Here is a 144,179-nt window from a genome sequence, read left to right as displayed (position 1 = left end):
AAAATAGCTTATTTTGAACATATTTAATGACACTTTTTGATAAATCTTTGTTCATTTTGTGTTTAATGTTGATATTCCCGAAAGGGTAAAAAAAGCTCAAAATGGAAAATTTAAATATTATTCAGGTTGAATTCGATGTAGCATCATATAATTATGTTTAAGATTGAACTAATTGTAAGAATTTGTTGGTTTCAATGGATGAAAATGTTTCCTTTTTCTTTTTATTCTTTGTAACAAATTTGTATACATGATTGTGATGAGGATTTTTTTGTTTTCCTTTTTTTTTTTTGCTGGCATATCGCATTGATTGAAAAATACAAAGGAGAGTAAACACATGCACTCACACATACACCTACACACACACACACACACACACACACACACATTATTTAATGCTATTGCGTTTAATTGGAAATTTCTGCTTGAGCAGAGAGACAGCGATGAAAATTATGAAAAATCTATATGAATATGCATATATATATATCGGATCGTATGCATATAATGTATTTATACTGCTACAACAACCGCATGGAGTATGAACTTAAAGGCAAGAGAGAGCAAAGGCAAAAAGCAGCAACAACAACAACAACAACGGCAACAGCAACAATGTGAAGATTAAATGCAGCGTAGTTGCCATTAACAATGATTACCTGAAAGCCGATTCCCAATAATTAAATGTGCAACAGCGCACCATTTTTAATTGCAGGCCACAAAATGGCCGAACGTACGCCCGGGCCAGGACCAGGACCAGGACCAGCACCAGGACGAGTACGATGTAGAGAACCGCGACCAGCAAGAGGACCATGCCAGAACGCATAGTTCAGTCACAGGTCCATGTCCATGTCCATATCCAGGTCCAGGTCCAGGTCCTGGCGCATATCAAAAAATGTTGATTCTGATTTTAATTTATTCATATTTATGCAAAAGAAGCACCATCAACAACAACAACAACAACAACAACAACGACAACCACAAGCACATTTGCTTGCATATTTTTTGGCGCGGCAACTGTTAAGAGCACGACCTGTATCTGAGTGTGTGTGTGTGTACTGGTGTATGAGCGCGTGTAATTGTATTTGTATGTTTATTATTTTGGCATTTTAAAACTCTCATCATCTCAAATATTTACGCACACTTTCCACACAGATGGTCTCTTTAATTTCGTTTTATATGAATTTGGTCACTCTACAAGTCAGATGATCCATTTAATTTGATTTCACGCACATTTGGTCACTCTAAAAGTCAATATACACATATATGTAAATTTAGGCAGATATCTTTGAACCTAACTTTGGCTTGATTTTTCCCTTTTTAAACAGAAAATCTCGTTTCAATCTTTTGTAGATTCTAAATGCTTAGTTGATTCTGGCTGATGTCTGCTGTCAGTCCCTTAGTCAGTCAGTCAGTCAGTTAGTCAGTCACTCAAAAGTCAGTTTGGGTCATTCATCCAACAGCAACGCCTTGCGGTAATGTCTGCCCTGACTAAATACTCGTACTTCATTTATTTTATGAATAAAGAACAAGAATAAAGAAAAGAGATGTAAAATGCCCCCTAAAGTATGCTAGGACAAAAGGCAATACATATGCATGCCCAGCCGCACCGCCACCATTCACTCGACATAGAGCTTGAAGTGATGACGTCGACGACGACGACGAATACGACGACGACTACGACGACTTCCTGTTTATCTGTCAAGACTTTACTCTTCTTTAGTCCCTCAGCCATCTCCTCCTCCTGACTTCACTCCAATTCTTGTTACCATCTATTTTTGTGTGTATGTGCATCTCTTGTTCAGAATCCGGATGATTCCTGGTTCCTGGTTCTTGGTTACCAAGTGGCGTCCGTGCATGCTGAAGCATCCACTTTTGCGCCATTCACATGGTGCCAGCCACTCGCCCATTTCGCCCCCCACAGCAACCCAACCCAACCCAACAGAGCCAAGCCAACCACCCCATTCAACCGGATGGATGTGTGGGGCCAACTGCGGTTAAGCGTTTTATATTCCAAGAAGCAAAAGCAGAAACAGAAGCTGAAGAAGTGGAAGTGGAATTAAAAATAGAAGATGAGATGCCCTGCCCACAAGCTGAGCCTGCGGTTGTTATACTTCCATGAGTTCATATTTATATTTAATAAATTTTAATAATGAAATTGTAGAAGCTGCATCACCTGAACAGAACTCAGCCAAACGTCGTTAATGTAAGCCCAACTTGCCAACATTATCAGAGCATTAAAATGCCCTATGTCCATGACTTTGAATTTTAAATTTAACGAAATGAAAAAGAAAATGTTAATTAGAATAAATGAGCAAGAAATGTTTTACCAAAAAGAAAGAGTCAAAAGGACAAAGGATCAAGAAATAAATTTATAAATATAAGGAGCAACTAAAAGTGCAAGTCTTCTATAGACAATGACAATGAAAAGTAGTAACACATATGAAATCAAAATTTATGAATATAAAATAATAAACAAACTAATTAGTTTCTAAATTATAAAATGACAAATTTCAATAATTTATGTGGCAATGTCGTTTTGCATTTTAGCTTATTTTGTGAAAAGTTTTAAATGCTGAATGGGCATTAATAATAATATCTTGTTATTGCTGTTCTTGTTGTTACATCGAATAAATGTACATATGTATGTACATATTATGCTAAAAAAAAATTACAAAAATTTTGTAGAAATTGCAAAAATATTTATACCCACTTACTTCCGTTTTCAGTAACTTCCTCTCGCTCCTTTTGCAACTTGCATTTTCAATTAAAATACCTATGGAGAGTGCAGACAAAGAGGAAAAAAGTGAAGGGTAAAAAGAAAGAGAGGGAGAGAGTGAGAGAGAGAGAGACCAGAAAGGAGATATGTGTTTCTGGTTAACATACCAGGGCATGGTCATGGACATGGTCGTCCTTCTGGTCAATGCAAACTAATTAAAAACAAGTGTTCGGGCCACTTGAGAAGCAGCAGCATGTAAAATACATGCATGTGGATAACGATAGCAAGTGGTGGACCAAGGACAAGACGGGGGGGCCATGTGAGAGGAGATGCAAATGGTTTTTATAATTCTCATTTGCTAGAATTACACGAAGCAAGCAGACAGCAGCATTCAAAACAGGTGAGTGAATGTTCAAAAATAAAAACATAACAGAAACAGATGAAAGCAAAGGTTAAAACCAAAAGCATAATAAGCTAAACAGGTGAATGGGTTTTCAAGCTCTGCATTACCCTTTGAAGGACTCACTCAAATTATTATAGCCAAGCCAACAACTCCATCATAAATTCTTTCAAATTCGACTTAGCTTAAGTTGGAAATAGTTTGCATGTTGCTAGATAAGCATATCGATTACACTTAAAATCACAGCATTCCTATTTCTAAAACAGAGGCGTCACTTGTAGGCATAGAAAGAGTACTTCGCCCCCTGCCTACATCCATGCTTAACCAGGCAAACCAAACTCGACCACATTCTGGTGCTCAGTTGGACAGACACTATGCAGATATCCACATGTATATATGTACAATATATTGCCCACAAAAGCTGTCACCCAAACATCAATAACTTAGAGCTCTATATGACAGCCCCCCAGAGTACGGGTCTCTTCTTTTGCTGCTTCACTTTGCTGCATTTTTAGGGCTACGCCGCAAAAACCACAAGAAATCAATTCCAAGAAATTGTTTGTCTTCCGCTGCTGCTGATGTTGCTGTTGCTGTTGCTTTTGCTGTCACTGCTGGCATGTTGCTAATGTAATGTTGCACTTAAATTGGAATCGGAATCGGTTCCGTTCATCATATTATCAATGGTTAATTAAAGCAACCCAAAAAAAAAAAAAACACAACGAAAAATGCGATCATAAAAATCCAATTAAGTGGCAGCGGAAAGGAAGTGAAAATGAAACCAAAACGAATAGAAATTCAAAAGCGTAACATCAAAGTTATAATGATAAAAATTTTATATCTATCTATCTATCTACTTATACATATGTGTAATCCATGAAAATGAAGAGAAAATACAAATCAAAGAACACAATGACTACCATAGATTTTCTCGGAGACTGGGTCCTATATATGTAAATTCAGAGTTTTCCCATTAGAACCCAACTTCCAATTAGTTAATTACTTAAAATTATTTTAAGTATATATTCAGGATATTCTTCTATCCTGTAATTGTAATTTAAGAGAATTTTACATTACTTATACGACCAGTTATCCACTAGAAAGTTTTGGAGTTTGTAATGTTTGGAGTTTTTAAGTTTCTTCATATTTGTCTCAAAGAAAATTCTTCTTTTGAAACATATTTAAAGTAAATTCTGTTTATCAGGCAATTTGTCCATCGTTTCCTTGTCTTAGATTAAAAAGCTGTTCCTTTCTATTTGTATTTCTGTTTCTTTTTTTACAAGTTTGCCCATAAATTTTATTATACAATAAATTAGTTGGTAATTATTGTAACTGTATTTCGAACTTGCCTTTTGTCTGAAATCTCAGCAGATTTCGGTCGCAGTCGCTTCACAAATTCTCAGAGTCACTTTGTTGGTCAATCACGGCAAAAAAAAAAAAAAAAACACTTGGCTCAACTTGGCTAACTGCCTGCCACATGGCAGAATCGTAGTCGGTCAGCCCAGTCAGTCAGTCACTCAATCAATCAGAGTTTGGCCAACAACAACAACAAAACAACAGACTAACAGACAGAAAGATGGACATGCTGAATGTTGGGGTGAGTGGAGGGGCAGGGGAGATATACTTCACGTGTACAGCTGATTTTTCTCACAATAATTTGTAGACCGCTAGGTTGGCCAAGTTGTTGCTGGACAGCAGAGACACCTGTTTGCCCAGGCTGGGCTCCCGTATGTATGTACGTAGGAGGTGTGGAAATGGCAACCAAATATGAACCAAAAGGCTGGGCCATAAATCTGTATGCCAGCCTTCCACTGTTTGCGAGCCTGCCTGCCTGCCATCGAGAGCAACTTTCCACTCGAGTGCTTAACAATTTTCAACACGCGCACACCTAAGCAGCCAAAGAGAGCCACACCTGAGACGTTGTTTCATGGGAAATGGCGGTGGTGCCTGCCGTCTCCCCCCTGCCAACTACCCTCTCATCGGCCACAGATCACAACTTGGTCTTCGATAATGTGTAATAGTTCTATTAGTCGCATGTTGGCGCGTCTCTGGTTACAGCTAATCTCCACTTTGGCTACTAACATTTCCTCTGCCTCCGTCATGAGAACCAAGAACCGGCTAGAGCGCAAAACTGAATAGTTAGTTGCATGTGTATGTGTGTGAGTGCGTGTGTGTGTGTGTGTGTGTGTATTGAATGTGTTTTGGCCTGAATAGTTTACGGCTGGCGCCTCGATGATGTTGCCCAATTTTGGTGCGCATGCTGAACCGGTTCGGGGCGGCTGAATTCAGTCGATTGCCGTTTCTCGAACTCGTAAACTTTATTATGGAATGACCGACCAACCAACCGACCGACCGACCCACCGAGTCAAAGTTAGTCTAATGTCTAATTAAAACGGAAATATTTATACCATGATAAATAACAGCGTAGTTTTCGATGGAAATTTTAATTTCAGGTATTTCAATTTACTCATTATACAAAAACTGAGAATAAGTAAATTGAAATCATACTAAAGTGGCCTACATACACATACATACATTAGGTTTAGTTAGTGTTAAGAACCTCCAACTAATTTAATCCATATTTCTATTCAATGTCACTAACAAGTACGAACAATCAGTGGAAATTAAATTGTCCAAGTAAATCGATAGCAATTAATGTAATTCTTAATTTAGGTTCTGCTTTTCTTGGGGTTGTCCTTCGGTTTGATCTTATCCTTACAGTATGAATAAATCATTCAAAGTGTTACATTATTATAATTTAACAGAGGTTTATCAGGTATCTGATGGTCGGTCTGATAGACTAGTTAGTCAAATGTCTAGTCTGAGATACAATTCACGTTCGTTTAATCTGAACTCTATCTGCATATTTCATCGATGGTTTAGCCCAAAATGCTTAATAATTTTATGTTCTGACATTTACGAGCATCGTTGTTGGCCTTCCCTCACCCCCAATCCGCTCCACCACACCACCTTCCCCCCTTTTGCCACTAAAAATCACAATATCCGCGTCTGCCTAAACATTTTATGGCACCTGCCACAAATCGTAATATCTTTTTGTTCAAAAAACAAACAAAAAAAAAAAACTTGGAGGCAAACCGAATTAAGAATCAAGATTGAACTCAGAGAGTGTAAGAGTGAAAGAGAGAACGAAAGAACGAGAGAGAGAGAGCGAGAGAGGGAGACAGAACCTACTGGAATGGGAGCATAGGCATCATCAGAGTGTATAGAAGAGTGTATAAAGGAATAGAGTTGTCGCGGGGTTTTTATGGCCAGGTTTATGGCCAACTGGGAACATAAAACTGTCAAATTTTCTGTTTTGCGTTACAAATGAAATGCAGTTGACAAGCGATAGATAAGTATTAGATATAAATAGAGATATCTCTATATACCAGGTAGGGGGAAAACCCGAAGAGAATAGAATAAAACTTGGAATAGTTTTCTTTTGAGGGTATGACCTGATAGATGGCTTTCACCTTTGGCCCACGTTTCGAATTAAGAGAATTATATAACTACTACTAATATAAAGAGACTGAGAGAGAGAGAGAGAGAGAAAGGGTGATATATGCTTACCGAAGCTTCCCCCGGTTTTCCTGCCTCGCCCCACATTCTGACATACCACAGAGAGTTCCCCCTTTTTTTCAAATCATAAACATGGGCAATTATTTCGTTTTATGACTGCTTCATTCTTTCCTCATATAAAAGTATGTTTGTATATGGAAGTTGGCTTCGATGTAAGTATGTGTTTTTCTTCTTTTTTTTTTTTTTTTGATTGTGTTGTTTTGTATTGTATTTAGAGTTTTCAATGGACCGACTGCCAGCCTCTTCATTTGCATGCATATTCATTTAAATTTTTCAACAATGAGGCACAGTTTTAATTCATTCATTGCCTCATTCATTGATCTTTCTCTTTTGCATTGTGAAGGAGTTTTCGGTTGTCTTTGTTTGGGCAAATTGTCGAAACGGGAGGGGAGAGCAGAGCGCCCCATTTCAATGATCCTTGTCTTTCGTACTCTATTGTATGCTCTTAATTACACCAAGTAATTAAGTTAATTGCATATGGCATATGCTCAATTGACAACTTTGGGTTTAAATCAACTATATACGATTTGAGAGATGCAAATGTAGATATGTAATTCATTCAGTTAACGTTTACTTATTATTTTATATTATTTTTATTTAAGCTTAATGGTAGTTTATTTAAGGAATTCTAAATTTATCTGATTCCTGACCATAATCTATTGTTTGAGTTTAGTGTCTTGTTTGGCTTGTAAAACAAATGCCATCCCAACTCACCAGCCGGAAGTGTTTAATGAACATGAGACAAGTATAAATAAAGTAAGAAAAAGAATAAACTACAAGCGCAAAAACAGATAAAAATTTTGAAAATAAACACCGAATCAATTTTTGTCCAGTGAACAAAAAACCATAGAAAAAAAAAACACAAAACAAAGAAATAACCGTCAGGCAAACGAAAATAGAATCAAAGCTTAACCAACAATTTATTGGCAAACACTTTTTGATTTTGGCTTTAGAGGGATGCCAAGGGGAGGGGGGAGAACAAGTGACGTTTAAAGCCGACAAGCGACATGCACAAATCCGATCAGACTATAGCCAAACCATCACCATACAAACACTTTAACCCCCACCCCCATCCCTCGCACCATATTTCCCTTTAAAACGCTGGTCTAAACTTAAGCGGAGATTAGTCATCAATTCGCCCACCCCATCAGTTCGGCCACCTTTTTGCCAGGATTTTGGCCAAGGGAATATAAAAATATGGTACTAAGCGATAAACTGCATAGAGGCCAAGAGCGAGAAGTCTGAAATGACAAGTCAATTGTTGCGATTTTGAGAATCCACCCCAAGGTAGAGTTGGTATTTGCAGTTCTTAATTTAAAGGCAAATGTTTGGCTTCTCTCATTTTCTTCCGCCTTTGGCCATAAATCAGGGGCCAAAGCCCATTTTAGTTAGCGTTTAAATAGATCACAAATTGACATAAAATTAATGTGGCATATTTTTTTGGTTTGTTAAATTTAACAAAGAAACAAAGGAGGGGGTGGGGGACTTATGAGCACGCGTTTAACACGCGCGCTAATTTTTCGCCTTAATTATGCAGCCCGAAATCATATCAATATTCAAATGAGCCATCACAAGTGAGAGGAAGAGAGAGAGAGGGGGAGTGATAGAGAGACAGAGACAATGTGGTCTGGTGGAGCCTACGGCATGGGCTATGGCCAATGTCGTCGTCATTATCGGGCCAACTTCCATAAGTTTAGATTTCGGTTTTGTTTTTCAGCCGTTTTTGGCCATGCGTTTTGTTTTGATTGCCTTTGGGTCTTTTGTATATCAAATTTATGAGCTTAAAAAGTGTTTAGTTTTGTGGACCAGCCTCCAACCAACCAACCAACCAACCAGCCAATCTAAACAAACCAGTCAACAATAACAAATACACAATGCATAAAGATGGCCAAAATTTATGCGGTTCGCCCAGGCGGTTAATACTATTTCGAATATCAATTTTCAAATATCAAATAAGGCTAATAATGAAAAATCTTTGCAACAAACTCCTAACTCCAAAACCTATAAATCAAATTTGCTACAATTAAAGAAACTTCCAACTAAGAAAATTGGTTGCTTGATTATAGAAAAAGGTGAACTGATATAGTTGACTGATATATATTGATATAGATACAGTTGATTTGAATCTTTAAACAAATGATTATGAATCAAATATTTTTACTTATTTAACCAAAACAAGATTAGTTTTATGACCTAAAAGTGATCAATCAGATAGATAACGTTTATAGTTTCAATCAAAGTGTTATTTACTTCTGAAATAAGAAGAAAAAGCGTCTTAGTTAAATAGTTTTTCTACTACTTTGAAACATTATCTATTCAAGGAAAAGTTACTCTTTAACTAAACTAAATCTATTTAACTAATCTACTCTCAATTGAAGCCATATCGTATCATCACTTATCAAATTGTAAAAACATTTTGTTGAGCTTGCTTCTCTTTTTGTTTGGCTTGTTCCGTTTTGCACACTTTGCAAATGTAATTTTGTTGATTAAGAAAATTATAAAACTGTGTTTTGCAACCAGTTTTCTTGCCTTGAGCCAAGTCAAAGCAGAGCCAAACCCAACCCACAGCAAACCGACCCACATCCACATCCACATCCTCATCCGTCATATGTATGTTGTTGCAGCTCAGCTCTTTGACTCTTTTAATTCAGCTCACTCAATTTTTGCACGTTTTTCGCTTTCTAATTAGGCAAACGCTCAATTTTCGCACCGCTTCCCGTGATTAGATGGAAGATTTGAATACGATTTCGGGGGCAAAGCGCGAGAGTGAGTGAAAAGTCGGAAGAACGAATAACGAATGAGCTATGAGCAACTCGAAGCTTAAGCTGAAAAAATCAGCTCTAATGATGATCAAAGCAGAAACAAATTTTAATCACAACTTCCTGCATGAATCTACTATATAAATGTGTATATATACATTTTGTTTTTAGTTTCTACTGCTGCTGCTGCTGGGCGTGGGAAAAAGCTAAAGGCAAACATGGTTTTATAATTTCGGGTGTGGACGAGGCACAGAGACAAAAAAACAAAACAAAACACATCGGATGAATGAACCAACCCAACCAACCAACCAACAGTTCAGTTCAGATCAGTTGATTTGGGAAACCGAAATGAGACAAAGATTGAAGGGTCTTTTAATCTTAATGTAGTGTTATTAATCGGTTAACCCGAAGTCAGCTTATGCTACTTATACATCAAAAATAATATTAACATTGAATATATTTTTTTTAATATATTTAAATTCGTCTTGGAACCAATTTGAACCAATTTTTTGCCAACTACTTGAACCAATTTGCCATTCGCCATCAACAATGATGATGATGATGATGATGATGATGATAGAGCATAACAAATTTTTCACAATTTTACACTCAATTTTCCCATTAGGCATTTTCCAAAGCCATTTTCCTTTTAGCCATTTAGCAGCAAACTTGACATATCTTCATGATGCTAGAAGGTAAACGAAAAAGCCCCAAAACACCAGTCAAAGAGACCAATTTACCAGACCAAAAAACTAAAATATGATTGATTAATTGACTTGCTAGACTTCTCCGAGTTGTGACTGACTATCAAATGACTATTTAAATACAAGAACTTCAGCAACAACAACAAACAATAATGATTACATGACAGAGTTCAAAATACGCTCGCGGCGGTCCCAAATAAGACGAAGACAACGACTAAGAAAAAGGGACGAGGAGGGGGCCGGACAATGGGCTTCTCTCCCCATCTCTCAATTCAAGCTAAAAACGCAAACTCCAAATCGAACACGAAACCCTCAATCATAAGAACCTCAAACAAACCAGGCTAGACCATATGCCATACCTCTTTTTCGGCCATTCAGTTAGTCACTTAGTTGTCTTGAACTAGGCTTGCGGCATTTTTGTTTAGTCAAGAACAAAATAGTTGATCTAATATTATGGTTGTTGTTTTGCTAAACAACTTTTCTTTACATATATTTCAAGTGTTTTTTGAAAAATTAGTTCAAACTCGAAATGGTAGTTAGAGGAAATTTTTAAGTGAATATTTTCCGTCAAGTATTCTGTCTTGACTTTATTCCTATTACAATCAATAATTTTTGCAACCGATAAACTGTAACGATTAATTTTTGGGGATTTGCCATAAATATTTACATAAATAGATAGGTAAATAATTATATTTAATAAGTTATTGTAATTATTGTAATTAATGTAAAAATTAGCTTGCCTTTGGCGACTGATCATTATAAATATTTATTAATATAAAATATACAAATTTGTATTATCAATGGCAAAAATCCAAAACAGATCGATGGGTGTTTAAGTGGTTTTAGTTAGTTATTATGGCATAGTTATTAATGTGTTGGCTAAAAGCGATGCGAAATGATGGTAGAACGTAGTTGGTGGGGTGGCGCGGTGAAGTCGAGTGGGTAGAGGCTGATGAGGGAAGGAGACAAAACAATGGGACACATTTGCAAAAAGCCACACGAATAACCGCATGAAATCACATAAATTAAAATAACTCTATTAACCTGAACAAATTTATTATTTTGACCAAAGAGAATTTTCTTTTTTATTTGTTGTTATGGGTATGTGTGCGTGTGTGTGTTTGGGCCAAAGTTTATGGATGTTGGTGAATGGAGTCGTGGGCTAAAGAAGTATGGGGGAGATGACAATGAAACGCGTGACTTGAAAGAGAGTGGGGTAGGGGTATGAGAGAGAGAGCTACTACCACAAAATACTGAGGTTTCGGCTTCTGTGTATATAGTTTGTTCATTTTTTCTTCCTTCTGTTTGGTTTTGGTTTGTTTTGTTTTGTTTTTTTTTTGTTGGGGGGGAGTGGGAAAAACAAAATTTATTATACTCGTCTGCCTGCCAAAATGGGAGTGAGACATGGGTTGGAGGTTGGGTGCTTTTTGTCCAGGACCAGGTCCAGGTCCGTTAACTGTGCGGCATTTAAGCACCTGCTGTGAATCAGCCATACCCCAATTCCTTTAGTCCTCCACGCCCCGCCCCCTCCACCCCCTCCTCCAACCATTGCGACCCACTCACACTATGTCCCCGTCTTCCATACATCATTGCGCCGCAAAATGTTTATGACCCTCTGGGTCCTCTCCTCCGCCCCTTCGGCACATGCCACTGCTGGTCCTGACCCCTCGCTGTCCAGCCATTTGTCGTTGCCCCCCAACGAGCATTTAATAGTTTTGCGCGGCAATTCTCGTAATGGTTTATTTATTTTTAATCATAGAACAAATACGCCGAGCAAAACGAAAAATATGGCCCATCATTTGTTCAACGATATGTGCAAACAATTGGCGCATTAAAGCGCAAAACACAATACGGCTACATACAATCAATTTCGTTTTGATGGAATGAAAAATGCATGAAGACGTAATGACTGAATGAATGAATGAATGAATCACAAATCCAAGGACATATCTACATATTTACCTTCATATATATTAGAGTAAACAATGAACCCAAAGACCCGAAAGAACAACTAGCAAGATAAAAAAAGTTTATTCACTACATAGTTCGATGTTTAGTACTAAACCAAATAGAGATTTAATTGTCTGAAGGTTGATTTATTCACATATAAGAAAGAACTGATTCCATCTAAGTGGACATAATGGAAGCATAAACCAAATGAAGAGAGGCAAAAGACTCATCAATGCATTCAATTATGGGTCAACTATCATCAAATGCAACTAGTTCCCATTGTATAGGTACAAACTTGAGCACTTAACATACGACACGAGCCTACATACCAAATTTGGTGGCTCTATATATAGTCTCCTAGATCTAGGCGTTCATACGGACGGACGGACGGACATGGCTAGATCGCCTAGGCTGTTGATGCTGATCAAGAATATATATTCTTTATGGGGTCGGAGAAGCTTCCCTCTTCCTATATCATTTCACCATATGGGTGTTTGGCATAAAGAGAATGGGAGTTATATTATATATCAAACAGGCATGAGAAACAAACAAATCAGATTTCAAATTTCTTACTATGCTGATATATAAGAGGTTCTTCTGGATTCTTTCGGCGACATTTTAATATTCCGTAAGTTCAAAGGTTTTGATTAAAATCATAAATGTACATACATATATGACGGAATTAAAAAATTATGTTATGACGTACATAGCTCAGTTCAACTAGAAGATTTCGTACTAAGAATGCAGATAACGAAATATTCTTGAAATATTATTATTATATTATTATTCAATGAATATTTAAAAAATTAAATCATTGCTCTTGTAGACATTATCTGAGTCGCAAGTGTAAAGTAAACTCAACTTAAACTCATCTTGACAAATAAATAAATTTTTTAATACTTTAAAAATGAGACTACAAAATGGTCTTCCTCTTTATGTCCTCCTCTTTTTTCTGGGATTCCGGCAAATAATCTCAACAACTCTTTCAATATCAGATGATCATGGGGTGAGTGTGCCTAAGAGAATAGTGAAAGTAAATTTCAATCTGATAAATCAATAATTATATACAGGAATGCGGATTCTCAAATGACGAGGAAGATTTGTGTGCCTTATATTGCCATAGGTCTATGAAACTCGGTCTAGCTTATATTATTGAGTTGAAAGAAAAAATCAAAATGCTCGAAGAGAATCATTCAGAGAGTGAAAATAGTCAGTTAACCAAAGCAGTTGAGAATTTGCAAAGTAAAATTGATCAACAGAATATACAGATAGCTAATATTAACGATTTTATAACAAACTCAGTTTACAAGCAGAATCAGGTAGAAGAGAAAGCCAAATCTCAAACTGAGATAGACAATTTTAAGAGGAAAGTAGAACAATTGAAAGAGAAATTAAAAAATGTTGAACTTCAAGCAGCCAAAGATAAGAAAGAAAGCTTAGCTGAACAAAAAAATTTAAGAAATAAAATTGAACAAATCTTAAGAGACAAGAGCAAGGAATTAGATGGGGCTAGAAATAGAGAAATAGAGAATCTAAAAGAGGAATTAGCTACCCAAAAATCAGATTTAGATAAAGCAATTAAAGACCTCGAGTCGAAAAACAAGGAATTTGTAGAATATCAGACTAAGGAAAAGAATTCTAGCAACAAAATTGGAGAATTAAATTCTAAAATCTCATCATTAAAGAAAACTCTAGAAGAATCTGAAACTAAGTTGACTGATTCGAATCATTTACTTAAAAAAAATTCCCTACAACTAAACCAAACTAATGAATATTTAATCGAGTGTCAGAAGATAATACCAACAACTGGTTGCAAAGGCCTCTCTTCGGGAATTCATCAAATTGGGTTTCCTGGGATTGATCCGATTTCTGCTCTTTGCGAGGGAGATTTAGATGGTGGTGGGTGGATAGTTATTCATAAACGATTTGATGGCAGCGTAGACTTTAATAGAACTTGGACTGAGTATCGTAATGGGTTCGGAAATAAGGAGGGAGAATTTTTTATTGGTCATGAGAATTTGCATCGTATTACCAATTCCCAAACCTATGAACTTTATGTGCAATTGGGATATCACAGTAAACCTTTCCAATCTGCTAGTTATGGTAATTTTAGAATTGGCAACGAAACTACAAAATATAAGTTGGTGTCGTTGGGAGAGTTTACAGGAACAGCTTTGGATATTATGAACGACCATTTAAATCAAGCATTTTCCAGTGTTGATCAAGATAATGATCGGTGGAAATTTGGTAATTGTGCCAAATATTATGGTGCCTGGTGGCATGGTAATTGTAGTCGGATGTAAGTAACCAATTTAACTATACAATATTAAACAATTGTCAAATATTTTGTTTATCTCAATTAGCTACCTCAGCGGAAAATATTTCAATAAAGAAGTCAAGAATTATTTAAGTATGAGCTGGAACAATGATTCTCCCAAATCAGTCCAGATGCTTATCCGACCAAAATCTAGATGGACTTCATCTCAAAATTAACGAAAATTTGGCAAAACCATGCAAACAAAAAAAAAAAGAAAAAAAATTGATATTTCAGCAACAAAACAAGTAATTTTCAAACATAATTTCTGGACGTATCCAATCTTGAGTGGAGAACTTCCGTTTTCAGTTTTGCATCATTGTTAGATGACACTGACTGTCTGCCTAAAAGAATTTTTATTGAAGTTCAAATGCAAACAAAATTTAATTTTTTGCAATTTACTATAATGATATATAAATATAAAAAAAAAATCAATAAAAACAATATTTTTCTTATCTAGATAATGTAAAATGCGTTCTTTTTGATTTCTTTAACAGTATACAAATATGTCCTAACCAAGGAGTAAACCAGAGAACCTGGCTTACAATTATTCGATCATGCTGAAGTTTGTATACCCTTTCAAGTTCCCATATTCTGTGATCCCTTGGCAAATAGGCAAAATTTTTTATGTCGGAAGAAAAGAAGCATGACGAGGTGAGTTTATAAAGTTAGTGCGTCTGCCCATCTGCCGTCTGGATCAGCATGCAAACTCTATATCTTTTGATCAGAAAATCTAAATAAAAAATAAACCAAACTAAGGAATATTTAATAGAGTGTCACTGGTTGTAAAGGCCTATCATCGGGAATTCATAAAATTAAAATACCTGGACGTGACCCGATTTCCGTTCTCTGCGAGGGAGATATAGAATGTGGTGGGTGCTATTCATAAACGATTTGGTGGTCCAATTGCTCCGATAATTGTTCTAATATCTATGATGCCTGGTGGCACAAAGTTTATGGAAAAAAGTAAGTTTAATCATTATAGTCAAAATAATAGTAATTGTCATATTTTTTGGTTTATCATTAAGGGGAAATTTAATAAACTCAGATCGACCCAGATGCTAATCCGAACCAAATAATGTTTAACTATTATTTTAGACACTTATTCTGTTTCTCTAGTGTTGCTTTCGATGTTTGCCTAATAAGGAGAGTTCATTGTAATTGAAAATTAAAAAAAAAGCAAAATCTGAGCGTGTACTAAGCCAGTACACATTCCAAACATGGTGCCTATGTCTAGTATAGTCTTTGAGAAAATCAGTCTAAGTACCAAATGTAGTGACTCTAGCTCTTATAGTCTCGGAGATCTACGTGTTCACAGGGACAGACGGACGGACATGGCTAGATCGACTCCTAATCAAGAATATATATACTTTATGGGGTCGGAAATGCTTGCTTCTGCCTGTTACATACATTTTGGCGACTTTAATATACAATTTCACCCTTTGGGTGTTTGGGATAAAAATTGCATATGTACATACATAGAATTGATACGAACACAACGATACAATATTATATCGCTTAAGAAATAAATTCACTGAACTAAAAAACTGCTTTTAACTTAATGCGTTTAATTTAATTGTTCGACTTTCGATTAGTTTAATAAGTTGCAGCTTTTATTGCTATATTTTTGCCAAGATTGTAAGTCCTTCAAGTCGATGTCATTATTGTGGAGTTAGTTTAAAGTTTGTTTTGCCACTTGTGGTAACTTTTTCTTTCTTACTCAATTATCTTTCTAACTCTTTCGCACACACAGGCAGACACACACACACACATATTTGGTTGATTCGTTTCTGACCATCAAAAGTGAGTGCATCCTGTGTTCAATTTGAGTGCCCATCCTCTTTGTCCAAATGCAAACGTTGAAAGCCTCAATCTTTGGTTGGCTTTGACCAAATCTTCGCCTGCATTTCCTGTCCAACAATGGGAAAGTGCCAACAACTGACTATGACGACGATAATGATGGTGACGATAATGATGGTGCTGCTGCTGCTGATGATGATGATGATGATGATGATGATGATGGCGGTGGCAAAGGCAGTGGCAGTGGCAGTTTGCACGCGGCAACAAGTGTTGCACTTAATTTGCATGCAACATGCAGCAGCTTCTCTCTACCCCCTAGCGAAGATTTGCATACAATCAAAGTGAAACGAAATTGATTTGCCACTTTGTGTTGTGTTGCTATTGCTGCAGCCCCTTTCCTTCCATCTTGGTCCTCACCGACACCTTCATCGCCATCATCAACATCATCATCATCGTCATCATCAGCATCATCAACATCATCCACGAGTCTCGTTGGTTTCAATTTAGCAAATGGCATTTGGCCTGGGACCTGCTCAATTATTAATTTTTGTCGCGTGCCAAGCCAAACGATGCCGTTGCCGAACTTGAAAAATGATTGCGCATAATTGAAATCGAAATGAAGCGCAACATTTTTGTTAACGTCAGCCTAACGACCATCAAAAAGTGCCTGTCAGTCACAATATCGATAGAATGGATATACTTACTTGCGCTTGCTTGCCTTTTCATGTTGAGCTATATAGAAATAGAAATCGAAATAGAAATGCTGTGCTCCAAGATTGGCAGCCAACTACTATTTCTCTATGATAAATGATAGTGGGTCCACATACACTAAGAAAAGTGTGGCTGCACATTCATAATTGAAAAATGCCATTAACAAGCGTTTTCTAAGCATTTTCGTCAAGTGTATAAGCCATGCCCTGTTAGCCACCTGCACTTTACACAAGTTACTTACACAGATATACATATATGTATAGAGAATGGTTAAAAAGTGGGCGTGTAACCATTGTTAGATTGTGTCAACTTTTTGGCCTCACTCAATTTGTATCTCTGCCGACAAAGGCCCACGCACATGTCTATCGATTTTGTTCCAAGGATAGAATAGATCTTTCCTAAAAATAGTCCGAAAGCCCCATATCAGTCAGGAGACATACTATACATACATACAGAAATTCTTGTTGTTAGCCCCATCACCACCCATTGAAATAATTATAATAAATATTTGAAAATAGCCACTAGACAAGCGTGAGAATTTTACGTTCGGTGGCCATTGCTCCAGCTTTGCAATTATCTAATTAATTATTTAATAAAACGAAGACAGCAACAGCAACATAAATTGAAAATAGAAAATTGTCTGTGGCATGCAAGGCATTCATGTCAGAGGAGGGCCATCAGGTGGCAAATATAGCAGGTGGTAGTAGTTAGGAGAGATACATGGAACCACAGACGTGTCGGTCGAAGCGGTCAAAAGTTCTAGGCGAAGGCAAAAGCCTCCAACCACCAGACAAGACAATGACAGAAAATGTAAAATAGTTTTTGTTGAGTCTTCCGTTTTGGCCAGAAAAACAATGTGGCTGAAAAATTTAATTTTTGCCTGAAACCTCCTCTGATATATAGTAAAGAATATCTCTCACAGAACAAAAATAAGAAATCGAATTGAAAATATTGTAATTGCAGTATCCAAAAAGAAAAAAAAGAATTAAAACATTTTCTTATCGTAATATGTCTAATAAAATCATAAACCCGCTCAAGTGCCCCTTCATTATATATAATTTCTAAGCGGAAATTCCATACAAAGTCGGGAGATTGAGAGACATATTTCCAGAATAGCTTTAGCCCTCTTTTCCATGCCTTCCTTCCTTCCTTTGTCAATGAAGCTCGTTTAAATTTGTTTTTTTTTCGGTGTTTTTTTGTTCATTCTTATTTTTATTCGTCTGTTGTGAAACTTCCGTTTCGTTTTTAGTGCGTTTAGAGAAGATTGGCTACCAACTAAGAACGAACTTCAATAGAAGTTGTTCTCATTCGTTTTTCGTTTTTTGTTCCTCTTCGTTTTTCTTCTATTTTTCTCAAGAACTTTGCTCAAAAGTTTATGATGAAGACCCAATGAAACTAACGGCAGTTGGTGTTTGGGTTTAGCGCAAAGCGCGCAAATTAAAATTAAAATAAATAGCAACGGCGAATGATGTGCTCTTTAAAGATATACCTAACCTATATATATAGATATGTATATAGTATTTGTATTTTTTTTTTTTGTGTGTATTTACTTTCTTCCATCAGCATCTGCTGCTGTTGCTTTTGCTGACGGTCAGCAAACTTTTGCCTTTTGCCCAGGCGCTTCTAATTAAGATGAATTAAGCAAAATCATTTCGATTAGAAGCGACGAAGAAAACGAAGAGAAAAGAAAGAAACAACTCGGGGAACTGAGAGAGAATGAGATGTTGGGTTAACTGTTCTTTTCCTCGTTTGATGATGAGCCGCGACCCGTCCAATGATGCTGCATGTGGAAGTAGGAGTAGCCATGATGACAAAAAACAAAAAGAAAAGAATAATCGCTGAAGAACTTCAACTCCGACTCCAATCCCAAAGATGATAAAAACGATGACGACGACGATGATGATGATGAAATGTCGCAAGTTAGTTTCATGCTAACTTGACAAAACCAACAAAATATAGAAACACATTTTAATGGGTTGTGTTAAAAGAAGACTGAGCCATGGTAGTAGAGTTGGACATGGTATCCACCCACTTATATTCAAAACCAAAACCTAGGACCAGGATAGTAAAACACTTTTCGAAAAGTGAGTAAATTTTCTAAAATAACAAGACTCATATTATTAGTAAAGAATTCATTAGTAGTAAAGTGGAAATTAAAAGATGATTTTTTGTATTTAGATGCTAAATCAAAAGATATTTCGAAGTAGTACCAAAAAAAAAAACGCAATCTTTGTCAAAACGTTAATAACTAAACTAATCATACATAAGTAAATCTTGTGAATTAGCAGTATAAAAAACTAACAAGTTCTCTCATTAGTAGATTTTGCTAATGACTCTCGACAATTTTTACTTCACTACCAAAACTAGTTGTGAATCATAAGTAGATAGAGCGCAAAATGCAAAGTTTAACTCACATCATCAAAGTAGAACATGTTGTATTGAGATCTGACCATCTCGTGGATTTTAACTGCACTTGGTGGATGACCGAACAATAGTTGTCACCTGGATTACTACCCCAGGCATAGTTGAGTTCATGAAGAGTAATTTTTGATTAAAGTAAACCTTCTTCCAAAGTATTTACGAAGAACTCTACATTCAGATACTCGGTCACCCATATATGTTGTTCATTGCTTTTGATAACCATTTTGAATACCTTTTTTTGCTTTTCTTAAATGTTTCGTAACACTTTTCACACTCAGTTACTACTTACAGCAGATTAGTTAAAATCTGCGCCAACAACAGCATAAACCTATTTTTATACGACTGCCTTAACTCTCTCAACTTATCTTCTTATATGCAAAGAAACTAGAATAATTTTTTATTTTGAATCGTTTATTACCGATATATTAACTTCGTGAGTTTTTAAGTGATTGTCATATAATCAGTGACGGATTAGCAAATCCCCGCGCCTTAAAGGGTCACCACGCTATCAGAGCCATGTTAACAGATATATGATTACAGAAAAGTTGATTCAATGTCTATACCTTTATCAAAACATAGCAGATTTAAAAATTTAAAAATTGAATTTAAAATATTCTGAATATTCTCAATAACTTCTGACTCTGCGAATCATAACTTTGCCAAATTTTAAACGATTTTCAAAAGAGATATCTTGTTTTAATGCTAAAAGCAATCAATTTTCAATTAGAATATAAAGCACACTAATAATAATTAATTATCGTTTTAAGCAAGACAAAAAACGCAAATTAAAAGCAAAATATTCAAATAAACCTTTAATAGAAGAAGCTCTAATTTAGTCAATTTTCAGAGTATTTGAAAAATTCAAATCATTATTTTCAAGTTGGAATCTTTTGATAGCCAATTTTCGCAAAAATTTGTAAAAAAAAAAAATTGGCCAAATTCGGTAAAAATTTAAACATTATTAATTACATTTTCAAGTTTTCCCAATTTTCGACCAATTTTCATTCATATATCAATTTCCTTATTAGAAAACAATTTAATTTTGATAATTTTCGCCAAAAATTAATATGTTTACGTCATGATTTAAAAAAAAAAAAATCGAAACGAGACTTAATTTTGATAAATATCCAATTGTTTGTTAAACTGATTGTGAGATATACCTTTTGTGAAATCGGTTAGAAATTGACGAAAAAAAGGTTTAAGCAAAGTTTATTTTAATCCCAACTCTTTAGAATTGATAAGTCTACGTCTAAGTCTGAGTGAGACACAAAAATTGAAATGCCTTGATGATGCTTTCCTTCAATTAACTATCTTGAAGGTCTATTATCAATCATATGTACATAGACTAACTAACAACATTTTGGAGTTTTTTTTTTTGAGAAAAAGAAATCTGCGTGTGTTTTTTTTTGTGGATATTCGGCATTTGATCAAAAGGTGCGAATATATGTAATCGTATCTCAAAAGTTTTTGCTTTTTTTCTTGTCTCTCATCACTTGTTACTTTGGTGGGGCCCCTCTTCATGTAGTATGTATTCACTAAGCAGCCTGTTGTCTTTGTTGTTGTTGTTGGGTCTGTTCTGGCTGCTTTTGCTCATTGTTGTGTGTATTTTAATTAATTAAGATTTATAAGCGGGATGGGTGGAGCAGTGTGGGGTGGGTTGAGGGGGGACTCTATGACTGAGGCTGGGACAAACGCAATTCAGCGGAAATTTAAATGCACGAAAATGACGACTAAGCTGGGGCCGAAGAAGATGGAAGCGAGATGGAGACCAAGATGGACCCCAAAAGACAAGTGAAACTCAGTTTTGTCGTGTTTGGCCATGTTGTTGTCCATTGTTTTTGTCGGCGGCTGTTGTTTTGCGAAAATTTTCACATAGTCGTTTGGCAAAATGCCCCCCGTCTTTGGACCCAGTTGCCACTTCGCATTCGCAATCCCAAATTACTTGTTGTTGTTGCTGCTGCTGCTGTTGTTGCCATGTATTTATTTTAATTGAATTTGCGCCGTTAGCAACGGTCAAACGATATACTGGGAATAAGAGAAGAAAGCCAGAGTAATGAATTCCAGTGAATTCGGAAAAAGGTTTTCCAAGTGCAAGACCATAGAAAATCATTCGAACCTCGTAATCTCTCCGAATAGCCCTTTTTCAAAAAGAGTCCTTTGAAAAACCTAATGGTTAGCAATCTTTAAGATGTGTATTTTTGAGGTATCTACATATCTATGTCGCTTATAAGAAACCCCACCTGTCGCTGCCTTGTGAGATTCGACGACGACGATGATGATGATGATGGCGACGAAACTTAACGACCGAAACGTGGCCTTACACAGGTCCAAGAAAAACGAAAACCGAGAAGAGGAAAATCCAAGTTTGAGTTTCAATCTCGACCGCCCAACCCCATCGACTACAGTTACAGTTACGCTTACGGTTACGGTTACGCTTACGGTTTTTTGTTCACCTCAATTTTTGTATTTCCCCTACGATGGGGTATGCCGACGGGTAGTGCGGAGTGCGTTGCCAGGTAATATGATAAAATGATTACACATCCGGCGCAAATTTTGCACCGACACATTACTCATACGACACGTTGTTGCTTTTAGGCCCACCGGCAAACAGGTAATCATGTTTAGTGAGAGATTAACGACAAAGCCAAAAGACGTACATAGATGGTGCGGCCTAGAGGAGCGAGAAAGAGAGGAAAGTGGTAAGCGGAGTGGTATGGAGTTGGGTTGGGCGAAAAACCTTAAACCGTTCCAAGGAAACTGTGAAAATTTACGAGTTGTTTGCATCTATGAAAATAATTTATGATATGCCAAAAGTTTTGTAGCTTTTGACCCGAAACTCTTAAGAGACAAAAATAGTCACAAAATCAAAATCGAAGCTTTAGCGAAAATAAAATTTTCAATTTGTTTAGGCGACGTACAACGATTACCATTGTCGCCCACCTCAAACCATTAAATTTGTGTTTAAATTTTTCGAGATTAATTAACTGATATTCGACAATCAGCCACAACAATACAAATTATTTATGACGATTTTCAATTTGAAAAGAGAAGAACCTTCAATACAACAAAAAATTTCTGGCCTTTTGACCAAAAATGGCAGACCATAGAAAAGAAAAGGCCAAACCCAAAATAAAACGAAACAATTTGAAATAAAGTTTAGTTGCTTGAGCTTTAGTTCAATACTCAATAGATGGCTTATTTATTTAAGGTAATACAAGGGTAATAACAGGGAAAAAACACAAAATAAAAATCAAACAAAAGATGCAACTAAATAGCCCCAACTTCAGCTTCAATGGCTAAAAATGGGTTGTGAAAGGAAAGAACAAAGATGGAAAAAGGACGCGAAATAACAAGGAATTGGTAGTAAAACCTCTATTAAGGTGAACAGGATAAGGACATGAGAAAAATATTAGATCAAATGAGACAACTTCATCGTTGATCAGTTTTGAAAGCCAAAAACAAGTCTTTGATAAGATAGTTAACAAAAATACATAAATAGAAGTCTATGTGAACAGGAAAAAACTACAATTTTGTACTCAATTAGCACTAGCAAATGGCACATAAAAACAATATTAAGCAAAAAATGCTTAAAAACATTAAGTACAGTACAAATTATATTAAATTGCCTTTAATTTCGATCTGGCTTGGAGGCAAAGCGATGTGAGTTAACTCTTTTGAAATCTGTAAAACGGAAATCTAATTAAAATTAAAATTCACAGAAAGAAATCGCATATCATCTTATCTTTCGTTCGCTCTGTCTCTCTCTCACTCTCTATCATCTTGGCTGCAATTCCAGTTGCGAGTTGGCCGTAACAAACAAACAAAAGCCAAAATCAGGTAGCCGCAACAAGAAACCAAGAACAATAACAACAGCAAACAACACAAAATTCAAATTAAATGCGCAACAGAATAAATAATAAATAAAAATAAACAAAAAAGAAAAGAAGCTACAACAAAACTTTACATGAACACAACGAAAAAGCAAAAACAAAAAAAATAAAAAATGGTAAATGGCAGACAGAAGACGAAGTTCGACTTGATTAAAGTTGAAACTGGCGACACAAAATAAAATGCGCTTATAATTTTTGTATTAATATTAAACAATTCGAACCGACTTCAGAAAGCTGACCAACCAAGAGGTAGAGCAGTGCCTGATTAAAGACGACTGCTTAATACCCTAACACAAATTTAATATTTGCCTTCAATTTAAATATTTGTGGGTCATCAAAGTGAATCTTTTGCATGTAGATTCAACAATTCTTTCCAACGTGCGAATAAGTCAAAGTAGATAATTAACAAAAGGTTCCAAATCGGGACATCAAGTGTACATTTAATTAGTTTTTTAACTAGTTTCATAGACTAAATCAACTGCTAATCGCAAAAACTCTTTACGGCAAGTGTATAACACTCACTTACACACACACACACACACACACACAAAAACTCGTTTCAATTTGAAGTTTTGCTCGTTTTATGTCTGTTTTGTTGTTGCATTATTAGCATTTTTCTCTGTCATTTGCTGTTTTGTTGTAATAAAATACAAAAAAAAAAAACAAAAAACGAACACACAAAACAAATCCAAAGTTATAGCCCAGAGTTGTGGGGCAGGTTTCAGTTGAGGACGCAACGCCCACGCGACCAACATTTTTTCCAATACCCCCCCAATCCCTCCCCCCTTTATACAGCCGACTCTTTTTCCCATCGCCGCCTTTGCCATAATACATTTTGCGTTGCGCATACGTCGCGTGGTCGAGTCGAACAAAATTCAAATCAAAATGTTTCACGACAATTCGTGCAGGTGTCATTGAGACTTGCGAATGATTTGGCGCCACTTTATGGCATTAAATGGCAGCTAAAACAAAACAAAACAAAAAACAGAAAAAAACCTAATCAAAATCTACGCACAAAATTCCCAATATTTCCACTCCACTTTCTGAATTGGTCCAAAAGATTAACTGGAAACTTTCAAAATTGCATTACACTGAATTTCTATCACTTTAAAACCTATAGATTCCTGAGTGACCTTTTGTTTTTACACTATTGAATGGTCGTCTTACAATCTGACGAGCCATTTTTTTGTCAAGTTTCAAAAACTCACGAACTTGTTGACCCATATCATCAGATATTAGCTAGTTGTAGCGATTGTATAAGATTAAGCAAAGAAAGGAACCCAGTAAGTATTTCATAAAGGAGATTTTGGTGTTATTGAACTTCTATCTATAAATATATATTTATATACAATGAAACTTCAACTTTTGATGATTCAAGCAGGATTTTCTATTGAATTATTTGTTATATTTTTGAACCATTTTCTTTTTTAAAAATATATTGTGGGGAAAACCCAAAAAGGATAAAAACCATATGGAACCAAACAGGAACACTCACTCACTAAACGGAGTCGTTCAATTTTGTTCACTCACTCATTTGAGATCCAACACCAATCTGAACTATTTGGTAGAGAAATCTCTTGAAGCAATTCTTTTGACAAATCTGTTTGCCCTTGAAATTATGAGAAATCTAAAGACAGACAACATTCCCATTCGCAATCGCATTCCCACACAGATCTCAGACAATCTGACATAGAGACATTGTAACAAATCGTTGTGCTACTTTAAATGGTCCCACTAAAATATATCTTAAAGTCATCTTAGAAAAATGCCATATGAAATATGTGTTTAATATGAGCTTAAAATATTTCAAAATAGCAGCAGCAGCAGCAGCAACAACAATGCCAAAAGCCATCACATAAAATAAATGTTGATGTCTACAATGATTTTCGTTTGTTTCTTGGTTGGTTGACTATTTTTTTGTTTGTTTCATTTGTTATACCTCATTTTAATGTTGATTATCACCTAAATAGAAAGAAAGAGAGAGAGAGAGAGAGAGGGAGAGATAAAACTGATGGTGATGACGATACTTTGCATTCTTCTATTCGGTGTATGTTTCTTTTAGTGGTTCCTTCACTTCGAGTGTTTTTCGAGTGCTGCAAATGATTTACGATGTGTTTGCCAAATTTGAACATTGACTAATTTCATTTGGCACGCTGCTCGTTAGATTATACTCACCTACATATACATACATATATTCCTAGTATATTCAAAGCGTATTTATAGATATTTATATATACCAAATCTGATGTGAATTCGTTTAAGGATTCTTAAAGATATTTCCATTAAAGAATTACTAATTAGAAAACTCTCTTAGATTATGCTATGAATCTAGCTTTGAATCGATTTCTAACGAAGAAGTTTTGCTTAAAATGTCTCTAGATTTGTGAATAAGCGAAGAGTATCTAAGCTGCGGCTTGTATTCACTTTGATTTTGACTTTTTGGAAGTATAACAAATAGTTTATCAGGCTGCGCACGCGCTCATTTTGGGTCACGCCCGGATGGAAGATTGATAAATTATGTCCAGAGAGTCTTATCGGTTGAAGTCGAGACCATTTCAGTCTGTTTTGCATTTAAATTGAAATTTTTCTGCTTAACTTTAATTAAATTTTATTTCATAAATATATAAATAAAATTCTCATTGATTATTGTATAAGTATGTGTCTCAACCTCTTGCAGGTAGTTGAATTTTTATTTGGTTGACAGTTCTTGCATCATTAGTTAGACTTATGCAAAAGACAAATCTTATCAGAAGACAAACCCGCAGCAACTGTAGCCAAAAACCCAACCCAAAAGCGTAGCAACCAAAGCCAATCCAGTAACCGATTTCGGTCTCTCCCTCATGTCTCTTGGCTATGGGCTTTTGGCTTATCAGTGACTTGTCAGGCTGGGACTGAAACTGACCCCACCGTTTGGCTGGCTCTCACATCGACTTCGACTCACTTTTAACCTTTCCCCGCCGCCCCCTCCACACCGCCGACGTTTTTCTTTGTTTTCGTTTCTTTCCATCTTCCACTGTTTTGGCGGTTCGTTTCGAAATTGAAAGTTTTTACTGGGCTTGCGGCGAAAACAGAAACTAAAACTGAATCGGAAACTGGTTTATTTCGGCTAAAAAATCTAGCGGCTTGATATAACTGCAAAAACAATAAGCAACAACAACAATGCGCCAAAAAAAAGGAGGTAAGGAAAAGTGCAACAACAAACACACACACACAAAACTAACCGTTGACAGTGGAGCAAATATTTTTTTAGAGTTTTCATTTGAAACTTGATTTAAGGGTTAAAATTTTGAAACAACTAAAACTCACCTCTGAAACATCAACGAATTTTGTGATATTGATTTATGTACGTCTGGATTAACCAATTTGAGGTTGTTTAAATTAAATCCATTGTTTGTCGATGATGTGCACAACGTCCTTATTAATTAATTACGGAGAAATCTGTCATTTCCGGCAAGGGATTTGAATGCGGATTAAGTTACCTCAGGGCTGAATTGAAGACGCTTCAATTGGATCGAAACCACTAGAGTCCACGAAAAATAAGTCCACATATGAAAGTTTTTCTATGACTTCGAAATAGGAACGTTTTGAAGATGTTCATGAATTTGTTGTTCAAATTTTTATTAACAACTCAACGAAAAATGCACTTTGGTGGTTCTGAAAGGAGATCCAAAAAGATATAGTTCTACCTTTTCAAATCAAAAGAAGCAAACACTTTGAGTAAAAAAATAGTTTTGAATGTGCTACAATTGGTAAAGTTGCAATTTTTGCAAAGATCATTAGACTTTTAACCTAACCTTTTACTTTTAAAATATATTTACAATTATTTGAAAAATTTCAAAAATAGCTGAAAATGCTCAAAGTTGTTGTCTCTAACAGCTTGTACCTGCAAATTGGACTTAACTTGGGTATAGTCACCTGATTTATGTTAATTAAAAACAGAATTTTACGTATGAATGTTTATAGAAGGTTCCCGAAAATGGAATTTAATCTTATATATTGTATGATCAAGATGCCATGCCAGTTAATGGCAATAAACAAGTGGCAAGACGCCACTGTGCGCCACTATGTGGCATGACCAACTTGCCACAAATTCAAAGGGTGGCAGGGGAGGAGGCTAACCAGAAACAGCAGCAGCAGCAGCAGCAACGACAATAACAACCACCAAGCCCAACCTCAAGTTTTCTGCATTTTGCGGTGTTTCGACTTGGTTTTCGACTTATTTTAGGTTCAGTTCGGTTTGTTTCGGTTTCGGGCTCTTTTTTTTTTTTTTTTGTTTGCTTTGTTTTTGTTTTCGGTTTCGTTTGGTTTCGTTTTCATTTTCGGTTTTCTGCGCCTTGCCACAACTAATTTCTGGGCACCTCCGCTGTCAGAGAGCGAGGCGGACATGGACATGTAATTGCCACTCCCCCAATCAGCTGGGGCGAAGCCCCCTACCTACCACAGCCTTGCCCAACCAAGAACCTAGCTAACCGACCTACCTAACAACTAGCTAACTAACCAAGCAACCCGTCTATCCCACACTGCCCCACCCCGGCTTCCATTTTGCAGCTTCTGCCACAGCTCTTCGATGCACGTTTGATATTTTGGCTCAGGTTTTTGTTTTTGTTGCTTGGCCAAGTTTTGCCAAAGTCGACAAACCCGAAATTATTTACAAGTTTTTCTTTCCATTTGCCGTTTGGCTTGTTATTTGTTGTTGTGTTTTTCTGTTGCACACTTTGGCCTTTACCCAAACGGGTGGAGTGTTGCAGCGGGATTGCCACCTGCCCCAAAAAAAAAAAAAAAAAACAAAAAAACCAGTGCGCCACCTTTTTGTACCCCATTTTTCTTGATAGTTAGATTAAAATTTATGTTTGGTTTTGCTTGTTTTTCTCTCTTTTTTTTTTCCTTGCTTCTGACAGAAAAGTTTTGCATAAAGAGATTTTTCCTACTCTTCTGAAGTTTCGAGTATTAGCCATCTTTCTCGAAATTCGTCCTCCGACTTCACCTCCTCATTCTACGACTTCTGCTTATGGATATTTTCTTAACAATTACGCAATGCGAAGAATAGATTTTTGCTAGGTGCTATAAATAATTACAAACAGTTGAAAACTTTTGGTTATGCAAAACTCGAAATGTTAAAAAGGGAAAGGCCAAAATGACACAAGAAGAGATATGTATTTTGAGGAGGAAAAGGAAGTTTGGGGAAACAAAAGAGACAAGAAGGATGGTAAGGTCGAAACGGAAGTTGACTCCAGGTAGCAGATGTCGGTTAACCGCAACTTGAAATTTGTCTTTGGTTTGTCGTTCACCCCCAAAAGTCCTATCTTCACCCTTATTTGGTCAATATATTGTAAATAATTCCATGTTATTGAGTTCACGTCAAACAAAACAAGAAAAAATGAAGTTTGTGTTCAACTGAGTTCTGTCGAATTCATTATAACTGAAAGCTTTGAAAGGACATTGAAATTTGGAAACATGTTTCAATATTTTTGAACGCAAATATTAAAAAACGAAAAATATATTTAAATTTGCTTCGTCGTTCAAAAAAAATCTCAAAAATGTTGAATCAATAGAGGTTCTTATTAAATTAAACAGGCTCAATAAATAAACATAACGTATACGCACCATGTGACAGCCAAACTTAAAAAATTGATAATGTAATTTAAATAATTATTATAGCACAAAAAGACGTTCAAAATTTCGAAAATCATTTCTTTAGGATGGACCCTTTTCAATATAACGAAATATTTCAAGAACAAATATTTGTGGCACTTAAAATACCAAATTGTTTTGGTTTCCCAAAGCTAAAATTTTGAGAATTTTTGTCATTAGGCCGCCCTTTGTGAGGTCAGGGCCTACTGCGGGCTTAAAGTAGTCCGCTACTGCATACTTGAAAGATTTTGAGATACTTTCTTTGTAAATTGGCAGCTGTACTTTGATAAGTAGAAAGCAAACAGCTGTTTTTAACTCTTTACGCACTCACCACGCATTCTGGCTCTCTTTCTCTCTCCCTCTCTGGCTTCTGCTCTTTCTCTATCAATATCTTGCTTTTTATTTTCTTGGTTTCTATCTCTCTCACTGTTAGGTTGTCCTTGTCTGTGTCTGTATTTAATTGCGCTTTAATTAACTTGCATTGTTCAAAGCGACGTGTCAACTCTGCAACTCTTGTTTTCTGTCTCGCTCCATCTCTCTAACGCTCAGTTGGCTAACTGGGCATCCCAGCAGCCGCCCAAGAAAATGCGGTAGCTGTCAGTTTTGTTGGTTGTTTGTCTCTCTGCTGGTATTTGTATTTGCTTAAAAAACAAAGCAAAAAAAAAACAAAAGGAAAACAGTAAAAAAACAAGTGTCACTGCAGTTGGGTCTATGGTGCTCTAACTCTATCTCTATCCTCTCTACATATGTACTCATGCATATGTGTGTGTGTGTGCGTTTGTTTGTATGTATGTGAGAGTAGAGTTGTTTTGAATGCCAAACTCAAACAGTCAAGTGTCGTGCAGTGAACTGTCAATAGAGTGTACCAACAATTTTTTATACCCTCTAATCTAGGGAGAGAAAGGAGCGTGTTGATACTCACATAAATTCATTCCAAGTTACCATCTATGAATCCTTGGATCTGTAAAAGGATTCATTTTATTTGGCTTAACTATTTTGCATCCTCACAAATCGGAAATTATGAGCCATAATGGTCATTACCCTTCAAAGTGCTCGATTTTGCGCTTCTAATTCCCAACTACCTTACGGATATTCTTCAATTCTCTCGTCCACAAAGTTCACTTAAATTCTTATTTCGACAGACTAAAAACTTATGTACTTAAATTTAATTGACACGCCTACTTGTTAGGAGGTATTCCAAAGTTCACTCGGCCTCTCTCAATAGATGCAAAAGTGGGCAAAATGAAGTGGGGTATACAATGCAGATGAAGGGGGTAGATTCAAACCAAGAGTTGAAAACGGTATTGGAAATATGAGACATATTTTATATATGATGTAGATCATTCCAATAGTGTTTGTTGTATTTTTATATTTCCCACCGATAATTTTCTCCATAGCAATGTTGGGATAATGTTGAGATAAGTTCGGTCTCTCTCTCTCTCTCTATCTTTCTCTCTCTTCACTGTCTTTGTCTTTCTCTCTGGCTTTGTGTGTTTCTTGCAGCGTCTCGTTTTACACCTATACTTTATACTATATATACCACCCTGTCTGTGGCACCTTAACCAGCATCCATCCAACGCTAATGAGCCCCGTTTCTTTGGTCTTGGTTCCTTGTTGTCGTTGCCGTTGCCGTTGTCGCCGTTGTTGTCGTTGTTGTCGTTAACTTCCTGCTTGGGACTTGGCTTTTGTTTAGCACAGAGACAGAGACACTCCTGTCCCACACTCCCAAACTCTTAACTCCTCATCTACTTGATAGCAGAAGGAGGAGGAGGAGGAGTTCCACCAATCCCATAAAGCGAGATGGTTTACCAACCACATAGAGCCTTAACTTCAGCACACTTTCTTCTCCTTTTTGCTGACTAATCCATTTCATTGAGAGAATTTGTGTTTTACTCGTCGTCTGTCGTCTGTCTCTATCTTCCTTCTTCATTTGCTGTGATTTGTTCTTATGAATGAACTCAACTTTTCATTCATTTCTTTAAATACTACGCGCGACTTGCACAAAATCCTAAGGACATGCAACGGCATGCACGTAGCTTATGAGGATATTCTTTTGTCTTTGCAAATACATCTCCACTCATATCGCCATCCACATCGTCATCGTCATCCGTATTCTCATCCTCATCTTCTTGGTCCCAGTCGTCCTAGTCGTCGTCGTCGTCGTCGTCATACTTTGCCTGCCAATTAAAATGCCACCGCCAGGCAGATGTGAGTGGTTAGATAGCACAGCTGACAGGAGGGAATGGAGTCACTCCCCCTCGATGGGATCCAGAGAACCACCCCTCAAGTATAAGCACTTCCATGGAACCACCCACAACCTGTCTAGCTCAATTTGATGATGACGACGGGAGACTTCTTTAATGACTGTAAATCAAGCGTGCTTTGCATTTTTCCCTGCTTAACTGACGATGTCAACGGCAAGAACAACAACAGCAACAACAACAACACGATCATGATGCCAAGGAAGAGGATGATGCCAACGCTGACGATGAAGCCACATCCGCCTTTAGGTTCTCTGGTCTTGGTCCTGTTTCTGCCATCCTAGCAATGCTGGGCATCCTGTTGCCTGTTTGAGGCTTTTCTCTAGTTTATACTATACAACAAAATTAATAAATTAATTTTTCTTGTATATAGGAAAAACCCATCAAAATGTGTTTAAAGGTACCTTTTAACCATGTCTTTTTGTGTGTTGGGAAATATTTATCCTTTCCTATAAGTGGAACAAAATTTGGCAGGACAGTTTTTCTTTTTTCAGTTGTGTGAGAGATGCAGTCAAACTTTCAAGTGGGACTCAGACAGTTTTCCGTTCTGCTAACCGTACAGGTATTCGTTTTAAATGGGCGTGGACAATTAACTTTCAAGCCTCAGACAGGCTAAAACACCGCCCACAGGCTAAAAAATGAGTAAGACATGGGGCAGAAAATGAAAATGATTTGTTTTTCTCTTCTTTCTTGTTGTATTTTGACCAAATGAGTCACGTTGCAGCTCAGCAGTCACCGGAAACGAATGATGCAGAAAAGCGAAAAACAAAAATCCTTAGAACGGGACAACCCCGAAAGTCCAACCATGCACCCCCCGCATGACGTTGACAAATGCCACTCCGTTCCAGGAGTTGCTCGGCAATGAGTCAGTCAGTCAGTCATTCATTCAGTCAGTTAGTCAGCAGCACCTGCGTTTCGTCTCATTTCGTCTGGCTGTGCGTCTAAGGCACGCGACCAGACCAGAAAAGAAAGCCAAATAGAAACACATAACCCTCGGTTCTCGGTCCTCGACCAATTGACTGAACCCTCTGAGTCAGCCAAAGATAATGTGAAATGTTGTTTACTTTGGCTTTGGTCTGATAAGCAGCAATTATGCAAAACTATGCCATGGAAGGAGGTATTGAGGAAATTGTATGGCACCTCAGGTAGTTGAGGTTGAAATGCTTAATTGATTCCATGGCCAAATAGATAAAGTAGTAAGTACATAATGAACAAATCTCGAATCCCCTTTACAATTTCGATGCTGTTAAACTAGACATTAAATGCACTGACTAACTTAATTAAGTTCCTTTAGTTATTTTCACAGTTAGAGTTGTTGTAAAAATCGAATATTTAACATTCAGCTATGTAAATTGAATTTTTCATGCAGTTTTTTTTACAATCATGTTCCAAGGTAATACAATAATTAGCACATTCCGCTAAAATATTGTATGAATTATAAAGTTTATTGCAAATTACAGATGCCTAAACCCCCTTGGCCACCAATCCCAACACTCAATTACATTTACAAGGCATGCAGCCTAAAAATTATTGTCACATTGGCAACATTATTACATTATATTTGCATTTTTGCAAATGATTAAGCAAAAATAAAAATTAATTAAATAGAACGGAAAGAGGATCAGAGACAACAAAAATACAAAATTACCTACCCCAAAAAGGATATAAACATGTAGAATATATACGTATATATATGTAGTTGCATCTGTATTTATCGCCACGTTAGTTGAATACACCCAAAAAGCATTCATTGTGCGGCAAACAACATATACCAATGAAATATTTGATTAAATGAAATATGAACAATCGAATCGAAATACACAATTTGGAAAGGGTTTTTGTTAGAGAAATGAAATTCAAAATTAATTTACAGTATTCAAATTGCTTTAATATCGATGACTGAGTGGGGCATATTAGTTTTCCAATTTATGGTTATATAAAATGGAAACTAGGTAAGCAAAACGAGTACTCAATTGTTCTGAAAGTCATTGAAAATTAGATCCAAAAAGGTTGATTTGGATTTGTCTAAATACCATATACTTTGATCCATAATTATAATCAAGTTCTTCACCAGATTCCTTTAGCTATGCGACGATCTTGAATTGTTGAACAAATTTACAGGAAGAAGAACATTTTGTCATTGCTTAACATAATCCTTACTAGGTAAGTAAATTTATTCCATTAAATATCTATTACATAAATAGCAAATATATTCATAATTGTTGAAATATAATCACCTTAGAGGCCTATAGCAGATAGTATTTACTCATATCAGTTATCATTTCATATAAAATAATTGAAAACTTTAAAGCTCCTAGTTTGCCTTCAACAATGTAAATAAGGTTGATTGAGTTCGTCCTCCTTTGTAGTTTAAATATATTAATTCAGAAATAAGATAAAATTGGTCGGCATAAAACCCTTTGATTGTGTAACATATAATAATCTAGCCTCGTTTTCATAATGAGAAGAGAAAAGTGAGGGAGAACGGCAACTGCATCTTGAGAGAGGGGAAAATCTTTCAAGTGGACACATTAATTGCTAGAGCACACACACACATACGCAAACATATGGATGGATGTATGTGTGGGTACTCAAACCCAAGGTCGTGTTTCGTTCTTCGGTGTTCGGGACATGCAGCTAAAAGGACTTTCGACAAATTATAGATTTAAAACAAATTATGATCCACGTCGTCGTGTGGGAAACTGACAATGACATGCTAAAGATGCCAAAGAGATGCCAAAGAGATGCTGTTTAGGCTGCTCGGTCTGCTTGGGCACGTCTCTCTAATCCAAATGGCAGCCTCATTTCTGTTTGTTAATTACACTTTAGTGTGTGTAATTTTCACAGGATCAGACCAAGAAAAAGACAGTGAGAGAAAGAGAGAAAGAGAGAACAAGACCGTCGGACGCTTCTTCACAGGAAGCCGTCGCCCCAGACAGACTATACACAGATTCCAGAGCCGACGACGACGACGTCGACGACTTTGAGAGACTTCAGTGAGACAAGTGATACAAAAATATTAACCAATGGCCATGGGGGAGCATTGCAGGTACAAAATGACTTCACACAAAACTAGATTAAACTCGGAGAGAAAAACAACAGCAGGAAAAAAAGGAAGGAAAGAAATAAAATAAAAAAGGGAAAAATGAAATGAAGAACAGAAGAAAAAAAAACGCAAAGTGCACAAAACAAGCGAGCTAAAAATTCAAAGAAATCAATTGCAAGCCAAAAGGCACGTCTCACATTGTGAGAGAGAGAGAGAGCTAGTGAGCGATCTTCACATGAATGGGAACACGCACTGGCATAAGACACGCATCGAGACCATTGTGTGTCCCTCTGTCCCTATACCTATGCGCTTCAAGAGACGTCGACGTCAGCTACCGGAAATGCAGCACATTGCACCAGACGCAGACTCAAAGACCTAGACTAGACAGACGTACAGAAAGAGGGAGGGAGAGAGAGAGAGAGGGAGAGAGAGAGAGAGCGAGCGAGAAGGAGGTGGGGAAATCGTATTCGAATGTCGATTTGTGCGTGATATATTTATGTGTGAGGGACAACAGCAGCTGTTCTAGGATTTCCACTGGGCCTCTCAGTCTCATCTCCTTGGTAATGGGCAATTTGGTATTTTGATTTCATTTCTCTTCAGTTCATAGAAAAATATGATCCAAACTGCAGTGATAAATTAAATTTAGAAAAAATTCTTGTAATATGATGATAAGCCATTAGCTAAGCAGATTTATGCATCACATGTGCTTGTAGATTGCGGATCTATCAAATTATTCAGAACCACCACAGAAATGTATCCTGTCTCCTTACATATTTTCATTTCTTAAGGAAATTGAAACAGATTATTTCAAAAATATTTCAAATTAGATAAATAATTTTAGGTAAAACTAATCATAAATCTATCATCATATTCAAATACAAGATGTTATATGGTTTTTATCTGACAAACGAATACATTTTTTTTCAGGGAAACACAATTCTATTGCAATCAGAAATGATTTAAAACAATTGGTGGCAAACCACTTGGGAATTATAACAAAAACGAGGCTCTCTAGATATATGATTTGAAACCACTGTGCCTGGCATATGGCTATGCCGTTGACTTCTGTTGCGTTTCTTTGTTGCCAAACCAAAACTTAATCAGCCGCATTAATCGCATTACAAATTGTCGCAGGACTGCATTTTTTCCCATAAGAAAAAAACTACATACATATATAAAGTTTAAGTAAACGAAACAGAGATATATAGAGACAGGGAGAGAGAGAGAGGGACAACAATTCGTAATGGAAAACTAAATGGAATAAAATGCATTGATGGCATTTTCTTTGCACTTGTTCTTGTTCATAAATTCTCCATTATCTGTCTCAGTCTCTCCTCTCATGTTGCATGACCTTTGCATGGCCCCTTCTGCACCCTTTCTTCAGTTGACAAAGGGCAGAGCCAGTTTGAAAGCTGAGAGATTCGTTGGAGATCGCAGCTGCCATACATATGTGAGGCAGCCAAGTGAATTTAATTGACACCCCAGAGCGCAGCAAAATCTGCGCCTGCAATTAGCCAAACAGACTGAGCGACTATCAGACAGACAGACAGACAGACAGCCAGCCAGCCAGCCAGTCAGTCAGTCAGTGAGAGAGAAGAACATACATATTTCTCTATTCCGATTCTCAGATACTTGACTTGGTCTCCATCATCTAGTTGGCGGAATCTTCTTCCCACAAGCCATTACGAACTTTGCTTTTGGCCAAGGTTAAAATTACTTTACCAGCTACTGTACTCATTTCTAGACTGGCCTACAAATTATGCGAAAGAAAATCTATTTGAAAACTTTTACTGCTCCGCTTGCTAACACAATTCCCATCAACCGGGACAAGGTTGCTTCCATCAATTGAGTGTGAACAAGAGCAAAAATGGCACCTTACATGAATACAAAACATCAAATAGTGCCACCAAAAGAATTGGCCAAGAACTGGGGCATTCCAGAAAAGAAACCTTGACATTTTACCAACATAAAGTCGAAAAAGGAAAGATATATGTAAATATTGAATCTGAACAATACTCAAAACTCTTTGGACATTTTCCTTATATAGGGGCTTCAATTCAGTTTGATTTAAGTCGTATAAATCTGTCTATCTCAAAATATAGAGTATCGAAAACTATAGGTACTTTAGTTCCATGATTTTTATGAATTTGTACTAAACTCAAATATGTTTTCACTTATCCTCAATGTATCTAAAAATAGCTGCAAAATGGAATTAATTTTTAAACGTGTTGAGTAATTTTTGTTCTTCGAATGTCGCATTGAAATGAGAGTTTTTCCAAGGCATGGGAATGCATTTTTCGGGGTTTTTTCTTCTTCTTTTTCTAGGCAGTAAACACACATCTAATGAGCATCATTATGTATAGGTGTGTGTGTGCGTGTGTAGGGGTGTGAGTCAGTGTGTGCGTGTGTGAGAAAGAACAGAATCCAAAAATAACTAGGCAACACAAACCACAAGTCGAAGATAAGAAGAAACATCTCATCTGGTTTACTAATGAAGTGGAATGAAGGGTACCTAGAAAAAGCGAGATTGAATGACAGAGAGAACGAGAAAAAGACAGAGATTGAGACAGAGAGAGGTGGGGGAAAAAAAAGGATATGTTGGATACAAATTTCATCATGGTCTTTGTCGTTATTGTAATTTTATGAGCCCCATACACACACACACACACACACACACACACATTTACACCTATACACAGCTGGAGCCGGTCCATCAAATTTGACTTTGATTGAAAGTGTTTTTAGTTGCTATCCCAAACATAGAAAAATCGTAGATATGTCAATGGGAAGAGTTGTTAATATTGAATGATGATCGAATGGCTATATCTTATAATCATCAAAAATGTTAATTTTCAATAGATATATACATATATATATATGTATATATCTGCCGCTAGTTTGTGTGGGTGTTTCGATTTCTATCCTTCTACCATTCGCCTTCTCTATGTATTTGTGTCTCACCTTTGACCTCAGCCGCTTGCGACTTGGTTGTTCGGGACAATTTTATAATCGCCCCTTTTCTGGCTCTTCTCTCTCTCTCTCTCTGTCTCCCTCTGTGTCACTGATTTTGTGTTGCAAGTTTATTGTTATTGCCTTTGTTTCTTTCTGTTTCTGGCCTTGATATTTTCATTTTCAGCATTCAGCAGCATTTGGTCAGAGTAATTAAATGAAATTTACAATAATTTCTTATGCCTTTTCTATCTTCTATTTTCAGCAGGAGTTTTGTTTTCTTTTGCTTTTCATCTTCTAGCCATTTGCCCAGTTTCTCACACACCCAGTTAAAAACTCACGTCTCCGGGGGGCTATTAAATGTCCATGTCCATTGGGTCTATAGCCCTCCTTCCCCTGGCTCCTCCTCAACATTTCTCACTCTATCTGTTGTTGCTTTTTCGGTATATTTTCTGTTATTATTGTTATTACAACACACACACACACACACAGTCGTAGAGACTGAGCATAGGAGAGAGGAGAGAAGAGAACCGACAGAGGGAAGTAAAAGAGAAAGATACATTTTGTGTCATTTTCGTAACAATAACAACAATAAACACCTTCAGGTCTCTTGGCAATCTAAATTTCTTTTTGCTTACCGGCAACACCGACAACAACGACAACAACAACAACAGGCAACAACACCGACCGACAGTAGCAACAGCTTCCGCATCAGTTAAAAATAATGACAATTGAAATCTAAGAAATTCCAAGAGAAGCTGAAAAGAATAAACAAATATTTGTTGGATTTTCTGCACAGAAACATAATATACGTAACACCCAGACACTTACACACACACACATACACACACAAACATACATATACACATTACCTGACTTATATCAGTTAACCGATTCCAAGATTTGATTAAGACAGCTCAAAACATAAATATTATTTAACACTAATAAGAAATAAAGTTTAAGCCAAAATACAAAAATGCTTGTACAAAATTTTTAAAGCAAGAAAAAAATATTTGAAAATAGTTAATTGACGCCTGAATTGGTTTTTCAAATTTCTTAGAAAAGAAGAAAATAAATAAATAATTAAAATTTAAATTTAAAAATTTACTAAATGGGTTGATGTACAATTTATCTTTTATTTCGTAAGATTTTCGATTCTTTTCTTTTACAAGAACATTGACATTATATCTACATATATATGTATATCTTGAATTATATTTTATGATTATGATTGAAATAATTCAGTTTGTTTCCAAAAATTTGGCATTTTGTCTTGTTTTCAAGTGTTAGCAACGAAAATTTGAATTGAAATTAAAGAACAACTTCCCATAGAGTCTTAGATTTTATAAATTAAATGGTTGCAATTTTGAAAAATAAATTTGGCAACTTGTTAAACAAGTTTCCCATAATTCATAACCTAAACTAAGCTTCACATTTAACCAATTGGAATTAGAAAGTACTTTTATTATTTCTGTTTTTTATATTCTATTAATACATCTAATAATTTGGTTGTATACTTAGATTCCAGACATATTCACTTTTTTATTTCATTTTTAGGGAATGTTTTCCTTCATTTGCTTTTTGTTTCGTTTTTTGTTTTTCTTTTGCTACTTCTCTAACCCCATTTGCCATGTGAAACTGAAACCGAAAAAAAATAAAATTGAAATCTAAACTGAAATTCCAGCAAACGGCATAATTACCAGACCTTAGTTGTTGTTATTGTTGCTATTACTGTTGGTAATTTGTTGGGTTGCGTTGGGGGAGTTGGGGCTCGTTACTTTATGTTCAGTTATGTTGAGTTTTTTCCCAAGCCGAAAAGTAAAAGCTGAGTCTACATAATTGAGTTACAGCCCCCCGCCTCCAAAACCTCTGAGAAAGCAAAGCAAACCAAAACTCTTTCATATGGGAAGAAAACTCTTTCAAAGATGATAATGAATTTGTTATCTGGAAATGTTAGGTAATCACAATCTTTAAGAAATATAGAATTCAATTGGGAAAACTATTCTCTTGGCGTCTAATGAGATCTACTGATTTTTCGATATACACAAAATCAACTAAGAACTGAAATTCCACAAAAAGTGAAAATCCTTACCGTAACCGAAACTTTGGGTAGAATTTTTGGGAATTTTTTTCACTCTGTAGACGTAAGAGATTTTGTCACAGATTTGCATTATTTATTTTTATGCAGCACTAAACTAAACGACAAAAATTTTAAATTGAATATGAAACGAATTAAATCAAATGAAAATAAAAGTTTGCTTTTACGTTGAAAAATGGTTGGGCCATTTTTCATGCATACGAAAGAAGGACGAGTTGCGAGTTACGAGTTGCGGGTTGCGGATTACCAGATTGGGGAGACTGAAGAGAAAAACCACAATGGCAAAGCGTCAATCATAAAAAAAGGAAAAAAGAATAATAATAATAAAAAAAAAACAACGAGAACTTTTGGTATAAAAACTCCAATTCATATGCGTGCATTTATACATAGAACAGATCTAACAAATATGTGAAAGGAGGAAAAAAACGACTTGACAAGAGTATAAACTCAATTTGCATGGCAGCTGCTTTATTACTGCAAACGAGAGGGCTGTTTGAAAACTTTAACACCGATATAGATCTTTTACATACATGGCATAAACTTCATTTTCACAGAGCAAACAAACTTCAATTTGTAGTTTCTTCGATTTACTTTACGACTTACAATAACTTTGGTTTATTGGCCAACAACTATTGAATCAGTCCTCGTTGATATCATTTCATTTTTTAATGTATAAATCTGAAATAAATCGCTGTCGTTTAAAATTCAGTCAATGGGCGTTGCAAATAAATCAAAAATTTATTGTAACGCATTTAAATACATGCATATTTCATCGATAAACAACGACGAAAGGGCCGCAATGAAACAAAGAAAAAAAATACCAAACATACATAAATACATACATATGTATGTATATAGAGTGGCAACTCTGGAGACATTGCCAGATGAAAGCTCCTTAACATGGCTCAAAGCAGCATGCAGCTCTTACCTACTCATGAACGATTGAATATTAAAATAACAAACTATTAAAGATTTTATTCAAAAACCAAAGTAAATCTTATTTGTTTCATCTGCTCAGGTGGCAATACTGCAACTACAGTACTGAGCACAACTGTACTTACACATGAGACAGAGTTTTCAATTTGTAGCCAAAGAGGAGAAAGAGATGCAGTAATTCCCCCCAATCAATCAGCTAATTTCAAGTAAACTTTACTTTTTTGATTTTTATTTAAACTTGATAGGCTTTTTTTTGTTTTTGGTTTTCCTTTCGTTTTCTATCTCCGCTTTTCAAGTTCATTGTCACTTGGTGTATGTTTCCAGCTGGCGTCGCGCTGCAAAAGATGAAGGAGGCGACGACCAGACCCCCTCTAAGGCGACTGTGATGCCAACGACCCAACCATAATCCAATTATGAATTTTCACATAAATTTTTAACGCAACCCCAGCCAAAAAAAAAACACAAAAATAAATATATATATTTGTGACGAGATGAAAAAGTTGATTGTGTGTGTGTGTGTGTGTGTTTGAGTGTGAGTGTGTATTTTTCCCCCCACAAATAATAACAATAAATTGTTCAAAGCATGAAGCAATTCAATAAAAATAATGAAGAAGAAATGCAGACGTCAAAAAGGGCTTTTCCTTGATGGTCGCTTGCGAGAGAAGAATCAGAGGGGTGAAGGTAAGGAGGGAGGTGGCGGGAAGGGGGGTGGAGCATTATGTACTTTATTTTTATCAGTCCGTCTCATAGTCTTATAATGATAATGCTGATAATTACAGCTGCAGCACCAGCAGCAGTAAGACTACAAAGCCGAACTTTGCTATCAACTGCTGAGGAATGATGGGGACGGGTTAAAGGGGGGCTGCAGCATCTTCGAGTTGACTCATTGAAAGTCATCAGGGCGACAACAACGACATCAACGTCAACGTCATTGTCAGCTTGCAGCTTGCAACAATCTGTGTCGCCTCAACCCCGCTCCATACTCACTCCATCTCCACCGTTTTCCAAAGCCCAAAACCGAATCCCATCCCATGACCATGCCCAATCCCCATGCCCCCAGCTCTATGCTCCATGCTCCATGCCATCATCATCATCATTATCATTATCATCTTCGTGTCTGAGTCGTCGTCGTCGTCAAGTTGAGTCCCCATTTGCTTTTTGCCATCAAACCTCATCGAGTATGACAATTTCATTTATTTAACATGATTTTTACGCAGCGAGTGTCGGAAATGAGTATTGGTATGGGTATGGGTATGGATGAATACTCATTCGATCCTCTGCTTCGACTTCTACTTCTTCATATTCTTTGTTTTTTTTTTTTTGTTATCTTTTTATTATTATTATTTGTTTTGCATCCATGCTAAAGACAAGCTAAAATAAAAAGGAGTGGAGTGCCTTCGTCTTGGAGGATTCGCTTTTAACGAATGTCTGATTGAGTTATCTTTCTATTTCTCCTTCTCTCTCTCTATTTGGCTCTGTGTCTATTATGAGCAATGTGCTCAATCATGTGAGTGACAAACCTATTCAATAGATTTAGTGCCATGAAAAGCATTGTGCAAAGCATATCGAGAAATTTCATTCACCAAGTTACTCTCCATTAAATTTTTTGAATCAAAATTATTAAAGAATTAAAAAAGAAAAATGTGTATATGAATATATTTGCATTCACTTGAATGAATAAGAATGAATCAATTGATTAACTATCCATTGGAAAACTCTTTACCGCAGTAATCCTTCGCACATGAGACCAAAGAATACACCAATCGTTATTTATTCCGATTTAAGCCCCTTCCAATTTCGGACCCACTCTGATTGCTGGTCTCACCCTCACCCTCACCCTCCTTATCCTCTTCTTCTGTAACCAGGCACTTTCCAAGCTCCTCTTTCTCATTCACTCTCACTCACTCTTTATTTGAGTTCTCAAGTGATCTGTGGCAAGTGCCTTCTCTTCTCGCACTTTTGGTAATGACACAAAACTCACAAGTTGGGTGAGAAAAAAGAGAAAAGAAGTGGGGGCGGGGCAAATACTGCTGTGTGATTATCAGCAATTTTCATAAAGAAATGGAAAATCGAAAAATGAAATGAAATGAATTGAAAGCAAAGTGCCAGACGACGGCAACGTGGTGAAGTGCCACAGCCATGGCTCCCATCACCCAACCATCCTAACGCCATTTCCATCACCATTCCCACCAGTTTCATCTTCTACTTATCAATGAGCTACGTGCCTTTTCGGTGATTTTGCAGCCTCTCCTGAAATACGGGAAAGAACTCAAAAAAAAACACAACCGAAAAAATCATATTAATAATAATAATAATAATAATAATAAAGAGAGTACAAGAGACAAGAAAATGTTCAACAATCGGGAAAATTTTGGGATTTGAAATGAGGAACATGGCGGGGCGTGCGAACCTTGAAAATGGTTCGAAATGGTATTAAGAAAACATTGTTTCGAAATCGGGGAAATGCCTTTTTGGTATCTACGATTTGAATTTGAAGCAAATATCAACAACACCAAGGGCGTAGGCGAAGAGATGGGGGCGTGACCACCTCCGAAATTGTGAGCACGTGACAAGATGCCCAGCACAAGCAATATTTGCACAATTCTCGACTATGTCCATGAAAATTCACATCGATTCAACGAAAGCTATCGTAAAATATTATGCAATTTTTCCTGGCAACATAAAAGTGAAGGATAATGGATAAGGATAAACGACGTGACTGTCTTAAGAGTTGGGCTGGATTGATCAGAATGAAGAGCGTCTCGAAGAGTCTTATGGGTCTTAGGAACTTGGCTCGTTTCTGTTGGCATCACCGCAAAACTAGCCTCAAAGCGAAAGAGGGAGGGAGTGACAGAAGTGGGGGAGCTGGTTGGGCCGGTAATTGTTTTGTCTGTTGCAAAGTTTCGAGTTACGGGACATTGGCGAAGACAAAATGCAGGCAATTTTAATTACTTACATTTCACTTTTTGCTCTCTCTCTCTCTCTCATACTTTTTCTCTTTGTTTTGTCAAATGGACGACGGCAGCCGGTCAAGTGCATGACACCCCAGAGATTATCCCCCTTTTCCTCCAGGCCTCCCACCTTCCTTCACTTTTTTCTCTTTCTCTCTCAGGTTTTAACTCCATCTATCCTCTCCCAAACGTGCCATAAACCAGTAAGCACGCACCACAAGAGTCCACATTTTCCCCGCTCTGCTTATGCAACCACCCACCCATCTGCCTAACCACCCAACCACCCATATGTCCAACCACGAAATCTACCTGTTTACTCGCACAGTCACGATTCAAACGAGCCAAAGTCTGCCTTTTAAACTAATTATCGTTTTCGCCATTCACATTCACCTTGAGCTCTCAAATAACAACAAGCAAAAAAAAAAGAAGAAAAAAAATAATTTAGACAGCGAAAGTAATCGGGTGCAAGTTGATTTTTAGAGACAGAGGTTCCCCCACGTCGCCCTCGTCCCGCTAGTCGTGTAATGTAAAATTGAAATAACAAATAAATACCAGACACTTACTACAATGGCCAATGGACAGACGCTCCTGCAGTAGCAGGGTAAAGATGGGTGCCAATGGAAGCACTAAGACTGACTTCATTAACACATGATTGGAGTCGATGGATATGGGGAGTATGGTTACAAGTGCCAGAAATTGCACAAGCTGTTCTCTTCCTTGGCTTATTAAGCTCTTTTCAGGTTTGGGGGACGCCGAAGCCAAGGCGGAAAGTGGAATAGCCACATGTGGAAAGCATCTAGTGATGGCACAAAAAGAAATGGTGTGAATATGTTCTTAAACTCCCAATGTGAAGGATCACTTTCAGCATTCCTCAGGTCACATTAAGATTATATTTAGATCATTTTCCAATTTCGTTGCCCCTTCATTTCTTGGATTCAGTGATCTTTACTTTCAGTAAGGTGCTGTTTTTGTTTTTGAGAAATGTAAGCAAGCTTCACTGTGATTGCGATTGGAAAATCACTTTTCACTGTTTCAGGTAGAGCCAAAAACCATTTTGGTGACATTGATGTAGCAAATTTTGCCCCCCTTTCGGTTTTTTTTGTGCTCTTCTTTTTGCCAACGATAATTACATGTCGTCTTAGGCGAACACATAGCAACAAGGGTTGGATCTGCAACAGAGCGAAAGAAAGAAAGAAAGAAAGAGATAGTAAAATTGGGTGAATGGGGGCTGGGATGGGGTGGAAAGGGGTGGAGTGGGGTTTGGTAACCTTACTGTTCGCCAAAGTGTTAGTTACATGGTCGCCATTCTCCATTTCCTTCGCCTTTGCCTGGCACGTAATTTGCTGATTTTGAATTTTTCGTCTGCGAGGCAGCAAATGAAATGCTTTTGCATTTTAATGCGCCCCACAGACTGACAGCTGCCTGAAGGAGTTACGGTCATGGCAAAGGGGATGGGGCAAGTTGCGAGGGGCTGGGGGAGATAGGTGATGGTTAAAGTGTAGATGGGGTGATCACTCTCGGTCTTTCTTTCTCCCTCGGTCTCCTACTCCATTCCACTGGTGAAAACTATTTGCTGCTGCCGCTGGCTGTCAACTCCAGACCAAAAGCAGCAGCAGCAGCGGCGGCAAGCAACCAACCCCCCCATCACCCCAACCCCCCACACCCCAACACTCACACACCCAACCCCCAATCCCAGCTGGAACATATTTGCACTGTCTGGCAATTTTTAAGCAATTTCAGCTCGCCTGAGTTGACTTGCTCGCCCTTTAGCCCCTGCCTATTCCTCATCCTCATCCTCACCCTCTTGTACACTCTTTCCTCCTTTTTTGCTTTCTCTAGCTGCATCTGCATCCTGTTTAAATGTTTTTTCCCTTTTGCTCCTCTTTTTTGTTTTTTTTTTTTTTGTGTTTTCTTTTTTTGGTTCTACGTTGTCGTTGAAATTAAAAATAAATTTCACAGTAAACACACATAAAACGAGACGCCAAGTGGGGGCACATGGTAAAGCAGGGTAAGAAGTAGACGAATACATAGACCCAAAGTACACAGACGGGTATAGAGCATGAGAGTAGGACAGGAACTGAAGGTATCATGATGGTATGCAGAAATGTCCGTTTGATCAAAAATTGAATATATCGTTGTGACACCTTTAATTGAAAATTAACTCAAACGAAAACTTTCCCTTTAGATTGAGCATCGAATTGTTCAAAATTTATTTTTAAAAGACCATTAAAACACATAATTTCGATAAGCCGATAAATCTATCCATAGAAATGTTTTGTCAGTCGATATTGTGAGATATTCTGGTCTAACATTCGATAGGTTACTTATCGATAGGTTAGTTATATCTAAATTGAAAGTTCTTAATCAATTAGCAAAAATAAAATATCTAGTAAATCATCTAATTTTAGTAGATAAATCCTTTTTTTTCTTGAACTGTCCATGGGTTATCAAAATTGTAAATTTCAGATTAAGTTAAATTGAATAAAAAAGGCTTGAAGATTCTGCTTTAACTAGCTGACTTCCTGGAAGTAGTTGCCACATAATACGGATATTTAAACTAGTTAATTTTTAACCCTTTTCTCTATTAAAAAAAAAGCAAGAAAAAACTTGTTAAATAAATGTTGGAAATGCACGTAAATGTTGTGAATAAGTTAGCAACATCTAAAACAAAAAAAAAATTCGTTTGAACGGATGAATGGAAACGTTTCAACTTTTCGTATATCCTGCGGCTGTCGGACATTTAAAAATAGTTTTTATTGCCAATGGGATTTACTTATAGACATTTGGCGGCAGCAACGACAGCGACGTCGACCGCGGTGTCTATATCTTGCCGTTTGTTGTTGCCCTTGAATACGGGGCCCCAAGGATGGCGCGTCGGATGAGCGCGTGCCAAATGTGTCTGAATAGAGGCAGAGTAAGATGGAGAGAGAGAGAGAGAGAGAGAGAAAGAGAGTACGGCAGAAGGGAAGAAAGTCCGTTCCGACTTCAAGTGATATTTTTAGAAGCTTCAGCATCCATCCTCCATCCTCAGTCCAAGTTTGAATTCTCTCAATGTTCTGCGTTGGCAACCAAAGCAATCAATGCTAAAATAAGTGTAAATGCAGTTGCCATGGTTCAACATGCTCCTCCTCTTTGTCTCCGTCTTCATTTTCATCTTCGACGCCATCGCCGTAGTCGTCGTCTTCGTTGTTGGAAAGGGAGTGTGACAGATAAAGGAGAACACGAAAAAAATGAAATGGAAATAAAAAATATCCAAAAACCAAGCTGTCAATCGAAAGTGTGAAAAAGGATTGCCTTGGATTCGATTTTGATTTCAATTGATTTGATTTTATTTGATGGAATTGAATTCATTAAAAAAATCCCCTTTGCATCCCTTTTTGATTAGCGACCGCCAGCATTAGAGTGAGGGAGACAAAAATGCATTTCCAAATAAGCCAAATGACTAGGCCCAAACAGAAATACTTTGAAATATAGAAACGTGTTATTTCCACAACAATTTCGTTCTTAAAGGCAACTGTCACAAATTTTAAACGTGTTTGCAGTTTGCGACTAAAGAAAAAGTTTTTTAACTATTAAAATTATAACTTTGTTGGGCATTAAATTTACTTTTTATAATTAGATTTGGTTTTATATGTCTATATTTAAACATTTCAAGATTGCTCTCGGTTAATTGATACTGAATCCATTGCAGGTCATTCAACTTCATGCTTAGCTAACACACTTAACTTATCAATATAAATATGATTTTCGAAATCCATTTGATGGAAGTTTTTGACCTACCCGACTTCAATATAAAGTAAATCATTTCGAACAAACTCTCTTACTCTATTGCTCTCTTGCTGTTGGTTCTATTTCTATATTGTTATTGTTTATAAACAATGAGCATGGTTTTGCTTCGTTTTGGTTTTGGTTTCGTTTTGTTTTTCTTTTCGTTTTATCATGCCTTAGTAGAGCGCTATCTCTCTGGGGCCTCTCTGTTTTCTATCGTGAAAACAGAAAAGAAAAACATTGATATTCCCATACGTCGACCATAAATTACATGAGAATTACCCAGAAGCGAATGAAAAATCCAAAAATTCAAAAAAAAAGAAGTAGGAGAACAAAAATATACCCAAAAAAGAAATAAGAAAACCAACAAGAAAACAGCGGAAAATTGGGAAAAGAGCGCACAACATTGCCGACACTTCATCACGCCCCCGCACCGCATCCCCCTGTCACGCATCAGCCCTCCCAACCCTCACAGTCGATATTTTGACGCTCACACGCGTAGTTTAAATTACGTTTGCTAGAGCTGCAATCGTGCTATAAATTTCCCCCCTCAACCCCTCTTAAAATGTATTGGAGCGGGAGAGATGGAAACTTGTTTATTTTTGGTCTTGGAAAATGTCTTTTAGACCCATCCCAATCTTCATTCTCTCTGTATGTATCGTTTCAATTATAGAAGATTTCAGAATCGGCGCATCATGCAGTCAGCCAGTCGACCGATCTATCTATCGATCCAGCGATTGATTAACACATTCCCCACATGGCTCCCACAGCGTTTGATGTACATGAAAGTAAACGTATTTGATTTCCATTAAATCAAATTTTAATATATTCATGATATTAGATTCAAATTCTTCAGTTGTATCTAGTGTTGTCATTAACTATCACAACTGTAATTACTTTAGGGATAAGGACTTGACTTTTTCAATGCAAAAACTCGTTGAAAATTACAACGATTTAAATGCAATTACAATTTAGTGGCTTCTGCCAACTTAGTAGCAATCATCAAATGATATTTCGATTACTTCATGCCTTAGAGTTCAATATTAAAATTGATTACCTGGTTTATGTTCGCGTCGATTTCTGTAATTTAGTTACCACAATTTTCACTCTGAGAATGAAAAGCATAGAGAGTGAGGAAAAAAGAACCAACTGTTATTGGTTTTTTTTTTATTGTATATGTAGCGTCGAGGTCAATGCTGTCATGACACTTGAGGTGAGCAACAGCTGTTGCCTTTGCCTCTTTTTTTTACTTTTGGCCAAATCACCCACAATTTTCGATGGGCTTGAATCTCATTCTCTTGCCCCTTTGGTGCCTCCGTTCTCCGTTCAATCTCTGCTGGTAACATCTTTGCTTGAAATTTGCATTTCTTAAATTGAGCTGAAAGAGTTCAACCAACAAAACAACTAAGCAACTTGGTCGCCATATGGCATAATGGCCTGATCGTCTGCAAGAGTGAAATAAAAAGCCCAAAATAATGGAAAGACCGCTTAAAGAGGATAAAGAAAAAAATCTGATATCAAATCAAATATAACAATATAGAAAAATTTTGTAAATCTGAAATCCAGAAAAGGAATCGAATGGGCTATAGCAAGCAAAGTTTTTCTGTTCTTCAATCATCATGATGACGTTGTTTGATTTTTAATGACATCAAATATATTGATAGTTTATCTGTATTTTGATTCTTCGATTATGAATTGTTAAGGACTTTTTAGATAGTTCAACTCGTTGGTTAATATGTTTAAAGAAAATTTCATAAAAATAAAGGAATTCTCTACGTAGAATCATTTCAGTAGTTGGATATAGTTATCATAAAGTTTTTCCCGTTGATTTCTCGAAAACTCATTTGACAAAGAGGATGTTAATATCCTTGCTGTTAATTTTTACCAAGTCCAAGACCAAGACCAAGACAGGCACAGGCCAAACGAGCTCTGTTAAATGTTAACAGAGGCAACATTTCTTTTGATGTTGCATCGTGTTCGATGGCCCATCCAACCGCGTCTTGTTTTGTTCGTTGCGGACCGGCTTCAGCATTTTGGTAGCATTTCTTCTTCTCGGCCAATGTGGGACAACATGTTTGCCCGAACATGTTCAAATGCTTCGGTGAATTGAAATTTTTTCGAAATTTTTTCAGTTTGTAACTGTTTTTCAAGGCGTAATGTCGCACCTGCGGACAGTTTTCTCACAATTGATATAAACAAACAACTTTGACAACGTTGCGTTAGCTTGTGGCGTGCGTTTTCTATGAACGAATTGCAATCGGAGCAAACGGTATAAACAAAAAAAAAAATAAATGAAAACATTAAAGACAAAGTTCGGTGTGCGAATAAAAAAAAGCAAAAATATAAAAACAAAAAATTTTTAATTTTTTTTTTGCAAATTTTTTTCTATCCGTTAAATAAAGTTTTGTGCATTAAAAAAAAAAACAAAACACAAAGTAAACCAGTGACAAAATTTCTTACCTGGTTTGGATTACCAGTGGAAAGCAAAACAAAATAAAAACCATTATACAAAATAATATATACAAAAATTGTTAAGATTCAAGTACAAATTTTATTTATTATTATGTACTACCCATCATTTGAAGTGAAGTGCAATTTTTTGTGGCCAAGGAAACCTCTTTGAGAAGAGGTCAATAAAAATAATTTGCCTGTCTTTTTTTTTTTTTGGTCTTATCTAATGCCAATTGTTTGTTTTCTACAAACATAAATCAAAGTACTTAAATTGTAACAGAGAGCGAGAGGAAGGAGTTAACCAAAATAAAAACTGTGAGTACTTCATTTAAATGCAATTTACTGTAAATAATATTACTTTCAGTTTAGTTTTTTTTCTTTTTTTTGTTGGCTTATTGAAAACGTTTTTCAGTTTGCTTATGCGTTTTGCTAGTTTGACATTTCAGTTTGGGCTCAAGGCGTTTGTTATTTAGGTGGAGTTCAAAGTTGTTTCAATTCAATTCAAAAGTTGATTTGTTTAAACTCATTTAGGCCAAGCCGTTTTAATTCGTAATTTTAGACTAAATACCATGAAATTTTATTTTGTATTACCAAGATCAGTATAAGATCATGTACTAAGAGTCGAAATTATATTTCTTTACTTTTATTATGATCGTATTAATATTATTTATGAGTTTGTTTTTAAGAATTCTTTCATCTAAATTAAAATGATCGTATGTTTGTATAATCAGATCTTCAATCTATAATAATTTTGGTATAAAACATTCAAAATAAATACATTTTTTCAATCATTTTGAATTTTATTTCATCAAAATCCTATTTAAATTATATATGTCCATATGTATATTATTTGTGCATTGAGAGATTTTGATCTTCAGATTATATGAAACAGTTTTGCTATCCCAACTGTTAACCTTGCCATAATTTAAGGAAAGACTAAGTTCCCATCTACAAAACAGAAGAGAGTATCACAGTATTACTTCATTTTAATGTCATGATGTCTCTTTGAAACTCTTTCTGCGAATAGAATAAAATTCTTGGAAGAGAGAGTTTTTAGATCTTAAAGTATTAGCCATGCGGTTAACCACATATTAAAACTGTAAGTTGTAGCTTAAGATCGTTTGATCACTTTTGTCTTCAATCAACTATGATAAAACTCAGACTCAGACAAGATCACAGAAGATCGAGGTTCATCTTGTGTGCGAACGCAAGACTTGAGATCGACAATCTATAGCATATAGTAAGTAAGTATGTATGTGTGTAATATTAATGCAATAAAAGAGATTGCAAATGATTTCATTCTCTCGAATGTTCAGCTTCGTTTAGTTATTCAATAAATCTTTTTTGGGCAAGTTCTTTAATTGTGTCTACCTGTCACCTTAAACTAAGCATTAACTGGTTTAAATCTTTCTAGATATACATATATATATAAATATGTCTGTATGTGGCCCCCTCTTAATGATTTATGGGATTACCAAAAAATTAAAAAAAAAAACCAAACAAAAAAATGAGGAAAATAAAAACGATTATCATTGTTTAAAGCGACAGAAACAAGTTTTCTATAAGAATCTCCCCCCAAAGCTATCGTAGTGTCAATGGATGCATGCAGCTGGGGCCCCAAGCTCCACACCTGCCGCAGACTCATTAAAAATAATCAAAAAATACAACACCAACAAAAAGGAGAAAAAAAAACCAACCAACCCAAAACCAAAGAGTTTGTTTTTTTTCTCCTTCTCTTCTACTTTTGGGCTTCTGGGTTGTGCTTCACATTTTTCGTTGGATTTTTATAATTTGGCCCAATTTGGGTCTGGCATTGCAAATTGCTGAAACAATCGACAGGCCGACGGAAGTGCAACATGCTCATGTTGCAAGTTTCGCCTGGTGCCTGCTTCTGTAGTTGTTGTTGTTGCTGCTTTTTATTGATTGCAACTTTAGGTTTGTGCAACATTTGTTGGATCGTTCTGACGCTTTCCCGTCAAGGCATATCGAAAGTTTCTGTCTCTCTCTCGTTCTCTTTCTCTCCTTACACCGTCTGCCCCTTGCCACAGACTTTAGAGCAATGTTGCCTGTCGCTTTGTTAGCTCTTTGCATGCCACCATAATATGCTGCCTTCCCTTCTCATCTCTTTTGTCATCCACCTCTTTTGCTCTGATAATTTCCGTGTTCATCCTTGAAAGCTGTCAAACATTTTGACAGTGATTTGACTTCTTCTTTTTCTGTGGAGTCGTTTGCATTTAAAGCTGTTTCTTTTTTTGCATTTTGTATTTCTTTACAGAAAGTAAAGTGAAAATGAAAAGATATCTGGCAAGATAATGATCTCTTGCAAAAACAATAAAACGATCGTCGATAGTTACACAATCTTACACTACTTCATTGCTTATCATTTAGACTTTGTGGTCTACAAAACAGAAAAGAAATCCAAGAAAGGTTTACAGATTTATGGTCTATCTCTCATTTCGATTACACTTTCAACTAATAGAAAAGATCGCTCTAAATGAAATAGGATAAATCATTTCTGGAAACAAGTTTCTTTAAGGCCAATCAGCAATACGAAATTTGGTTTATAAAGGGTGCAAAATTTTCAAGGTCATGCCAACCAATTGCTTCCTTTCCCTTAAAGTAGTAAATGAAATCGTAAACCCTTATGCCAGCATTTTCTGCTGACTGGAAAACAAAAAAAATAAAACAAAAGTACATACATATATTTGTATGTATGTAGTTCTTTCTCATTGTCCAACAAATAAGGAAATTTTATGCCCATTTGAGCAAAGTTCTTCCCCATCTTCACTTGCTCTCACTTCTTCTTTGTCTATGACTTTGGTCTAATTCGATGCTTGAAAGTTTGAACATTTTTGGGCTGAATGCCAACCCTCAAAACACACATGGCCACCCCCGCAAATAGACTGAGGCTGACTGCCTGCCAGCCTGCCTGACTGACTGACTTGAGGGGCAGCACACTTCACTTGCTTCAACTTTTCCATCAATGACTATTAATTGGCATACTCAATGAACGGGAGATGGAGGAGGAGCAAGAGGGGTAGCCAGAACGCTTCACTTGCATTAAGGCGGCGGCGACCATTAAAGCTCATCAAAAATGCAGGCCAAACCTAAACAACTGTGGGAGGGAGGTGAAGGCACTTAAAAGAAAAACGAATGGAATAGAAAATAGGAAAAAAAAAAAAAAAATTGTATATATATACCAAAAAGCAAAGAAATGCCGCTCGCATAGATGATTTTCCCTCTTGGGTTTGCCTAATAGCTGATAGCTTGACAAATATTTATTGCTTAAGCATTTGAGTGCAAATATTTTAATTAGTCTGGCGACAACCAACAACAACAACAACAACAACAGCAATAATAATAATAATAATAAGAGAGGGACAGCAGAGAGGTGAAGTGTGGTGGGGACAGCGGGTTTTCATAAAAACAACTCCAAGATGTTGCTGGAATTGTGCTCCGTTGATGCTGATGATGAGGATGAGACTTAATGAACTGCAAAGCGGCTTTCAATTGTCTTCAATTAACCAAATTAACCGAATGGACATATTTCTAGTTAAACGAGATGAGAACTTATTAGGAATTGTGTAGATAGATGACCATAAATCTGCAAAGGGGAAAGGGACGATTAGTTTAAGTAGCGGAAAAGAAAACCCGGAGAAAAAAGAAGACTTTAACGTACAATGGACTCTAGAAGCACTACAATTAGTATTCTTGCTCAACTTATCCTAAAAGGATCCATTCTGATTGTTGGTATATATTTGTGAGTTGTTTTTGAAGTCACCCATGAGAAATGGAATCGTCCAAATTATCATATTTTAAATTAAAGAAGCAAAATTTTAACTTAAATTTGAAGAACTGTGAAATGTTAAGGTTAACGCAATTGGTAATAAGTTTCTGCTACTGTAACCCTCCCATTTTCTATGCATGTGTGTGTGTCCCCTAAGTTTCCTCAACTCCACACCTAAACAATTTCCCTTACAACATCACATCTCATCATCTGCAAGCAACGACGACAGAACTTATGAAAATGTTTTACAATATCCTTTTTATGTTATTACAAGTGTATGTCCTTGTCGCCAGCTTTGTCAAAATGTCTGGCAACGCTTCTGTACAATTTTTTTCCCACCACTCGCCCCCCACATTTTTCGCTCTTGTTACCACTTCCTTACCCAAAAACGCCTCCTGCATCTTCTTCATCTTCTGCTTCTGCTCCTGCTGCTGTGGCTGCTCCTGTTTGCCGTCGTCAACTTCGCGCTGTGCGTTTGAATATGTCACATTACTCCAACGTACCTCCCTCCCCCACCCAAGCAAACATTCAAGTAACCCTTCTTCCCCCCACCATCTTAGTCATCCACCTGCCACTCCATTACCTACCGCCGCCACTCGAACAGCAACTACAATGTTGACGCCTTGTCGTCCCTTAACCAAAAAAAAAAAAAAAAATACATACATATATGAAACAAGAAAGAAAACAAGGAAAAGAGAAAAAAGAAAAAATATATATATACATATAAATTCCTTCCTTTCGTCAGCGTATGAGTATCTGTGTGAGTGTGTGTGTGTGTGGGCGGAAGTGACAGTTGAACATTCATTCATTCATTCGCTCATTCATTGAAGAACCCAAAGGCAACGCCAACGAACGAACGAACGAACAGGAACCATAAAGGAAAAGCTTGACGGGCCAAGCAGGAGTAAAGCAAAAAATTCTATGGCAATTTTGGTTTGAGCCATGTTCATGGTAGCCATTCGCTAGAGATGGCAAAAAAATGATTGAATGAATCATTCACTCTAACGAATACACAACTGATCATTCCAGTTAGTCATCGTAGAGTCATGTATAGTCATTGTTAACTAATCAAACATCGTAACAATCGATTTTTTATACTATCACTTTATTCACAATATACTCTTCACTATTCAATCACAATATTCATATGTACTCATTCTTCTATTCAGCTTTTCTGAGCAAAATCTATTTGCCAAGCCATGTATGTATATACATATAAACTGTCATCTCGAATAGCCAACTGAATGTGCATATATCCTTCCATATGCGATATTTTTGTCTACGTAGTCCTTTTACCCCGTGTTTCTTTCTGTTGTAGACGGAAACACAACGCAATGTCTGAGCGGAAGTTTTTTGGAAGCGCATAAAATTATTATGGAGTCGTCCTCCGTTTTTTCCCTTTTTGCTGTTTCCTACCGTCTTCATCGTCTTGAGCTACATCTTCGTTCATACATTTACTTCTCCTCGGTTTGGTCGTCGCGTCAATTGCGTTGGCCCAGGACCTTCTTTTATATTTTTTGGTAAGAAGGACGAGGTTTTAGGATGGACGGGACTAGCACTTCATAGTCAGCTTTTTATGGCTCGTCGAGTCTCCCCCCGCCCGCTAGCCTGCCCACTTGCCTGCTTGCCATTTCACTTTAGTTTTTGCAACTGGGCGATTGGTTTCTTCTTCTATTTCCTCTTCCCATCAGCAGCACTCTTGTGTTGCCCCTCTTCCCATCTTTAACTCTCCGACGTACTTCCATCTCATATTATTTTTATGCGCAAATTTAATATTTACATTTAGCCGAAGTGGATTTGTGTCGTTGACTTTTTCCATTCAGTGGGCGGAAGACAGTTGTGGTATGATGGTAAAGAGAGAGCCAAGGGCAGCGGGCGGATGGTTCCTTATACTAGGCTTTAGTATGTATATATACATATATTTTATCAACTGACTGACAAACCGCAAAATGTTGTTTTCTTTTTTCCTATGAAATAAAACATGCTGCTAAAATATGGGCTAGGGGGGAGACAACGCAGACGCTGATGTTGAGGAGGGTAACAAGAACCGCACCAGAAAACACAAACCAAAGAAGAACCAAAAATGGCATTTAGATAAAACCAGCAAAAGTTTTCTTGATGAGACCAAAATGCAAAAGTATATACCGACCGGGGAAAAGATAGGGAAAAATATGTATATAGATACACATATTTGCGGTTATGCGGCCACCTCGGATGGCCAGTTGTTGTTATGGCAGAACGTGGGCGGCGGTAGTGGTGGTGCTGATGGTGGCTAAAAATGCCAAGATGAACATTTCCCACAAATTCTTATCATTCTGATATCGACTCGCTTGGTTATTATAATTTCTATTCACGAATTTGCAACCAATTCGAAATGGACAACCCTCCAAAAAACATTTCTCACCGTAACTAATATCTAGTTTGCTATGGAAACTTTCTATCCATAAAATGGTGATTTCACTTTGTTTAAGAACAAAAATGGTTGCTCCTTTTAGGCGAGAGTCAAGGATTTGTAGCATATTAGTTTAAGTTAATTGATTAGTTAGTTTCATTGTCTGAGTTTAATTTTTTGATTGCTAATGTGAAAGTTAATGAAATCGAATAATTCGCATAGACTGACATTTGATCAGAAAACCTTGATAGCCAGGTCAATTCCGATATATGTATGTATGTATATGTCTATGTGTCTGTATATTGCATATTGTAATCTGATTCTGGCAATCAATTTATTCGCATGATATGCGTATATGTTTGTATGTTTGTATGTATATACTTTTGTTTGCCATTTTAATTGATATTTAAAATCAGCTTTGTGTTTGCAGCAAGCAATTGACAATAAACATATTTGCCACAAATTTTGCTCAATAAATCATATTAAAAATTTATGACATATGACGAGAGAGAATTGCAATTTTCATAAACAATTAAATTTTCCTACTCACTTAATGTCTTGGCTTTTTGCGATTGAACTTTAAAAAACATATAAATATATGTGTATATGTGTTTTGTTGTTCTTGTTCATTTTCTGGCATGCCAAAAAGTCTTTGTAACAAATTGAAAAATTGACATATTCGAAGGGGCAGGAATATAGGGGTTAGGTGGCTAGTGGATGGGGGTGTGGTATGAAAATGTAACCACAGATTGTCTGACGGCAAGACGGGGGTGCGGTTGTCGATTGCATTTTGATAAACAGCAGGTCATGATTCATGGATTCAGTACTCACTTCGTATATTAGACTTTTGCATGCCGCTAACAAAAATGTGATATATGTATACATAAGAAGGGAACATGCAATACCAAGGAATAAAACATGGTAAAACAGCAGCAACAACAACAGCAGAGTGCGAGAGAGAGAGAGAGACTAAAAAAACAGTAGAGAAAACAGATAGGAATAAAAAAAAGGCAACAGCAACAAGGACAACTAGGTACAAAACGTGTGGCACGATACCAAATGAAATGGTAAAAGCCGAATCTCTGTCTCTCTCTCTCTCCCTCTCCCCCCTCTTTGTATGTGTGCGTGTGTGGGTGTGGGCGGTGGTGAAACGCACTCCAGGACACAGCACAGTACAAAATGGATGAACGTGGCAACAACCGTTAAGTGGTTCGCCTGTTTGTCTCCTTGTTGTACTTTGAAATGTTTTACAAATTCAACAGAATAAAATACAAGAAGCAAAAAAAACACAACCAACAGGACAGACCGAAAGAAAAATGATATAAATAACAGTGTACGAGTGACGAAAAAAGAAAAAAACAATAAAAACATACCGACAACGACAACAAGTTTATCCTGTATATCCTTTATCAGTAACAAGGTGAGAAAACGTATGGGCTCATATTCCCCTAGGACTATTAATTTTAAGCCTTTCGAATGATGGTTCAATTGCTTACTGATCGCAAATCTTTTTTGGCATTCAAAAAGTTACATTTTGCTATCCATCCTTCTTAGACTCTTTCTGCAGGGTATCAAAAGTGATATGAGAAACATTTGTTACCAATTCAGTTTCCTTAACACACACACACACGCTTGTCGGGGGTGGCTTACATTGTCAGCTGTACTGTTCCTTAAAGTCAGCTGCTTATCAAAAAAATTGAAAAAAATGTGCTAATTTAGAACATGGCGGGGGGTAATGGGGTGTATAACAATAACAAAACACAAAATTAGGCAAACCAAATGCATGAGTCATCAGGGTAACAACAACAACAACAACAACAGACCAAAAAGGAAACGAAATCTGGGGAGGGAATTATATATTCTGTATAGTCCAAAATAAAATGGAAAACAAAAAAAAAATCGTGGGTGGAAGATACAAAAGGGCGAAAAGGAGTTGGGGTGAAGCTGGCAGGGGGTTGCATTCGGGGTAAACTGAAATTTGGAGTCGGGGTATTCAATGAATGACTCATAGTCCTAGCATAAGCATGGGGAAAACTTCTTATTCATAATCTACCAAAAAAACACTAAACTTCGACTAGGAGGCGGAAAACCGTTAACTATAATTTTCATAATTTTTGGAATATTGCAATTAATGTAAAAAAAAAAATTAACAACTTTTCTTTACCTCTCTCCTTTTTGTTTACCGTTTACGGCATAGTTTTTGTTTTTGAAAATTGCATAAAAGAAGCAAATAATTACCAATTGTCGATTTTTATGCGAAAAATGCGTGCCGCCTACATTGACCTTCTCCCCCCCAAGCAGTCAGTTCCCTACCGTCTAAAGCATATTATGTCTAATAAACATTTTGTGCTCTATAAAAGGGAAAATTAGACTTTGCAAGATGGGCGGCAGATGGGGGGCGCAAAATGCGGAAACCGTCATCGCGGCCTAACACGGCCCTGTGCGTGTTTATGGCCGAAATGGAAAGCCAATGTAAAACCAGACATACATATGTATGTATGTTCCTTGTACATTTATGATGAACTAAGAACTAAAGTAAAAACAACAAATTAATATGTGTGATAAACAACAAGGCAAAAAGAAACAGAAGTTGTCGCGTAAAGAGCTTAAATTAATAAGCACATTTTTTATAGTCATTTTCCACTTATTTCTTTTTTCCCCTCTTTATTATTATTATTATTGCAGATCTTTTTTGGCAGAAGACATAAAAGCAGACGCAGAACAAGAAGCTTCAGCTAAGGTAAGCATATGTATATTATTTTTATTTTTGAATATGCAGCCACACTTTTTTATAATTCACCGCACCAATAAAACATTAGTGAATTATTTAGATAAGTTACACACACACACAAACATACTTGTTTTTTACAATGCACGAAAATATAAATTTCAAATTCGATATCGAAATCGAACAACAAAAAAGAAAAGAAACAAGTTACAACTGCCCACGCCAAGCCCTTGAAGAGCTGGCCACACTGCCTCCTCATAAGTTTCAACGGCGTCCATAATAATTAGTTATAATCGGATTTGTTGTTTTTTTCCTTTTGAGTTTGAGTTTGCGTCGAATGAGGGATGGTGTCGTGTGGCCTGGTCTGGCTCTAGCTGCATTTTTGGCTTCACTTCAGTCTCTCTGCCCACACCGAACGATTGGTAACGGGCCAAACAACGACCACAAATTCAATATCTATCTACATACACACATAGTTATAATATATGAAATGAAAAACCAAATCGAAAAGACGAAAAATCTTTTGCCAACTCTTGAGTGGGTCTTGTGACGGCCTCCATAAGACCAACACACACACAGACACACTGAGACACACACATTTTGCTGTCTGTTTTCATTTATTATGCTATTTTCTAACACGTTTTGATTCGATTCATGCGATTCATTCGATTCGTTAGCACAACTCAAATGCACTAACTAAGTCAAGTCGTATCAAAGAAGAAACCAAAAACAAAAACCAACAGAAATATATATGTATAGGTATATATAAATATAGTATATATATATATAGAAAAAATGAAACTAGTCGACAATTTTTTATTTGGGTTTGGAAGCTGGTTGGATATAACTCAATTAGCTGGAGAGAATAGGAAAAATGAAGTAAGTAAGTCGTCTCGCCGACTTGGGTATACCATACACCAGGTGAAACAAATATTTAAAATTTCGAAAACCAAATGTATGTCTACTAAATTGTTTTAACATGCCTCATACCATTTGTAATCTCGCTCACTCTACAAACACACAAGCACTCTAGCGCCGCCACTAGCCAACGGCCAATTCTGCCCTTATGGATCGCGTAGCAAAATACGTTCATACGTAAATTTTGTACGTTTCTAGTCCGATTTCAATCAAATTTGGTAGTTTGATAGAAATAGATAAGATTTATTAGTCTGCCAAATTTGATCGCGATGGTCAAAAAATTGCAAAAGCTAATCGGTTTTTTCTAAATTATGGAGGCGGAAGTGGGCGTGGCAACATATTAAAATATATGTATTCTGCGCGCATACTAAGCCAATATACATACTAAACTTGGTGACTTTAGCTTTGTTAGTTTTCGAGAAAATCAGTTTTGTTTAATTTTCGGGGGCGGAAATGGGCGTGGCATAATTTTTAAATAGTCAATATCTGCGCGTCTATTAAGCTAACTTACATACCAAATTTAATGTCGGTAGCTTACATAGTTTTTAAGAAAATCAGAGTTATGTAAATTCCGGGGGCGGAAGGGGGCGTGTCAAAAAGTTGGAACAATTATTTTCTGCGCGCTAACTAAACGAGTATATAAACCAAATTTGATGTTTCTATCTGCTATACTTTTTAAGAAAAACAGTTTTATGTAAATTCTGGGGGCGGAAGGGGGCGTGGCAAAAATTTGAAACAAACTCGATAAGCGTACATACTACACGAGACTGCATACCAAATTTGGTGGCTCTAGCTCTTATAGTCTCCGAGATCTAGGTGTTAATACGGACGGACGGACGGACGGACGGACGGACGGACGGACGGACGGACGGACGGACAGACGGACATGGCTAGATCGACTCAGTTTTTGATCCTGATCAAGAATATATATACTTTGTGGGGTCGGAGATGCTTCCTTCTGCCTGTTACATACATTTTGGCGACTTTAATATACCATTTCACCCTATGGGTGTATGGTATAAAAAGAGTGTGAGATGGGAGCAGAAGGTGGGAAGAAGAGAAGAGAAGTGGTAAAAAGTAGAAGAACCCCAAGTCATTGGGAACCTGAGTATGGTCTATGAGGTGGCAAAAGATTGTTTTTCTTTCGTTTTTCTTCACTTTTCTTATGGAACAGGTTAAACCCCCGGTTTAAAGGGGAAATAAGCGATTAACAGAGAACACCATGGGAACTCAAAAATTTAGTGGCACTGTCTCGAAGAAGATGTCATTTATTAGTTATGACTTTAGTTAATAAACAGAATCTGTTAGAGAACTAAATAAAGTTCCCTTTTCCCTTTTAGAAGGCAAGTCAAGTATTTTTAATTCTCTTAGTAGAAGTAACATAGGATAAACTTTGATCGGCAAATATTGTACTCTATCTAGCAAAGATAATACATATTACTTTTTTAAAACCTTTTTTTTCAAATGGGCAATAGCTAAACACATGACTTAATTTAATGCCTTGAAATATTAGTTATAGAAAAGTCTTTTCTTTGTTTAAGTAAATACATATGTCTGGCAAAGGAAATTACATTGTTAGACCAAAGTCGATTTTATGACATTTAAATAAACAAAATTTGATCGGCTTATATATTTAGAGTATATCAAACAATCATATATGTATGTGTTAGGCATATTTTCCATTATGAAATATCATAACTTTTTCTTCCTATTTGTCAATCGCTAAAATGAAATGCCATGGTTTGAATGCAATTGAATTGATCTCTCTTTTTTTACTTAAGACTCAACTCGACTTGACTCGTTTTCTGATTTTCGTTTTCTGTCTTTTCCAAAAAGCCCACACATAAAATATATAGGTATATATATATAAACATGTATAAAATATATGCATACTATATAACTAACAGCGACCGCAACAATCTGAATAGTTGTGTGTGGGCGATAGCCGGAGAGCTTAGACTTTTGTGGCAACTTCGTTTCGTAGCATAAAATATGTTAATAAGGCTTAAAGTTATACAAATCTCAGCTGAAAGTCTGGCCAGAAAGACTCAGTCAGTTCAGCCAGTTAGCTGGCTGACTGGCCCCGACTGGCCAATCGACCAATCGATCGATCGATCGTCGGATCGACGGATCGGTTGTAATACAAAACCATAAACATGAATTTGAACAACTCACAAAATGATGGAGAAAACGAAGACGAAGATGAAGAAGAAGGAGTGGAAGAGATGGAGAGTCAAAAGAGACAGCTGGCATGAGATGTGGACGACTTTTTGGGGACGGGACCGGGCAACTGGACCTGAATCTCTATCTCGGTTTAGGGGGCTTGCGTGTCATTGCAGTGAATGCGTGGACAAGAAGCACGTCGAGATGGGGGGAACAGGTCGGGGAGTTTAGGTAGCAAGGTAGCTGGCCAACAACTCTCTTCTTCTTCGTCTTCTTGACATGGCTTTAATTTCCTGCTGCGCCCCTTGTTCTCTTTTTTTTTTTCGTTGTGTTGTGTTTCTTTCTTTTGCTTTGCTTCTCCCTATATACCGAATATATCGAACCACAAAATCAGTTAAGTTTCAGGTGTTCAATTTACTGATTGAAATTCGGCTTGAAGATGTGGCCAAGCAACTTTCCTTTGTGGCTTCTTTTTCTACTTGGGTTTTTTTGGTGTGTTTTTTTTCTGTTTTTGATTATTTAATTTTTTTATTATTTTTGTGTTTTGCTTGTTAAGCGTACCGATATGAGTTTGTTTCATAATTTTATATGCTTGAGCATTCTGTGTGCGGCCATGTCAGGAATTATGTTAGAATTATGCTAATGAGATTCAGATCGCAAGGGGCCCCCAAGATGTTTTTTTTTCTTTTTGGTTTCATAATTATACACGGTTAACAAGTTTAGTTCGAGTGTTGGTAAAGAAAAAGTAAGCAGTCTATAGAAATATTCATGCAAAATTTGACTTTGCTTTAGCTGGTCTTAAAAACACAAGGAAAAACTATCAAAGAAAATGTATTTTATCCTTACCAAGGAAAGGGCATAAACTGATCGAAGGACTACTTTTGAAGGAACCTTCCGTCAAACAAATAAGCTCTCTAAATAAAATTATGAAGTACATAACAATTACCAATTGCTTTGTTACTTGTTCAAAGTTTTTCCATATTATTAATTGACAAAATACAACTAAATACTTAGAGTGATAAATTAACAAGTATTTACTGCTATAGGAGATTCCCTCGTATATTGAGCTCTCAGTTAAAGTGATTATTTTGACTTTTTGGACATTGTTTAATTGATTTTCTTTCTAGTAGCTCTGTTCAAATGACAGAAAATAACAATTTTGCAGTTTATATGAAACTTAAATTCAAGCAAATATTATGTCTGACTTTGTATTTTCTTTGTTTTTTTTTACTTTGTTGGTTATCTTTCTGTCCGGGTCGAAACTTAACTTTTGCTGACTTTGTAGATAGATGAGATAGTCCACAAAAACTTAAAAGGACTTCCACACACACACACACACACACACACACACACACACAGACATACATATACACACACACACACACAACGTATCTTTGTCCGCGGGTGCTCCGTTGTTAACTCCAAATTCGGGCATACAAACGGCCTGTAGATCAAAAAATTTTAGTCAAGGAGGACCTCTGCAAACTTGGTTACATACCACGCTTCTGGGATTCGTCGGCCGCAACCACTGCCGATCCTACTCCAGTTTATAACCCAGCCGGTTGGCCCACTGTGGCGGACGGGGGCGAGGGGAGGAGCCAGTCACCTCTCCATTTACTTTTCCCGCCTCTCAGTATTGGCCCCGTTTTTTCGTGGTGTGGGTGAGAATTTTTATCCAGTTTTCCAGTTTTCTGCGAATTTTCATTGTTGTTGCACAATTTCTTCCTCTTCTTCACACCGGCACAAACATCTGATCGCCCCAGTGTTGAATAACGAAGAAAGACAAGGGGAGCCCCTAGCCATAAAATCGGCAGGTGGCGCCTCTGATTAACCGCCCGGATTTGAATTCAAATTCAAAATTGTAACCATTACCGCAATTTTGTGTTTGGATACTGCCTCCGAACTGGGTTTCTTGAACCAATGGATAAATTTGTGGCATCGTTGGATCACCATTCCCAGCCAGAGAGTGATCCATTGGGCAACATGAGCGAGGAAGCCGTATTTGGCCGACGTCCGTTGATCGGAATATCTCCTCCTCCAGTACATGGCAACGCAGCCAAAACACCCTTAGCGTGTGCACAAGCAGTGCTTAACAGCCCAGACGTAACGTCTTTAGCTCCCAGTCCCCCAGTGATCTCTCGCATAGCTGAGCTGGACGAACTTGGCGTGTTAGTATGGCAGTTAGATCACTTGTTTAACAAGCGGGACGACAACAAAAAGCCAGTGCGACATATCAATATGAGCACAAAACAAGCCATAGTAAGGCTGAAAGAACTCCAAGAGTTGCTCTGCCAGAAAGCGTTGGCGGGTATGTTCCAAAAACCCAGGGATGTTCAGGAAAGGAATACGCAAACCTCTCCAGCGGCAATACTCCTGGGCAAGCAAACAGCAGAGCCAGAGCGCAGAGACACACCAAAACGCCCACGAGAGGACGCGGCAACGCAACGAAAGACGCCGCCAAAGAAAAAGCGAGGAGCCCCTCAGTTTCATGAAGAGCGGGTAGCCAGCTCCCAACATGCCGATTCCAACAAGCCAGAGGATAACAGTGCAGACTGGCAGCAAGTCACGGTCAGAAGGGCCAAACGGACGCCCGCGCCAAGGCAAAAACTACCAAGACACAGGTCAGACGCTATTCTAATAGCAAACAAGGGCAGCCTAACGTACAGCGAAATGCTAAAAATTGTCACTCGTAGCGAGGATGAGAATCTAAAGGCTATCGGAGCGAACGTAAAAAAGGTACGACGCACCGCAAAAGGCGATCTCTTGCTTGAGATAGAAAAACCCATGGGTAACAATCTCCAGCAAATGAGCGTAGACATCGGCGCGGCGCTTGGAAGCCAGTTTGAGGCCAAACCCCTAACTGAGGAGATCAGACTCGATATCAAGGATCTCGACGAGGAGGTAACCAGAGACGACATTATATCGGCATTTTGGGCAGAACGCCAGATTCAAATACAACCTCAGTCAATAAAAAGCCTCCGCCCAATGTACTCAGGCTACCAGCGGGCCACAGTGAGCGTCCCAGCATTGACAGCCAAGGAAATGCTCAAAGTCAGCAAAATTAAAGTTCGCTGGAACGTTTGCCCAATTAGCATCAATAACGCTCCAAAAAGATGCCTCAGATGCCTAGAGTACGGCCATATTGCGTCGAAATGCTCCAGCAAAATCGACAGAACGGGACTCTGTCTAAAGTGCGGCAAAAGCGGGCACAAAATAAGTGAGTGCGTCAACAGCCCCTCATGCTGTCTATGTATCGCCAGCGGCGAGCAGAACATCGGCCACATAGCAGGCAGCCAGAAATGTGTTCATGGCCCAAGAGGAGGGATTTCGTCTCGCCATGATTAGATTAATCCAAATAAACCTCAATCACTGCGAGGCGGCGCAGGACTTACTAGTCCAAACCGTCAGAGACCTACGCACAGACATTGCCATCATAAGCGAGCCTTATAGAAACTTATCGTCTTCCCAATGGGTCCAAAACAACTCTGGAAAGTCTGCGATTTGGTCGTGCGGGCCTACACCGGCACAAGTACAATCTCCAGAGTCTTTCAATGGTTTTGTGATAGCCAAAGTATCCAATTACTGGATCTTCAGCTGCTACCTCCCTCCCTCTTATAGCCTCGGAGAGTTTAGCGCCGTGATAGACGAATTGGCAGACCAGATTCGCAGCCACAGGCCGGCAATTGTTGCCGGAGATTTTAACGCCTGGGCATCAGAATGGGGTAGTGCATCAACCAATGCAAGAGGCCAAACTCTACTAGAAGCTTTTGCCACACTTGATCTGGCACTTCTAAACACAGGCGAGGAATACACATTTCAACGGGGCAATATCGGCTCGACGATTGACCTTACTTTTGTAAGCAATGCACTTTGCCCTTACGCACGGTGGGAAGTGAGCGATGCCTACATGGCCAGTGATCACAAGGCAATCCTATGCACTATCGAGGGCCGGCGTAGATACGACAGACCAACAGCGAGACCCCAGCGGTACAACACAAAACGCATGGACATGCAAAACTTCACCAGCACACTAGCTCAGAATGTCAACACCGCCACATCGGCAAGAGGACTATTCGAATGGCTGCGTAACGCATGCGAGTCCAGCATGCCGCGTAAAAATACCTGCCCAAGGGAACACATACCGACATACTGGTGGAATGATGAGATCGCCAACCTTCGCAAGGAATGTCATATAGCCAGAAGGAGACACCAACGGAATCGAGTTAGCGATGATTGCGAAACTCTCCGCATAGAATTCGAGCAGAAGCGCAGGGACCTCAAACTGGCAATTCGCCGCAGCAAAAGGAGATGCTTCAATGACCTTCTTGTAGAAGCGGAAAACGATGTATGGGGCAGACCGTACAAAATCGTGATGAAGAGGCTAAAAACCAACCAAAGGACAGAGCCCCACTCTGTTGATGACATGGACCGCATAGTAGGAGAACTTTTCCCCCCCCAGCCACCCACCAATAGTCCCGCAGCACCAATGGATGTGGAAACTATACCTCCAATAAGTGTACGGGAGTTACTGGCAGCTGTTGCGCGAACCAGAGTCAGGTCGTCCCCGGGCCTCGATTGCATCCCCAACGAAGCTCTAAAAATTGCGGCGTACCAGCATCCGGATATATTCGCGTCTGTATTCAACAAATGCATTAATGACGGAGTCTTCCCAGATCTGTACAAGAGACAAAAGCTTGTGCTGCTACCAAAGCCAAGAAAGCAAGCCGGCGAAGCCACAGCATACAGACCTATATGCCTTCTGGACACGACAGGCAAAGTGCTTGAAAGAATCCTAGCGGATAGACTAGATGAGGCACTACATTCTGCCAACGCACTGTCGGATAACCAATTTGGCTTCCGAAAGGGCGATCTACTATCGACGCTATCCAAAAAGTGGTGAGCATAGCACGCAATGCAATAGCCGGTGATCGATGGAAAGGAGGTGCCAAGAAGTATTGCATTATAGCCACTTTAGATGTGAAAAATGCATTTAATTCGGCAAGGTGGCCTTGCATTCTAGATGCCCTGCGAAATTTCGGCATACCACACTATCTATGGAAGGTAATAAGTAGTTACTTTTCCAATAGAAGTCTACACGCAGACACACTTGAAGGAGAGAAAATATACAACATCACTGGAGGTGTCCCACAGGGTTCGGTTCTGGGACCCCTGCTTTGGAATGCTATGTACAACGGCGTCCTAAATTTGGAATTGCCTGCTGGGGTCGAGATTGTAGGCTTTGCTGATGACGTAGCCGTAGTAAGTGTGGCAAAAAATCTGAGCGAAGTAGAGACAATGTGCTCGAACGGGATCGCTCGAGTGCAACAATGGCTGGCTACAACGGGCCTTCTTCTGGCCGAAAATAAAACAGAAGCTGTTCTTGTAAGCAGTAGGAAAAAGGTGGAGACAGCAAGTATACAGGTCGGCGGCACGCAGATTAAAACAAAAAAGGCAATAAAGTACCTTGGAGTACTCATCGATTCAAGGCTCAACTTCAAAGATCACCTCTCGGCAACGGCCAAAAAGGCCAGAATAACTTGCTCTGCCTTATCACGCTTGATGCCCAACACAAGAGGACCAAGCCAGAGCCGAAAAACGCTGTGGCATGGCGTAATCAAGGCAACCATGCTTTACGGCGCGCCCGTTTGGGCAGAAGCAATGTCCACAAAATCGTACGCCAGAGAATTGGACTCAATATTTAGAATCAGCGCACTAAGGGTCTGCTGCGGATTTCGTACGATTTCAGGTATCGCAGCCATGGTACTAGCAAGCGCAATCCCAGTCGGAATCCTGGCCGATGAATCCAAAAGACTCTTTTGGGCACTAAAAGAGCCAAACTTAGTGCCAACCGAAAAAGAATTGCTACGGGTCCAGGCGCGCGAAATAAGTATAGCAAGGTGGCAATCGCTATGGGATATGTCGCAAAAAGGCAGATGGACCCATCGGCTAATCCCAAGCCTAAAAGACTGGTTGGCCAGGGCCCATGGAGAAGTCAACTTCTTCTCGACGCAACTTCTGAGCGGTCACGGGTGCTTCCGTGGCTACCTACACCGGTTTAGACACGCATCAAGCCCAGAGTGCGCATGGTGCGCCAATGGAGAAGACGAGACGGCCGAACATGTCCTCTTCAAGTGCGGACGCTTCGAAACCGAGAGAGAACACCTCGAGGCGGAACTCGGGGAGCAAATCACGGTATCCAACTTGGTCCCAATGATGATTCGTCGCAGGGAAAACTGGGAGGCATTCAACGAGTTCGCGGCTATCGCCATGACTGAGCTCCGCAGAGTGGAGCAGCTGAGTCGAGTCGAATGACCTGAGAGCAGGAAGCGGGTGGAAGCACGCCTGTGTGAAGCAATACCCTCGCTGGCAGTACCACACAAGCTACTTCCCCTCGCAAACTTTTTTCCAAATTTCCTTTCCTTCTTTGTATATATTTCTATCACTTAATAAATGAATTAAAAAAAAAAAAAAACATATACACACACATCTACACAAAGAAAGCAAAAAAAAAAAAAAAAAAAAAAAAAAAAAAAAAAAAAAACACACACACACACACACACACACACACACACACACACACACACACACACACACACACACACACACACACACACACACACACACACACACACACACACATACACACACACACACACACACACACACAAGCTCACACACAAGTAAGTTGCTCGTTTCTTGGTTATATCTGAAGCATTAATAGGCGATTTAAGTTAATTTTTTTGGCCGTTTGGGCCGTTTTGCCTGGACATTTTTTTTGTATTGACACTCAAAAGGGTAGCCCTCTTGCATCTACAGTTTTTGGGGCTACACATTTGTCTTGGGCTTTCGTTTTTATTTGGCTTAAAGAGAGACAGAGAGAATGAAAGATTGAATCCCGGATGCCCATCATTGTTGGTTTTGCTTTGACTTTGACTTTGCTTCCTCTTTTGCCACTTAGCCGGTTGCCTTTTAGTTGATTTGTTCGAGCAAACAAATTGTCAACTAAAGGCCAAAGAGATGAGTGCAAAGAGGATGAGAGAAGGAAACAGGGGAGATAGAGAATGAGAGATAGAGTGAGACACACGCACAAATTGATTTTAATTGTTAAGCATTCCCTTTTTTAATTGTCCTAATCTCTGCTGAACTTCGGGTCAGCAACCAATATCCTTTTACCTTTTTTTTCCCCCCTCTCTCACTCTTGCTCTCTCTTTCTCCATCATCGTCTTCTTCGTTTTAGCTACTTTTTTTGTTGCCATTTCTGTTATTCTCTGTTACTTTCAATATCTTTTCCTGTTTTGTTAGCCATTTTCATTTTGTCAGCAAAAGTCCTTTAAGTAGCCCCACCGACCCTCTTCATCTCTCTTCCCCACTGTTCGTTCTGACCCTCTTCTCCGTATGGATGTGCATGTGTGTGTGTGTGAAGGGTTAACCGGTCCCCGAGGGCACCTTTGAATGTATAAAGGGAGACAATTTTATCTTCATCTTCCTCATCTCCTTCTTCAATAGGGAGTATTCAAGTACAGTTAAATCTTTAAAAGCTAGTTAAACTTGTCGTTTTTTTTTCTCTCCTGGTTAAGTTACAGGGAGTAAGGAAGAAGAAGGACAATCTATTTGATTCCACTTCCAATTCAAATCGATGTTTTATCTTTGACCTTGAAGATCTTATGGGCAACATTTCTATCTCAAATTATTTGCCTTTAAATAAGTTTTTTTTTTAACTTTTCCTTGGAGTTAGTTGAAACTTAGACCATCATTATATCAATCTTTTTCGATCTGTAAGTCTTAGAAATGCCCCATTCTTTAGATATTTATATAGATAAAACTTTTCAGATCTTCTGTTTTGGTTTATCTGAACTGGGACTTTAAATTTAAGTACGATTTCCATCTGTTTTGAGGTTTCCCTTGGTTCACCTTCCTTGCAAATAGCAAAGAGCTCAGTTCAATTAATATTCTCTTTGCCATTGTTTGCCATTTTCGTTCCCAGCTTGAGAATTTACCACTTTAATGCAATCGAAGAGTTTAGTTTTCTTTTCAAGTTGCTTTTTGGTTTGTGCCAATCACAAAAATATAAAGAAAAAAACAACAGCACAATAACATTTCCGTTCATAGCAAACGCTTTCCGCTCCAGTTTTCAATTTTATTTTTATTTTCACGTTGCTGTTGTTGTTGTTCCCCGCATCCCTCTTAAACCACTTGATCCCCTTGTACCACCGTGCAATGGAGATACAATAATTATTTTGCCAGGCGACGCTTATCACACATAAATCTCGAAACCGAAGCTGAAGCTGAAGTTGAAGTTGGGGCTAAACCGGAGTCTCTGGTCAAAACCAATCGATACTAAGGGGAACCGACGCATTGAAAGGGGAGAATGGATATTGGTGCAATCAGTTCAAGAAGGTAGCTTGTTTTGTCAGCCACCACCAGCAGCAGCAGCAGCAACAACAACAACAACTTCCCGGGCCAATGGGCTTCCTTTGGCAGCTGCTGGCTAGTAGTGGCTGCTGCTGACCACAAGATGCTGCTTTGCAGCTGCATCAACAGGCCAAGCCAAAGGCACAGGCACAGGCACAGGCAGTCGGGCAGCATCCTTTAATGCGCTGCATGCCAGGCATCTTTGCCGATATTTATAGCCTAACTGTGGCCCCAACTGGGGGAACAGGTGCTGCGGCAACGCCCGTTCTTTGACTTCAAACCTCACTCACTCACTCACTCACTCACTGACTGACTCTCTGGCTCACTCACTCACTCATTTCAATGAAGTTATTTTTTCTGATGAATGTGCATAAAAGAAAAAAAATACGTAAAATGGCACTCGACTAGCGAGGAAATCAACGTGACACGAAAATTCATATAATTTAAATTTTCTCTGAACAAGTCATGAAGTAATTTTAGAGACACTCTCTAAGACCTTCGTTTAAAGGATATGTATATATATGTATATACTATAGATACATATGTCAGCCTAACCAAAAAACTAACACAAAACTTAAATTAAAGAAACCATTTGCTTATCTAAATATTCCTAAGAAAGTAAATGAATTCTTTTGGCAAAGACAGCTCAGAATTTTTACCTTGGATGTGGACTTTACAAAGCTTCTACTGTTGAGATTGTTTGGTATTCTCGTGCCTCACGATGCCATCTCAAACTGCAATCCCCTGCACTCATGCACATGGGCATCGCACCCAATGCTAATTATTTTATTTTATTTTTATTTTTTTGAACAGTGTAAAACCAGTTTGTCCGATCGTCTTATTATCATCTTTTCAGTTATTAGATGCAAGCTGCAACGGATGTACAGCTTCCTTTTTTCTTATTTTGCTTTTTGTTGCCATAGACCTTAGTTTTTTCTATTTTTTTTGTCATTTAGTTACAGATTTTTATTTCAGGTTTTTTGTAATATTTTTCTTCTTTTTTTTGCACTCATAAATCAATAATAAAGTGAAAGAAATAGAGGCCCCACCTGGTACAAATAACTTTTGAAAAATTTCTATTGAATACGATAGAAGAGTAAAGGAGGAGAAGGCTGGAAAAAGTTTTCATCACTACCCGCCGCAGGTGGCAAAAACGAATCGAAACTTGGCTTTAGTTTTGTTTTTAGAAGAGAAGCAGCAGCAGCAGCAGCAGCACTTTCTAACGTCAATTTCTTAGGCCAAAAGAGATTTAGGGCCCAATTGCAGCTGCTGCTGTTGGCCAAAAACAACAACAGCGGCAGCGGCAATGAAGAAAAATGAAATGGGAAGCTGTCAGAATCACCCACACATGTCGAGGATGGTTTGACATGGCCTGGATTATCGACACATGGCCAGTAAAGTGAAAGGATAAAGAAAAGACTATTCATTAGTAGGCTGGCAAGATTTATAACAAGTTGAAAGTGTCTCGAGCTCCAACCAATTAATAATTTAATCTTAAGATTGGATGCAATAAAAAGTTGGCAATGACTCAGCCGATGATCAGAACTAACAGACCTTTAACTTTGACATCTTGAGGTCAATAAATAAACGAGATAGCCTTCAGTGAAAGATATTCTAGAACCTGTAACACATCTGGGCCATAAAACGCCTCTCTATTTCAGCAGTTCTATAAATTCTAAGCACTTTCTGCCTAACTAAACTATCGTTAGGTTAATTCAAGATAAAGTTATTAACACACAACATAAAAAAAAGGAAAACTTTCCACACCAATCAATCTGTTTAATATACAACAACAAAACTATTGAACAAATTTCACTTTTCCGAAACCCATGAAAAATCTTCAAATGAAATCTTTATCGCCTGTAAAAACCGAGAAACCAGAAAACCACAAAACCAAAATACAAAAATTGAGATAAAGTAAAACTCTTGCTCGCGATAAGCGAGCGTGTCTATAATCGTCTTTAATTACCGCGACACTGGCAAACGCATCATCATGATGAGGAACCTCGTCGTCATCATCACCATTATCGACCCGGTGCGGCAGCTCCCACCGAATTGTAGAAGAAATAAAACCAAGTCATATGGCTCCACCAACAAAAAAAAAAAGAGGAAAAATTAAGTATATATAAAACAGACCAACAAATTTAATAAAATAAAACCACTCGCTGCATGGGTTTTTGGCTCTAATTTCGAGTCATTTCCAGGTCTACCCCCCAACTACCTTCATCGCTCCACAATCTCAATCTCTCGGCCCGGGTTGGCTCTTTGGCACCGTCTAAAGAAACGGAAACGCGCTAATCTTTTGCCTCCGTGTGCTTCTTTTTTTTTTGGGCTCTGGGCTTGTGTTTTTTTTTTATGGATTTCTTCGTCATTCTGTTATAATTTTGTTTAATTTTTTTCCTTCTTCGTCTTTGGTTTTTTTTTTTTCTTTCGTCTGGTTGGTGTATTTCGTGGGGCGCCAATTTCCGTATAAATGCAATAAAAACAAATAATAGCGACGAAGTACAAGAAAACAAAATTAGTTGAAAAGCAATAGACGCCAAAGTGGCGGAAGCCGAACTACTATGAACGAAAAGGAAAGGAAAGAAACGACAACGAACGAAAAAAAAGAAGAAAAAATGCGTGAGAAAATTCGAGCATAGGGCACACCTGTACGGCAAGTGAACACTGAACGAGCTGCTGACAGGTGGCTGTGTGTGTGTATGTGTGTGTTAAGGGCAAGCGAAAGGTCTCCAAAGTGCAAGGTTTAAATAAATGCCAACACCAGGGTGGAGTATGGCTGGCTGATTGTTTGGATTGGCTACGTCATGTATTGCATGTGGTTGCAATTTATTAAACAAATCTTGTTTCGATACCACAAGGAAGAGAGAATGTGTGTAAAGTATTTCAAAGGGTGTGTATCTCTGTGTGTGTGTGTGTGTATGTGTGTCAGGCAATCAATATCAGTAAAAAGGGTTTTATGCATGGCTTTTAAAGTTAGCTAGCCAATTACAGGACATTACCAGCCCGAAGTTCAACAAGAAAAGTTCAACTCTAAGCATAATAATGGACAAATCAATCAATCTATCGATAATATCGATAATTACTTTACAAGCTTGTTAATTGGTCAATTTTATATAGGAAAATACAAATATCGATAGACATATTTAAATGGGACATGAAATGAAAATTGAATATTTGATATTATGCATCAATAAATCGATAAAAATATAAACCTATCAGAAAATGACATCAAAATTAAATTTTCGATAACAAATACGACATCAAGCCTTAATCGGAAAACAGCAAACAAATCGCAAATCTATTAAAAATCGTTATGACCAAGATTTAACGCTTAATCTTCGATTTTTCGACTAATCTGAATATACAAATCGATAACAAAGTCTTTTCACATATGACTATGTAAAACTATATACAATTTATTATCTTTTTTTAATAGTTCGATATAGAACCTTTTGATTTTTATGAACATTTTTTCTATAATTCTTCATTTTAACGAAAGCCTTATTCAGTAGAGAACTAAATGATGACAGTTTATTCAAGCCAAAATAAATCTTTGAAAGTTGTCACAACTGTCAGTTAAAGTTGGGATCCTTTTCTCCTTGATTGTTACCCCAAATTGGCCAAAGGAGCATCAAGTGTTTCGTATTCCTCATGCAATCCTTCAGTAAAATCTTTTGAAGAAAATATGTGTCTCCTTTTTATGAACGAGCGTTATGACTTGCCTCGATGAGTCGTATAGAAAAACTCGTATGTACATACTTATATTTTTCCTTTCATCGGTCTTTTGTCGTTTGTTTTATTCTCTTTTTGTTCTTGGTAACATTTTTACACATTCCTTGTTTATATGTTTCGTTCGTCGTAAATTCCTTTTGCAACAACAACAAGATGCCGCCGTTCAAGCCTTTCGTTTACCCACCCAGCCAACCCGTTCCAACGTGGCTAATTTGAATGTAATTCGGTTTTCCCACTGCTCACGTTCATACGAGGAGGAGCTGCTGCTGTTCAGCCGAGACTGTGCAGACACTTTACAAGCGCGCCGAAAGCACATAAAAACATAAATAAAACAAAATATATATACAAAAAAAAAAAAACATGAGCGCCAACAAACGGCAAACAATAAACGCAATAATAAGTAATAAGACCCTGAAGCAATTGTTCAACAACAACAACCGCCAAAAAATTTGTACAACAAAACGCGATATAATAAAAAAAGAAAAAACGAAAAAAAAAACCAAACAAAAATGACAAAAAAAAAGAGCGAAAAAAATCATGTTTTTATAGGGTCTTTGTTACACCACACAAAAAATTGTATACAGACATTTGCTTTCAAGGCGCAAGCAATGTGAGTCAATGTCAGCAGACTAGCCCAAAGGCACTCACTCTATATCTATATCTATCTCTGTCTCAAAGCTATTCTCGATCTACATCTGATCAATTTGCATTTTTGCTTTTACTTGCAGTATCAACATCAAAATGAATGCATCAGGGGTCATGCATCTGTGCCTCCTGTTGGCCATTCTTATGATGGATGCGGTGGCGCCTTCATCACTCTATACCAGCTATCAGAACCAACGTTTCGCCATGGAACCACAGGATCAGACAGCTGTGGTCGGGGCACGCGTTACTTTACCCTGTCGTGTCATCAATAAACAGGGCACACTGCAATGGACCAAAGATGACTTTGGTTTGGGCACATCGCGCGATTTGAGCGGCTTTGAGCGCTATGCGATGGTCGGCAGCGATGAGGAGGGCGACTACTCATTGGAAATCTATCCCGTAATGCTGGACGATGATGCCAAATACCAATGTCAAGTGAGTCCAGGACCAGAGGGTCAACCGGCCGTAAGATCGACATTTGCTGGCCTCACAGTGCTTGTACCGCCAGAGGCACCGAAAATTACCCAAGGTGATGTTATCTATGCCACCGAGGATCGTAAAGTGGAGATTGAGTGTGTGTCTGTGGGTGGCAAGCCCCCAGCAGAGGTAAGTTTCGAAAGCATACTAAATTCGTTCATTGTCATTCGTTCTACACAATGTATATGTATGTGTGTTTTGGCCGCAGATTACCTGGATTGATGGCTTGGGCAATGTTTTAACGGAAAACATCGAGAATACGGTTATACCGTTGCCCGATCTACGTCGATATACGGCTAAATCGTTGCTGCGACTTACACCAAAAAAGGAGCACCACAACACGAATTTCACATGCCAGGCTCAGAATACAGCTGACCGCACCTATCGCTCAGCCAAAATACGTGTCGAGGTAAGGAAAACCAAAAACCAGACAAAAACCCATCCCCATCCCCTACCCCTTGCCCGGCATGCTAGGCGATTACAGTTTTTGCATGCCACTTTTTCGAAAGTGGTAAAAGTGATGGAAGTGGTGATGTGGGCATTTGATGGCCTGGGGAGGGGAATGTGTAGGGGAGAGGGGCTTATCTATAGACCTGGCACAATGCGCTGACGCGTCACAGTCAACGCTTCGAGCCTACTATCAATTTTACGTGATGTTGCCCATTGGGCCGGAAGACCACTTCAAAAACCCTCTCATCATGGGGATGCAAACATTTTGTTTTTTGTCCCCTTTTGGCTTTGTGTTGGCTATGACAGTGACAAGCTAATTCATGTTCTAACCATAATGGAGCATAGACCCTGACAGACAGTTGGGATGAGGGACTTAATGAGTAATTAATAACTAATTGCATTTTCTGTCATTTTCATTTTTTCCTTTCTGACTTCCAGGTTAAATATGCGCCCAAAGTCAAAGTAAATGTAATTGGCAGTAGTCTAAAACCTTTTGGCCCACTTGTTGAATCGCAACCCGGTGTCATTCCACGCATTGTCGAGCATGCACAGGTGCGACTCGAATGCCGGGCCGATGCCAATCCCAGCGATGTACGCTATCGTTGGTACATCAACGACGAACCAATTGCTGGCGGTCAAAAATCTGAGATGGTAAGTACAACAGCAACACAACAACATAAAGAAGGCGGGGGGTAAACTGGAACTGGAACTGGTTCCACATTCCAGATGCCAGATCAAGTGTAGCCGCATAATTAGAGCAACTTTGCAATAGAAATGTTGCCCAGGCAATTACGAAACGAAAAAATAATAATAATAATAATAATAAGAAGAAGAAAAAAACCAGTTAGAAGAGGCCGGAAAGGCTTCTAGTGAACAACAATGTTCCCACAATTTGCTAAACCAATCTCTCTCCTCTCCCCAATTCCTTTGTACCAATGCAGGTCATACGCAACGTGACGCGAAAATTCCATGATGCAATTGTCAAATGTGAGGTGCAAAATAGTGTGGGCAAGAGTGAAGATAGCGAGACTCTGGATATCAACTGTAAGTTTCACACCAAACAAGAAACACACACACATACACACAGTGATAACTATAACTTCTGCTTTCCATCATCATTATGCATTGCAGATGCTCCTAGTTTCAAGCAACGTCCACAATCATTGGAAGCTGATTTTGGAACTATTGTTACACTTAATGTCGAAATTGATAGCAATGTTCAGGCCGATATCGTTTGGATTCATCATCCAGGCAATCGAGTGGTCGGCACAAGCTCGAATCTTACATTCAGTGTGAGTAATGAGACAACCGGTCGCTATTATTGCAAAGTGAATGTACCCGGCTGGTCGGAAATATCTACGGACGCCTATGTCTATATGAAGGGCTCACCGTCAATTAGTTCGGCGCGTACCCAATATGGTTTAGTGGGCGACACAGTGCGTATTGATTGCTCGGCAAGCAGTGTGCCGCGAGCACGACATGTTTCATGGACATTTAATGGACAGGAGATAAGCTCAGAGTCCGGACATGACTATTCCATACTTGTTGATGCGGTGCCAGGCGGTGTGCGTAGCACTTTGATCATACGCAATAGTCAGGCGTATCACTATGGCAAATACAATTGCACAGTGGTCAATGATTATGGTAATGATGTGGCTGAAATACAATTGCAGGCAAAAAGTGAGTATTGATCCCCCAATTTTACGACTACTTAAACCCAGTTTTGATTTTACGACTACCTTAATTTTTTTTTGGAATTTATTAAAGTTTTATTATCAATGCTTATTAATTTTGTTTTCCTCTCTGATTCTTTCTTTCTCTCTTCTTTTTCCTAGAGAGCGTCTCATTGCTAATGACTGTTGTGGGTGGCATTTCGGCTGTGGCCATTCTATTGGTCATCATCATTCTCATTGTTATCTATTTCAAGTGCAAGAAGCGCACCAAATTACCGCCAGCTGATGTGATTAGTGAACATCAGATAACAAAAAACGGCGGTGTTAGCTGCAAACTTGAACCCGGTGATCGTACTTCAAATTATAGTGATCTCAAGGTGGATATATCTGGCGGTTATGTACCATATGGCGATTACAGCACACATTATAGCCCACCCCCTCAATATTTGACCACATGTTCAACAAAATCGAATGGCAGCTCCACAATACTTCAGAACAATCATCAAAATCAATTGCAACTCCAACAGCAGCAGCAACAGCAGCAACAACAACAGAATTCACATCAGCCAACCGTTGTGCAGAGTGTGCCAATGACTTTTCTCACAAATAGCAGTGGTGGCAGTTTAACTGGCAGTATTATTGGGTCACGGGAGATACGACAGGAGAACGGTCTGCCAAGTCTTCAGTCGACAACAGCCTCGGTGGTAAGTTCCTCACCCAATGGCAGTTGCAGTAACCAGAGCACGGCCACCACAACCCATCATGTGGTGGTGCCCAGCTCAATGGCATTGAGTGTCGATCCGCGTTATAGTGCCATCTATGGTAATCCCTATTTGCGTACATCAAACTCTTCGCTACTGCCACCGCCCACGGCAGTCTAAACCATCGAAAAAGAGAGAAAAAATCGACGCAAAAAGAAGACTGATCTCAATTGATCGCATTTTCATATACTTTCTTCTGAGAAAGATACATAGTTGCGGGGAAAATATGACAAACATAGGTATATAATGTTTTCCCCTTGGGTGGGTCGTGAAATAATTGAATTAGAGAGAGAGCTACCAAAAATTTGCCACACAAACATGTCTGAAATAAGAAAACAAAAAAATATAGCATATTTAGTAGGGCATCCATTAAATGCAAACTAGAATACCAATTATATTTACAAATTATTAAATTTACGCATTTGGTTTAAATGAAAACAAAAAACAGAGTCAAAATATTTGCAAACCTTTAGCTAATAGTTAAACTATTTTTTTTTTGTCAAACTAGAACTAAGATTGCTTCTTGTTAAGAAAACGCCTTAAAAACAAAGGAAATATGAAAAAAAGAAAAAACAATTAGACATTATTTGGTGGGCAGCGGGGGTGTGGTCGTTTTTTGCTCGTCGTGTTTCGGCAAAGATTGTGAAACAAACTTCAAACTTCTCCATCTTTCTCTCTCTCTCCTTCTCTCTGTCTCTCTAGCTGAAGTTCAAATAAATCCAGCCCCCGCTAAAACACAATTCAAAGAAAGAAAAAAAGCAAAAAAAAAAAAAAAATCTATTTAAATGATTTAGCTTAAGAAGACAAAAAATGTATGCCAAAGTACCTGATAGTATTTAAGTTGAGAATCTCCCTAAAACATAACTACTATAAAACCATAGATATCGAGTGTGTATGTGTGTGTGTGTTTTGTTTTTTTTTTTCTCTCTTGCCTAGTCGCTTAAGTATCGAATCCAATTGTAGTATTAAGTTTAGACGTATTTTAATCTACATTAAATATAAGTAGTCCGCCTTAACTTATGACACGCCCATATACATAAATACCTACAAATTTCATGAAAAAATTAAAGCAAATCAAAATAGAAAAACATCTCTTTATCCTTGCACTATTTTAACATTAAACCCAACTAGACTGAAATTTACCAGAGACAACTTTCCGTTTTACCACTAAGTTTATAGTAGTATCCATAGATGGATGATATACATATGTATATACATAGATTCCTCCTTAATCCAAATTTATCAATGGATATAGTATGGTTCCGTTCGTTTTTCTAAACATATGCACCAAGATAATTTGGTAATTTTCATAACAAATTTCCTTAGAGTAATGACGCTTTTTAAAGATACATCTACTTATACATATGGTGGTCCGATATTTATTGAATTGTTAGCTAAATTGATGAGATTATTGGTGCTGGAATCTGGAATCTGGAATCTATATGTACAAATACATATATATATATATATATATTTATAAGCCCGAATTGTGTATTTTGCTTTGCAAGGATATTAAACTAGAAATTGCAGTTGAATTGTGCTAAGTGTACTTCTAAGTGTATAACGGTAAATCAATATCCTAGTTGTAGTATAACTAATCTCGATATATACATATATAATAGTTATACCTACATTTACATACAAACACACACACACATATACATATATGTACGCTACATACATATATATATATAAATCAACCATTTTTTTTCAATCAATTTTAGCATTATTATTATTATATATTTTTTGATATATAAGCAAATGAAAAAAGAAACACGAAAATGCATCATTTTTCATATTTCAAAGCAGCAATTATTTTTCACTTACATTTAGCTGTCGATATTTTTGTCAATAATTAAGTAAAATAAGACAAAAAAAAAACGTGGACAAAAAAAACACAAGAAAAAGATTAAAATAAATGAACAAATGTTTTATGTATAGAAGAAAAAAAACAAAACAAAAAAAGGAACCGAATTGATGCAAATTATAAAAACAAATAAACAGCAGTGAAATGAAAAAAAAAGTTAAATAAAAATTAATAAAAAAAAAAAGGAAAACGTTTTTTTTCTCATTTCGTTGAACATCAAAGTAGGAAACAGGAAACGGGAAGCTCTACCGAAAGTCAAATAACAAAATCCCCGAAAAATGTCAGCTGCAAAGCTAAAAATCAAACAAACAAAATGTGAAATTAAAAAAAGGACACCCCGCCCACCACCAAACACCCGCCAAACATGATGTGTGTGTGTGTGTGTGAGTTAATTTATGGCAAAGTAAACTCAGTGTTCTAGCCCAGACCAGAGAGTCGCAAAACCAGTTGACAGTGGGCAAACAAAACGGCTCGCTAAGCTCGACTAAAAATGCCTAATGAGTGCGTGTTGGGGTAAGTTGTCACACACTCAGCATGCAACCACCCCCACAGCTCCAGCACCAGCCCCAGCCCCCTCTTGCAACCCACTAACCTCTTCGGGCACTATAAAGTCCGGGTCGAGTGTTGGGCCACAAGAAATTTTTGCGGCTATGGCAACAAAGTCGCGCACAACGCACATTAAACAAAATTAGTTGCCTTTGTCATACATTCTTTCTCCCTCTCTTTCGCTCTCTTGAAAAACAGGAGCGACCCCTGTGAACTGTCACATAAACGAGTTTGTGTGTGTCGATAGGTTGATGGGGTGGAGGGAAGTGCGAAGAACCCGTAACTTGCAAAGGGTTTCAGTTAAGGGTCTCAGGTCATACGTGCACTTAGGCAAAGGAAGTTGCAATTGCGGTTAGCTGTGTTAATTAGCATGTTTTCTGTTAAGATACTATCAACTTGCCACTGCCCCACACACTCATTCCAACCACACACCCCTCACTCACCCACATACTTGTAGGCTCGCGAAGTTAAGACCGTGATAATGTTGGGTGTTATACGATTCTCATAAGATGCATTTGCGGCTAACTCTCAGGACACTATCAAATCACTGTAATCACGCGTGACTAACGCACCTAACTCAAGAAGAGATAGAGAGAGAGAGAGAGAAAGGTGAAGAAGGACAATGAGAAGATATACTAAGCTCATTGAATGAATAGTGAGTGCTTTTTATTTTGTTGCATTTGTTTTGTCATCACTAATATAAACATGAACACTTAGCCCACCAAAGACCGTTGACAACTTGGCAAGTTTTGTGGCACCTTTTGTTCGTACATGACTTCCTTGCTTTGTTCTACATCCCACATCCTAACTCGCCACCCAGGCTCATTTCCATTTCCATATTCCGCAACGTAAAACCCTCAACGAGCCTTTTCCACTGGCATCCCTAGTCTGCTTGCCCCAATGGCAATCTTCTTCTTTATCCATTCGCATTGTCCGCTGTGTTCGCGGTGAAGTCGTGCGCAGAGCTCCCAGCGCGTTAATCACCGAGCAATGCGAACCCGTCATCCGCTTTCTTCTACTTCTCCTGGTCTTGGTCTTCTTTGACTGCTCCTACAGTTTCTTTTTTTATGAACAATTGGCGGCCGCAGTGCGCATCTCAGGAACTGCGAGAGCTGCAGACAAAAAATGGACACGAAGAGTTACGATTTCATTAACATGAGATATGGCAAGTGCCATGAGGGTCGAGGGTTCGAGTTGCCTTTTTGGAGTTTGGGGAGGAGGGAGAAAGGGGACTTTTAGGTCGTCCTGGGTCATATGGGGTGTTAGTAGAATTGAGGCGACAGGGACACGGACAGGGACGGGGGGCTCCTTTATGGCTCAAGTGTCTCAACAGTGTTGCGTTGTCTCGTTGTCGCACTGCGTTCTGCTTAATTGTTGGCGTGCCAAGCGAGGGATAGAGAGACATAGAGCGTAAAGGAAGCAAGAAGCCACTGTACACTGCAACAAAAAAAGGTCACTCAGGAAGAATAAAAATCTTAGTCCTTTTACACACAGATACATTTCAAATTGCAAGGATTGACCTGTTAACTTGTCTTTCAATACAGTTCATGGATGTTGTTTGATAGTTTATCGAAAAACGGCAAAATTTGGCGAGATTTTCGCCAAGTGCAATGGGAAATTGCCATGCCTTCTGTTATATTGTATGATTAGGCAAATGTTGGGTTTTTGTTTTTCACTATGTTGGCACTAAAAACGAAATGGGTGGAAATGTAAACCCCAAAATGCTTTGGCAAGTTTACTTGTGGAAAAGATAAAGGGCATGATATGGTGAAGGTGGAGATGGTGGCGAGTCAGTGTCGGTGTCGGTTGGTGGTTGATGGTTTTTGGGTTGGGTTGCTTAATGTCGTTTGGGTCTCTCTCTCGCTCTTAGTGCTTGTGTGTGTGTGTGTGTGTGTGTGTGTGTGTGTGTGTGTGTGTGTGTGTGTGTAGATGGGTGGTTGTGTGAATGGGCGGTCGACGAGTGCGTGGGCAAGTTGAATTTCTTGAATTAATAAAATGTCTTCATTATTTAAATTGCACGCACGACCACAGGACGGCGTAGAGAGACGTCAGTGCTGGGGGGGTTAAAACCCACCAAACATATGTGTCGGTCGTTTTCTCCCCTCCCCCTCTCACTCTCTCTCGCTCTCACTCACTCTCTCTGTTTGTGTGAGTGTGTTTGTTGGTCGAGTTAATTAGCAGCTGGGGAATTGTGAAATATATTAATATTGTACATTTCTACCCCCACCCAATCAGCATACAGCAAAGGCAAAAGCAAAAGCAAAAGCACCAGCCCCATGACCCCACAACAACAAACTTCTCGCTCAGGACCAGAATACAGGCAGCCGTCACTTTTTCGATGGTCCTTTTGCGGTCGCTTTGCGTATAGAGTGTCCTAGGAGGGGGAAGCAGGGACAGAAAGGACTGCCGTAGAGTGGATGGCTCCTACTATCTGCTAGTCCCATCTTTCGTGTTTCGTGTGCGATGTCAATCAACTTCAATATGTGTGTGTGTGTGTGTGTGTGAGACAGTGCAAGTGTTTTTGTTACAACTTGGCATACTTTTAGGATCCATGAAAAAAAATAATAATAAACCAGAAATACAATTAAATTTGACTATCATTTGGAATTGTGAAATTTATGGATGGAGTATCCGTGTTGAAATTGTTAAAGTTGTTAGTATAAAAAAATATATTCAAATTTACAAACTTACATAATTTCGACTACTTTTTATTAGGATGTTCTTATTTCTCAAAGGAAATAAAATGATATTAGTTTAATTTTCTTTTTGAAACTTTTCTCGTATTTGCTGATCGCAGGTCTTCTATTCTACAAAGTTTTTCGGTTTCAATTATCTACTGTAGAGAGAGTTTTGAAAACGAGAACATGCCTTTATCGTAATCAGTAGACAACATTAAAAGCTTTTAGCTTAGATGTCGCCAGTGAGCCGCTGTGACGTGATCCACAAAAAGCTATAAATACATAAATAAATATGAATCTTATCTATATCATAAAGAAAAAAGAAAACAAGTTATGTGTGTTTATGTGAAATTTTCTTTATTAAGCGCTTATAACAAGTAAATGCAAAATATTTGTTGGTTCTATTCCAAATGCTCTCCTGTCTATTTTAGACCGCCAGTAACCTCAATGGCCGCTCCATTCACATAGGACGCCTTCTCGGAGGCCAGAAAAGCAATCACTTCGGCAATTTCATCGGGCTTGCCCATACGTCCCAGGGGACACCGTTGCACCACTTGCTCTTTGATCTTATCGGGAACGACAGCCACCATTGGCGTATCAATGTAGCCGGGTAGAACGCAATTGACACGTATCCTGAATTTGCCAAACTCCTTGGAGGCCACCTCCGTGAAGGAGATAACCCCCGCTTTGGTGGCCGCATAATTCGCCTGACCCACATTATTCATGCGTGCCACAATGCTCGAGAGATTGACAATGCTGCCGCCGCGTTGCTGCTCCTCGGCGATCATGGCACGTGCAAAATGCTGTGTGACCAGAAATGTTCCCCTCAAATTCACATTAAAGACATCATCAAAATCGGCAGTGGGCATCTTAAGTAGGTAATTGTCACGGGTTATTCCAGCGGAATTGACAATAATGTGAGGGGCCTGTTGCCACTGGGCCACCGCCCGAGCCACAGCACCCTTAACACTCTCATCGGATGAGACATCCAACTGCAGGGCCACCGCTGAGTTCAATTCTTTGGCTGTCTCCTCGGCGGCTTGTAAATTTCGATCGGCAGCTATAATTTTAGCACCATCTCGGGCCAACAGGCGACAAGTTGCACGTCCTATCCCAGAGCCAGCACCTGATTTCAATCAAGTGAGATAAAATATAATCAACGATCGATGGATCATCAGTCCAACTTGCCTGTGACAAAGGCTATCTTCCCTGCAAGTATTCCGCTGGTCATTTTGCTTGTCTAATCGTTCAGCGGCAGATGGCAACTGGCATATTGATACAGGTGGAGGAGTAAACAACTCGCCATATAGCCAAGCTTTTGTTTGGATTATTGCAATCAGCTGTTATCGCAAGTGACAAGAGCTTTCAGTCGATCACTTTGATTGCATGGAATGCCTAAAACTATGCAACAAAATTTTATCGCATTTGAACAATTAGGGGAAATAATCTGTGTATCGTATCAGATTTTATCTGAGACATTAATTAAGCCATAAAATACAATTCAAATGCTAGAGTATTGAAATTTTGCAAGCACATTAATAGGATTTCAAATAAATTTCTTTTTGTGCATTTGTACCATATTGTCACCTAAATTCTCGTAAAACTAACTAAGAATACCGAGTTTGTATATTCTTAGTCTTACTCTTATTATTGGTTGGAGCGAATTAGTAAAAAAAAATTTAAATATGAAATAGATAATAGATGATATAAAAATAAAATGAATTTAAGTTTAGCTCGCTTGATATCTTTGCTTGAAAAAATGAGTTACAACAATAATAGAAGCGGATGAGAATAGGGGAAAGGTTATTAGTAAGCAATGTAAGAGGCCATATACAAGTGCAAAACGATGAAATTACTTCCTGTCAGCAGGTGTCAGCTCATTAGTTCCACGAAACATAAAGAACGTAATTGAACTCAATATCAGAATACACATTAATTAAACAAGTCACTACGCTTGATTCCTAAAGTTACATAAGTAATAATAAATAATTTGTATTTTCCATATTTTAGTGTATTGTTATACAAACTTTTGTTTTTTTGCTTTCAATTTGGCACAACTTGCTAGGATTACAACAATTTCTTTTTTTATTTCTTTTTGTTTTGATCGATATTTTGTGTTGAGGGTTTCTACTTTTAGTATTAGTAAACCACTTATTAGTAAAACCACCAAAGCTTTTTATGAAAAATTAGACTTGCCTCAGAAATTGAATTTCCGAATTTTGTTCAAATCAATTAGCCAATTTATCAAACAGAATCCTGTTATTTTTATGTAGATAAAAATCTATTTGGTTATTTCTTTCACCATTGGCACTTAATCTAACGGTATTAAATAATACAATTGGGGCTGAATGATGGCAGTTTTATAAGTTTTGGTACTGATGCTGCTGCTGCTGCCGCTGCGAGCCAAGCCAAATTGTCGCAAGAATTTCTTTAGATATCGTTTGGGTATGCGGACCAATTGACGTCGAATGATACGCTGGATTTTGTTCCACGGACGACTTGAGCCACGATGATCATCGTCATTATCGTCATTGCCCTCCAGATATGAAGCGTCTTGAGGATTTTGAAATTCCATTGTGTCGACTTTCTGTTGCAGTTGTTTCATCAATTGATCCAATTGCTGGTCACTCAATTGACTGAGATCGATGTGACCGGATTGATCGCTGATGATGTTATCCTCGTCATTCCAACTGGAACGAACTCGATTACAATTGCTTGCCACAGTGGCAGTTGCTAGAGTTAGAATATGAATGAAGATCCACATATGCCGATTCATTGTTGAGATCTGAATAGCTTTTGGCCTATGGGCCTGTCTTAAATAGTCGCAAGCGAATTGAGTGAAAAATCTGGGTCAAGTAGTTTACCAAAAATGAAAAAAAAAATTCAATTCATTTATTCTCTTTGAAAAAATAAACCAAAAATAATAATAATTTCGTTAAGTGGGCTACAAAATAAATTAGAAAAAAAAATCGTTATAAATATAAATATTGTTTTGTGTGTGTGTGTGTGTGTGTGTGCGTTGTTTTTTTTTTTTTTTTGTTGTTCTCGATCGGTCAGTGAACTATAACCAGGGCATCAAATAGTCTTCTCCTTAGATGGCTTGGATGCGGGTACGTTTGTTACCCTTGTTCTTGTTCTTATTCTTCTTGTTCTTGTTTTTGTTGTTGCCTACACGACGACGACGCTGCTGAAGCCTCTTGTTTTTGTTCCTGTTGTTCCTGTTCGGCTGGACACGCTTGCGGATGACGCGACGCTTATTGGGACGACTATTGGTATTGAGCATCACTTTCTGACCGTTCTTGAAATAGCGACGATAGCGTGGTGGAATACGGACACTGATCACCTGTCCAGACTGGCCACGACGATTGCTCTTGCGGCGCAAATTGATGCGGTTATTGTTTTGGGTGGCCTTGCTCTCGGTGGCGCCGGCAGTGCCTTGAACTGGCTCATTTGTGACCACCTCATACTCCTGAGCACCGGCAGCCAATGCCGCTTGCAATGCCTGTTCATCGAGCAGTTCAGGATTGATGGCAGCCATGGCTGCATAGCCATTGTCAGCACCAATTGGAGCGTCATCCTCATCATCCTGACTGGCTTCATCGGCAGCGGCATCCGCATCCTCATTGGCGCCATTATTGTCCACATTTTGACCATAGACAATTGGTATTTGCTCACCATCCTCATTGAATCGTCGCCTGGCTGAGGTGGTGGGTGAAGTGGTGGTGGGTGAAGTGGCGGTGGGAGAGGTGGTTATGGTGCCCGTGGCCGAAGGTATTGTTCCCGTTGAAGTGAGTGTAACTGTTGGTGAGGTGCCGGTGGTAGTACCAGTACCAGCTCCAGTTATGATAATCGGTATCACCGGCTGGCTGCTGCTGCTGAACATATTCTTAAACATAAGGAATTTCTTGAGGAACAAGCGGCCACTGGATGCATCCTTGTTGCCTGTACTCGTACTGCCAGCAGTAGCACTTGCCGATGAAGCGTCCTGTTCCTTAACAAGCTTTTGATCAGCGATTTGCACACCATCGCCAGCTACCACAGCATCGTTTGCTCTCAGACGTCTAACCATCGGCAGAGATGAGGTGCGGAGAATATCACGTTTCTCGGCCATTCCGCAACCAGCCAAAAGCAAGAGAGTGGAGGCCATTAGGCCCAGGGATAACTGTAGCTTCATTTTCCTGGATTTGATTCTGGCTAACGAAACTACTCTTCGAGAACTTTTCGTTTGCTGCTGCTGCTGCTCACACCGATTGATAATCAATGTTTGATACATTATCCCGCAAATTGAATGCCTTTTATACCTCCAACCCAAACCCCTTCAAAGAGATCACAATAAGAAAAAACAACCTAAACAAGAATGGGGTGGGGGAGAAAATAGTTGAAGAAAGAAAAAAAATTTCAACAAGGCAAATAACAGAAAAAATGCAAATGACTTTTTAAAGTACACGCGAAAGTTTGCCCAAAATGCCCATTTCAATTGAATTCAAATTCAATTTTCGGTGGTATTTGGCGTGAAAAACGCTTGCAGCTATTTAATTCTGGAGTTGAGTTGAGTTCTTCGTCGTCATCGCCATTATCATTATTATTATCATCATCATCCCCATCATCATCATCATCATTACTATTATTATTGTCATCATCATCGCCATCGTCACAGACGTTCTGCTTATCATCATTGCGAACGGAGCGGAGCGGAGTGAAGCGGTCGTTGGCCGAAAAGTGAAAATCTAGTTGACCAATTGCCCATTGCCCATTGCCCATAGCATTGAAATTGAATTTCTAATTGGACAACCGAAGGTTCACCGACACATAGCAGCATACCAACAAATAGGCCAGAGGCCCAAAGAAAAAAAATCAATAGAAAAGAAAAAAAACCGCTAAAACCAAGCAGCGTTACTTTTTTTTGTTCTTAAAATGTTAAGAATTTTTCTTCTTCAATCAAATCAAGTGGACTTAAAACATTTCTTTTCCCTTGGCAACAAATTACAGGACGCAAGCTAATAGCAAAAATTTTAAATTTTTAAACGGTTAAACTCTTATCTATGTTAATTTAGTTAGCTACCAGTTAAACTAAAATATTTCAAAAGGGACTATTGTAAGATTATTTAGAACTGCAAATTGTTAATAACAAAGTTACGCTAAACCAGAGGGCCGGGGCTAACTTCGACCGCGTCAAAGTTTGTATACCCTTATCAAAGTCACTGTTTTCTACCGATGGTTCCTATTATATAGTCACCCGATCTTTATCAAATTCGGCAAAGTCATTAACAGATATATTAAACTAACAAATGTCTAGGAGGAGTTTGCGCTGATCCAGACGGACGGATGGTCAGACGGACAGACGGACGGACATGGCTATTTAAACTTGTCTCGTCGTGCTGATCAAGAACTTATATACTTTGTATGGTCGGAGATGCTTTCTTCTATGCGTTGAACACTTCTGACCAAAATTAATATACCCTTTTTGCAAGGGTATAAAAAAAGTCTTTAAGGTTTTCTGAAACTTTGACAGCTTTTTTAGTGTGAAGACATTAAATGTAAGCTAATTGAAGGGACTGTGGCTTTTTTTTCCAATTTCAAATAATTTGATTGGTAGTTCTCGCTTTCGATTCGAAGACATATTACTCGATTTCATTCGTTTGACTTTTAGTGAGTGGAATTAAAAGCAATTGCACATTACGTTTAGTCCTTACAAATATTTTTCTACCAATTTTCAATAGGTTAGATAAGTCTTAAGTTAATAAATTTGCTGTTGTCTTTAATTAACAAAGTCGGAAAAGTATATGAGAGCAATCGAAATGTAATTTACCCTTCATATTCATATTGATAACAACTCGGAAAAGAGAACAGGCCTGGTGGAAAAAAAAACTTTTTGGTTTTATATCAACAATGGATTAATTCAATTAATTCTGAGATTTTGTCATCATTCACTTGACGATTAATACAAAACGAAGCGAATAACACGAACACAAAAAGTTTTAAAAGTGAATATTCGACTGAAAGAATGTGATCATGTTTGATTTACACTCTGCAACTAAATATGATATTAAATTAGTTCACAAATAGAAAGCAAAGTGAATAGTTCGAAAAACTAAAAAGTAATGGAAATAAAATTCAGTTTCAATGTTAGAGATTTAAAGTAAATTGGCTGTATTAAGGTACTTAAGCTACAAATATTAATATTTCTTTAAGCCCTGCCGTTTTTAATGAATTTCAAAACGAACTGGCGGGTTCGTGCGATTGCAATTTGTAAACACGTGAATTTTGTAAAGTACAGAGTAAATTATATTGTAAAACCAAAATTGTTTCTGTGCTGATACAAGTTGACATATATTATTCATATTAATTAAATTCCAATGAATCCATTCATTGCCAAAGCTTTGAAATGTACAAAGGCATTCAAAACAATCAAATAATTTGAAATGTTTCATTTTATTAAAAAAGTTTTAATAGAAACTAACTAACTCTGTAGCAAATTGTATAAGAATACACCAAATACTTCGCCGATCTTACATAAAACACTCAAAGATATATGTAAGTAGTCTATCCGGACGATTTTCATACTTTATCTCACGTAGGCAATAAATGAAATTTATCTCAAAAGCAATAAAATTGGCGGAGTAAAGTGAATAGACACAGACGGATGGACGGACATGGCTATACTCAGCTGTTCATGATGATCGAGAATATGTATACTTTATGGGGTCTCTGTGTTACAACAAATATCTGACCAATTTTATAATATCCTTTGCAAGGGTATGAAAACGATACCTCGGTTGGACTGAGCCATCGACTAGACCATTTCTTATGTACAATAATCACATGTATTTCAAAAATCTATACAGAATAAATGAATACAAAAATCAGAATTGCGATACGAATGCATTCGAAACATTGGAACTCATTATTTCCAATAAAAACCCATTTATTTCATTTTTGGTTCGTTTGAATGATGTGCGACTAAGTCCTAGTTCAGCTTACTCTTTCATTCACACTCGAAGTTCATTTTCATTCAATTCATTTATTTCGTTTCGTTTTCAGTTGACTTGAATTTAATTTTCATTTTATTCATATAAATTGATTACCCGAAGTGATCGTCATAACTAGTTTGTTTAACTAAAGTAGAATCCAAGCATTTGGCGTTGCTTACACGGCGTGAAGTTGTACGTAAATGCTGCAGCGCAACACTATTATTACGTATACGCAATGTGCTCTTATAAGGGTGGTATAGGGCTATTTATATTGCGCCTTAATATCTTTTAAGTAGGCAAGTTTACAAGTTGCACTTTGATTGCTGAGCAAACATTTGCTAACAAGAAAAACGAAAGCCTACTGACTACTGTAAAGTTTCTCACTAATAATTAATTAATTTAAAAAATGCCTTTTCATTATTATGGGTATATTCTTTTTATTCGCAATTGTTTTTTTTTAACAGGTCATCATCAGACATATGTTTCTATGTGTACGGAGTTCCTTTCTAGTTGCGGCGGCGACGGTTACGACGGTTTCTTCTCTGGCTAAGGCGCTGGTTGCGGCGGTTGCGACGGTTCAGACGCCGGCGGGCATTCTTGTTACGTTGAGCCAAACGGCGACGTTGGCTTTGGTTATAACGTCTCGCTGCCAAATTAGCACGTCGATTGCGGCGCTGCATCTCTTGGGTACGGCGACGAAGACGGCGCAAACGATTGCGCAACTCCTTGTTGCGATCCTCCTGACGACGGATCTCATATTCAGTTAGACGATCCTGCAATACCTGCACGTTGTTACTGTGGCTGCTGGGGCGAGAGCGCCGAATGGCGTTGCTGTTGCTGCTGCTGCTGCTGCCGCTGTTGTCGTGATTAACACGGACCAATTGATTGGAATTATCATCACTGAATTCATCCTCATCATCGCTGTCGTCGTCGTTATGGTCCAACTCATTTTCATCATCAAAGTTGAACTCGCCTTGATGGTCATTGTCCCCGTTATAGGCACGCTCGGTTTCAGTGTCGGAGTATTCATAATTTGAAGATACTGGCTCTATTAGACCTGCAATTTCTGTCGATGCTGTAGGTACTGACGTTGATGTCTCGGTCGTGGTGTAGGTGGGGCTAGTGCTTGTGCTTGTGCCGCATGATGAGCTTCCCTTCAGGTTTAGTAGCTGGGAAATACTTCTACCCTCGGCCTGATCGGTTGCACGTTTAATGAGACGTAATTTCAAAAGTGAGTCTTCCTCTAGATTGTCACTCTTGAGTCCATTGCTGCGAGCGACTGCGTAATGAATGGTAGGAGATAGAATTGAAATGATCTTTACTGGTGGAGGCGAAGACAAAATGATGTGATTATATAGATCTTACCCCCAGCATTGGCCAAGGATGCTGCCAATAGCGATAGTAATGCGTAAGCCAAATACTTCATGATATTATTTTTCAATATCTCTCAACTTTAACTTGGTTATAGTCCTGGCTGCTTGCCTGGATGAAGAACACCGATTGACTGTGATCATTGCCATCGGCAACAGAAGATTATATACCCCACGCTCTATTTCTGCGTCTTGCCGATTTCCAAAAACAAACCTTTAACAAATAATTCTCATTAACATTTCGCAAAAAAACAATAAAAACAAGAACAATATTAAATTTGCAAATTTTCAATAAGTAGGTATAAAGTTGTTCTTGTTTTTTTTTTTTTTTTGCATAAATTTTTCTTTTTAGCTTGTGTGAATGAACTAGATTGACCCAGCAGCAGAGACAAAGTTCGCAACTTTTGCCAAATTCCATGCAAATTTCGCAAAAGTTCGAATTAGAACAATGAAGAACATTTGCGGAAGGGTGTGACTAATGAGTCTTATCATCGTTAAATAAATAACTATGTATACAACTTATGGCTTAACTCTCTCTAATGATAATAGATCAAATGGTCGCCTATCTCGCAAGAATTAATACATCTCTGCGGCAAAAGCCAAGCAAAACAATAACAAATGAATTATTGTTGAGCGTTTTGTATTTTGGAAGTGAAAAAAGTAGTTAAAAACAAAAGAGGTAACTTAACCGAAAGTTAATCAAATGATTTAGCTTTGGTTGCTAATTAGCATGGATTGTGGACCAATCGAAAATATTATTAGACTATTTCCAAACCATGTACCTGATGCAGGTGATCATTAGTATAGGCCGAAATGCGGAAACTGCGTCCCTTAAAGTATGCAATAGGCTGTAAAAGATTTAATTATTATTTCATCAAATTTATAACTTTTCGTAACTTATAAGTATTGTGATTTTTTATTTTATCCACAGAAAATTCGAAAAGCGAATTATTGCAGAGAGAGAGAGAGAGCGAGAGAGGTAGAGAGTTAGAGTGAAAGAGTATCCTACAGTCAAGACAACTAATAATCATTTTTGTTATTGCTTTACCTCATTGTCTTTTGACTGTTCAAGTCTTCAGCTTTATGTAAAATCTCCAGTTGATGTTAAGCTAAAAATGCCTTAGGAATGTCATTGGGATTGATTTATCTGATCATAGTGTTTAGCTAGCACAAAAGTAGGCTATTGTTTATACTCATACTCAAATCAAACGCCTAACTACTGATCTTCAATCTTGCCATTAATTAAGAATCTGAATGGGCAAAAACGACTAAAAGGGCTGTAAGGATCAGAGATTGATAATGCATTGCGTTATGTTTTATATTGTTGGTTTTCCGTTTTATTTAAAAGTCATTGTGAAAGCATGTCAATCGATCGTAATCGTAATTTAGACACGCACACGGATCAGACGCCTGCGATTGGAGTTACCCTGACGGAAACGTTGCATCAGACGCAAGTTTTGGCGGCGATTGCGACGCTGGCGCTGCTTGTTCAATTGCTGGCGATGGCGACGGCGCTGCTGCTGTAGACGTTGCTTTTGGCGACGACGCTGGTTGTTCTGTTGACGACGACGGCGTTGCAGCTGCTGGCGGCGCTTCTGCTGGCGACGATTGCGGCGCAACTTGTTAATACGACGACGCTGTTGGGCATTGTTGCGTGTGGCACGGGCAGCATTTCCGGCAATAGCGTTTACATTATCTTCGTCATTCTCGTCATTGAAGGCGGCCAAATGTCCATTGTACTCAAATTGGTTATCCTCATCGTCATTAAACTCATCATCATCATCATCATTGTTGTAGGCTCGGCTGCTGGCGCTGGTGGCGGTGGGGGTGGAGGTTGAGGTGGATGTACCAGTACTAGTTGTTGTTGTTGGACTAGTACTTGTTGGAGAAGTAGTGGGCGAAACGGGCGATGTAACGGTAGTAATAGTGGTAGGAGCTGAGGAGGCAGTAGTACTGCTAGAGGTGCCCTTCAGGCTGTTGATAAGATCGGTCAACTGGGTAGAACTGAGACGTCCCTGGGCGGGAAGTTCGTCATATTGACGACCAGCAAAGAGCTTATAGGCTCCGCGTTTGCCCTGTTGATGCTGCTGGGGCTTTGCTGTAATGCAAGGAAAGCAGAAAAGAAATATGTTAACTTAGATGGGAGGAATTGGAAACCTTGCGCTGGAACTCACCAATAACTGTGGCTGCCAAACAGGCGACCACCAAAACTAATCCCTTGATCATATGCATGTCCTTAATGCTGTAACTCTGTAACTCTTCTCAGTTGCTGAGCTGTGAATTGACTGACTTACAATGTTTACAACATGGCATATTTATATGTGGCCAGAGTTCGAAGTTGTAAGCTTGTAAGTTGTAACATCTAAATACATATACATCTATTCTAAACTAATTAGTAGGCCTCGACAAAAAAAATGTTACATTGCCCTGGCCTACAACACCAACACCAGCACCAGCAGCAACACCAATACCAAGACCAAGACCAACACCAACACCAAACACCAAACACCAAAAATCTGCATACATAAGGTATAGAAATTTTGTATTAAGAAGAAAGAAGAAAGGCCAGGCCAAAGGCAGGCAAAAGCAACTCAGCAACCCAGCAACAATATAGCCAAAAACGAAGACCCAAAAAGCCGCATAAATTTTTACATAATGCCATAAATAATCGCTGTTGACCCGGCGCAACAACCTCGTTACCTCAAGCAGTGCGAAAGGGATGCATAGAGTGCTAGCAGAGCTATAGATTTGCATAGATTGCTAGCTAGAAAGACCATCGATCGATCGATCGCTTGAGCGCTACCTCGATTAGTATTAGCATATTCATATACACATTCTTATACATATATGAACACACACACATGTGCATGTGTGTGTGTCGATTTTCAAGCTTTTGTTCTTGATTTTAAGTTCTAGGTTCTAGGCCTGACCTAAGGGCGAAAGTGTACCCAATGTCAATGAACCTTTTGACACAATCAATGAACTAATGTTCGATTCCAGAGAAATGAGATCACTTTGAAACTAACTAAACATATACATACATACATAAATACGTACGAGTATACCATTTGACCCACTTTTCTTTAAAATGTTTGTATCCCCAATCCTATTTAATTAATCATTGATTGATTATTTCATTGCATTCGTTCAAATTGCTTTTATTTGCCAAGATCAAGTAAAATATTCAAATGGATATATTTCACATTGCGCCATTCATTTGATTCAACCGGATTACACAGCAATCACACGACGACCACGGCGGCCACGGCGACGCAAGGCCTGGCGGATGCGTCTCTGGTTGTTGCGACGCTGACGGCGACGTTGGCGTTGTCCTTGCTGGCGGCGACGCTTCTGCTGATTCTGTCTACGGCGACGCAGGCGCTGGTTCTTATTGCGATTACGGTTGCGACGCTGACGCTGGGAGCTGTTGCGACGCTGTTGGCGTCTCAGGCGACGCAAACGCTGGGCATTACGACGGTCCGACAAACGCTGGCGACGGGCCAGGGCACGAATGCGTTGGTTATGCTGCCTCTGCAATTGCTGGACACGACGCCGAGTACGTCTCTCCATTTGGAATTGTTGCCATTGCTGTTCCGTGGGTCGCAGACTTTGACCGTTTCCGGAGGATGATTGCTTGCCGATCGCTGATGCTGGAGCTGCCACCAAATAGAATTCATCATCATCATCATCATTACCATCATCGTGACCCTCAACCTCATCATCATTATCATCGACATCAACATTATCATCATCATCGTCCTCATCATCATCGTAGGCATTTCGAGCCAATTCGTTAGAGTTCTGAATCGCTCTACCCGTGGCGGTCCCTGTTGATGTTGGGGTGGCGGTGGAGGTACCTGTAGAAGTGGTCGGTGATGACGTAGGAGACGATGTTGAAGTGGGGGAAGTTGAGGTGGGTGATGTTACTGTTGTCGTGGTAACCGGTGTTGACGAAGACGATGAAGAGTTACCAAATTTGCTGCTCAGTTTGTTTATTATCGATGAGGTGAAGCGACCCTCGGAATTGTAATCGTCATCATCATTGTCATTATCAATAGAATCGTAGTAATTGCGACCCATCGACGAGCGCAGGCCCAAACGATAATTCTGGGATCGTTGGCGCGGCGCATTACGGCCTGAAAGGACCGAACCAAAAGAATTAGCTAGGAACAGAACTTGACTCCGATCAAGGACAACTTACCCAAACCTTCAGTTGGTTCCACTAGCAAGGCGCATAGCATTAGCGCCAGACTCAAAGGCAATAGACAATGCATATCGAAAAATTTCTTTTTTCTAGATTTTTGTTCAACTTGTTAGGACTCCTGGACTTGTTGGACTTAGAGCTCGTCACTTGCCACTGACTGACACCTCTAGATGGCCCAATGATTATATACCCAATATTTCGGATAAGTCTTTCTTTTGGCTGCCAGGTCAAAAGTGAACATCTGTATTATGGTATTTTTTTTCTCCCTCTCTATTGGCGAATTTTATGCTAATTTGGCAATTTTTCTTCATCTTTTTGGCAGTTCGTCAAATTTTGTTTCGAGACATCAATGATTGATTGGCCCCCCAAACAGTAAGCAAATTTGAGAGAGAGAGAGCGAAGAACTTGACCCCCCATAAGCCAAAATTTTTGCAAACATTAGCAAAAATCTAAAGATCCAAAAGAGTTAAGCAAAATATGGGAAAGACGAGGAGAATGAGGAGCAAGAAGAATTGCTTAGAATGTTCAAGTAGGGTCAAGACTAAAAAAAAAACACAGAAAAAAAATCCAACATCAACAATACCAACCTAATTGTGTCAAAAGAATTTCCAAACTTTGTATACATATTTGCATGTATGTGTATACATATATATGCTCACATATATGTATGAATTCACCAACCAATTATACAGTTTCTATATTTCCAATGATATTTTTAAAGTTAAAAGAACATAATTATATAACTAAGTTTAATTTTAAATAATGTTCTAATCTAATCAGCAGTCGTTCGACAAATAACCAACCCAGTTGAAATTCACTTTGAACAAAGTGCAATATGAGTGATTAAAATTAAACTCCGTACTATGTGAAGCGGCATCACTTAATTAGATCGACTTAAGAAAACTAAAAGACAACCATACTTTTGTCTTAACAAACATAACAAACATAGAACACGACTAGAATTATAGTCAGCCACACACAAAAGTGGAAAAACACTTTTAAACAATCTCAAACTAGCCTAAGATTTCGTAGATAAACTTAATATTTTTTACTAAATAAAATTCACTAAATAAAGATTGGGTTTTATTTACCTTTCCCTCGAGTCCATAAGCAATTGTTATAGTACCCAGTTTTTAAGTCTGCCACGGAAATATTCTCTTTAAATGCTGTTTTTTTATGCTCTAGAAACAAAAGGATATAAAAACAAACAAAATCATGAGTGGCATCGTTTCCGATCTCCATACTTAACGATTTCTTGTTTAATTGGCTTTATTTAGGTTCTATGCAAAGCAGTTTTCATCTTGAATTTAGCAAAATACCGACAATTCTCTGATAATCAAAAGGATTAAAAATTTTAAGATTGATTTCATGCAATCAAGCAAAAAAAAATGCTTAGAGCCAATATTAATATCATTGATGAAGCTAGTATCAGAAAAATCAAGAAGTATGTAATTTGTTTGGGGAATTGCCAACTGAATTACAAACTATTTCAAACTAGACGAAAACTACATCCATACACTAGCCTGGGATTGGAGCCCGAATCCTCGTTATTCAGTTGCCCAAATGACTGTGCCACTTAGACAACTCATCTACCGAGGACTGCTGAATAGTTTTTAATTTAAACTATTTTCACTTAATGCTTGAGAAAGATTCACACAGATCAAAATCTGTCACCTCTCAATGAATAGAAACTTCAGATTTATACAGAAATTGATTTATAGCTAACAATAAATTATAAAACTAAACCAAATTAATCCAATTATAATTTTTATATGGAACAAATTCATTGTGCAGAATATGAAATCAGAAGGAGTTGCTAGTCGTGGCCTGAACAATTCTCGATTGTTAACTTTATTGGTTTTATTTTTCATTTTTAGACTTGTTGGAAGCCGTCTAAGTTATGCCATCAAATTGAAAATGAAAATTGAATATGTTTTACAAATAGTGGAATATGGATGAACGACCTTGAATACGTTAATAAATAGATTTTTTTTTTATGGATAAGTAGATTTTATTAGCTTATTTTCATGACAAGGCCCATATAAATAGGTTAAATCTCAAACAATGTTTCAGATTGAGTTAACTTTTGGTGAATAATTGAGCAAGCTCTGTTAATTATTACACTTTTTTAGTTGATTTAACAATAATTCAAAGGCTGTGTGCTAATATAAGCTGCTGGGGCATGAAATTCCATTGTCTATTTTGGACATCGGCCAGCTTGAATTCATTTTATTAGCCACGTTTGTCACCTACATAAATCATTATCAGTTCATTAAGTAGAGTTTTAATGTCAAGAAGAGCCTTAAAAATAGAAAAAGGAATACTCCTTTTATCTCTTCCTCTGAGGACAGTTACAAGAAAACAATAAAAAGAGGCTCTAGACGCTTCTCCAAGCGATTAATTTCCATGAATCTAGAGCGTATTCTGATTTTGATTCTGAAATGCAAATTGGTTTTTATCAAATTAGATTTATTAATAGCTTGACCTTCAACTTATAAGAAATGAAAAATCAGTTTAGTTGTTTTCATATCACATTATTTATTTTTGTTTGTCAAAATATGCAAGTGTCGTAATCAAATTCGGATTTCCAGCGGATTTTGTCCTGGGCTTAACTATAATACTAGACATTCGATCTGTGGGAATATCGGGCTGAGGGCTCCTAGCCCTGAAGCACAACCTGACCGTTGCGACGACGGCGACGTTGACCACCGCCAGAGCCTCCGCGTCCAGGACGAACAACTCGAACATTGCGTCGGCGGTTGCCACCACCGCGTCTGCGATTGCCGCCATTGACACGGCGACGACGATTGGAATTGTTGCCACCACGACGACGGAGTCGGACATTGCGACGTCCTCCGGTCTTGCGGCGACGCACGGTCACGCGGTTGGCGCGCTCCTCTTCACGATCGCCGTTGGTGGGATCGATCACAGCGGAGCGTTCCATGAGGGCAACAACAGCACCGTCGGGTATGGCATCGAGGGCGGCACGTGGGACTAGGAGGGCAGCTTTGCCCGTCTTCTCATCGACAACGCTTTGGCCCTCGATTTCGATAATGCCATCGGGCACCATAATGGCACCGGCCTGATCGCGGGCCACCATCATCTGGGTGGGCTTGGCCTGGGTTAGCTTGGCTGAGTTGGCGGACGGAGCCTTGCGCAAGACGGGAACAACTGGTTCATCCACATCGTCCGAATCGTCGTCCACATCGTTATCAGGGTTGGCAGCATTAAGGAACACCAACTGACCGTGGCGGGCGAATTTATTATGTTGCCGGTTCATCTGTGATTCTTCATGTTCGTCATCGTCAGCAAGGGCGTCTTCATCATCGTCATTATCATCGTCGAGATCATCATCATTGTGGGCCAAGTCCAATTGGTCATCAAGTTCATTATCGTCGTCATCCTCGGGCTCTTCGACAATCTCGAAACCTTGGACCACAGCCCCCGCATTGGCTCGACCACGTGGTATGGTTAGAAATAGATACGGATGCTGAGTTGAGGACATTTGATTGAACTGCTTCAACTTGAGCTGCTGCTGCAGCTGCTGCTGCTGAAGGCGTGGCTCTGCCCAGGCCAACAGAGAGCAACAACTCAGTAGCACAAACAAACAACTGAGTTTGGACATCCTTTTGTTGTGTTCGTCGCTTTCTTTGATTCTCTACTTCCTAATTGTAAGCAAAGTTCTAGAGAACTGTACAGACAACATCTCGGCCTTTGGCTTTTTATGCAAAAAGTTCTAAATCGTCGAAGAATTTGACGAAGCAAAGAAGAGATTGGTCAAAACTAGAGAAAAGAAAAGAATTGACATAATTGCCGCCGACGACGGCGGCAACAGCGACGTCGGCATAATTTTCAAGTGGCCGAAGAGAAAAGAAATGCGAGAAAAGGCATAATAAGAATATGCTAGATGGATGCTGGCCTAATGTTTGGTTCAGTGACCCTCTACAACCATACGAGGGTAACCGGGACAAAAGCGCCAACCTTACATTTTTTGGTCATGCTAATGACAAAACAATCAAACACACGCACAACCCAACCAAACAGAATCATCATCATCATCATCGCAACCATCATTATCATTGGCATCATCTTGAGAGAGAGAGAAAAAGAATATGAAAGAAAAACTATTTTGTGAAATGGCCAAGTCAGCGACGCATGCGAAACTGTTTAAGTCATCTGGCTAACCGGCGATCATATAGTACTCAAGAGCTCCACCGATCGACACGGACGACCGACGACGACGATGTTGAACAGGCCGATCAGCTAAATCGCACGATCGCACGCACACACGAACCTTTGACCTGTTTGAACCTATTGGTTACATCGTCTCTTCTTCTGATTTATAGCCACCGCCATAGCCATAGCCATAGCGGTTTGTAAATGACTGCGAATAAACGGAAGACCTAAAGTACTCGCATGGCCAGAACTAGTTAATTAACTACCAACAATTTCTCACTCAACTTTTTATTTGTAATTGCAAGCATGGAGACCACAAAGGGGAAGCCGAAGCAAACAGAAATAAGAATAATAATCAAAAAACACAAAGATAAGAAAAAAGAGAAAAACGAAACGGCAAAAAGTCTATATAAATTCCATCTTAAATTTCTTTCTGTATACATTAAAGTGCGAGCCAACCGATCTGCTGTAAAACTCTTCATCAATCTCAATATAAATATGAGCATTATATTGATCTGAATCATTTCATCAAGTACTTTAGCTTATTTTGTTTTACAGTTAACCCAAAAACTAATGTAACGATAAAGAAGCTAACATTGCCTACACCGAAGTTCGTATGCCCTTTTAATGCGTGCCATTTCAAAATTGTTAGTTACTTCAATAAATTTTCTTGAATAAGTTTAATTTTCCAAATACTTTTGTATGTTATAAGTTTTTTCTCCATAAACTCCTGAAAAGATTGCATTATTTCTACTTAGATTAGTTTTAGTCTTAATTAAATAGCCTTTTTCGATCTCTAGATTCTATGGCAGCTACATATTTACATATATGTTATAACGGTCCGATCCGACGAATTCTTAAATTTCATTCCAAAACGGTATTAAATTGCTTAAATACCATGTTATATTCCATTACTTTTCATTTAATGAAGTGAAGTTCATATACACAAAAGGACATAGATATATATAATCGGCTTCTCATGCTGATCAAGAATATATGTATATATTTTGTTTGTTTATATTTTGTTTAATTTTATAAAGTTTTATAAACAAATTACAAGGGCAAAAAATTACAAACTTTTCCACTTATTTATAAGTTGTTATGGCTTGAAATTCAGTTAAAGAATCTGATCGAGATCTTTACCATAGCCTTATAGATATACTTTAAAGTATTTTTGAAATAAAGTCTCATATAAATCCAAAAACCGTCCTGAAACTTTAAGACTTTAAGCTTAAGGGTATAGGTAATTCGTGCAAAAATTTGTCTTTTTTTTAGAATTTTTATTGGCAATACGGATAGTTTCAGTTAAATTTTTGTTTGCTCGTGTGATAATACTACATTAAAACAATATGTATGATTTTCATCCAAAAATATGGAAAATTGTGTGAGATATAGGCAATCGCCGGCGGGACCTCGAAAAAAAGTGGTTTGCATAGTAACTCGTCACAGAATCATCAGAAATGAAAAAATCGAATCGCATTAGTTTAATGACAAAATTCCCCAGGTAACGCTGTCGAGTTTTAATTTTTTAATTTTTTTATTCGATTTTTAAAGGCACTTGAAAGTTAAAAACCCCGATTTTCGCCCAAAAAAACCGAGTTATTTGTTGTTGTAAAAATAATAAATTTAAATAAAAAAAATTTAAAAAAACTCGACAGAGTTACTTGAAAAATTTAGTGAAGAAGTACTGTGAAACAATTTCAAAACGATTCGTCCAGTAGATTTTGCAGGATCGTGTTCACCGACTTTGAAAATGGCAACTTTTCAGGAGAGCGTTTTAAAGTTGTTGACATCCAAAAATCTAATATAAAACGGTCGGCCGATCTGCGTTCAACTGCCCATAACTTCAGAAGTTTTACACGGATCGATCTAAAATTTTAACACACTATTCTTGGGATGTTGTGCATTCAGAAAAATTTTTTTTATTATTTGCTCTTAAAGTTTCTTGTTGAAATTAATATTTATATAAATATGTTGACCACTTCTTTCACTGTATTTTAGTGATGTAATTACGACAATTAATGGACAAATTTGTCTACTTTTGACTGTTAAAGGCATAATAGTTTATTTTGTATAGTCTTGCTTACCATTATTAAGTAATACCAAGATTCTAGCTTAAGATTAATTAAATTTTTGGAAAGAATATTTAATCCTGATTGGCATGAGTTGGCGCGTCATGGACGGCAATGGTTTCAAATATTTCTTTGGGCAATAAAAACACAATGTCCCGGGTGATCGCCTTAAACTCAAAAATGGACGATGTTATTGTTGCCACCAGTGTGGTCCATTTGAGGAGCCGAATGGTTTGAAAACGCCAATGTCGACGAATGTATTCCGTGTTATAGGCATGCCATTGGCAAAACATTAATACGACAAATCCCAAGAGACCGCAGAATCGATGCGTTAGATGCAATGGCAGATTGCTGAAAAAGAGTAGCGCCACTCCAGTGGCCAAGCAAACGGCACTGAGGATACAGCCACCGAAACCCAATGCCCCATGTGTGGTTAGATGGACGACAGGTGGATTGACCTTAGTTTGCAAGTGCTTCAGCGATTTGAAACGCCTGCGATATATCTCCACACTGATGCCTAGCAATCCGATACAAAGCGCCATTAGGCCCAGGGCAATGTGAACCAGATCGCAATTACGTTTGCCAATCAAATCCAACATCCACCAACAATGGCTTATAATTAGCGATTCGCTGGTAAACGACACAAAAGCCAACGTACAGTAGAACGCATGCTCGCCAGTTCGTTGTAGTTTTAAATTCAGACACCTGCGGCTTATGACCACGGTAATAATTAGCACGGTAATGTGAGCAATCACATCACATAATAGGAGGAACAAGCCACTCGAAAGGGTTACCAGAACTTGAGGCCAGGTGAATTCATCAATAATCTCCCGTGTTGAATTATCATCCACAGCGTATCCGTTGTCAAGTGGAGTGGTGTCCGCATTAGATATGGAATCGGTAAACGTTTTATTCATCTCGTTGGCTTTTGAATGTGGGGCGAGGTCTTCTCAGTTATTATTTATGGCAGGGTTCCAGTGCCTGTTGAAACGAATGATATGATATGATTTTCAATCTGACAACTAACTCAATGACTAACTAAACTAACTACAATTGGTTCTTCCTTCTAAAGGGAGCCTACTAACATATGGACATTATGTATTTGATGGCTAACTGACATCTAAGTGTGAGTTAAGACTCAATCTCAAGTTACTAATTCATCTATTTTACAATTAAGTTCACATTTCTGGTAGCTATTGCCTACTTAACTTACAGTTAAGATTAAGCCATGCCAGATAAAAAAGAGAAAAAATATATTAAAAATAGAAAACAAAACAAGCTTAGAAATTGTTTAAATAAATTGTATTTATTAATCATTTTTCCAAATGGTAAAATTATTCTTAAACAAATAACCACAATCCGCCTGGAAACATAAAGACAAAAGACACAAGCGGCAAAAGGCCAACAAAAAACAAAAAACAAAAAAAAAACCGCAAACTGGCAACAGATGCCAAAGGGAAATTAGCATAAAATTGTAAAAAGTTCAACGATGTCAAATGTCAAAAATCAAATGTGCAAAACATATGCAGAAAAATCTAAAGAAAGTTTGGGCCGAAACAAAAATTTCTAATAAATTGATTTAAGTCCAAATTATGAGACGGCGGCCAAAAATACACAGAATATCTATAGAGGTATAAATATATATATATACAACAGAACGTACAGGTTGAAAGTTCAATGGACGAAGCGGGCAGCTGAGAAAGAAACCAACCACATCGTCGGCGTCTTCGGCATTCTTTTGGCATTCAACATTTTCTTTTCTTTTTGGCTTTTTTTTTTTTTTTGTTGTGCACATAATGGGAATCAATTATGGATAGAAGAAACTAATTTGCCTTTAGCACGTTGCCGAATTTTAATAAGAGAGTTCAAATCCAAAGTTAATACTGAATATTTAGAGAATTTCGAATGATATTTACGGTTAGGTTAGAGCTCGACCCAAACGAGAATTTCACATTTTGAATTTTTAAATTTTAAACATTGATCGACCACTTAACTGAACATTCACCCCATTGTTGGGGCATAATTCATGGCAGCTAAACTGAGCGCGGGGGCAAAATGTTTGCCCTAAGGCCCTGTGAAGTATCGCGGTGTGTCTTTCAGAGTTCCCATCCATCCATCCATCCATCCATCCATCCAGCCATCCAACCATCCATTCATTCATACAATCAAACACTTGACGAATGGAGGCATCGACAATTGGACGTTTGTCAACTTGGCTGGCGATTGCTTCAAGTGCTCGCATGTTGCCCTAATAATGTCGTTGTCTCTCCAACCAAACCATCCACCATGGGCTGATGGCCAGCACATTGGCATTGTGTGTGTGTATGTGTGCTTGTGTGTGTCTGTGTGTGTAGTGCCGCGCGCTTAGCATGATTATGCAAATTCTCTAGCTCACTCGCATCATCATCATCTTAATCAGTATTGGTAGTCCGTCCGTCGACGAATCGTTAGAAGTGGCCAGAGGCCATTTCTCCAAGTCTAAGATTTTGCCAAGATTCTCAAGATGAAATGTGATTGAATACTTCTTTCATGCTTGGGATACTTCTTGGGGCCCCTCAGGTGATTGTTATTGCTGAAACAAGATTAATGTATTTCTTTGCCTAAGTAACTATCAGTGTGTGTGTGTGTGTGTGTGTGTGCACTTCTAATTGTGTGAGAGTTTGATTGTGTATTTGAGCTTTAAATCTGTTTATATTATATCGCCCTAACGAGATTCTCAATTTTCATTTCTATATAAGAATATTTGTGCATATCATAAGAAAAGAATCGAATATTTAATCGAATTAACTTCCCAGATGAACACTTTACTAATCTTAATTTCTTGGTAACTCTCTTTATATACTATCAAAAGGCAATTATAAAAAATCGATTGAAATCAATCAATTAATCGAACAGAAGCTATATATTTTATAATGACTCAAATCTTTTTACTAGAAATTTGATAAATCTATCGATTTTCCTTCATATTCATTCGATTTCAATTGACTTCAATCCTAATAGTAATTGTCCAATTATTTTTCGATAATTCAATAAGAATCGGTTAATAAAACCGATTATGTATCAAAATCATTCTTTTGATCTAACTCAAGTTATGAACTGTGATTTATCAGAAATCCTCTCTACGGACGCTCCGAAATCGGTGAATAAAAGATAATACTCAAAACACCATTTAAATAAAGGTTAATCCATGAATTATACACAGATTACCGTTAATCGATATGATTTAGCATAAATTAATCAACTATGCAAAAAACTGGATTTCATTTTGCATAAAAGAAAGAAAAAAAAATCAATTATCAAAACCAAAAATCGGTCAAAGAACAAAGCTCATTAATATGCAGAAAAAAAAACAAAAAAATAGAAAAAAAGCAGAGAACTCATCTGAACTCTTTGGTGGGGTCAAAAAACTATGATCAATCGAATGAATGAATGAGAAAATGAACTTTCAACTGGCAAAGTGTTTTGTGTGTTTTTTGTCTTTTTTTCGGCCAGGTAAGGTATAAACACACTACTCACACACACACGTAGGCACACACACACACAGACACGTGAAAAAAAATGTAGAAAAAATTTTATTATAAAATTTTTTTGTTTTGTATAGCACTCAATTTTTTGATTTTTTTGCATTTTTATATTCGTTTTGTTTTGTATTTGTGTTTTGATTCTTTAGTCAGTTTAGCGAGAGAATTTTACATGCTATTCCAGATCCTCATCCTGCTCATCGTCCTGGTTCAATTGGCGTCCAGTTTTGCGCAAGGCAAATCGTCGATTCTGAGGCCGATAATCGAAGTAGGGATGGAAATCGCCATAGGACACATAGCGAGCATCGCCAAAGGCGGGTTGAACGGCGGCCTGGCGCGATAAGCCGGGCTCATCGTCATTGCCCACAATGATATATTGTTCCTGTGGCTCCACTGCGCCCCCAGCCGCTGGCAATACTTCTGTGGTGGTGGAAGAAGAAGCCACCTCTCCTGCTGTCGCTGCTGCTGCTGCTGGCTGCTCGCTGGGAGATGATTGCTTCTCGGGCATAGCCTCGGCCACAGCTGGAGCCTTCTCCACTATGGTGCCGGGACGAATGCGTGTGGGCAATAGTCCTGTGGAAGTGGCGGCTGCAGTTGCTCCACCATTGGCCTTCACTGGCTTGGCGGCAATCAGAATGGGCTGCTTGTTGCTGGTCGTTCCCGTCCGCGATGGTGGGATTTGGGGTGGCTGGAAGATGTCCATGAGCGAGGCATCGGCAAGTAGAGGCACTGCAGCTGCAGTCAACTGAGGACGTTGCTTCTTCTTTTGGGTCTTTTGACTCGCAGAGCCACTGGTGGAGCTAGTGATGGCGCTTTGTGGAATATTCAGAATCAAGGGCTGAGCCTGTAGACCTTCGGCCAAGGAGACAATCGATTGCTGATCGGGTGGTGAGAGACCCAATTGACTCCACGGTATCGTAATGTATTGTGTGGGGCGACCTGGTCCACGACGCACTGGCACGGTTAGAGGAGGCTGGGGGAATGACGATTGCACATTGGGTCGTTGTCTCTTCACCGGTGAAGCGGAACCAGCACCATAGGCATAGGGATAGTTTAGCAGTTCGGGTGCCACATAAACAGTCTGGCCATTACGATTCAATAGAAATGTTGTCTGCTGTGGACGACGGGATGCCTTGGTGTGAGCACCAGATGATGATCCTCCGTTCGAAGATTGTGTCCTACGCAATGTAGTGCCTAGTTCAGCGGGTGTTTGGCCGCGTGTAAACTGACGGATCTGACTGATGATGCTCTGTTGGCCGCGTTGAATGAAATTCGGTTGATTTTGCGAACGTCTAGTGGACTGGCCATAAAAGAAACTTGGAGCATTATTAGTTTCCTCTGCGGAGTCGGCATCGGCATCATCATCATCATCCTCAGCATCATCGAAATCCTCGTTCTCATCATCTTCCTCGAGCAAGGCGAAGTTCTGTGGCTTCTGTTGATTGCGACGCTTGTTGCTTACCGTTTGAGGAGCGGAGAACTTGCGACGTTGATTCACTGGCTGTTTGCGTTGCTTCTTCACGGGCTTCTCTTCCACGGAAGCTTGATCGTCCAAATCTTCGTCGTCATTATTGGCGACAGCAGCTGCCTCATCCTCATTATCATCATCGTTTTGGGCATTTACATCGACATCATCTTCCTCATCGTCATCGAAATGTTGATTGGGATAGAATTCATCATCATCATCATAGTAAAACTCATCATCATCCTCCAAAGAGTCAAGACGATTAGGACGATTGTTGAAACGATTCGGTTTCTGTTGCTGACGACGACGATTGCCATTGCCATTGACATTGACATTGCCATTGCGATTACCATTGCCATTGCGATTGCCATTGCCATTGAAATTGGCATTCACCGGCTGACGTCTCTGTGGTCGCTGCTGCAATCTAACCACTATATCTGGCCTCTGGGTGGTGGTTGTGGTTGAGCTGCTGGTGGTGCTGGATTCACGCACTGGTGTATCAACAAGACCGGGCAATTGTTGTCCAGCTGCCGCCAGACGATCGTTAAACCAACCAGAAACGGATCCGGCCAATGTAGAGAACGATGAACCCAAGCCCTGGGCAGGATTCATGCCAAACAACCAGGTGGTGGCCGGCGCCGGTGTGGCCGACGATGCCTGTTTACCCTCTTCGATGGGGCCATTTTGACGCGGCTTAAAGGCAATCAATGGATGGATTATGAAATCAGCCACTGTATGAGGTTGAGGGTCACTCTTCTCCTCGGTCGTTAGCTGCTTCACTAGCTCCTCGCTTGAGGAGCCCGCCACGGGCGTCTTCTCAGTGGGCGTGATGCTTTCTGCACATTCATTCATTTCATCACAAAAGTCACATGAAAAAAAAGATTTGTTGAAAAAAAAAAATATGGATTGGTTTAAACACAAAATCTATAATTTTGTTGGTATTTCTTTAAACATTTTTTGTTGTTTTCTTTTCTTTTTGGTTAACCCTACCAATCAACGCCATATCCGCAATGGGTGACTCGGTGGATTGCTCCACTACGGGGGCTTCGGTCACAGTTGCCACTGTCGATGATGTTGAGGCTGTTGCTTCGCTAGACTTCGTCTTCATCGTCTCAGCCTGGACCGTGGCTGAGGCCAAGATGACCAGAGCCAGGCTTAGGCATAGCAAAAGTTTGCCCATCGCTCACACACACACACACTCACTCTCTCACACTCACTCAGTTACACACACACACACACGCACACGTATGATATACACAAATTTGTCGTTGTTGTTATTTGGGGTTGTTGTTTTTGGTATTTATCTATTTTATTATTTTTTTGCCTTTTTTTTTTGTTTTTTTTTTTTGCGACTCCTCTCGTGGGGTCCACAGACACAGATTTCGTTTGCCAAACTGTTTGAGCGTGCGCGGCGTCCGTCGCTTTTTATGTCTGGCCCTCTAGAATCTTTTCGTCTTTTCGTCGTTAGTCGGTTTTGTTGTTTTTGTTTTGTTTCTGTTGGTTCTTTGGACCTGGTCAAAAGCGCGAGAGAGCTAATGCTCTCGTGTTTTCTGCTTCGGGTCTGTAAATCAAATAAGTTTTGTCGCTGCTGTTGACCGCTCAGTTCGTAGGTCGCATGAGGGTTCAAATCGCTGGCCGTAGGTCATAATTTTACATGTGCGATCGTTATCATGCAAATTATATATATTCCAGAATAGGACAAACTAATGTTCAGAGAACTTGACTTTAACTGGAAATCGTTTTGCATTAAAATGGCGTCTCATTCACATTAATAGTTTAAAACAAATTTAAGAGGATTAGTTTGTTGTCTACCAGAAATTACAATTGGAATCACTTAAAACTAATTTATATATATGTATATAGTATAATTTATATGTATATATTATATATTACTATAATAGTTAACTTTTGTTATAACATCAAACTTTGGATTTTCGAATTGTATTTATCTATAAATTGTAAGTATGTACATATACATATTGAATTCATAAAGAAATACCATTCGAATATCTAAAGTTGGATTGTATCACAAAAGTGAAGTAATTCAGTATAATAAAAACAAATTTTGATCACTTTTATCCATTTTGGTTATAGTTTTTGAAAACAGACTTAAATGAAGAGATACAAATCGCAAAAGTAAAAGTAAAAAATTGCCATTTATTCTTGAAATAGATATAAACTTGGAACTTTTACTATGATGAACTAGATAAACGCAAAATTAATCTTAAATAGAGTAAAAATGATTACAAATGATAACTATCATAGTTATTGTAATTGTCTTTAGAGTAATTATTACCGTTAAGGTCAAAATTCATTTTTGTTATCCTTTTTATGTTAGGTTCTTAGAACTGTTCAAGGAAGCTTTTACAGTTGACAACTTATATTAGCATTATAATTTATAAATCATTTTTTGTCTACGATATAGTTGTTAACTATAAGTACAACTATTTTGTACAAGAACCATTAACTTAGACGATAAAAACATCCACTACACTAGCATATGACTGGAACGGGAATCCTCGTTGTTCAGTTAACTTATATGATTTACTATAATTTTAAATTCATTGGGATATTTATTGATTCATTCATAGGATATGTGTACTCATGGTGAATGAACAGCTTTCATTTACTAGTTTATTTTTACAATTATCCATCAAGTCCACCTTTAGTTAATCTAACTAACTTTCATGTTATTCAATCTGTCTTGGTTCATGACTTATAGGCCTAATATAAATTGTAAAATACATGAACTAGTTCATTATGACAGTGAAATCGAACTTAACTCTAAATATTATTTTTATTTGTCGTTCCGAGGTTTCTTACACCAAAGAATTGTCAAAGTAAGCTATAAGTTTGCATTAATTTACATTTAATTGATCTACTTAATTATCCGATTCAACATTGTTGGCAGATGTGTCATTTGACGAACTTGTTCATTAAATAATTTGCATTGTTTAGCATATTTGAATTTCGTATAATTTCAGAAATATGTGTGACGATTTCTATTCTTTCCCTTTGGGGCCAATTTCATGATGAATTCCAATTATGTGAATTTGCCCAAAAATAGAACCTTTAAACAGAAAAACTTTCCAAGCATTTGACCCCAACGCTTGACCCCCAAAAGGGGCGAAACTTTCTTTGCCCAGCCCTAGACTACACACATATACACCGACACCCATACATACAGACACACACACACACGCATTGGCCTAATGAGTATTTATGCCCTTTTTATGCATTTCCATTAGCATGAAAAAGCGCTTCCCGCTTCACTTTTTTCGCGTTCTTTCTTTTTTTGCAGACTCTCTGACCAAACCAAACCCCAGACCCAAAGCCAGACTCCGGCTAGGCTAATGAATACATTGCGTTGTTGGATTTGTTATTTGCTTGTTTCTCTGTGTTTTTTTTTTCTTTTTGTTTTCATCTTCTTTTCATTTAATTTTTTGTTTTTTTTTTTTTGCATAATTTGGTTATTAAAACATTTGTTTATGTCGCTCTTAATGGGCCTCCACACAAATATGTTAGGCTGGCCGCAGCTGCCAACACGGACCCAAGGAATGAAACGATATATGTGTGTAGGTACATAAGTGTCTACCTAGCTGGTGGCACAGCGCACACAGTAGCTCAGTTAGCTGTAGGAAATTTAAATTATTGAAATGCCGCTGCAATTTTTTGGCAGCATAGAAATAAATTTGATTAGCTTAAGAGAGACAGTCGAACGGACGGGGAGATGAAACTAACTAAAACCATAAATTAATCTCTTGCCCAGCTCCAGCTGAGGTCGTTCATTGGAGTGAAAGCAGACACTGCCCTAAATTCGTAGACAAGAACATTGTTGCTTGGTATTGGCAAAAGGTTAAGAAAACGTGCTAAAAAGTAATTTGGAAATTAATTGAATTTACTCCACAATGAAGAGATTGGAATGGAACAAAGTTTTATGTATTAACCCATCAAAGACGGACCCAAGATCGGCTCATACGAATTTCATGAAACATTCCAAGAAATGTAAAATTGCTATCAACTGAGTTATGACTTTTCAAATAAGTTGGAAATGGGCCAAAATAGAAACTAAACAAATTGAAAATTTCCAAAATTTTTAAATAGACAAATTTGTGAAGTATTGTGATTTTCCCTAAAAACCGGGTCGATATTTAAGTTTTTTGAATTTGCCAGTGTTTGATGCCTTTTTAAAAAAAATCCTCCATCCATCCTCCATCCATTAAAATAAATTGGAATAAGATTAAAATAAAACTGTTTGAAAACAGTTAGAATAGGTCCAAAATACAGTCCGAAGAATATGATGTGTAAAGTTTATGTCAATTTTGCTTTTATTTCACAACCTAAAAATAATATTTTCGAAAAAAAAATCTTGATTTATTTTTCTTGTGGGTTTTGTAATACAATTTTACATATTTTTTTCCAGGTAAAAAGACTAGATGGATCCTGCGAATCGAACTGCATCATTAGTTTTTTGAGTTATCGTGATTTTTTATACAACTTAATTGTGAAAGAATTTTTTTTATTAAAATTGTCATAATAATTTCTGTTAAAAGATTTTTTTAACAAAGTTTCTTAGAATTGCAAAAACATAAAGACACTATTCGTTTTGTTCAGGGGCTTGGCCAAATGGCAAAAAATTGGAAAGAAAATCAGATTTTTTTTTTTAATTTCGGAGGCGTGGAAAAAATTTAAGCGAGCCCGCCCTTTAAATTTCGTGGCTCTACCACGTACAGCTAGAGTCTTCAGAGGAACGGGCCGATAACCAAATACGGCTAGATCGACTCCACTATTGATACTTTATCTGAGCACAGAAGCTTCGATTACTTTAGTAAATCAATTTACTCTATGGAATAAATGGAATAAATATAAAACTTAAAATTTACAATAAAAAAAAAATTGAGTACTTAGACATAACATTTTGCCTTATTATGTTCTTATATTGAACATATTATTTAATTTATCTAAAAAATAATAATAACATAAAGAAAATAGATGAGAACTTTCTTTGAAATTTCAACAGTAATTAAGATATTCGTTGACCCGATTGTAATCCTACATCCATCCATTACACGGAACCTCTTTCGACAAGCTTAGAAGAAAATCCGTTTTGAAATTCAACATAATGCGATAATTTCTACTTTGATGCTATCCGGTTCCAATCATCTGAAAAACCAAAAAAATCAAGGCATAGAAGCCTACAGACTTAGGCTGGGGCAATGCTGTGCATAAGTTCCATCATAAGTTTATATGACAGCGATTTAAGACATTCATTAACAGCTTCATAAAACGAAAAATTATGAATTTTTTTGATCATCGGATCCAAAGTAACGAAGTTATTCATAAATATGGGAGCTATATACTTCGGCTCTTACGGTCTAGGAAGAGCTTACGCTGATCCATAAGGACAGACGGACAAACATGACTATATGAACTCTTCTCCTCGTGTTGATCAAGAATATATGTATGTACATATATACATTATATGGTCGGAAATGCTTTCTTCTATGAATTGCACACTTCTTATCCAAATTAATATACCATTTTTGCAAGAACATAAAAACAATTAGAACTTAGTGATTTGAATGCCCATTGTTCAGATTTAAGTCCTCGTTGAGTTGCATCGATTCGAAGAGCAGGGAGAATCGCAGACTTTACTCGTTTTTCACTAACACTTTTCGTTTAATATTGACATAAAAAGATCTTGGTATATCTTTCAAAAAACGAAGCAGAATGCTGGCCAAAATACTACTTACCGACGTGCTATTAAAAATTTAAAACTAAAAATTAACTTGAAAACCTGATAAAAATTAACAGAATTAACTAACAGGATTTACAAGAAATTAACATATTGGTGATATTTGTTTTAAAACGAAAAATTAATAAGGACAAGTGGGTAGTGGTTAATATGTTCCTCTTTTCAGCTAGAACATCGAAAAAATGTTTACTTTTTTGGCTACGCCTACTCTTATTATCGATATAAGAGCACATTGCGTATACGTAATTTTAGAATTGCGTTGGAGTATTTACGTGCACCGTCACGCCGTATGCGCAAAGCCGGATTGAACCTCTAGCTTAACATGCATTTACGCAACCCAGTGTAAATTAGATATGATCTATAAAAGACTTTTACTTAGTTTAGGTTAGTTTTTTCTGTTAATAATACCTCCATATGCATAAGTAACACATACATACACTTAAATGCCCTTAGTATCCATACTTCACATTTACATCCAGTCTAGGCGTTAAAAAACTAAAAGTGCACAAAGTTGGCAAAAATTACCCGCCAATATCAAAAAAACGAATCCTTGACAAAAGAGTTGACTTTGAAATTCGAAATTAATTGAAGGGCTTCAATAATATCGATATTTTTGCTTGGTTCCGTTAATATACATATGTCGATTTTTTATATGTGCACCGTGAAAACGGAGTTTACTTTAGTCTAAAAAATCGACGATTGGGGTCAAAATGAGGTGGGCATATAATTGACATTCAACTTCGCCATTGGGTAAAAAGCTTCGTAGGCTTTCATTAGTTTTTAATAGTTGAGCTATTTCTCTTATATGTGTTTTATAGCTGAAAATGAGATAGTATGATCTTAGAAATGAATTCTTTTTAAAGCGTAGGTCTAAAAATGTTGTTAATGGGTTAACGATTTAGTTAATCGGAACACATTTTTTGACACAGATTCATAAGCTTGAGCAAAAAAATTGATAACATGACTAATCATCTTATCGTTAAAAGCTCTAATCTTTTTTTATGTAAAAAAATCCATACGGCTTAAATTGTTCAACATATGTCTACATGGACAAACTATAGGCTGAAGAAGATTAGGGGATTGACTAAGAATTGAGTTTGAAAAACTCTTTAAAGTCCATAATTTCTCGAATTTATATTCTTATACATTAGATAATGCCACCATGGTCATGGCCGACTTTAAGTTACTCTCTTTGTATTTGCCTGATAAATTTGTGAGTTGAAAGAACTTATACTTTTTATATATATTTAAATGATGCTAATATTCGGATTATCACTTAGTCAATTCTTGGTTATGGAAATGAGATGAACCTTTTAGAAATCCAAATTGATTAATTTGTTTATATTAAGCTTTATATTATTAATATTCGAATATGGTATAGTTAAATGATATATGACAGTCATAACCGCTTAGAATCCACATAAAATGTATCTATCTTGACTTGGTATCTCTAATAAAACTATTGAATAAGAAAAGGGAGAAATCAATTTTTAATTTGGTTCTTTCTATTCAAGTCGTTTGTTCTTTTTCTCTTGTCCATTCATTTTTATTTATGTCTTTCAATTCTTTGTACCATCTACATATACATATGTATATTGATTGATTTAAACTATTATAGATGAATAGAATGAATATGGGGGTTGAGGGAGGTTGAGGGGAACCAACCAAAATTTTGCCATATCTAATTGAGGGCACACGCTTCCCACATGTTGACCACAAAGGAATTGCCTGACCTGAACTATGACCCAGAATGAGAATTTCTAGTATATAGTAGTCGTCGCCCACTTTTGACAATGACAAATGGAACAAAAACAACAACAAGAGGAACTGCAAAAACTTTTACTTGACTTATTGAAAATCTCACTTCTGACCCAAAAAGCAAAATAAAAAATTTGCCATCGGGAGGGGAACTTTCCGTTTGAACGACCCAAAATGCAAATTTCCGACTTAGATTCTCTCTCTAAATTTTTTTTTTTTTTGCCTGTTCTTTCTTTTCTTTGGCAAATTAGCTCGACGCTGCATTTGGCATCGGAATCAGTGTATCAGTAGTCGAGGAGAAGATAAAGAAAAAAACTCCGATTCCAGAGGCATAAATCAGTTGACTAGCATTTCGTGTTGGGCCCCTTCTCTAACTAGTGTGTCCCTCTTGGGGAGTGGGCATTTGCATAGTTTAATAATTTGCCATTTTTTTTTTTATGTTTTTTGTTTTTTTTTTTAAGTTTTAGTGTTTCTTTATTTGTGTGTTCCTTTCCATTCGCATTCGCCTAATGTGTTTTCTTTTGTTTTTTTTAATACGAAAACGATTTTGATGTGTGAGGCGGACGAGTCGTCTATATAAAATGTCTTTGCTGGGGCACTTGTTGAACCATTTATTAGAGGCGCTTCCCCAGCGACACACCACAATACACCCTAGTTCCAGCTTCAGTTTTAGTTCTAGCTTCCAGCTTTAGTTTCAGCCCTCTTTGTTTTTCGTCTGCGTCATTAGAATCACTATTATGGCAATTAAGTTATTTGCCCTCTTGGCCATCGGCATGGCTATGCTGGTCGCTGTCAGTGATGGTGAGTAGATAATTGTATACCAAGAATAATTAATGAAAAGATCTTCCATCGACTTGTTCTTTATTCATTTTGAGATCATGTGACCATTGTTTTCGTAATCTTTGTAATTAAATGTATCTGTCTGCTCTTGAAATAGATCCAAGATATATATTTCTGATACGACTTAAGCAGAAGCATAAGAATGGATCATTGAATTTTCAAAGTATTCTTGGTTCCCACACACACTTAATTAAAATATAAAAAAAACCCAAAATTTTTAACATACCGTTAATTTATACTTTCTTGTCTATCTATTCATTTTGGCTGAGAATCAATCTTTGACCCAAACATACATTTTTATTCAATTTTTTTTAATTAACTAAAACGAAGAGAAATCCCCCAAAACTTTCTCCAAAGTAGGGAATTGGCAAATTGATTGGCTATTTTGTCTTATCTTTGTTTTTGTTTTGCAGCTCGCCATGTGCCCGGCCATCGGGTCCATCGCTATCATCCGAACCAGCAATCGCAGCGTGCCCTAATCGCAAAGCCCCATGCAGCACAGACCCGTGTGTTCCCCGGAGCGGTAGCCATTAAGAAGTTGGTACTGCTGAAATTCAAAAAGATCGTTCCAATCTCTTTGATCCTGCTGAAGTCCAGCAACGACAATGAGGCCGAACTGGTGCCTGTGTATCCCACCGATCAGATTCCCGAGAATGTTCAATTCATTCCCACGCCCAATGGCATTTCGGGACACAAGGACGTTCAGGCCATAGCCATACCCAGTGAATTGCATGACCAGCTCCAGATCAATGGATTGTCCAACTTGGAGAACATCGAAGCTTTGCTGCAGAGTAGTTCGATTTCGGGAGCGGACAACGAGAGTGCCGTGGAGGGCGCTGAGGGACCAGTAGTGTTGGGTAACAGCATTGCAGTGGCCCAGCCCGAGGATCAGCCTCTTGAGCAACCCGAAAATGATGAGGATCAGCTGCTCGATGGAACCCCAGTTGCCACTCCCGCTGTGGCTGCAGCTCCCGCCCTGCGTCGCTTGTCGGCCGATGAACTATTGCGTTCGGGTGTCCGCAATTCGGCTAAACAGCAGCAGACCAGTGTTGAGGAGATCCCCTTGCTCTTGTACTCCGCCACCGATGGAGGATCAATTTCTCCAGCCGCTGTTGCCAGCGGTAGCCAGGGACGTCGCTATGTGGCCGCCACACCAGCGCGTCGTCGCCATCAGTCATTCTACTAGGAACTTAGCATTTAAACAATAACTTTCCATTAGACTTTACGTTGGGTTGGCCTGGCTTGGGTTTCCACTACCTTCTCCTACCTCTCACTTCCTACCTCACTCTTTCTCACTATTCTTAATGTATGTGGTATTGTATTTAATATTTTTTTTTTGTTTTGTGTTTTGTTTAGACTGAACTGAATATAAATTAAACATTATGAGAAATGACAAAAGAGAGCGTGGCGCAATGTGTCCCCAATTGGGGAGGGGAACATGTGGGTTAGGTCTTAGGTCTTCCTCTCTCTCTCTCTCTCTCTCTGTCTCTTTGGAAAGTCTTATCAGGGAACACATTCTGCCTGCAGTTATCACGGGGCCTTTGTGTTTATGTTGTGTTGTGTTGTGTCGCTGACGTGACATGTCCTGCATGTCGTCCTTTCGTATGTGGCAGCATGCCAGCTCTTTGCTTCTTAGTTATAAATTTGTAGACCTTCGCTACAGCCGTCACACAAAGGCGGCCAGAGAAAGAGACAGAGAGCGAGACGCCAACGACAACAAAGGCCACAAAAAGCGGAAAGTGCAGAGGAGAGAAAAAAAAAGCAACTTTAGATATCAAAATGTTTAAGACCAGACAACACAATTCACTTTTATATACTGACAAAAAAAAAGAAACCCAAGCTTTGCAAAAGTCAGATTGGAAAATTTATATACATACATACGTATATTTTCCTTAATTTATATTTCAACGCCGTTCCACATAGAGTAGGGAAAATTTGGCGTAATCAAACTTCAATTGTCGATCTGCGGTGCTTACAAAACCTGAGCTCAATGGCCTCTTTAACAATCATCGAGGCGACATTTTCGATAAGTCCGCTTTGAGTTGGTTATGGAAATAAGCAAACACTTTTTAAAAAGGAAACATATAATTCGGAGAAATCCGAATCGAAGTTTTATAATTTGTGTATTTGTCTCACTCTAAGTAACAGGTAATACTCAAAAAAAAAAAAATTACTCACACACACATATTATTGAATATTTTATAATATCAGACTTTCCACTCCCTTCCGCTGAGGATATATCATCATTTACGTTTACGATCTATATCGCACTGCTTTGCTATCCATAGTATGGAGGTGGAATATAGATCGTTACCTTTTTGTTATCTCCGCTGTCGTTGTTGTAATTATTGTTATTGTTGTTGTTGTTGCCGCTGAATCTTCCACATGGCGGAGGGCCATAGTAAGTATACGTGCAGACAGTGCAACAATTAATGGGCGTAGCCACAACCATAACGGGCGTATTTTTGTTGGGCACAATCGGTGGATAGGCAGGATAAGCAGCTGGCGGCGGTGGCGGTGGCGGTGGCGGAGGCGGTGGATAAGGACGCACAGGACCACAGCAGGATTGTGGCGGAGGTGGTGGTGGGGGTGGAGGTGGGGGGCCTAACGGTTGGCCGACCACATATGTTTCACAGCATTTTTGTTGCTGAAATGCATCGAGAGTACAAGGACTCACACAGGAAGACGAAAAGAGACTGACAATCCAGTCATAGATGGTCCCGAATGTCCTTCCCTGTCGCTGGCTGCTATCGAATTGAGCAAACGTATCAACGGATGTGTTGATGGGCGCTGAAGAAGTTCCAAGATCCTCCAATCTCGACGAGTGATTGATGTATAAATACTCAAAGTTGTCGTTCACACGGTTGGTGGTTGTAGTGGTGGTGGTTGTGGTGGTGCTGCCGCTGCTTGGTCGTTGCCAACGTTGCAAGCGCACTTGTTGCTGAGCCCGAGAACGCACTGAATAGAAAATTTAACTGATGACAAAATGAAACTCTTAGCCTAAAAGTAGGCAATAAATAAAACACAAGCAATGAGAATGAAATGGAATGGCACATGGAAATAAAGCAGCGATTAGAGTAGTCGTTGAAACGGAACATGAAACTAAATTAGTAAACATTGCATAAACACAAAGGGAACACATCAGGAACTTCATGGAAATGAAACTCTTTGATAAGAGCTTTTGAAACGATGAGAAAGAGTGCAACGAACGTCTGAAAGGAGCCAATATTTACTTGTGGATTGGAACCTCTTAGAATATAGTGGAACAAAGTGAACACATCAGGAATTTCATGGAAATGAAACAAACGTCACATACGAGTGCCAATCGAGTGAAGATCTAACACCAAATCAACTGTTGCGGGGGTGCTATTAGTGCCGAATAGAAACAAAAATAGTGGTGCATTGGTTTTTTCTGTTTACTTAATGTTAACAAATGCATTTCGATTTTTTTATTACTTGTGTGCTTGATAAAACATGTAAAAAAAATGTGAGTGGGGTGAAGATTTTGGTGGTACTAACGGCCAAAGAAGCCAAAGCCGCCGAAACCACCGTAGGCATTGCTGTTGGCATTCGCTCCACCACCGCCGCCGCCGCCTGGGAAACCACCGCCGTTGGCACCCGCATTGGCTCCATTGAAACCACCAGCACCACCCGCATTGGCATTGGCATTGGCATTAGCCGATTGGCCATTTTCGCTTGTGGCAGTTGCGCTGCTCGATGCCGAATTGGAGACAAATCCATTTGGACCGCGTTGCGAGCTGGTTTGGGCATTTGTATTGGCCGCCGCATTGCCTTGACCCTGGTTGCCCTGGAATATTGACTGACTGCTGGCGTCGCTACTGGCATCTTGCTGGCCAGTGTCGCCATCGCGTGTCACCTGTGAATTGGTGTTGGCCGTATTTGTGGCGGTGCCAAATTGATTATTATTCGTCGAACTGGAACCGCTGTTCGAGGTATATGTATCCTTATTGCCCGTTTGTGTGTGATGTGTATTGGCATTGGCATTCGCTGCCTGTTGCTCACCCGGACGGAAATTGAGCGCCTGACTCTGCGAGTTCTGCGAATCGTCAATGCCCTGGGCCGTGTGGCTGCTATGCGTGTTGGTATTCGCAGAGCTCACCTGCAAAAGGAATCATGGATGGATATAATGTAAAATGTGCTTTTGCCTACATATTTTAGTCTTCCTCACCTGACCACTACTGCCATCTTGAGCTATATTCGATCCAATGCTGCTTGAGCCCGTATCACCATTACTGGCATGATTATTGGTCGATGCCTGCTGATTGAACCCGGGGCCACCCTGGGCATTGGCATTACCATGAGCTTGATTCTTGTTCTTCTTGCGGTTACCACCCTGTTGCTGCTGTGAGCCAAATTCTTGGGGTCCACCACCACCACCGAATTCGGGGCCGCCACCACCACCAAAGCCAAAACCCGGACCGCCTCCAAAGCCGCCGCCACCGAAGCCGCCGCCACCGAAACCACCGCCGCCGAATCCACCTCCGAAACCTCCTCCGAATTGACGACGTGGACGATCTAGGCCGAAGCCTCCAAAGTTGCCTCCGAATCCACCACCCTGAGGATAGCCAAATGGCACATATTGGGCACGACGCTTGGGACGGCGACGACGACGTTGAAGCACTTGTCCTCTTTGTCCAGTTTGTCCATAGGTCAATGCATTGCCACCGAAACCACCGGCCGTGGCTGATGTCTGGCCATTTCGTGTACGTCCGTAGGCATTCGAATTGGTACGTGTGTCCGTCACACTGATTCCATTGCCATACTGCTGGGTATTCGATTGGGTATTACTGTTTGAGCCCGCTCGCGCTCCCTTGCCCTGGGCATTCACTTGAGCCTGAGACAGAGTGTTCGAGTTCTGGACATGGGGATTCAAATCGAAACTGAGCAGTCCCAGGCCAAGGCGCACATCACCATTGGCTCCGCGCTGCAAGCCCAATCCCTGTTGCAAGTTCGTGGGTGACAGTGAGGCGCCTAGCCCGACATTGCCCACACGGAACTGATCGGCTATGCCCTGCGAGACGGCTCCATTCGCATTTGTCCGGGTCCGTGTCACAGTGTTGCCCAACTGCAGGCCACCCAAGGACAGATCGTTCGTCTGCGCTTGACTATTGGAGACAAGGCGCTGGCCATTCTGTTTGGTCACAGCTCGAGAATTGGACACACCTTGGGTGTACTCCAAGTTATTGCCCAAGTCCACTTGCCTCTCATAGGCATTTGTGTTGGCCTTCGATACGGATCCAGCCCTTCCGCCAGGACGGTAGGCTTGGGGTTGCTGCTGATAGTATTGCTGCGGCTGAGGCTGATAATATTGCTGCGGCTGAGGCTGGAAGAAACCTCCGCCTCCAAAGCCACCAAATTGTGCTTCGGCTGCAAAAAAAAAAAAAAAAAAAAAAAAAAAAAAAAAAAAAAACAGACGAAATATCATAAGTTTTTGTTTCTTTCGTCAAAGAAGCAAATGGAAAAGTTTCTCATCGGACACATGCACAAAAAAAAAAAAAAAACAAAACTTTGTAATTTATTTTTTGTCGGCTTTTGTTTTTTTTAGGAAAAGATATCAAATGGTTTCGGAGCTTCATGCATTTATAATCCTCGACAGCCACCAGAGGAGAAACTTGTTCTACACGCGCGTCAAAAACAACAAAACAAAGAAAGAATAAAAAAAAAACCGAATGTTTCTAATTTGAATATGGTTATTATTATTTGTTAACTTTATTTATTTTTTGTTGTTTCTCTTGACGATGATATTATTATGAGGCAAAAGTTGGACTTGGAGCAAGTACCAAAACCTATAGAAGAAATATTTTGAAAAGTTTTGATTTAAGTGAAAGTATCTGTAGAAGAGTTATTACAAGTATTTGTAATACATTGAATTATAGACAAGGGACTACAAATTGAATGAGATTAGTGTTTATTGCCTTTATCTAAAAGACACTATTATCGGAATGCAAATTGAAGTTCTGAAGATAAAGCCTACAAGAATCAAATATATAAAATCAGAATGATTGCTAAAAAAAATTGGATAATAAATGCTTTATCTATTTATATTCAAATTTCGGTTTTAATCTATTGAATTGCGTCGATATAATTTTGAAAGCGTACAAAAATTATTTGATTTTGTATTGCATATCACAACTTAGGATATTTATATCTAAATAAGAAGAGGAAGATTTAAAAAAAAAGCCAATAAACATTAACAATCACACTTAAAAGACGACCAATTGATCAACAGAACTATCGCTTATTATCCAATTAACTGCAACGACGTAACGAGTTTTTGATGTTTTATTGATTACTTTATTAATCTATTATCAAACCAACCAGAATATAGAAGATTGTTATAACAAAAGACATCTTGATGAGTCTATTTTGAGCCCTCTTGTCGATTAAATTAGTTAAAGCTTCTTACTTGGATCAAAATATGACTCTAAATCGAGTCCTAGACCATTAAAAATGTGATTCTATATTCTAGAGTCACGTACAAAATATGATTCCAAACCGAGTCGGACAATATTAATCGATAAGACTGATTAAAAAATGGGATTATAAGCAACTTATCAAAAGGAGTCGTAAGGTAACAATTTCTCCCGACAATGGAGTCATTTAGGATTGAAGAACCAGCTCAAAGATTCCATCAGAAATTTTTATAAAATGCTAGGTGGTAAGTCAGAAATAAAATCGGGTAAGTCGATCTCTTTTAAAATTAAATAATCTCTTAATAAGTTAAATTTTAAAGTTCTATTGTTGCTCTACTCATTTTCAATAACGATGGAAACGCTATAATTTGTAGTTCTATTCGAGTAGTTCTCATATTTCTGTGTGTGTAACTCTCTCTCTCTCTCTATCTCACTCTTTCTGAATTTGACACTAGAAAACTGTCAAACTGAGCTCGACCCTAACCTCACTTTATACATATATTTGCTTTTGTTGATGTTGTTGTTGTTGTTATTGTAAATGCATCGCACGTAGGCTCCAAATCCAGCGATAATTTTGCAATTATTGCTGTAATAACAAAGCCCAACACACACACGCACACGCACACACTGACAGACTCGCAGTCACTCACACACACATACACTGACACACACTCGTTCATTTGTTCGCTCGCTCGCTTGCACGCATCCTGTCATTATCCTGTCTGCCAGTCAGTTTCTGCGCGCTGCCGCTATACCAAAAAATATTTACCTTGCGGTTGACAAACTGCCAGCCAGCACACAATTAATCCAACAAATGCGTGTCGCATCCTTCTGCTCCTTCTCCTGGATGATGTGTGTGTGTGTCTCTCTCTCCCTCTATCCCGCTCTCCTCGGTGTTCGCACACTATTTGTCTCTCTCTCTCTGGCTTAACGGGTCTGTGGGCTAATTTAGCCCGTTGCTTTTGTCGCAAAACAACGCACGCAATGAGCGCGTTTTTGGCCGCTGGCCGACTTTTATTTGTCTCGATCTCGGTTGCTTTTTGTATTTTTTTTCTCGGTTCTCACTTCTTTTCTCGTTTTGCTTTGTCGTTTTTTGGGGATTTTTTTGTGTCTATTTAAGCTCGCGATTTAGTGTGTTGTTTTGCGTTGAACGTTTGCTGGCGTTCTAAGCTCGTTGCTGGATTGTTAATCGAGCTTTAAACTAAACAATAATTAACGCTTTTTTGGTTATTGTTTGCTGATGTCAGAGCACCGATAGAGTACGTGGGCGGGGGGAGAGGGGAAGAGTTAATCAATATTTTGATATTGTTTTTTTTTTTGGCTCAAGAAATAAGTTAATAGGCTGTCAGACTTGTTTAAATATCCGATTTAATGGATAGGCCTTAATGTAAGAACCGGTTCAGCACTCCAAACAAAGCTTCTCCCGATTCCCATTCAAATTGGTTTTAAAAAAATCAAATTAGAAGTACTGAAGTTCAGTTTGGTCTTAATATTAAACAAAACCAAGGTAAATTAGTTTGTTTTCAAAGCAGAAGATATGTTTGGGAACTTCCAGAATATCGGCAGATAAACCAGATACAGGTATCTCTAAAATCTCGATGGTAGATTATTAGTTCCAAATAGAGAATTAGAACTGGTTCCATTTGGGGAGTTAACGGAAGACAATTCATGCAATTCAGGGTTAAGTCAGCTTCAAAGCGTCAATGTACGCGTTGTAGGTCACAGAGACTCGAAAAAAGCAAATTATTCATCTTTAGCTTCCTCTGGTTAACACACACACACACACACACAGAAAGAGAGATACAGACATAAGTACTATAATAATCAAAAATAACCTGAACATCTGCTTTTTCTATCTATCTATCTGGCCCTCGACCGCTCTGGTCCCACTCATTCCATATCGTGCGCTCTCTTTCTGTTGACAAAAGTTGTTAGCATTATTTGGTTTTTTTTTCTTGGGCGTTCAAAAACCAGTCTTCGCTTTAGAACAAATCAAAAGTTTGATGGATGGAAGACGATTTACTTGCAGATTGTTAAAATAATATAAACAAAAACACAAACAAAAATTTCCAGTCATCAAAGCTAATGATGGATAACGATTAAAAAACAAACAAAAAACATCTATGTATCTATAGAAATTCTCCTATCTAAGAACCGTATTTAAAAATTAATATTAAAGTTAGCATTAGATTTGAATATTTAATATAAGATTGACATAATTAGTGAGAATCGATGTTATTGAAAGAACCAAATCTGTAATGTTGTCTATTTGGATACTTTTAAAAAATATCTTACATTGTTTTTGACTCGACTCGAGTCCATGGATTTGAGGGCCTTAAACAGAAGAATTATCTAAAAAACTTCAATATTACATCTCCAAATTCGTCAACCTTTTGAACATCCGTATTTCCTTCCTTAATTCTTTATCTTTCGAATTGGGCACAATAATTTCAGCACTCAAATCGAAACCTTCTTGAGTTTGGAAAACGATTTAAGGAAAATTAAGTTATTGTTTTTAGTCGAGTCATTCTTCAAATTATTCTATTATTTTGCTATGAAAATTTAGAATGGAATCATTTTGGTAGCTGCCGCTGCTAACAGAACCCAATATTTGTACATACATATATATTTGATATATATTTTTGATTTTTGGTTTGCAGTCAACGGTAACAACGACAAGGCCAGTCCAACAAATTGGGTCACATATTGTGTAGAGGGGGGCGAGGTAAACTTTCGCTCAAATAGTTTGCGAGTGGGAGAGAGACAAAATGTGGTAAAGAGGAGAAAGAAAAATAGAGGAGTTTGTGACGAGGGGAATGCAGGGTGTGCGGGTGGACCGGGTTTGGAAAAAATTGGATTTTATTGTTATTTCATTTCGAACATTTATCGGTCTGGCGGCATCTTTACGCTGCCCGCCTCCGCCGCAGCCGCAGCCTCTGCCTCTGCCTGCTGCCGCCTTGAACGCGTGAAATGGAGTAGAAAAATTGTTTTTCTATCAGAAGCGAAAAATCGCAGCAAAGGCAGCTTCCTCCTACCTCCTACCCCGACTCGAAATCACCCACTCTTGTCTTGTTGTCGTTGTAGTTGCTCGGTTCATTTCTCCTCTCACTCTATCAATTTAATGCCCACAACTTTGCTGGGCACGCAGCTTTAACTTTTGCCCAAAAAAAAGACAACATTACAAATGGAATGAAAGAGAGCGAGATAGGTAGATAGATGATAGGCAAAGTGAAAGAGATAGCTACACAAAGTTGAAGTTCTGGTTCTCCCAGCTCTGGACTTTGATTTGTGTTTTGCTAATTGAAGTTTCATTTCAACTTTAACAACAACCGATTGTACGTGAATTTCATTCCCTTTTCATACGCAATCCAATCGGGAGAAAAACCAATCAAATTTTTTATATACATACATACATATGTAGATATATGTATAGTCATATGATTTCTATTATAATTAGAAATATTCCAAGAGGAGATAAAGCAGTGAAAGGGGTATTCCCCTTTAGAAAAAGAAATCAAATTGTTCGCATGTTTTTCGACATAAAAAACTCAAATTTAATATGCAGCGAGAGCAGATTCTCGTCCCACTAAATTACCTCATCTTAGTGTCCACTTCCAATATTTGTAGGTGTAAATGATATTGGTCGAGAAGGCTAAGCTAGTACCAATATGGTGTCCCTTAACAGAACGAAAGAAGAAAGAAAATCAAAATAGGCCAATTATATACATATGTATTTTTACAAATTCTTTGATCATTCTATATATTTTTCTTAGACTGTATTCCCGCCAATTTCTAACCTATTTCTAAAACTTATTTCTCAACTAAAGCAGATTTTAGCATGTTTTAAAATGGCACTAAAAACTGATATTTGAAAAAAATTTAATTGAGCCCGATTTAAAAAAAAAAAGTAGAAAAAAAATTCGATTGTAATGCACATAGAAAGACATTATTTAATTAAAAAATAAATACATCAGCTTTTTTAATAATCCAAGAACTGACTCCATGAAACGAAGGTATGTTGGAGTAATCCGCTTTTATTTGGCATTTTTTGTTTTGTTTGAATCTAAAAGTATTTAAAGAAGATATCACATTTAAAATTGACAAAGTTACAGATTCGCAAAGTTAAAAGTTTTTAAGAATTCTACACAGTTTTCCATATAAATTTTTTGCCAATTTACAAATTTTTCCACGAACAATTAATCAATATTTTAGTAATCAAAAATCTTTAAACAATTCTCCCATGACATTTGCTAATTCTGCTATATGGCTAACCCGGCACACAGTGAAGTCTATATAATTCTTAGCCAACCTTAATCACACAACACCGTTCAAGAAATTATTAGTAAGAATCTATGTATTATTGTCGCGAATTCGGCTTGGTAGCCGAAAGCCAAAAAAAAATGTATGAAGAGTCTTAATTTCGATTGGCACCAAAACGAGAATTGGGTATAAATTTAATATTTAGTTCAACAAGGCCTACAATTTCTCTAAAGGATTCAGAATGTTTTGCCAATTGGGAAAAGTGCAAAAGCTAAAATGTCAAAATTTATGGAACATTATTTTAATATAACAACCAACAAATAACTAGACGTTTTTTTCTCACTTAGTTACTTGGGATTTGAAAAAATTAGAATCAAAGTTCAAAAATATCCAATGTCCTAAATTCGTGGCCGCGAGTGTAAATCGTAAGAAGGATTACATTTAGAGCTGCTAGTTTTGATACAATATTAACTCATTTGAGTTCAGTTAATTTATATAAGATAGAGAAAGGTTTTAGACTTATACACAGGTATTAACTTTTGTGATTGTCAACATTTTAATTTATAGGCCCCCCCGTCATTCACCTTCCCTTCAATCAAAGTGGCGACAAAAACAAAATGGCCAATATTAACCCCCGCCATGCAACCCTCAAGCTACGTTCGACACTTTCTTTTAAAGGAGAAATTGCTCATTTACAGTTATGTTGTCACTTCATTGTATTTATCTCTGTCTCTCTTAGTCCGTCTCTCTCTTTCTCTCTGACAGAGTCTTTTGTTTTCTCGTCTTGATGAACATTTTATGATAATTTGTTTTGACAAATTCAGTATTTTTGTTGTTTTTTTTTTCATTATTATTATTATTATTATTTTGCTGTTGTTTTGTGAATTTCGTTTGCATACTTGAAGATATCCTCACTCACTGAAAGTTACACTTGCTGATACAGAGCGAGAGGGGGAGAAAGAGAGAGAGAGAGAGGACAGGATATACCTACATACATTGTGCATTCCGTAAGAGACAGGAGAGACAGACATATGTTGCCTTTCTTAGTTTTGTTTCGAGTTTACTTTTTGGCCGCGTCTGTGGCACATTGTCTATGTTCTATGGCAAGGGAGGGGCATATGCATGCATGCATGTATGTGCGGTGGGGTGGCGGGTTTTGTGGTGGTGTCTGCAATGCGTCTTTTGTTATTATTACATTTTCATAAATGCAAAAGATACTCTGCACAGAGATGATAAATTTTGTAAAGTTTTTGCCTGCCCGCCATGCGGCTCGTTAGTTGACTACACTTTTCCCCCTTTCCTTCACACTCTCTCTCTCGCACACACACTCTAACTGTGTGTGTCTTCACTTGTCTATCTCAGATCTCCAAACTCCTTCTGTTCGCACCCAATTCCCCAATGCCGTTTCCATTACATCCAACTATGTACCTTCTATTAGGTCTCATCACGCATGATGAAATTTTGGGTTTTGTGTGCAACATTGGAAATCCAAAATAAATATTTCAATTTGTGTAGTAAACACCTATCCTTCAAATTCCCCAACACTTCCACACTATACCAAGTCTATTCTTGTGTAAATATTTGTTAATTTAATTTCAACTTTTATTTACAAAAATCCCTATATCTACCTACTTCTCATCCTTTGTTATATTTCCAATCAATATTTCCATCAAGTAAAACAGATCCTATTGGCTAAATGTGATCTTTTAGAGAAACTCTTATATCTAACAGGACATACCTTACTGAGCTATGAGAAACATTGATACCTTTTGTTAAATAATTACGACGAGAACTATAAAAATAAAGCCAAGATACTTTGAATCCTAATAACGTCGACTGAAAACGAACTGCATTAGCTTTTATTCTTGATATATGTATAATAAATAAATTGTTACAATTTTGAGGTTTTCTCGGTTATCACGTATCTCATTGGATAGCTTGACCTCCAACTTATTATCAATTTATCTAAAAAGTCTATCTCAAATAAAAAACACCGTTTAATTTAACCTAATTTAATTTATTTGACTAATAAGTGTCATACTGAAAACAAACTGCTATATGCAAACTGCTAGCACTGAAAAATACCATTAAAGAAAGCCTAAAAATAGCGCTTTAAGTATAAATATTTTCAAGTCTCGATTTATTTAAATATATGCATGAAAACATTCAAAAGCCCAAACGACAAACTCGCTTATGGAAAGGTCTGACACCTCAATTTACTCGTTTTAACGAGTTTATAGAACAAAGTATTCAAACCAAATACGAGTTACGAGTATATGAGTTGAACTCTATTCTATTCGTTTGAGTTAATTGCTTTATGAATGTATTCATTCAATTCGGTAGTATAAATCCAACAACTGTCATTTGAGTACTGGTAAAACAGTTTTCCAGTATTTTGGATATTTTGAATATCACATTTTGGATGCAAACATGTAAGTTCTAGTAATTCGAATAAAAATGTTCTAAAGTTCATTCATAATTCATTCGAATTCAAACAATTTAATGAGTAACTCAAAGTAGATCTTTTCGTAGGAGACATATGTACATATGTACATAATGTTGAGTGGCACAGTTGGTAAAGTCGCTCAATGGTGTTATTGCCTTAGGGTTGCCAAGTTTTTTGGCAGCGCTTAAGAAGTTAACACACAATGCCAAAAACTGCGCCTAGAAGACGAATAAGCAAACGGAGAAGCATTACCATCAAACACAAAAGGAGTGCCGGGAAAGTTGGTATAAAGAAACACACATACAGTGAAATAGAGAGAGAAAGCAACAGAGAGTTTAAGTTTCAGTGAGCCAGAACTCGTGCTATTTCACTCACACTATTCTCCTCAAGTGACACAGCTGGCAACTTCATGTATGTGTGTGTGTGAGTGTGTGTAGTAGTAGGAAATGAGCCAAATTATGGCAAATTGTTGGCAAAAGTATTTAAAATGAGTTTATTTTCGAAATAAAAACTTCTGGTTGAAAACTTGTGGCTGGAGGAGATCCGTCTGGAGTGCAGTAGGTTGTAGGAGCGGTTTATCCTCCAAGGATGCGGATGATGGTGGAGAACAACAACAACAACAATAACTTGTTGTGGTCGCTACTCCAGTATGTCGATGAGGGTGATGACAAAAAACATTCCAAAACTCACATGAGACAGACAATTAAAATGTCATTAGATGAAAGAGTTGCCAGCATATGTAAGTGAGTGTGAGTGGGTGTGATGTCTAGGTGTGTGTATTAATAAATGAACTAACAAGCTTTTCATTTAAGCCGAGAAACATTTGCTGTTGAATTGAATCAGAGTTTCCACATACTTATATACATACATAATTCAAAAGTTGACATTTTCGAATTGTGTTATAATTAAATTGAATACAATTGAGTGTTTTATGAATAAGTCCTCATTTGGCTGGCTTCTCGAAATTGAGAAGGGCAAATAAGCTAAGCTGTAAATGCAACAATCAACCAAATCTCTTAATTGTGAGAATTCAAATTGAACACATTGGCAATTGTCCTAACACCTTCATTCAAAATAGTTAAACTCAGCCAAGAGCGAGATCTACCTGGATCGTGGAACCTGATCTAGCAAAGATCTTCAAATAATCTGTTAGCGAGTTAATTACAAACTAAGATTGGCTGCTAAAGTTTAGATCCTATCAAGAGATTAACATTTATTCATATTTATTCAATTAGATGCTATTTATTCACGTGTGCTTATGAATGCCAAATGTAGCACTCTAATCACTTGCTTATGCAAAATGAATGCAAAGTGAATGCGTATCGTAAAGTGCTCAGTGCTCGGTGTGTCTACGTTTTGCGTTCGGCAATTACAAGACAATTTTTAACAAATGCGATGACAAGTGACTTGCATTTGCACATACACAGACAAACAGACAGCCACCGACTAGGTGAGACATACAGACAGACGGACATACAGATACAGGGTGACTCGGGACACAGACAGACAATTATGACGTGTCTTTACTCTCAACAAGCGACAGGCGACAGCCAACCTTAACTGTATAAAACAAAAATGTTGCAAAACATAACAACAAAATGTAAATCCTTTCAATTGAAATGTTACAGCCAGCCATCCAGCCAAGGAGCAGCATCAGCAGCAGCAGCAGCAGCAAGGAGCCAAAGGGACTTTGCTGAGGGGTTAGTCTTCCTTTTACTCTTGGTTTCTGTTGTTGTTTCTTTCTTTTTTTTTGGGTCGAGCAACTTTGGTTCGTCAGCAGCTTTTGCTTGTTTGCGTTTCTAAGTTATTGTTACTGATGCCAACTGGCTTAGCGAGTCGACGACGACGATAGCGAGGACATCGAATCCAAGTTGGCCGGGCCGGGTCGGGTCGGGTCGGGTCCTTGTGCCCTGCTCTTCTGCCTCCTTTTAACCGTTTCCATTCAACATAGTCATCTTGTTCTGGGTGTCGAGTGCGTATGTTTCATATTTTTCTCTCCCTCTCTTTTATTCTCTGATTGTGTGTGTGTCCACTGGCTTAAAGTTCAGCATGGATTTGTTTTCTAACAACAACAATGACTACAACAAAAAGGCATTAGCATAAAATTGTCCATATAACAGACACTTCTTTTTCATCATCCACTGACACTCCACATGCCACTTTACACCTTCAATCTTATGTGCAGCTCATCATGCAACAAGTGCAGAGCAACCCATACACATGTGGGTGGAAAGGCAGCCAAAATAAAGAGATGAACGGGCTCAATCTAAGATTATCCTAGCATATTGTCTGGAAAAAGTTGGCTTCCCGCTAATCTGCATCCCTTTAGGATGAAGAACATGAGTTCATGTCTTTGGGCCTCCTCACAGAATTGTATTACAACCCAATGTCTCCTAAATTTGCAGATTTCTTCTAAAGAAACGGACAAGCGTTAGATGTTTCTCTTGTGACACTTCACATGCTTTATTATTTAGAAAGTGTTACTGACGAGGATTCTTTCTAACTCAGCAAGAACCTTTCTCAAATCACTTAACTGGTAAATCACTTTGACCATTTTGATGAACATGCCCTGTTGTAAATCATTGAAGTCGGGACAACCGAAATAATCCTGGTACAAAATGCGAATTTTACGCAGCACGTTGTCACGTTGCTTCTCTTTCCGGCTCAAACGGTACACTCCATAGCAATATACATCTTCAAGAATTTTGCGTTGAACCAGCGTCAAAGCGATCGGATTCTCTTCGTTGGCTTGCATAATTAAAAGTTGCTGTGGACTAAATTCTCCATTTAATTAATCAAATTCACTTGGAAAAAAAAACTTATAAATACTTACTGACAGTAATTTTCCAATCTTCAAAAAAGCACAAAATCACGTTGAACCACTGCAGAGTGACCAGGTAAGAGTTAAAAATGGCGTTGCTAGTGCTGGGCAGCAATCGATGACTACCAACATCAATTATTATCGACCATTTTGCGAGTAACCATCCCTAATATCGATGGTTTCCAACAAATTTAACAACACTTCTTAAAACATTATTTTTGTTCTTCCTATGCTGGAGGAATATTTCCCATCAGGCATACATCCCGGTTTGTCAAGATTACAATAAACATGATTTGATCTCTGTTGAGTTTTTTATTTATCAACGCAAAAATAAATGGTTTCTACCCTGGATTCAAAATAGGGGCAGCTCAGGCAAATGCCCAGGGTGGCAAAAATCCAGTAATTTTATCTGACTCGGTCCAATTGGTGCAAAAAATACCAAACTCGGTTATTAAATTTTAGGTTGAATATTAAAGTTATAATTCTGTCAAATTTGATCGAAATGCAATATCCACATCCATTCCTCCCTGGATTTTGTTATGGTAGAACTATTTACACAAGTCGTGTTCTTAATTTTACAAACAATTTCAGTCAGGGCCGGATAAAGCCAGCCCTGAACTTTTGCCAATAAAAAACAAAGTTTTTTAGAAAATCAATTTCCAATAAGAAGGTTAGAACATGAACAAAAGGCGGATAAAAACAGTTTTCTTCGAATTTTTTAAGCATACATGTATACATACATACATATGTATTTGAGTTTAATTTTTTTCCTTTTAAGTGTGAATTTTGCCTAATTTCTAACCGATTCTATCTCAATTTGATCGCAGCATACGAGGGCAGTCCGATAAGCTTAGCTTACAAATGAAAAACGAAAATTTTGTAGAACTGTCGATTTATTTCTCAACATAGTCTCCTTTAAGGTTGATATACTTTATCCAGCGATGCTCCAACTTTTTTTAACCCGTCTGAAAAATAAGTTTTTTCCAGGTCTGAAAAATAGGCCTCCGCGGAGCTCCGTGGCGGCGATGACTTCCTCATTCGACTTAAGTTTCTGCCCGGCGAGTGACATTCAAGTTTGGAAACATAAAAAAGTCGCACTGGGCCAAATCTGGAGAGAATACGGTTGATTGGGCATCAGTTCGTTGCCTAATTGGAACATGGCGATGGCAGAGGTGTGAACCGGTGCGTTGTCATGGTGGAAAAACACATTTTTCTTCGACAGGTGGAGCCGTTTTTTCTTCAATTCAGCGTCGAACTGGCTCAATAATTCAGCATAGTAGGCCCCTGTGACTGTTTTGGCCTTCTCCAGATAGTCGATGTAGATCACACCTTGTGAATCCCAGAAATCACCTTTCCGGCTGATAGGAGAGTCTTCGCCTCCTTTGCAGCATATTCGCTTGGTGAAGTCACTGTTTGGACTGCTCCTTGGTCTCTGGTGTGTACCAGCGTAGAAAACCCTTGAGATTGCGTTTAAACAGATTCAAACACTGCTCTGTTGTCCGGAGTGAGGAAACGCGGCACTCATTGTGCCGATAGCTTTCTCATGCCCAAAATTTCATGCAGGTTATAACCCACGCGACCTTTCGAGCTACCTCCTATCTCAGCTACCTCGCGCACTTTCAATGGGCGGTCTGCCAATACGAGATCGTGGATTTCTTTCATGTTATCCTTGTAGTTTAAAACGGCAACATAAGCATTAAATTTAGTTTTGGAGATTTTAATGCAGAAAGCAAGACCGTTTTCTAAATTGCGAATTGCGTCAAATTTTTATAAATATTCCAAGAATTGACTAAATTTAGAGCGTCATGAAATTAAATAATTTTTTTTTTCTCAATTTGTAAATTTATTTTAGTGACAAAACCTTTAAAATTCGTTTTAAAATTCTCTAAAAACGCTGGGCCTATAATCCGTGGCGCCTGTACCATTTACCAAAACCACATGCTATATGGCTAATCCAGGCACTTATTTGCATCTGAAAATATGGAACAATGTTTTGGAGAATTACAACATTTTGTACAAATTAATCACCAAATGGCTAAAAAAAACTTACTTATTATTTGATTAGACAAATATTTCAATGTTTTATAAAATTGCATAAGAAAATGTGACAATAAGAAAGCGGGGAGGCCAGGACAAAGTCTGGTTAACCCAAATAATTTGATGTTATTTTTATACCCTTGCAAAATAGGTATATTAGTTTTAGTCAGAAGTGTGCAACGCATTGAAGGAAGCATCTCCGACCATATAAAGTATATATATTTCTGATCAGTACTATGAGACGAGTTTATATGTATAGCTATGTCTGTCCGACCTTCCGCCCATCCGTCCGTCCGAAATAGTTGTAAACAGTGACTTTTATCAATAACTTCGTTATTTTTTAAGCTATTGTCATAAAAGTAAATATTCGTCATATACCTCTTAATAACTGTGCCGAATTTGATGAAAATATTATATATTTTCCATTTTCACGGCTATTGATAAAGGAAAAGTCACAAAAAAACTAGCAAGGGTATGCAAACTTCGGCGCGGTCGAATGTGTGTATGTATATTCCTTGTTTTGCCAAATATCTGAAGGTAACTGTGTAAATGTGTAGGTATAAATAGGGGCCCTTATGTAAACAAAGTTGTCACCGTCTATATCCTTTTCATTTCTTTTCACAAGCCTCGACTCAAAGGGGGGATAGGGCCTCCATCCGGCTCTGCTCCTTCGCCTTGTCCCTCAGTCAGTCAGTCACTGAGCCAGCCAGCCAGCCAGCCAGTCAGGCAGGCAGGCAGCATTTCCGCTCTCCTTTTGTTTGCACTGGTAACAAAAACTCAGCGTGAGATAGTTAATTTGTTTTCACTTCAACAACAAGAATATGCCAGCATCTCAATCCACTCACCCCTCCCACACTTTCTCCACGGCGTCAAGCACTTTTGGCTCATTTATTTTCCGTTTGACGCCTGAGCGCTGCTTATTTGCACAACAATACGAAGATGTTGGCGTTGACGGCGATTGCGACGCCAAAGACGGCTAGAAAGAAATAGCCGCTGTCAAACTCATCAAATGACAGCAAGAGACAAGAACAAGTACATGTCCCAGTGCAGACGCCGACCGAAATACACCCTGTAGCTAATTTGGAATAATCAGGCAAACAAGAACGTTGCAGAGAAGTCGCAAGGACTTCCCTTGCCCAACACATGCAGGGTACGTGGCAAAATAAAAGTGTTGCTTGCACGGGGCGGACGGGGTGGGTGGACACTTGACAATTGCGAGAACGAAAAAGAAATGGTCACAAAGCAAAATTAAAAACACAAAAACAAAACAGAAGAGAGCCAAAAAGAGAACACAGGACAGAAGAATAAAACTGGTGGGGGGGTGGGGCTGCTAAGGTGTGGAGGAGGCGACTGACAGTCGAAAATGTAGAGCAAGTGGCAAAAAGGAAGTTTTATGACACTGACAACAATCATCCAGTTCAGCAGGATGAAAATTGTCACCAGAGAGAAGAGACACATACCACAAAGAGAGAAAGAGACAAACAGAGAAAGAGAGAGAGACGTGGAGAGGGATGGGCAGTCATGTCACGGGGCACAAAATGTTTCAATTTGGCGACAATTCATGTTTTGTTTTGGTTGGATGAGAAAAGTCGTGGCCAACTGGGTGGAGTGGGTTGTTGGTTGGGTGGCAGGTGAATGATTCGTGGGGAGCTGTAGAGGGGGGGTACATATTTTAATTAAATTGTTTGCCCAGCCACCGCCTGCTGGTGGTAGGTATGGGATGGCTAAAAAAAATCAAAAAAATCATCAACGGTTCATAAAGAGATAAGGTGTGAAATTTGTTGGCAAATACAAAGAGAATAAGGGAATTATGATGAACCTCCTTTCACTCCCCTTCACATCACCTCGCACATTTTGATGCTCCACCCTTTTTCAAAAGCTTTTCAACTCAAATAGTTTTAAGTTTCTATATATTTATCCATATTTTGATGCTTCTTCTGGATCATTTGCTCCTTCCGACCAAATTGTTCAGTTGTTCTTTTAGGGATCAAGAATTTATAAAGAATTACTTGAGAATTGCTACAAGTTGGAAATACTTTTTACTCAAATGTAGATAAATGCTTCTGCCTAGATTTGGTAGACAGGTGCGCTAAAGTGGCATGAGTTTATGTACATATGCCATTCGATCTTATGAATATTTTCAATGAAATTTTGACTTACTATCGATCTATGTATTTACCTTTTCATAGTTAATTGTCTACCGCTATCATTCTTTCTCTTTCTTTCAATCTTGTGTGCTTCTATGTCCCTCTCCCTCTGTCTGCTTTTCCGTTTTTGCCTCTATCTCTATAATTCTCTCTATGTGCTTTTTGGCATTTATTTTGGGCCTATCTTCAATGGGCCATAAATATAGCTTCAATGCTTCTGACCATTCAATTCCCACTTTATCCACCCAATGTTCTTTTCCACTGCCTCTTCGTCTCTATCTCTCTCACACACACACTCTCTCTCTCTCTCTCCTTTTCTCTATGCGTGTGTGTGGAGATCAATGAGATAAAATATATTTTATTATGCACACTGAACAACAGAAGAGCTGCAATTCAAAAACCGATTGCCACTAACCCAAAAACAAAAAAAAAAAACAAAACAAAACAAAAACAAAAACGAACTCCTCTAACCAAAGAACTTTCGACCAAATATTATTAGATTTATGTGATATGAGTACTTCATGTGTGTCTGTGTATGTGTGCGAGTGTGTTTTTATGGGTGTTCGTTACCATTTTGCCAACTCTCAATATTAATTATGCAATCGCATTCTATGGAAAATTCGCGGCTATTCACAAAATTTTCCCCCAATTCCCGGTCTCTTCACTTCTCTTTTCCGTTCCATCGTTTGCCACTTTTGGCCAAACGAACAATTAGGATTGAAGCGGCATAACAATGAAAGGATAGATGGGTGGAGTGGAGAAGAGGTACCCCCCACCCCGACCCCCACCCCTCAAAAGTGTTGTTGGTTGAATGGGGGAAGCTACTTAAAAGCCAACTGCAAAGTTTTGTGTCGATTAAATTTTGTGTTGGCTTTTGTGATTATTTGATGGCGAGCGAATGATAAAGAGTTCCAACAAAATAGTCCACAAAAATTTACCCATCGTTTTCCAATTTCATTTTTTCATGGGAAAACAGTGAAAATACTAAAATAATAATACTAATTAAACTTAGTACAGGCATTAACGGAGAAAATAAACAGTAACCGCAATGAACATTAAAGACTCAAAACAAAATACGATAAACATTTTTTGGAGCCAACAAGGACATATGCTCAATACACTTATAGAGGTGTCCTTTTGGAGAGATTTTACTGTAAAAAAAAAATGGTTTGCTGTGTGAAAAGTTTAAATATAAATAAGTATATACATACATATATGTACTTGTAATTTAATTCGAAAATTTATTTAAATGCAAATTTTTGGGCCATCCAGACATGCAAGACAACACGACTTAAGGATACCCTGTAGAGATATTTTAGATAGATAGATGGCTTATTATTATTACTTGTAAATTTTAATTTAAAATTTTATTTTTAATATCAGTTTTTAAAATAATTATGTAAAGTTTTCAAAAGGCAAAAGCAGCAATTAGAAAACTGTTGAACAGTTTTCGAAACGTCCAACGAAATTGCAGAAAAAAAGACAAAGACTAAGCCTGGCTTATTGTTCGACTTATCTGTTAAGAGTCCTGTAAAGGACTTTGCTACAAAAAACTTTCTCAAAGCAAAACGAGAGAGATGGCAAGAGAATGAAAACTCGCAAAAGTAAAGCGAAATAAAATGATTTTCTAAGTAAGTGCAAATTGCGTTTTAATTAAAATGTAAAAATAAAATACACACCAAAAGCGACAAATTGACAGACTGACAGATAGCAAAACAGATAAAGGAAAATAAAAAGGAGAGATCCTAAATGAGATAGCGAAAGAAGAACGAAATCGCAAGAGAGAGAGAGAGAGAGAGAGAGAGAGAGACAGAAACGCCAAAAAAAAATAATTAAAATTCGAAAAGTAACTTGCAAAATGTTTTCTCGCCTCGCTTTGTGACATCTGCTCTACTCCAATGGCTCCTCCTCCTCCTCCCTCTTCACACTGGTCTCTCATATCTCCACCATGACCAGTCAGTCTCCTCCCCTACCCCACCCCCACCCCCTTATGGCGCTCAGTACTTGCGCGCGCCTTCTACGTGACAAAGTATTAACTCGCTCTAAGCTCGCCAAACGCGTAAATGTCACAATTCCATTTATTTTTCGTATTTATATTTTCTTCTCTCAACCAGCCACGCCCACTTAATGGCTGGGGCTCCCTTCCTCAGTTTTTTTTCCATGTCGTTTTCCGTTTTTCATTTTCTTTTCTGTTTTTTTTTTTGTATCATTCAAAACTTGCCTTATCAGCGACAATTTTATTTGACAAACAGTTTTCCTCACGCGCCCAAGGTTTTCTTTTTCACTTCTTCCTTTTGGAAATTTTCTTCTTAAATTTTTTTCATCAGGCCAAGTGGGTGGCGCTTGGGTTGCGATGGAGAGAGGGGAGTGAGGGGTCCTAGTGTATGGCCGGCATAAAAATGCAAACTTTTTAATTGGGTTTTTGTGTGATCACATTCGCTTGTTCGCCACCCTCCCGCACCTCCCACATAGTGACTGAGGCAAGGATGGCGAAGCCAGGAGGAAGAAAAAGAACGATGATGGGTCCGAGCAGCAGCCATTTGACGTTTTGGTGGAAATTTTAAGCCGCTTAGCTTGACCAAAACCCAAAAAACAAAAAAAAAGTAAAAAACACAGAAAAACCAAAATACCCGAGGCGAAAATTATGTAGTTGAATGTCCTCCATCCAAAAATATAAATTTTGTTAGTGGCTGAAATAGAAGAAATGATTAGTGGTAACACCTAAGGTTAAATTAGGCAAAAACTAAGTTTACATTCATTTCTTTGAGTTTTTTTGCATTGAAAAGCCATTGATCCGACCTGTGATCAAAGTCGACAAACGCCGAGAATTCGATCAAAAAGTCATTTTCATTAAATGTACATAAATTTAGGTTGGAAAGAATTGAAGGAAACGAAACGAACAAACTAACCTCTAGCGGCCTGTCGTAAAAGTAATTGAACTATGTATTTATTGATTAAGCAATTAGCTGAAATTACACTAAATACACAAAGATACATCTCGGTGTGTGTACATACACATACATATATCTACATATACATATACATATGTATATGTAATAGTAAAGTGTAGTAACTGTGAGGCAAGACCTATGCCAAACAAAAACCCCCAACAACTCGTATAAACTCAATACTGTTTGCGCCCTTCCTTCATCATCAAGCCCACTTTTACTCTTTGCATTTTGCGTTTCCCCCACTGCCTCCTCCCGTACCGTACCTATTGTGTGTGTGTGTGTGTCTGTACATATGTAAACATTGCACGCCACATACGCAATATCTATAGAGATAGATAGTCATAGCCCTAGTCGCAGTCATGGCCATGTGCTATTTATGCCAGGCACACAGTAAAACAAACACCAGACCAGACCAGACCTAACCCAACCTAAACCCCACTGTGGCCCCACATCCCCTTCCCGCCCAATTCAACCTTTTACTAAGAGTTCTAATTTTTTTTTCCGCTGATGAAAGAGCATAACGAATAGCTTACAAGGCTTGCTAAAGCATATATACACATATTTGGATATTCAACACAATCGGATATATGTATGTATCTTACAACTGACTTCCGCTATTATTTTTATCCCACGGTCTATAAGAATGCCAACAGTTAAAAAGCAAGGGCACACTAAAATCAAAATACAAATATTTGGGCACACTTGATATATACAATATTTGAAGAGCATATCCGCAATCGGTGTGAAGACTTGTCCCCAAGTCTTGGCTTTAATTGCACGGCAAAGTAACACACCCACACACACACTCATACACACATATACACAGACAGGCGATGGCATATAGCATAAAATAAAGCAGATCAAACTAGAGAGAAAAGGAGCAAAGTTTTAGTTCGACTCGCATGTGTTGCCATCGATTTGGCCGTTTAAAACATTTATCGCTCTCATGCTCAGTAGATGACTATAAAGCTATGGGTAAGATGGTGGGGGGAGAAATGGGTGGAGCGGCGGTACATCCAATATATATGACCAGCAATTTTGCACATTTTGCACAGTGTGTCACCTGCGCAGCTTAGATAAATTGCCCAAGATGAGGAGCAGAGTAGCAAAAAAAAAAAAAAACAAACTAACTTTCAGCCATCGGCGATTTGTCGATTTATGTGCTGTGAATTGAAATGCAGCCAAGGCAGACAGACAGACACAGCGAGGAAAATTGAACTGAACCAAAAAAGGGCAAAAAGCAGGGCGGAAATGCATAAAAGAGAAAACATTATGACTCTTTCTCTCTTTGCCTCCATTGGCTAATGCAAATTTTGCGCCAGGTGACATATCATCTGAGTCCAAGTTTGAATACTATTAGGTTATTGCCATCATCATCACCAGGAGAAGGAACTCATTTTAGCTAACAACACTCACAATGCACATGGAAAAAGGATTTTGGAAAGTTACAAAATTAGAACAAAGATTCTCTCCCATAGTATCGAGTCTTCAGTTCTGTCCCGATTATAGCAGAGCTGACATCGATAGAAAAAGTTTTTTCCTAATTTAATGTAATATTTAGTTCGTGCTAGATTATTTTCTTAGAAATCACATTAACTTATATTCTATATATATATTATAGTCTTACTAAGATTGATAAGAGTTTTTTCAAGATCTTCAAAAAATACTCATTAATCTTGGCCGAGTGAAACCTTAAAAAAAATCATAAGATAAGCTCTTGGATTGAATGGATCAGTTAGAGATAGACATTCGAATCTGTGGTTACTGTAAATATGTATATAAATAGAATAGTTCAATTTATTAAATACATTATGGAGACAAAAATCACTTTATAAAGATGGCAACGAATTTGTGAAGAGTCTCTTTTTTGAGTAAAGTCAAGTGTGGTGATAAAACTGATATACTCTGTTTAGTAGTTAGAGTATATACTTACATACATTTAGGTATATAAATGGGCGAAGCGCTGAAGCGTAAGCGACACATTGTTGGACGTTAGACGCGTTCCGTTAGCCCAGTCCAGTCCAGTCGAGTTCAGTTCAGTTCAGTTGCCGGTATCAGCAGACACCAACACCAATACCATGAAGTGGCAGGAGCAGCAAAACAAGTAAAAGATGAAGGATGAGGTGGAGGTGGAGGAGAAGGAGGAGCAAAACAATGCCAACAACAACATTGTTGACCCCAGCTGGGCCGTAGCCTGTCCAACTTGTCGCTGTGATGATTAATGGCCACCAAACTGATAAATCAACTTTGTCGCTGTTGCTGTCACTGCACAAACACGCCGCAAAATGCTGCTGCTGCTGCTGCACCACCCCTGCACCCCTGCACCACCACCCTGTCTCTCTCCCACTCCCGACCATCTAAGTCCAGTGGTTCAGTCTAGTCTCGATGTGCCCACCCATCGATATGGTCTCGCTTTGTTTTTATATCCTTCGTGCTGCTGCTTTTGGCCAAGGCTAAAGCTAGAAATTCGATTCGATTCGTTTCGTTTCAATTCGTTGCGGCTCACTTGAGTTTTAGCTAATGTTCAATATGTGCCACGCCCATACCATGTGGGTGGCAAGTGGGGTAGGCGAAAAGTGGTAGCTTTCCAGACAACATATGCAAACACGACAATTTTCAAAACGTCAGAAGCGATAACAACAACATCCTTAGTTAGATGTGGCGGGGACACGCCAAAAACAAAAAACCAAACAAAAAACAAGCAAATTTCAATTCATCCCATTGTCTACCGGAAATTATTTTCCGACCGAGGCAGAAACAAAAGCTGTACAAATTCCAGCAACAGGCTCGAACCGAACGCTTAATGCGCTTTCCCTCTACACATACCTATGTATATTGAACTAGATGTCACGCTTACTCGCTGTTTACCTACAGTATATGTGCAATTTGTAAGGGAATAACAGGTAATCTAGAGTAAAGAGTTCACGTTGCGAGTTACTTAAACGAGTAGCGAATGGTTCTCGTCCTTACTCGTTAAGAGCTTACTCGTCCATTAACTACAAGGTAAATATGTACATCTGCAACGAGTGGGCTTAAACCGAGTAATCTGAAGCAGCGATTTCACTTTGCAAGTTACTTCACCGAGTAATCGTAAACTAGAAACTAACGCTCAGTGCTATTCACTCGTTACTTTAATTGTACAACTTATTGACTCATTGGCAGCGAGTGCCTTAACTAGCAATTATTAAAGAAAAGCTTTATAACTTTGGATTGCTAAATTATGTACCTATTAAAAAAAAGTAGGCCACCTTGAGTTCTAGCCCATTGAAAGGGTATTAAGGATTAACCAAGGCAAAAATAAAAATTTGTTTGCCAAAATTGAACTAGTAGACAACTCTTGGTATTTCAAGAGCATTCACCATGTATTCCACCATTTAATTGTCTCCCTTTTGGTTTCAGGTGTGTGTGTGTGTATGTGTATGTGTGTGTGTGTGTGTGTGTGTGTACGTGTGCGTAATTCTCAAATAACAACTGTTTGATGGCATTAAAGTCGTTCGCATTCCAGTGTTTCACGTTTCTGTACATTCCATTGGATTCATTGGATTTTGTGCCATTTTGGCTCATTAGACACATTTCGTTGGCAATTAAGTAAATAATTTGTAAGCCACAAAACGTTGCAGTGACCGCGGTGGCTCGTCTGCGGTCCTCTCAACATACCCTCGAGCCGACCCTTGTGCCCGACCGCTATCCTTTCCTAGCGTCACTTTGCACATTTCCCCGTTCTCATGACCTGTCCCTGTGCCGTTTATTATGTTGCCTGGCCTCCTTTCACTCCTCCCGCTCGCTGGCTCTCTCATTCTCTTTGCCTTCTGTGGTCGCTGACTGTGGTAATTTATGTTACTGCACCAAGTAAATGCCGCCAAAGCACAACTCACATGACACAACACATACAAACACACACTCACACACACACACACATGCATATCCCATATGCGTACATTTATTCACTTGCCTTTCTGTTTGTGTTTGCGCTTTTGTTGTTTTGTTTGCCAATTGATTTGAAAATCGCAACAACAATGAACGTGTAGCGAACCAACGCCTAGCTAATGCCAAAAACATTGCGTTTTGTGCTATCCACCTGCGGCCACGCCTTCTTTTCGATTCACTCACCCGCCCACTGCCATCATCTATTCGCATGAAATCACCTACCTCCTACCATTTTCTAGCTTTTGCGTACGCATTGTTTGCATGCCCCTAAAAGTATGCAACTCGCATATTTAAATTTTCGCAAAAGCGTTGAGGTCTTTTCGCCTAGAATTTTTGGACGAACACACAGACACCCAAACGCGCGCGCACACACACACACACACACACAGACACACGCAAGCCGCCTCTAACCCCAGTTAGACATGAGTTGCTTTTCCGTGTTCTGATTGAATTTCATGCAAGTTGAGATTTTTCTTCGGAGTTGATTTTTTGTTGTTTCGAGTTTTCTCCATTTTGGAGAAGTTGTATTCGTGAATTGAAAGTTTTTGATTGGGTTAAATGAGATAAATGAAAGCAACGGAAAGAGGGAAATGTTAAAGGGGAGAGGAAAGAAATTCATGCTTGATCAACTTTAATTAAAAATATATACATAGATCCATTTCTGGATATGTGTATTTTTCTTCTTTTTTTTTTTTTTTTTACCAATTTTTCAAGTAACAAAGAAAATTGTTATCTAGAGTCAGTCGTAACGCAAAAGCAAACAATTTGGTTTACCATTACAAGTTATTTTGAAGAAGTAACGAGTAAACTAAAGTTGCCAACTTTGAACTAGTTATCACTAAAGTGTAAAGTGTTTGCAAATAGTAAACTGTTCACCACACAAATTACTTTTCCCTTCAATCGAATTAAGGCTGGATAGAAGAATGTGAGAGGGAAAAATATGGGAGTACGAAACACCTGCGAGAACTTCGTTTCGTAGGCAGTTTTAACATCACTCTAGATGATCGTATGGACTAGTCGATATTTTTCCAAAAGTGTTATTATCTTTTGGGTGGTGTTGTTAATGGGATTGAAAAATCCTTGTTCTTTAGCATTACGCCCTTTAAGTCTTAAAGCTAGCATCGTTTGGTCTCTTCCTTGGCTGGTTCGTGGTCCTAGTCGTGGTCCTGGAACTGGCTGGCCTGCCTGCCATTTTAATTGAATTATGGCGGAGCTGGCGGAACTTCAAAGGAGACCTCTGCCTTGCTGATAAGAACAAAAGTATGTTGCCGCATGGAATTTCCCCCCTGGCATCGGGTTTGGGGTTTTTCTTTTTTCAAATTAGAAAACGACAAACGGGCTGGGCACGGACTGGGGGCACTGTGCACTGCACTGTGGGACAATAGTTGATTTTCAGGTTGAAAAAGAGACTTTAGATAAATAAATATTGCAATTAAACATGCAGTCCGCCAGAGATTGACAGAGATAAATTTGTAAAACTTAAAGAATCGCTTAAGAATTAAAAGGTTTTCTTTCATAGTTTGTTACCACTGCCAAATCGTGTGGTTTGGCTTGGTATCATCGCATTTCAAACGCATTTCGTCTACGTGAGCGGCGGGGCAATGCGAGTAGCTCCAAGTAGAAGAAACCTCTACTTTTCGTAGGCCATGGACCTGTTGCAGGGCAACTTTTTCTTCAACCGTCTCTCCCACTCGTTTTCTCTCTATCTGTCTATCTATCTCTCTTTCTCTGGTTGTCTGAGTTTTTGTCTCTATCTTGGGCTCCGTCTACATCTCTGGTTGGCATTCTCCTTCAAGCCCTGGCTGGAGGCTCCTTGAGGGCGCTTGGGCGGCTTATGTAATGCATTTCGTACGAAGAGGCAGCAACGCCGCAAATTATGCCAAGAAACTTGTTAAACTTATTAAAACGAAACCTCAGCGTTAAGTTGCCAAGTGCAAATACACATGCTGGGTACTGCCAGTGGAAAAGGACGAATGGAGAAAGTGAGCTGGCTGGCTGCACTGTGGGTAAAGACGGAGTAACAACGTCACGGCAAGCGGTAAACAAGTGGGGCGTCTCCTCGTTTCCCTTTTCTATCCCAAGCTCTGTGTGACAATTAAAAGACATGAGCGCAGTGAGCGGGTGAGCAGGGCAGGAGAATGATGATAGTGGGAGGAAAAATGAAACAAGGAGAGAGAGAGAGGCACATCTTGTGGCTGCAGTAGCTATCATTTACTTTGTAGCCCCAACGAACAACGAAAACAAACTGCCACAACAACAACAACAACAATAACAGCAACAACAGTGGCCAAAAACCAAGTTGCTGCCGCAAAAGTTTTTGGGCCAACTTGAAATCTCAGCTATGCCGTAAATCGAGTCAGACACTCCTCAAGCAGGCGGCGGGTAGACTTCACTTGAGTTAAATTTTATGAGAGACACAGAAGAAGAACTGAAAACACACAAAATTTCAACAAAACAGCAAAAACA

At 38.3% G+C, this 144,179-nt stretch overlaps 11 protein-coding genes and 2 long non-coding RNA genes across 13 annotated transcripts; 2 read left to right on the top strand and 11 right to left on the bottom strand.

Annotated features, from left to right (window-relative positions):
- Positions 1–26,547: 26,547 nt before the first annotated feature.
- On the bottom strand, positions 26,548–29,988 carry LOC124460845. Its single transcript, XR_006954825.1, has 3 exons — positions 29,908–29,988; positions 29,789–29,827; positions 26,548–26,889 (listed from the first exon to the last, which is right to left on the bottom strand). It is a non-coding gene; the product is annotated as an uncharacterized LOC124460845 (long non-coding RNA).
- Positions 29,989–49,418: 19,430 nt separating this feature from the next.
- LOC6648657 (irregular chiasm C-roughest protein) lies at positions 49,419–78,522 on the top strand. The gene is made up of 8 exons (XM_002070925.4): positions 49,419–49,641; positions 58,191–58,245; positions 74,190–74,712; positions 74,792–74,992; positions 75,472–75,684; positions 75,975–76,077; positions 76,165–76,713; positions 76,869–78,522. Exons 3-8 carry the CDS (start codon positions 74,203–74,205, stop codon positions 77,585–77,587), a joined length of 2,295 nt encoding a protein of 764 aa, XP_002070961.3. The 5' UTR covers positions 49,419–49,641; positions 58,191–58,245; positions 74,190–74,202; the 3' UTR covers positions 77,588–78,522.
- Positions 78,523–82,902: 4,380 nt separating this feature from the next.
- Positions 82,903–83,828, bottom strand: LOC6648656 (estradiol 17-beta-dehydrogenase 8). The gene is made up of 2 exons (XM_002070924.4): positions 83,747–83,828; positions 82,903–83,684 (listed from the first exon to the last, which is right to left on the bottom strand). The coding sequence occupies exons 1-2, from the start codon at positions 83,787–83,789 to the stop codon at positions 82,981–82,983; spliced, it is 747 nt and encodes a 248-aa protein (XP_002070960.1). The 5' UTR covers positions 83,790–83,828; the 3' UTR covers positions 82,903–82,980.
- Positions 83,829–84,869: 1,041 nt separating this feature from the next.
- Positions 84,870–85,334, bottom strand: LOC6648655. The gene has a single exon (XM_002070923.2). The coding sequence runs from the start codon at positions 85,332–85,334 to the stop codon at positions 84,870–84,872; it is 465 nt and encodes a 154-aa protein (XP_002070959.2).
- A 315-nt stretch (positions 85,335–85,649) lies between these two features.
- On the bottom strand, positions 85,650–86,831 carry LOC6648654. Its single transcript, XM_002070922.2, has one exon. It carries the CDS (start codon positions 86,829–86,831, stop codon positions 85,650–85,652), a length of 1,182 nt encoding a protein of 393 aa, XP_002070958.2.
- Positions 86,832–90,035: 3,204 nt separating this feature from the next.
- On the bottom strand, positions 90,036–93,131 carry LOC6648866 (probable WRKY transcription factor protein 1). The gene is made up of 4 exons (XM_002070920.2): positions 93,074–93,131; positions 92,297–92,997; positions 91,675–91,747; positions 90,036–90,808 (listed from the first exon to the last, which is right to left on the bottom strand). Exons 1-4 carry the CDS (start codon positions 93,129–93,131, stop codon positions 90,036–90,038), a joined length of 1,605 nt encoding a protein of 534 aa, XP_002070956.2.
- Positions 93,132–94,130: 999 nt separating this feature from the next.
- On the bottom strand, positions 94,131–95,173 carry LOC6648865 (putative protein TPRXL). The gene is made up of 2 exons (XM_002070919.1): positions 95,101–95,173; positions 94,131–95,035 (listed from the first exon to the last, which is right to left on the bottom strand). The coding sequence occupies exons 1-2, from the start codon at positions 95,171–95,173 to the stop codon at positions 94,131–94,133; spliced, it is 978 nt and encodes a 325-aa protein (XP_002070955.1).
- Positions 95,174–97,762: 2,589 nt separating this feature from the next.
- On the bottom strand, positions 97,763–98,728 carry LOC6648864 (SAGA-associated factor 73). Its single transcript, XM_002070918.1, has one exon. The coding sequence runs from the start codon at positions 98,726–98,728 to the stop codon at positions 97,763–97,765; it is 966 nt and encodes a 321-aa protein (XP_002070954.1).
- A 2,697-nt stretch (positions 98,729–101,425) lies between these two features.
- Positions 101,426–102,268, bottom strand: LOC6648863. The gene has a single exon (XM_002070917.1). It carries the CDS (start codon positions 102,266–102,268, stop codon positions 101,426–101,428), a length of 843 nt encoding a protein of 280 aa, XP_002070953.1.
- A 2,779-nt stretch (positions 102,269–105,047) lies between these two features.
- On the bottom strand, positions 105,048–107,517 carry LOC6648862 (probable basic-leucine zipper transcription factor N). Its single transcript, XM_023179414.2, has 2 exons — positions 107,328–107,517; positions 105,048–107,173 (listed from the first exon to the last, which is right to left on the bottom strand). Exons 1-2 carry the CDS (start codon positions 107,515–107,517, stop codon positions 105,048–105,050), a joined length of 2,316 nt encoding a protein of 771 aa, XP_023035182.2.
- A 7,070-nt stretch (positions 107,518–114,587) lies between these two features.
- On the top strand, positions 114,588–115,876 carry LOC6648861. Its single transcript, XM_002070915.2, has 2 exons — positions 114,588–114,651; positions 115,104–115,876. The coding sequence occupies exons 1-2, from the start codon at positions 114,588–114,590 to the stop codon at positions 115,874–115,876; spliced, it is 837 nt and encodes a 278-aa protein (XP_002070951.2).
- A 1,092-nt stretch (positions 115,877–116,968) lies between these two features.
- Positions 116,969–121,062, bottom strand: LOC6648860 (uncharacterized PE-PGRS family protein PE_PGRS54). Its single transcript, XM_047012454.1, has 4 exons — positions 121,026–121,062; positions 118,880–120,078; positions 118,210–118,810; positions 116,969–117,648 (listed from the first exon to the last, which is right to left on the bottom strand). The coding sequence occupies exons 1-4, from the start codon at positions 121,060–121,062 to the stop codon at positions 116,969–116,971; spliced, it is 2,517 nt and encodes an 838-aa protein (XP_046868410.1).
- A 9,202-nt stretch (positions 121,063–130,264) lies between these two features.
- On the bottom strand, positions 130,265–130,794 carry LOC124460847. The gene is made up of 2 exons (XR_006954827.1): positions 130,664–130,794; positions 130,265–130,604 (listed from the first exon to the last, which is right to left on the bottom strand). It is a non-coding gene; the product is annotated as an uncharacterized LOC124460847 (long non-coding RNA).
- Positions 130,795–144,179: the final 13,385 nt, after the last annotated feature.

Source organism: Drosophila willistoni, unplaced genomic scaffold (assembly GCF_018902025.1).
Source record: "Drosophila willistoni isolate 14030-0811.24 unplaced genomic scaffold, UCI_dwil_1.1 Seg143.1, whole genome shotgun sequence".
Lineage (NCBI taxonomy): Eukaryota > Metazoa > Arthropoda > Insecta > Diptera > Drosophilidae > Drosophila > Drosophila willistoni.
This window is presented reverse-complemented; position numbering and strand designations above follow the sequence as displayed.

Coding starts and splice junctions, on each gene's coding strand:
- LOC6648657 (XM_002070925.4), top strand. CDS start 74,203: ATGAATGCATCAGGGGTCATGCATCTGTGCCTCCTGTTGGCCATTCTT. Junction 74,993..75,471: donor CAGCCAAAATACGTGTCGAG/GTAAGGAAAACC, acceptor TCTGACTTCCAG/GTTAAATATGCGCCCAAAGT. Junction 75,685..75,974: donor GCGGTCAAAAATCTGAGATG/GTAAGTACAACA, acceptor GTACCAATGCAG/GTCATACGCAACGTGACGCG.
- LOC6648656 (XM_002070924.4), bottom strand. CDS start 83,789: ATGACCAGCGGAATACTTGCAGGGAAGATAGCCTTTGTCACAG. Junction 83,685..83,746: donor GAAGATAGCCTTTGTCACAG/GCAAGTTGGACT, acceptor GATTGAAATCAG/GTGCTGGCTCTGGGATAGGA.
- LOC6648655 (XM_002070923.2), bottom strand. CDS start 85,334: ATGAATCGGCATATGTGGATCTTCATTCATATTCTAACTCTAGCAACT.
- LOC6648654 (XM_002070922.2), bottom strand. CDS start 86,831: ATGTATCAAACATTGATTATCAATCGGTGTGAGCAGCAGCAGCAGCAA.
- LOC6648866 (XM_002070920.2), bottom strand. CDS start 93,131: ATGCATATGATCAAGGGATTAGTTTTGGTGGTCGCCTGTTTGGCAGCC. Junction 92,998..93,073: donor TTTGGCAGCCACAGTTATTG/GTGAGTTCCAGC, acceptor CTTGCATTACAG/CAAAGCCCCAGCAGCATCAA. Junction 90,809..91,674: donor TCACCTGCATCAGGTACATG/GTTTGGAAATAG, acceptor TTCATTACGCAG/TCGCTCGCAGCAATGGACTC.
- LOC6648865 (XM_002070919.1), bottom strand. CDS start 95,173: ATGCATTGTCTATTGCCTTTGAGTCTGGCGCTAATGCTATGCGCCTTG. Junction 95,036..95,100: donor GGAACCAACTGAAGGTTTGG/GTAAGTTGTCCT, acceptor CGGTCCTTTCAG/GCCGTAATGCGCCGCGCCAA.
- LOC6648864 (XM_002070918.1), bottom strand. CDS start 98,728: ATGTCCAAACTCAGTTGTTTGTTTGTGCTACTGAGTTGTTGCTCTCTG.
- LOC6648863 (XM_002070917.1), bottom strand. CDS start 102,268: ATGAATAAAACGTTTACCGATTCCATATCTAATGCGGACACCACTCCA.
- LOC6648862 (XM_023179414.2), bottom strand. CDS start 107,517: ATGGGCAAACTTTTGCTATGCCTAAGCCTGGCTCTGGTCATCTTGGCC. Junction 107,174..107,327: donor TGCGGATATGGCGTTGATTG/GTAGGGTTAACC, acceptor ATGAATGTGCAG/AAAGCATCACGCCCACTGAG.
- LOC6648861 (XM_002070915.2), top strand. CDS start 114,588: ATGGCAATTAAGTTATTTGCCCTCTTGGCCATCGGCATGGCTATGCTG. Junction 114,652..115,103: donor GCTGGTCGCTGTCAGTGATG/GTGAGTAGATAA, acceptor TTTGTTTTGCAG/CTCGCCATGTGCCCGGCCAT.
- LOC6648860 (XM_047012454.1), bottom strand. CDS start 121,062: ATGTCTTTTGTTATAACAATCTTCTATATTCTGGTTG. Junction 118,811..118,879: donor AAGATGGCAGTAGTGGTCAG/GTGAGGAAGACT, acceptor TTCCTTTTGCAG/GTGAGCTCTGCGAATACCAA. Junction 117,649..118,209: donor CGGCTTTGGCTTCTTTGGCC/GTTAGTACCACC, acceptor TTTTCTATTCAG/TGCGTTCTCGGGCTCAGCAA.